The sequence below is a fragment of the Protopterus annectens genome, chromosome 13.part0, assembly GCF_019279795.1.
Source record: "Protopterus annectens isolate FY-2018-M chromosome 13.part0, PAN1.0, whole genome shotgun sequence".
NCBI lineage: Eukaryota > Metazoa > Chordata > Ceratodontiformes > Protopteridae > Protopterus > Protopterus annectens.
The window spans coordinates 876524207-876668385 of NC_056747.1; the positions used below are offsets into that span (position 1 = coordinate 876524207).

Genomic DNA, 144179 nt, shown 5'->3' on the forward strand with positions numbered 1-144179 from the left:
ATGCCATACCCTTACCTATAAGGTGAGTGATATAGAATGATTTTCTTATCTATGTGATGGTCAAAGGCCAGTGTCTACATATTTTCCCAGATCCCTTACTATTGGGTCCACTCTTAGGGGTGTTTTGGCAAATGAGTAAATAACTTGGGTTGACAGTTTCTCAATGAGCATTATAATGCATTTATTGACATTGAGTTTTAGGCATGGCTTTGGCACCAGTCATGAGTCAAGCTCTTTCCAGTGCTGAGAATCAAACCTTGTCCCTTGCAGATTAGAGGCAAACACCTTAACCACTGCACAACGTGGCGTTTCTGCTGTCATTTGTCTGTGTTACACCCCCTTGCAAGTTGTTGGTGTCTTGGGGGAAATCTATAATAGCTCCAAATTTACAGTGACGTCCGAGAAAAAGATGCCAAGCAGGAGCAGACCCAGCGCAGAGCCATGGGGTACTCCTCTGGTGACTAGCCTCTTGGTGGAGGTAGTCTCACCAATCCTGCCTTCATGTCTGTAAGCCAGTTGGCAAGCCAGTGATTTATGTAATGATGTACTCCTAGCTCAGAGAGCTCAACAACGATGCCTAAGTGGGGTATTGTATTAAATCCCTTAGGCATGTCAAGATATGCAGTATGAACTGTTTTGCCCTCATCTTTTACATTGGTGAGCCTCTCAAAAAAAGTATACCAGGTTAAGACGGCATGACCTTCCCTTAAGTCCAAATTGGGATGGATTCAGTTTCTGTAGGTTGCCAATGTCCTTTTTATCATAGCCATAATAATTCATTCCATGTTTTTTTCCATGGGAGTTCCATGACTCCCTTTTTGAGAAACACTCCAAACACAAAATCAGAAATTCCAGACTAGACAGTTCAGAACAAAAGTTCTGAACAAGTTACTGTACTTATTGAATTAGTTAAAGTCTGATAAAAATGCATTGTTATACAAAAGCTGGAGATTTTATTTATCTTTTCTTGACAAGTTTTGGTCCAAGTTTGTTTTCATGCGAGACCCAAGTTGTTATTTATACTACCAGGGGAAACATGACCAGGTCATCAGGGAACTTCCCTTACTCTTTTTGATATGTGCCACGGGATCTTTTACAACCACATGTGATACCACCAACTCAGGCAGAGGGTACCTCATTTTAATATCTCATCTGAAGGAGACACACTCAGGAGTGCAGCACCTCCCAAAAGGTTGCACTGCAGTATTAGCAATCCATCAACCTGGAGTGGGAATCACATTCCTTTTGTCAGAAATCTTTTTTGAACACATCTTTATGGCATTTATTCAACATGATACAGAAATAACGGTGTAAAACAAAAATCAGGCCATAAAACGTCAAACATAAGACACAATTTTAATAAAATTCTGACTTCCCTATGATGCTTTAATAAATAGGGTTCATAAGTTCATGTCATGAAGACGGAAGTATTCCCCACCATATTTTTCAGTTCCCATTTAAAAAAAAATACAGCTCAATATCTGCATACAGATAACCTAATACTACAAAATACAGATCCACTTCCAAAAAACAAAAAAAGAAATCTGTAGAAACTGCTTTGCTTTTATGAATATTATTTTACAATGTAGTTTGCCAAACTGCAAAGGTATATTTGGTGAGCTGAAATCAGAAGTGAATTGCAAACAGCTAATATGGAAAGCAAAGAAATTCAACACTCATTTGTATTTTGCTTTCACTCTGCTTTGTTTTTCAGTGCTGACTAGTGCTTGACTAGATGTGTGTATTTCTTCTTTTTTAACAGTGTTTCAGTGAAACATTTCACAAACTGCAATTTATGACTTCTTTTGTTAAAGCTGCTGGTATCTATCCAGCTTTATAGTTTGGTGTGCCTTACAGTATGCAAACTGTATGCAGTATAGCTTCAGCCAGCTGCCACTTTGTATGCGTGTATAAACAGAAATGGGAAGGAGTCAGACGAACAGTGGGAGGAGTTAGAAGTGGGAAGGATTTTCAGAATCACTTTGCCTTTGGAGGTGTGGACACTTCCTGGATGAACATAAAACTGAGCAGTTTCGATTTGCCAGCCTTCTCAGCAGGCATGAACAATCAACTTATGCCATTTACTGGTACAGAGATTTGGTTTGTTATGTGAGTTTCCTGGAAAGTAAGTCCCCAGATCTAGAGGTATGAAGTTTTATTTATTTAAATCTCATTTCAGTGCATGTGCAGCAGCAGATCACATTTAATCAGCTTTATGATGGCAGCAGAGATGAGAGCAGAGAGGCCCCATTTATTCACTGGCTTAAAGGCACACTGCTTTTTACAGCCGAGTCAGTGCTGCTGCAGCAGAAGTCAACGAGGAAGTCAGCATGGAAAGCTCAGTTTCATATAATTCAAGGTTGCTGCTTTCACATACCATGTACTTCTCTGCTTCTTACTGCTTTTACATTTCTAGAAAGGATGAGGAACAGAAATCAAGTTGTTTGACTTACAATAAAATAAAATACTGATTACTGTTTTATCTAGTATTCTGTCCATGATAGTGTACATGAATACTACATGAAATTATATAGTATGAAAACTGTTATCTTTGTATGATAGATAAGTACTAGACTAGCTGCTCTTACAGGCCATTTAAGTTTGGCCAGTTTCCCTTTCAAAGGTGAGAATCAAACCCTGTATCTTGTGTCTGTGATCTAAACATCTTAACCATTATGCCAACCCTAAAAGTTACACCTACTCCCCATCAGGGAAGGGAATTGAACCCTGGTCTCCCTGAGAGACTTAACTGATTTGCCAGAATTAAATACTTATGTTGGTAGAGCAAAGCCCTGTTCTACAGCTGAAATGGAAAGCACAATATCACAGAATCAAGGTGTGTGGGTGCAGAATTGTATGTGTGCACAAATTTTATATAATGGGTTTATGTATAATATGAGTAAGCATGTTTTCTTTAGACAAAAATAAATAAACTAAAAGAAAGCTAGGTAAGAAGTGTGTGAAAAGTGAAAACATATAAGAGATTCATAGTAAAAGGTGTGTGTGTGTGTGTGTGTGTGTGTGTGTGTGTGTGTGTGTGTGTGTGTGTGTGTGTGTGTGTGTGTGTGTATACACACAAGTGTCTGGATCACTAGGCCATGCTACCTTGTAGGTATTTAGTGATTTAAAGTACCTGATGGCAGAGGCTTTGCTGATTCTTTCTTTCAGTACTACTCGGTTGTACACCTTCTTCTTCTTTTTTTTTTTTTTTTTTTTATTTTAACAAAGTTTTGGGTTCATCTTTCCTAACTCACTTACCCCATTGGCCGGTATGCAGTAATAGAGATGCAGTCTAATGTCACAAATCTTTGATGCACAGAAGTTGATGTGCCAGAACATCTGTTTCATTTGCTGTTACTCATGTAAGTGAAAAGCTTAACTGTGGACCCTCTTAGCCATGACCTCGGCCAGAAGTTGTAGTTAAAGGACATCTTAATCTTCCATGAGCAGAATGAGAGATTCTAAGCTGTGCTCTAGATGAGGAATAGGAGATGATTAAAGTCTTGGATCATAAGGGTTTAGGCCATTTGTTTCAGGACAATACCAGAATTTTTGATGTGGTCCTAAGCAAGGTGAAGAGCATCAGAGATGTTTAGTTAAATGCCAGTAGCAAAACACTGACTGTGCAACTTGTATATAGTGTGCTGCACCCAAGGAGTTAGATGTGAGGATTAGAGATGTAGCGGAATATTTTTGGCTGGCCTATCCCACTGAGAAGGAGCAAAAGATAATAGCTCCAGTCATGGTGCAGGGGGAGCTATATGTATCCTGAGTGTACAAAAGCTAGAACTTGCACCAACAGAAATTATTGGCTTTAGTAGACTTACATCAATGCATGCTGGGCTTAGAGATGGGGGATGGGGGAGAGGGAATGTGTAGGCCATAAAACAAAAATCCCTATGTCCATAATTATGACATGTATCCATTGATTTCTTTTCCAGGTAAGTGGGCTGGACTCTTGACTCTTTGTTCATGTCCTGAAAATTGTAGTCAGTGTATTTTCAGACAACAGGAATAAGAAGTCTTTTGACTCTTTTCTGCCATGACCTGCAAACTGTAATATGTCTTTTCTCAGACAACAGGAAGAAGTATCAAATAAGGTCTGGGAGGACAGCAGTGACTTCCAGCATCTAAGACTGATGAGAAGCACCTTTAGTCGTGGGTCTTCTGCTGTATGGGGAACAAAAAAGAACTTTATCATGTATGTATGTATGTTTGTGTGTGTGTGTGGGGGGGTGGTGGTAAGGGTAAGATTATGATGTGGGCTTTAGAGGAGTGGATAATGATGAACTAGGGAAAGGGTCAAAGGTGACGTAAGGGATTGTTATGGTTATGGACACGTATTTGGGAAAAATAGCAGAGGGCTAGTGTGGCAGGAGATGAAGATGAGGCTAGTTATTAGCAGTTATTCGCAAATGACAGGGCACACAAGTTGTGGAAGGGAAGAGTGGGGAGATTTTGGAAGTGCAGTGCAAGAAGGTGACAGAAGGGCAACAGACAAGCTGAGGGCAGCAAATGCACAACCTGAAAAGTTGGTAGAAAAGGATAAGAGGGGAACTTGACTTTTTCAGGTGTATAGCAGAAAGAAGGAAGAGAGTGACTTGGCAAGGCTGAGCAAAGATGGGAAAGAATATTGTGAGAGACTGGGGAAAGGCAGCAATATTGAATGAACACATCAATCTTTGTAAAGGAAGAGAAAGGAAGGGGTACCATGCTAGAAGGCTGGTATGACAAAATGCGGAGGGCCTGTGACTGACATTGTGATCTAGAGGGGGGAGGTTGAAAGAGAAATAGATTGCATAAATTATAATTAAGCACAGGAACTGGGTAAACTACCATTCAGATTCCTCAGGAATCTGGCTGTTGTACTGCCAAATCCCCAGAATGTGAATCAGACCACTGTCCAATGTGGAAGTGATTGAGGACTGGAAGAGAGCAGCTGTGATACCCTTTTATAATGAAGGTAGGAGTAGGAAGAATCCAGATAACTGCAGGCCTGTTAGACTAACAGCAATTGCATGGAAGATCATGAAGCAAATATTGAAGGGAAAGGCTGGTTTACTTCTTTGAGGTTGCATCAACCAGGATGGGTTCATGGTCAGAAGCAGCTGTCAGAAAAAACTTGATCCAATTCTATGAATTGTTTGCAGGAGAAAACTTGACAAGGGTGTACAAGTGGATGAAATGTACGTGGATTTCAGCAATACTTTTAGGTTTGAGATGTGCATGAGGCTGTTGGGAAACTGGAGGAGTTGAGGTACAAAGTCAGACATTAAAAAAAAAAGTGTCTGTTGGGGTGTAGTGCTTTTTAGTGTCAGACATATCTGAGGAAACAGAGAGAGGGATTTCATCTCATTACTAATGATGCAAAGTAAGGGGCTACAGTAAGGATGGTGGGGAGTCAAAGGAGTTATTAGGAAAGGCTGGCTAGTTGACCTGAAAGATTGCATTTGAGGTTGAATACAGACAAATGTAAGGCAATGCACCAGGACCACAGCAGCCTGGTGTGAAGTTTCAGCTCATAGGAATAGAACTAATATCACAAGAGAAGGAAAAATAATCTGGGAGTGCTGATCACACCTGGCCAGGATGCTGAGGAGAGTTTATAGGATCATAGGAGATTACTACGCTGTTGACCCGGAGGTCATTTTAAGCCTAGCCATTTCATGAAAATCCAAGCCAAGGCAGAAACCAGGAACCGACACTGGACGTTAAACCACTTTTATTCCAAGTATTTAAAAAGCCAGTACAGCTCAGACCACAAAAAATGAAACACACGTGTAGAAGTTGAGCGTGCTTTCTCTTCGTTAAGTAACGAAGCTTCTTCAGAACATACTTCCTTCTCTAATGCCCTCATTTTATATACATATCAATGAGCATTAATTGGCATTAATTAACCTCTAATTACCCCTTTTAATTGATTTTAAGGGTAACACATTAAATACAAACCTAAAAAACTTACAAACAAAATATATCCCAACCAAAAACTCTCTCGAATGTGTAAAACAATATATGTGTATGTTATTAAGTTTGTTCCCCTAAAAATCTAACAAATATCATTAAAAACCATTGCTGAAGTGTATAACTTCACAACATATAAAATGCAACTTATTTATGTAGGCAATTGGTGTAAAAACACTTCACCTAAATGTTGCGATTACATAAATAATCATCCCAATGTAATAGCATAGACATTCTAGGTAATAGCCAGGATTGCATTTAGTGATGACAGCTCATGTCCCGAAGGGTTGTGGGCTCTATCCCTGGTAAGAATTTATGGTACTGCATCCACATGTCCAGGTTCCTCTTAAACAGTGTCATAGAGGTGCTCTGTTTCACATGAACTGGTAGTGTGTTCCAGTGATGCAGCAGTCAGTGGGAGATAAATCTGTCCCTCCAGCATGTCTTATTTAAGTCGCAGGCCATATTTAGGTCCCTGAACCAGGTAGCACTATTCCAGCTTGATGTACCGATATACAGCAAGTTCATTAGGTTTGAGTCTTGGATTGCTGTGTAGCCCAGGCATAAGTCTCCCCTAAGAAGTCTATATGATACAGAGCATAGTGACAGGGACTTTAGTTGGTCTGCAAAAGGCATGCTGAAGGCCCTTGATCTTCTTTGTTACAAACCTCTGAGGTCTCTCTAATTGCTGTAGGTGCTTAGTACGGTACATGCCAAATGGGGTGTTATACTCAGTTATGGGCTGGATAAGTGCCAAGTATAGGAGGTTATAACTTTTTTTTGCTCTTGAGGTGATGCCTTTACTACTAACGTGTGCTGCGTAGAATGCTTTCCTTACTACAGTAGATACATGGTGGTTGAAGTTAAGGTCGGAGTCAGCTTGTGATCCCTGGTCCCTTACCATTTCATGTGTACTGCTGTTTTGATAGTGTGAGGGGTTGTTGTTTGAGCCAAAGGGTTAGAGGACATCTCAACATCAAACATAATGGTAGTGTAAATCCTGTAGGGATGGACTCCACAAGAAAGACCAAACACTTTCTTTATGTGGAGTACTGAAGAGGCAACAACACCTTGAGTATTGTGTGCTGTTCTGTAGACTGTACAAGGAGTCCGATGTCAGATTGTTGGATGGAGATTCATGGAAGGCCAGCAGAAGTTTATATGAATAAACTTTACCACAAACCCTTCTCACCTGCGGTGAGAGCAGACAGGGAAACAAAGGGATGTGCAAGATCTGTTGGAGAGTTGTGAAAGAGTTGTCTTGAAGTTGATGGCCAGTGGAGAGAGAGGAGGGAGGCACAGATAGCTGATTAGTGGGCACAGACAGCTGACTGTAGTGACCAATATACACCTTTCTTCTCTTCACAGAAAGGGTCACGAACCCAATGAATGGATATCCAGAAAGAATGTGGGCACAGGCCATTCAGAAAGGCATAAGAAAAAGGAAGAGGAGGTGAGGGGAGGGCAGGAAAGAAGGTGAAGGAGATTGATGAATGCAGTTATAGAGCAGAATACTTACTGTCTCCTTTTGCCATCATGCATTTATTGAACAAGTTACTAAATGTTCTGGGTAAACAGTGTTCATTTCTGATTAGTTTTAAGAAATCAATAAATGTTTTTGCGGGTGATAATACAGACAACTGATAATACAGACAACTGATTAAGTCGAGCTTCTAGAAAATCATATAATAGCAGTCGAGCATAGGTAGAACTTGAAGACTCCACACTAACAATAACTGGAGACAAGAATTATAAAAAAAGTTGGTGAGGTATTAAGTTTCACTACACAACTGAGTACTGTGAGTCTGGTTTTTACAGTCAGTCAGCTGCTGTTGGAACATTTCTATTGCTTGGCAGGAAGCTCTTCACACCTAGGTTCAAAGGTTTTGTTCAGGATCATTTCTGTTTCATGGTTCAACCTTGAGGCTTTTTGGAAGTCATTACAGTAAGGACTGGGATTTCTTGGGATAAAGAGCTTTAGAAGTTCTATGCTTAGCACCCCTGAAAGTCATTACTGGAATATTGTTGAAGAACTTTGCCCAATAGGACTGTACAACTAGAGTCTATACTTCTCGGTGACAAACAAAGGGCCCAATTCCAAAAGATATGCCCCGAGTGTTAAGTGATCATTTGCACTGCAAGAGTTTGACAGCAGTTGTTTTGGAATCTGGCTTGCTCTACAAGCCTGTTTATAGGTAGGTCTTTCACCAAATTAAGTCATTCAAACTGAGAACAAGTCTTTTGGAGTTGGTGAAGACTTGCAGTAAGAGCAACTCTTTTGGAGTCTGACCCCAAATGTGTTCCAGTGTTGTCATTCCATTGGTTTGAAAACCTGCTTAAAGATACTCTGTAAATGCCATTGCATGGGTGAATTTCCTAGCTGCAAGTTTTGTTTTGTCTTTGTCTGGTTATCTGTTTGTTTAGTAATGACATAAGTATACTGATCCTTGGGAAACCTTTTATGCAGTGACTGCATATGTAAAATATCAGTAGAAGAAACATTTATACACTATAATGCATCATAGTAACATTGCAAGCATTTATGGAAAGGTGGCCTGCTTACCTCTCAACTGCCTAGATTTTTGCAGGATGTCCAGATTTTTCCCTGATATTTTTGCTCTGTTCCTCATAAAAGTTTGGGTTTTTTGACAAATAATTGAGGACAGAAGTCATTAATTAATGATGTGCATTTGAGTTCCAAACTTCATATAATTCAGAAAATGCATGATTATGCAAAGCACTTTACTGTATCAGCTTTCTAGGATTATAAGAGCAATATTTAAAATTCATCCCTGTTTTGAGCTCTTTGTACCCCCCCATAATTTTTGGCTTTTTTCAGATTTGTTGGGCTAAGAGGTTGAAAAGTATGGTGGCCTGATGTTCTGCTTTATGCATTGCGTTGGCAGCAAACCTATATTTCTGATGTTAAAGTTTGCTTTGGTTTCAATTTTAAAGTTGAATATGACAATAGAGAAGTTAGATAAATTTCTGGTATGCTGTGGTTCCCACACAAGAAGACCTCATACATTCATAGGTGTATGTCTAGGCATGTGGTCTTAATGATCACGGAGAAGTTTGGTCAGTGCCTGTCTCGAGACAAAGAGGATTGGAGCCCTGACTGTGACCCAGACAATCCAAGTTTAATTGACCTGGGCACTCATTACTAAAACCTGGGTATTAACTAGAGTATCTGTGGTATTACATTCGGATGAAATGGCTAGGCTTGAAATGACCTCCGGGTCGATAATTTAGTAACCTCCTATGAGTCTGTGATTAGTACCTCTACAAATGGAAGAATCAGGTAGGGAGTTTGTGGGAAACTGTCTATTTTTGACTTGCCCATTTATTGAGGAAGTGTGATGTTACTGCTTGTGATCTGACACTTCCCTTGGTATGGTGGGACTGCTGTTAATAAAAAGTAGATTGGCACAGAATACGGCATAGACAGAGGCTGTAGTTAACTATTGCTGCACGTGGGGATGTGTGAGAGATTGGCAGCTCCACTGCAAGGGACAAAAAAAAAGACAGAAAGAGAGAGACAGAAAACCCTAGTCAGATTAAGTGTAATATACTTGGGTAGTATTAGCTGCCCCAGTCAAGGGGAGTCATACCACATATACCAGTGTTGACTTTACAAATACCCATCCAGTCAATGAGATTGGTCTTAAAGGTAGCTAGTGTGTGACAAAGCCATAGCCATACCTCTTAACCTCTTAGAGCAAGAAATCTGGACAAAGCCATAAATAAAAGAGGTACAAAGGCCCACAAATAGGGACAATTTTTAAATATTGATCCTACAAACTTAGAAAGTTGGTAGACTAACAGGTTGTGCATTAACATGAATTTTCTGAAAGGTATGAATTCCGAAACTCAAATGTCTGTCATTATTTTTTTAACTTCAGTCTTTAATGATTTGCCACTAATTTGCCAGAAAATAGCAATTTTATGAAAAATAGACCAAGAATATGAGGGAAAAATCTTGACATTCTGTGAAAATCTGTACAGTTGAGAGGTATGGATAGCTAGGTTGGGAAAAAAAAGTGGCCACCCCAGCTATTAGGTGCTACAGTTAGCACTGTAAAAGGGATGCAACTTGGTCCCTGGAAGTCAGTGCTGCTTGCACTTTTGGGCAGCTGGTCAGGATTATAGTTGCATCAGTCATTTAAGTTGCCATGATTGACATCCTGGCTGCTTGCAGTGCATGCAGGTATAGTTTGTTAGGAATTGTAGTAAGGAACTAGTAAGATCTTTGCTGCTATTTTGAAAGGGGTACTTTCTATGCATAATAGAGGCATGATAGCTTTTTCACTTCGTTTTTTTCCTTTGGTCCTCAACTCTGGAGAACTTTTTTGTCAGCAACTCAATCAGCTCTGGGTTGAAGGCAGGGGGCTGCAAATGCATGATTGTATAGGGTGGCAGTTGACCTAGCTACAGATAAAGTGTCTGACCTTCTTTCTAATCTATGGGAAGTGTACTCCATAGTTTCTTATTTTATTTTATTTATTTTATTTGTATTTTCTAATCATTTGACCTTTTCTGAGATTTTCCCAGGAGCATTGCCTGGTTAAGTGACTTAGGTTAAGGCTCATATTAGATTTCTAGGCTAATGTCTCAAGAGCCCTTATAAGCCTAGCCATTATTACCTGAATTTTACCAGATTTTTGCTAGCTAAGGGCAAGAGGATGGCTTAGGTTTGTGCCTATGCCTTTTGTGTATTTTACAGACTGCCCTGTCCATAAGGGACATGGCCACCACCCCTCGGGTAAATTTACTATTCCCCATCCATTGATCTAAACTGTGTTTGAAGTCATCAGGGAAAGGCTCTGTAGGAAGCCTGTTCCAGTGAAGGAGTAGTCTTTGAGACATGTCTGTCTCTCCAGCATGTTTTGTTCATGCTACAGACCAGGTTTAGATTCTTAGAATGGATGGCCTTCATGCAGTTTGTATTACAAATGTGTAACACTTTCATCAGGGCTGGATTTGAGTGCCTTATAAGTTAGGCATAGATCACCCCTTACTAGTCAATAGGAGACAGAATAAAGGAATAGGGCTTTTAGTCTATCTGGATGGGACATGTTTATACCCTGTATTTTCTTTGTGAAGAACCCCTGAGGCCACTCCGGCTTTTGCAAGTGCCTGGTCAAGTACATGTCAGAAGGAGAATTGCTCTCTATTGTTGGTCTTATGAGGAACAAGTACAGTGAGACGGTAACTTCTTTGCATCTGGATGCTATGCCTCTACTTGTAAGCAGTACCACATAAAAGGAGATCCTCATCATTGTGGACACATGGCAGTTAAAGCTCAGGCTACTAACTAGATGTGTATCTAGATCTCTCTCCTCTTGAGTCCTCTCTTTGGGTGTGCTCTTAATGTTGTGATTTGCAGGGGTATATGACTTCCTAAAGGATATAATTATGTATTTTTTGCATTTAGTTTTAGGCCATAGCAATGGCACCAATCATTTGTCTGTGTCCGACACTTCTTAAGGATATCTACATCACTGAGGTATTCAGCTATTGACCCTAACTTGCAGTCATTGGTAAACTTTGTTAGTCAGACACCATCTACATTATCCTTGACCTCAGAGAAATATATTCCGAACAGGAGAGGTCCCAGCACTGAGCCCTGTGGTACACTGGTCTATACTAGATCACCGAATGCTTAAGAAAGTGAATGGTGATTAATCGACCCTATATAAGCGAAAGCTTACAATTTCGAACTGTCAGAACAGCGATTTTTTTCCTAGGGAAAAAAATCACTGTTCCAAAAAAAAAATAAATAAATACTTTAGACATTATATTAAGTGGGAGACTTTGCCCCCCACACCCCCCCTCTTAAATATACCAACTCCGAGACCACACTACAGTGCTGAAAATGGCAAAGTAACGAAGCAGCCAAGAGAATTCTTTCCCAGGGAAAGAATTCGCTTAAAAGCCGCTTTGATATTTTGCCGTTTCAGGCTTTTGAGTTTGACCAAGATGCATTTGTAATGTGTCTTCAGTCTTCTAATAGGGAACCCGGTACACCACTGGTAACTGGCCTTTTGCTGAATCTGCCTTTTCCCACTCTAGCAACATGTGTTTTGCCCTTGAGCCATTTGGCTATTCCTCTGGTGTTGTAGAGATTTATACCTAGTTTTTGGGTTCATCTGTAATACATTGGTGGGAATTGTATCAAATACCTTAGCCAGGTCAAGGTAGGCAGTATGCACTGTTTTACCCTTAACCATGACCCCAGTGACTTTCTCAAAGAAGTCCACCAGATTGAGCAGGCATGACCAGCTGTTGACAAAGCTGAACTGGGTTGGGTCCAGTGTTTGTAGGTTTCCTATGTCATTATTTATCAAATCCTTGATTATTCTTTCCATGGCCTTGCATATAAGACTAATCAAACTTATAGGTCTATAATTTCCTGGGTCTGTTGATTGTCCCTTTACCTGTTGAGGGATTACTGTTGTTGTCCTCCACAGTGAGAAACAGTGGTTAAATAGATCCGAGTGGGTCTGATAGGTCCTGTTACAAGCTATTTAAGAGGCATCCTGGGATATTGTCAGGACCCATCAAAGCCATGTGTTTAGCTTTAGACAACACAGTGGCCACCTGTTCTGTTGTGATGACTGGTTGAGGAATGGTGGAGGGTATTTCTTGTGGGGGTTGCTGGAGATGATGGGGAGGTGAAATTTGAGTCGAATATATTGGCCAGAGATTTGCTATATCTTTTGGTTGGGATAGGTGATGCCATCTACAACTAACTCTGGTCATTGTTGGCTGTTTCTCTTAAGATTGCGGACATAACTGAAAAATTTCTTATGCTTATCCTTAGCGTGGGAGGTAAATTTTGCCTCAACATTTGCTTTTGAAGACTTGACTAGTAGCTTGATTTGCTTGTTTAGAATAATGAGGAAGGTTTTGCTCTGTTGTGCACATTCTGTTTTACTTCTAGACAAAATTTTCTTTCATTGTACAATCTATTTATACTAGGGTCCACCAGGGTGGCTTGTTTTTTGCAGTTTGTCCTAGGCTTATTTTGGTCTGGTACTGTTTTTTTCTATGCAGTTGTTTATATGGTCATACAGGGCTTTTGTGTATGCCTCCACATATGCTTCTGAGTTTTCTGGGTTTGAGGGAGCTTGGAAATTAGCTGTGCTGTCGCTTAATAGGAGGCTGTTTGCCTTGGAAAAGTTCTGAGGTTAGGTGGGGGTTATAGTTTTATATGTATTTCAAGGGAGACCACTTTATGATCTGATTTAATGAGTGATGATGTTACACTTGGGGGAGGTGCAACGCTCTCCCATATTTTGAGTACCAGGCCTAGGATATTTGTATCCCTAGTGGGAGTGCAGACTAGCTGCTTCAGGGCATTTGCATTGAAAAAGTCTAGAAGTCTTTGAGCCTGCATGCAAGTCATCATGTGTTCTTCCCAGTTAATGGAGAGGTATTTAAAATTACCCATGAGTATGGCATTAGGCTGAATGATAAGTAATTCTGGTAAATTCAGGTATGGGGTGTGGTTTTCGTGGTTCATGTTGGGGGTCCTGTGGCTAGCATGGCTATGGTAAAGGATTGTTCCTTTGTTTAGTTGGACATGGAGTAGCTTAAGCCTGTCATATTGTTTGACTAGTCTTGAGGTGTATTCTTATCCTTTATGTAGATGGAAACACTTTTATTTATTTATTTATTTATTTTATTTTACATTTGTTTACCGGGCTAGTCCAACTGGATATAAATCCGTTTTCAGCAGAGGCCCGGGGGGAAAAGCTCCTCAATGGTTAATACATTAATTCATTTACATAATGAAAATACAATTTTGTAAAAGGTACGTAAGCAGGGAGACACAAAATGCAAACAGAACAATTTAACAATAAAGAAAGAAAGGAGGAAGTAGAAAAGTAGAATTAATAAAGGTAAGCATACAGGGGGTGAGAGAAAATATAGGATCTAGAGGTGAGAGAAAAGAGAGAACAATTAGTGAGCAACATTAAAAAAAAGGCAGGGGATAAAGGATTTAGTCTGGTTTGGTACAAGGACATAGCCAATGAGTGTTAAAGTATTGTTTAAGGTTAGTTTTGAATTGGTGGGGAGAGGTAGCTAGTCTTAGGTTGTTTGGGAGGGCGTTCCATAGTTTTCCGATGGAATTGGCAAAAAGAGCATCACCTCCTGAATTATTGGATTTCGTTGTATGAACCAGGACACTATTAGAGGATCGAAGACTATTTAGATTAGAGTAGGGGGTTAAAAGATTGTGTAGTGAGGGGGTTTTTTCTGGCTCTTTGATAATTTTATAAGCTTCAGTAAGTTGGTTAAACTTGAGAAGGTTGGGGAGTTCTAACCAGCCTAGTTTTCTTAGGTTAACGCAATGATGAGTTCGATAAGGTTTCCCAGTTACAAATTTGGCAATATGGTTATAAGCTACAGATAGTTTATTGAGCTCAGTTTTTTTGAGGAAGGAAAGAATCGGAGAAGTATAAAGTAGGGTGGAGAGAAGGTGAGTACGTGCTATGGTTAGTTTTGTATGGGGCGTGAGAAAGTTCTTAATTCTATACATGGAACCAAGTTTCTTGTTAACAGTTTTTATAGTTTGGCTAATGTGAATATCAAATTTGAGCTTGTGGTCAATTGTGACTCCTAGTAGTTTGGTGTTAGAAACAGGCTCAATGATGGTCCCATTTGTGGACCGAACGTGGAAGGCCGTATTAGTAAAGAGTGAAGTATGTTGCCCTAAAGAAGAGACTAGGGTGGGGAGAATTAGTAGTAGGTTAGTTTTTTTCGGGTTTAGGATAAGTTTCCGTTCAGTGAACCATAATTCCACTGCAGTAAAGCAGTGTTGGGTGGCTTTCTGGAGGTTATTAAGAGAGAGATCAGAGCAAATCAACGTAGAGTCATCTGCATATTGAATGCAGGTGGCTTTGGGGTGGCTGAATGGAGATCATTTATAAATACCGAGAATAGAAGGGGGCCAAGTATGGAACCTTGGGGAACTCCTATTGTGTTAGGTAGAAGGTGAGATAGTTTACTTTGCCACTGAACTGCCTGTTGTCTACCAGAGAGGTAAGCCTTGAACCAGTTTAGGGCAGGTCTATCAAGGTGAAGGTTTTCAAGAGTTTGTAGTAAGAGTTGATGATTGACCATGTCAAAGGCTTTTGACAGATCAAGAAATAGAGCAGAAGTAATTAGTTTGTTGTTACGGTTGCTGTTGATTGTATCAACAAAGGAAAGGAGGGCAGTAGTAGTACTATGATGGGGGCGAAAGCCATGTTGAGTTTTGGATAAAAGATTATTTAAAGTGAGATAATGTAGGAGTTGTTTGTGAGCACATCTTTCCATTATTTTTGCTATAGGTGACAATATTGCTATCGGTCGGTAGTTAGAAGTTTCTGTGGAGGAACCACCCTTATGAAGAGGGATGACGTAGGATATTTTCCAAAGAGAGGGGATTTTGCCTTCGGAAACACCTCCATGTTTTGTCCTTTCTTGTGCAGTGGGTGGTCAGAACACGTGAAAGGCATTATAGCACTTTCTGTAGCTTTGAACCATGTCTCAGTAACTGCACAGATGTCAACATTCTTCAGGGTGAGGAGTGTTTCCAGGGAATGTAGTTTCTTGTTGAAACTCCTAGCATTGTTCAGTACTGCTTTTAGCTTATTCTGAGTAGATTTTGCTATGTTGGAATGTTGTCTGGCAATGCCTAAAAAAGCACTATGGTGTGGATAATGTTTAGCCAGTATCTGAAAGCCTAGTGGCAACATGTGAAAACCATCCCTGGCAAAGCAGCATGGCCTGTCAATGTTCTCCCAGGCTGACAAATGTTGGACCCCTTTGGAATGCCACCAGTAGCTGAGACAGTTATTAAAGTCAGTCACTTTCTGGAGTCACCCAGTAGAAGAAAACAGGGTAAGGGAATCAAATCCTGGACTTCAGAAAGCAGATTGCTTGCAACACATAGTCTAATCCTCTGCACAAAACTGCCATTTCACTGATAAATCATATACTTTTTACTAAGCATCGTGGGTTATGCTGGAGTTTCAGATGCCATGCATTCAATCTTGGCTTACCATGTGTGCATATGTCTGTGGATAGATGTCATTCTGCATATGAGAGATCTTGCTGCATAATCTGACAAACTACTCTGATACTGGCTTTCTTAAGTATTATAACATCATCCATGTGACATGTTCTCAGGGTATGTCACAATAAACCTCCCTCAAACCATATAAAATCCTTGATCCCCCCAAGATGCCAAAGAAAAGTATTTTGCGCCTCCTTATTCAGAATAAGCATATGCTGTACTATAACACACATGTATGCATGTGTATTTGAAATAACCAGTATCTGACTTACTGAAGTATTCATGTACTATGGATTTGAAATAAAGTAGACATCTTCATTCACTGTTTGTTTTATTTTAGCACAGTGTTGTAGAACATTACAAAAATAATTAAGATTTAGTATATAGTATTTTTCAGACCTTCTTGGGCCTCCCCTGATACGGGACTGACTTTTCCTAGGAACACTGGGTAGATCAGTGTAAGACAAATTAAAAAAACTGAGGTCATAGGAAAGATGGAGGAGGAGGAGTGGATGTTTACATATTCTTTAAGCTACATGGGAAACAAGTATACAGATGGGAAACCTAGTCTAAGATAACATTAGAAAGGAGTTTATGGTGGGAGTGAAAAGTAAGAAATGTACACAGATCCGTGAGGAGATCACTGTTAAGAGGCAAACAGGTTCTTACTCATGAATTTTGTGAATGCGACAAAAAGTGCACTGGAAATGCTAGTTCACTTTTTGAACCCATATAGGTATGTTTGTGGGCTATTATTGCTTTAAGCAGCTGCGAAGAGTAAATTAGATGGGATACAGGTTGAAAATTTCATTATGAATTCTTAGGGTTGAGGGCAAGGTAAAATGTATGAGTTTAAGGGGCAATAAAGATAGCATATAGACCATCTGCCATGACAAATCATTACTAGGATACACATTACTAGGATACAGACTATCTACCATGACAAGTTGTTACTAGGGTGTGATTCTCTGCCCTGAGAATTCATGACTGGGATGTTTTAATAACTTTCTACACATTATGTTGGGAAAGTCTGTGAAAGGTCAAGAGGGTTGGGTCATAATATATGCAGCAGTAACACTGTGGTTGTGGGAAGAGGGCAGAGCTATAAGAAAAAGAACTTAATAGAGAAGAACAGTAGTACCAGTGTCAGAACATGACGCTCTTAAAAAGTGACGCAGGTACATATGCATTAACAGAAAAATAATCAAACTGTAATAACATTTCCTTTGTTATTTTCATATAATATAAACCTTAACAATTTTCATTCACGTATACATTACATAAAATACCCAATTTCCTTAAATTTGACTCCTCCTCTTCCTGAATACTTGTCTGCATTTATTGTTCCCACAAATTCTATTTATTGCTATGTAATTTGCTCCTTCCCTTTTATATAGATCTGACTTCTAAATTCTTTTATCTCTTTTACAGCATTCAGTGCTTCAGTTACAGTTAGTTTAGATTTTGATTTCCATTTTATATACTGATTACTTTTTTGCAGCCAATGGCATTAAACTTGGCAAATCCTTAATATGAATGAACTATTCAAAACTTTAATATCCAGCTTTAAAGAATACTTTCCTTAGTTACAAGCAGTTACTTAACCGTTTGCTCCCCCACTCCAAAAAAAAAAAAAAATCAGAAAAAGGGAAATTTTAGAAACTGCCAACTTGTTATATTCTCAAAATATGCTCTGCATTACATCTGTATATCCAATCACACCTCCAGAATTTGCTATCTATCTGAGAATTTATTTTTTCTGTTTAGGTTATAAAAATACCCATGCAAACACTTGCAAGCAAAAATCCTAAAGCTTCTGGACTTTGTTGCATACTTGTGAGCTATACAGATGTCCTCCCATTATTCCTCTGTATATTGTCTGTACAGTCCCTCTTTCCAATCTTTTCTAACCTTCTCTGGTTGTTTCTTAGACTCTTATACTTGTATCTTGGGGAGTAATACGTAAATTCACTCCAAACTCCTCCTACTGAATTCACATCTTCCATGCCACATATTTTCATAAATTCCTTCAGAAATCTACCCTCCTTTGTTATATTTTCTCTTTTGAGGCCCCCAGATACATCTTTGCTGCTACAAATCCAATTCTAGTAACCATCAATAAGTAATATTCTCTGTTGAAAGCTAATTATTTCTGCCAGAATTTTCTTAAGCTCCATTATAACAGTTTTAGGTGTTCTAGTTGGAATATAAATACATGCCAGTGTAATCCTCTTCCCTTGCCAGTAGCCGCTTAATACTACAAATCTCCCATTATTAACTTTTTTATCCTCTCCTATCACTGTTGGTGCTCCTCTTGCAGTTAATATAAGTAGTCCTGTTTTCCTTTGTCCCAGGTGTTCCGTTGAATAACTGTCCTGAAAACCTTTCTTTTTCAAGTTCACATATTCAGTTATTTCCAAATGTGTCTCCTGTAGCTTACCTATTTGCAGTCTATATTTTAATGTAGTTCACTACCTTTATTTTGTGTATATATCTGTGAGACCATTAACATTTAAAGATAATATAAAAAGCATCATTGTTAAAATATTATTTTCACATTTTATATGAATAGCTTTTTTGTTAAGCATCTAGTTCCAGCTTTTGTATTACACGCAGACACTAATGTTTGGCAGGTTGATCTTTTATACTGTTGTTTCTTGTCATTTCCATTTCAGTCTTTGTCGCATGTTAAAAAACGTTTTGTTTTATTGAAAGCCCTCAAAAAAGTATACCCCCAATACATCCCTAAAACCTATTAACTTAATACTAATTTACAAAACTATGTACATCTTCAAGTACTAACATTTTACCCTCCTAATAGGATCAGTTGTCCCAAACTGACAGCCACTCTGACAGACTTGGGTTAACCTAAAAGGATGTTTATCCATGCTAAGTTGCATGGTACAGTCTGTGCTTCTATTAAGTGCTGTCTGGTTTTGTCTTATCTTTATTGCTGTCCCAGATTGGAAAACACTTGAATGCTTTCAGAAAACATTATCTTCTAGCCACTGAAAGAAAGATTCTGTTTTTATTGACCTTTATCAGATTGTCTCCATGGAGACATGAGAACTAAGTACAGGGTTGCTTCTACAAGCATTTATTTATTTGCTAGATGGAAGCTTTCTTATATTCAATGTTCTTTTTTATTTATTTGCTTTCTCTTAAATTTTTTTACTAGATCGAGCCAAGAGCTTAATCCAGTCATTCCTTTATACAAGAATGAGAATAAACACATCAGTTTATATTATCATGCTTTTTTGATCAGACGTTTCTTATTTTTTTACATTGCAGTGCATACATTTCTTAAAACTGAACAATGAGAAAGAGAAATGAAGGAAAAAGAATCAGGGGTGCCTGTTTACTTTAATATTCCCATTAGCCTGAAAATAACTGAGAAAGCTTACTTTATAGCATGTAGATTATATCATGCACTATAAAAATACAACTGTCAAAAAAAATGTTGTTTTACTTACTGTTAATGCTCTCCCTCCTTTTCCCTTCTCATAAGTGTTCTTCCTGACATTAATGACATAAAGTAGGGTATATGCTTTAGAGTCCCATATAAGTTTAACAAAGTCAAAAAGTCCAATATTTTGAGGTTTTCTTGATCTGTCATGTTTCACAAATAATGCTCTATAATCCCATATTTATTTGTCAAATTCTGAGATGCTGGTTTTATTCCTATTTATCTCTGTTTCCCAAATCCAGTCTCTGCTTTATTTCCAACATACTCTCAGTTCTTTTAGTCAACTCTTGTGCTTTTTTCTGTCTCTCAGGCATTTTCCATTGAAGCATTTGAAAAGGTTTCACTGGTACAGTCTCTCTGTGGTCTTTATTACCAAAAGAACAAGAAGAAGAATGTTCTGTTTCATAGCTCACATTTTGATGGACAAACTTTTGTATTTCTTCCTTAGCATGTTCTGCATCAAAAATGATTTTGTCCCTCAAGGAAAGAATATTCTCAAGGTAGCTGGGTACAGCAGTTTGAATCTCACACCTGCTTCTCAAGATTCCCTGATTAGTGGAATAAATGTAATCTTTTTCCTGCCTGGTGTATAATGAGTAATCATTTTCCACAAACACTTTACTATCTCTCACTTTTAGTACTTTGTTTTTCTGCCACAGTTTTGTCAGAATCAACTCCTTCTGCTAGCAGGATTGCATCTTTACTATTAAAAGTATAGGTTGCTTTCTTATGGCCAGGTTTGGAGCATGCCAGGATACCCCATTTCAATTAGCAACTCATGCTGTGGAATACCAGTCCAATTTCTTATTTGTGTTTCATAAAATTAATACACTGTTCCTTCCAGCTTCTCTGGTACAGCAGCAAATCTCAGGTTTTCCCTACTTGCTCTGTCCTCTAATTCTGTTATTTTTTTAAACATGTCTTCTTGAGGAGTCGCATATTCAACTAGCCTTTTCTTCATTTTGACCTCTGATCTTTGTAGTTTTATAATCATATCTGAATATCTGTTTAAAGCTTCTTCCATTTATTCCAGCCTTTTGTTATTTGAGTTGATATACTCTATCAGTGTTTTGTTTATTTTAATCAGCTCTTAGTACATTTGGCTTATTTGTTTCTCTAGGTTACTGGAAGTCATGTCTTGCACCAAAACTGGAGTTTGCACTGCTTTTTGCTGAACAGATGCAGACTTCTTCCCAGTTAGTGTTTTTTTCCTCACCTTTTGTGATTGATTTTCTTTCATGTTCTCTGAATTCTTTTTCTGTTGGCATCTAGGCAGTGCACTTACTAGCCAGATACTGAAATTTACCCAGAAATACAAGTTTACTGGCTCTGTCTTCTGAGTTTCTTTTTTCACACTGGGAGAGCTGAAATTAAGCTGTTACTCAATGTGCAGCCATCTTGGAAGTAAAGCTGACTATGCTTATAGACTTATCATGCAATATAAATTATCTTTTTTAACAGCAATTTCTGTTTTAGACTCCGTTAAAAACACTTTCTGAGCTGGAATTTCATTTAACAATTACCTCTCCCTTTCTTTTAGCCTATACTCTGTCAATCCTTGTTGGGGAAGTTGGTCTCTAACTGGTAATTCAAACTTCTGCTTAACCTCATCCTGCTCTGTTACCTTTTTCTGTCTAGTTATTTGTTCCCCAAACCTTGGATCCTTTGCTAATTTTTTCCAGAAAGTTTTTGCCTCTTCTTGTCTGCTTTCTATATTCCTACTTACATAAGTTCATAGGTTAGGACTATGTTTACTGTCCTTGTTGTCTATTTTAAGCCTAGCCAATTAGGTCATTTGGTGCTTAAAATTAACGTATCCTGTTGGGAGTTTAGATTCAACTAATCATTTCCAAGATACATATTTATATATTACTCTACTGATAATTACTAGATCAAAACATTGATTTTTAGTGGGGGCCTATTTGTTGGGATAAAGTGTTTAGGAGCTAACTTTGTCAATTAGTAATACAGGGTGGAGTCCTGTAGTAAATTTCATATTTCTCATCCACTGATCCATGTTATACTTGAATGTGGTCAGAGATGGGCTTTGTATTATAAGGATGAGGAGTCTGCTCCAGAAGCCTGGTATCCTCTTTGAGATATATCTGCCCAGAAAACTACTGATTTTATGAAGAATAGATCAAAAATATGCGGTGAAAATCTGAACATTCTGCAAAAATCTGGACAGTTGGGAGGTATACACCACTGCTGCTGCTGTGAAATCAGCAGTTTGTGTGCAAACTGCATGACCCTACAGTACCGTTAACAATGGTATATGCTTAGGGTAGTAGACAGCATATTTGTTGGAAGGTAAACAAAGCAAATATAACAAAGGTTCATAGGTTAGTACTAGGCTAACTGGCTTTGTGAGCTATTTTACGCCTAGCCAATTAGCCATGTGAGAATCAAACCCTGCACCTTGTGTCTGTAAGGTAAACATCTTGACTATTATACCAACCCCCACTTAAGTTTAGCTAATACCCCCAAGTTGGAATCAAACCTTATATGTTGTGTTTAAGAAGTAAGAACTTTAACCATTATACCAAACCCACTCGCCAAAGGGCATGCCAATTAAAATTAGTGATTCCTATAATGCCGTCTGAGCAAAAACAGCAATTCCTACTCTCTCATCAGCGACAAAGTACCTCATTACATTTCCAAATGTGTGTATCCCCTCTCTCCAACATCCCCAACATACATACATGACAGAGAAAATGTTATGCAGAAGAAAAAAAAAAAAAAAAAAAAAGCCAACAGTATCCTTTGCACCATCACCAGACATACTCAGACTGTAGTTATATCCATAGTATGTATGAATAATAGCATATCTGTACAAAGAACTCTACAGGTAAAAGCATATCTATAGAGTTCTTTGTACAAATGTGACAAACATAAAAAAGTAGACAGTATCTCAGTATTCTACTGTTTAGGGTGATTGTCTCCAACTCTAGCTAACTCAATATTTTTTAAACAAACTGTCTGAGAAACCATGAGCTGTAAGTGTTGCCATTATGGACCACTATGACACCTCTGCCTAGCTACAGTAACAGTGACTGATAATATTAGATTGGTACATGTAAGTTCATAGGTGTGTACTAGGCTAATGGCCCTGGAGCCTATATAAGCCTAGCCCAAGAAGATTCCCTGGCATCATGCCACCCAAAGTTAGTTCCCAGTGCCCTGTCAAGCAAGGCCACTGAAATGATCTCCGGGGTGAACTTCCTATTGCCCACCCACTCGTCATGATTTCTCTTAAAGAGGGCCTGTGAAGTGTTCTGCTTGACAAGAATGGGAAGTTTGTTCCAGAGTTTGGGATGTCTCTGGGTTAGGAACCTGTCCCTCCAGCATGTTCTGTTTATTGTGGTAATGAGGTTAAGGTCCCGGGAGTGTGTGGCACAGAGGGATTGGGATTTCTTTTGGTGTAGCATATCCAGCAGCTCTGGGTCAGACATGGCTTTGTAGGTCAAGCAGAGATTGCCTCTTAAGGTGATAAGAGACAGAGTATAGTTGGAGTTTATTGAGTCTGTCAAAATGGGGTATTGTATTCTATAATAGGTCTAATGAGGGATGAGTAGAGAGGGATTATGACCTCTTTTTTCCTGGATGAAAAACCTTTTGTAATGAGATGTGCCACATAGAAGGACTTTCTGATTACAGTGGCAATGTGGTTATCAAAGGAGAGGTTGCTGCCAACCTGTGTCCCCAGGTCTCTTATCACACCTTCACTGTTTGGTGGACTACTGCCTATGTCTTAGTAAATGGGCACCGAATTTTTCCCAAAGGGAATGACAATGCACTTTTTGGCAATGAGCTTAAGGCCATGGTTCTGGCACTAGTCACTGGTGTCAGTAAGGCCTTTTTGTAGAATGTTTACATCAGTTGGAGAATCAATAATGGCTCCCAGTTTACAATCATCTCGAACTTGGTCAGCCAGAGTCCCTTTGTGTTGGCTTGAACTTCAGAGAAGTAGATGCCAAACAGGAGAGGACCTAGGACCGATCCCTGTGGGACACCACTTGTAACCGGTTGGTAGTCAGATTTGGAGTCCGCTACTTTCATAATGTGGGTTCTATCAGTGAGCCATTTGGCAACCCATCTTATTACATATGGATTTATGCCTAGTTTAGTGAGTGAGTCTTGTCTATGATTCCTGAGTGAGGGATGGTGTTGAAGGCCTTGGCAGGATCTAGGTAAGCTGTGTGAACTTCCTTGCCCTCATCTACAGCTCTGGTGACAGATTCGAAGAAGGCTGTCAGGTTAAGCAGGCATGACCTACCTTTCACAAACACATACTGCGTGGGGTCCAAAGTTTGGAGATTCCCTATGTCATTATTTATAAGGTCCATAATGATGCGCTCCATAGCCTTACATAAGTGTCCCACTGCAGCGCACATATGCTAAATACTTCATCATGAAGTTACAGTAATCACTCAAATAAAACAGGGCTACTCTGAAACTACACAGCCTAGACAGAGAGAGAAAGAGAGACGCACACAATCACTGACACTCACACTCACTCATGTACAAGCACTTGTAGAAAGATTTTTTCTGTACAGTTGTGTTCATACACACACACACACACACACACACACACACACACACACACACACACACACACACACACACATGCAAATAATTAACTCCCACCTGTCAGAAAACAATCCAACTCATTGTCACATATTTAATTAAAAAACAGAACTGAAAAAAGTTAGCCAAAAAGCCAAAAAAACTCATCCATGTGTAAATAATTGCCCACCCACATCACTGTTAAGAACTCAGTAATACAACACAGGTTGGCAATCTCTCAAAAATAAAACATTTTGGTTACCTTTATTACGCTGCAGATATCTCGTCTAAGCATTCATCAGTCTTCTGGAAGATATCTTATTTTACAAATATGCTATATTTCAGAAATCTCACTCAAAATCCTATCCAGAACTAAAAAAAAAAAAAAAAAACATGGCTCTACAGGAGCATTCCACCTTTCACACAACTCAAGGCAGTCCTTTTTAAAAAGCCCAGAAGAGTAAGAAGTAATGTAAAAAGACTGCACTTAATTATCCTCCAACACTTCACTCTGAGTTGTCAACAGAGATTCATAGATTAGTACTAGACTAATTGCTCTTGCGGGCCATTTTAAGCCTAGCCAGGTACCCCATATGAGAATCAAATCCTGCACCTTGTGTCTACAAGGTAAACACCTTAACCATTATGCCAACTTCCCACCCAAATAAAAGTTTTGTTTGAATTTCAAAACATGCTGTAAGAATATGCTCAACAAAATATTAAGGTTGAAAGTAATTGTTACAAATATGCAACATAAATAAGGTATAAAATAAAGCTTGTTTAAATGAAGAAGCAATATGTGATTAGCATCCATACTAAATGACTGTGGCTTGAAAAATAAGGAATTTGCTTAATGGACATGTTTCCTTACAGACTCAGCAAAAATGTAAAAAATAATAAGAATGTGTGCATTTCACACTGTCACCAAGAAAGCTGACCTCTTACAGACTTGGCAAGAATGTAAAAAAAACAGGATGTATGTATTTCACATTGTCAGTAAGAAAGCTAATCTGCTTTCTTAAAGACTGGACAACAGGACCTGTTTCTATCATATGACACTGTTAACCAAGGAAGTTTGAATAATCAAGTCAGCATTTGTATGCGTTTTTCCACAAGGTGTTTCCTTAAAAAAAAATATCAGCATTACAGGATGAAAACATATTTTTCTGCAAAGACGAGCAAACAGATGTTCTCATACAAAGTCCAAAATAGAATACCATGGAGGAAAACAGGATGTAAAACTACTATAAAGAGACTATAGCAGATAACATTGTTAGAGATATTTTTGTATTGTATCTCTCATATCATCCATGCTGTTTGAGAAGTAAATTAGTACAGTGTACCTGAAACTGCAACAGTAGTTCGTGTGATTTGTTTCTAAAAGTCATTTATTGGTTACTGCTCAGAGTTTTAGGTGCTGCATCAGTGTACACTCTGCAAGTTTCTGTGGGTAACAAGACTGTGATAACTAGATTTTGACTTCAGTAGAATCCAGCCAGCAAGACCTTAGTGTCTTAAGAAGACTTCGGATCCATCACAGTAACAGCACCGTGTTTAGCACCTTTTAATTAATTTTCCCATGCTTCACCTTTTACAAAGTTATAGCCCACCAATGATATTTTTGCACTACTTCTAATGCACTGAAATTACATTCCCATCATTGTGGAGTATTGATAGCTGGGAACCTCTCAGACAAGGAGAATGAACCTCGGCTTCATCAAAGTTGAATGGCAGTCACTTTCTTTTGGTAAAAAATCTAATTTCTACCTTCCCATGTTACAATTTTTGATCACCAAAAGTATGAAGTGTTGAGGGCATTGGCTTCCTTCAGATGAGTTTCTCATTTCTTGATTAAAGAGATTTAATTAACATTAAAAAGAAATCTCTGACAGTTTGTAATAACCCATTGCACAGTCCCAGAGGTCCAGTTTTATTTTTGGATTTTAAAATAGCCATACAAACCAATCACTACAAACTTTTGTTACTGATAATGCTGTGTCACTTTGCTGCTTCTGCATAAAGTGCTAAGACCTGTATAATCAGGTGTTAGCTTTTACCTTTATGAGAACACAGAGAACTAGTATTTTGAAGAGAAATGGTCCAGAAGAGCAGGTGAAAAGATTTTAAAAGATCTGAATAAAAAAAATAGAGGTAAATTTAATTTGGCTATTGGATATAGTTAATAACAAAAGGGCAGTTGACCCTGATAAACTGGCTAGGAAATAAATATTAGTTTTAAGGTTTTGTTGGTCAGGCCAGAGTGGAATAGTTGTCACAAAATTATTCTGGATGTATAGACTCGAGCATTAGTGGAGTAAATTCTAATATTCATCTAGAGAAGGCAGGCGAGATAGGTAGCCACTTGATTTTTAAGTTACATGCTGTGATAGAATAATCCATTGTAGTGGATTTACAGGACTTTTCAAGGGTTAGTACTACAGTGTTTTTATTACCTGGTGGCAGAATATAAACTCCTGCAGTTCTGAGATCTTTTTATTGTTCCAGTTAGCCTACTACTACAGAGACTGGAGTAGTGTCTTTGAAAGGCTCAGAGTTAGATATTAAGAATCAGCTGAGGTGACAGAGGGACACCACCAGTTTTTTATTTTCTAAGCCTGTCATGTGGAATCCTTGACAGTGGTACAAAAAGTAAAAGGGATAGTGTTAGTTGATTTTAACCATACTCTTAAACACCACTGATGTCTAAATTATTTCATATCAGGCAAACTTCACATTGGTGACATTTGTCTAATACTGGAAGAATTAAGGTCATTTTTAGAATGTGGTGCAGGTAGGATGTGGTTAGTGAATTAGTTAAATTATATGAAACAGCAGTAAAAACAAGAAAGACTGGGCTGGACTACTTTCACCAGTGAAACAGACATTTGCTTTTTGTTGAATGTGTCGCACTAAGCTTGTTTTTTTTTTATGGGACACTTAAGGTTGTATTCACACTGAGTGAGGATACTTTCAGTTTTGCTACCAATGAATTAAGTGCAAAATAAATGAAGTTGCAATGTGTTGATCACAACTACATGAGTAGCAGCTTGTTAATTGTGGTTTCATATAGAAAATCATTGTTGGTGCTGTTTCTATTACATTAAAAACAATAATTCACATTTTTTTTTCATTTTTCACTTTTTTCAACAGCTGTGTACAGGTAACGGGGTTGTGGGGAAGTAGGGGACATGTCTCCCTCGAAAAAAAATGTTGTTTTGTTTTTTTTTTTTCTTTTTTTATCTGGTTAAAGCTAAGACTGGTTGAGTTTTCTAGCTATATATTTATCTGGATATAGTTCAGTACTATTTACTGGAACCCAGTTTAGCATCTAACTGGAAGGACAGCACCTTAGGAGTGCAGTATGACCTGACTTAGGAATGGGATGCATTCACAACATGACATAAAAATCCCTAAAAATTTGGAAAAATTAAAAAAAAAAAATAGAAGAGTTACAGGTAAAAGTAGAGAAGTGAAAGAGAGAGAGAGTGAGACAAAGGAGTGGTAGGTAGTAAGAGGCTGGTTTCTTTCTTTATAATCACGTTGCCAAAGTGGTTAGAAAGACCTTCTATATAGCCTACCTTATCACAAAAGGGTTTGCATCTAGATCAAGAGAGGTCATTGTGCCCCTCTACTCATCACTCATCAGGCCCATAATTGAATACAATGCCCCTTTTGGGATGTACCTTACCCGACATCTGCAGCAACTGGAGAGACCCCCAAAAGTACCTCACCAAGAGGATCATGGGCTACAAACAGATGTCCTATGCAGCTCGACTAAAGAAACTCCAGCGCTACTCAGTTGCTTACCGCCTACTCAGACGCGATCTATGCCTGATGTACAAAGCCATGTCAAACCCAGAATTAATGGACATGCTCCACCTCAAAAAATCCAAGTTCCTTAAAGCTACACGCTCCAGGGACCTAAACCTCAGCACAAAAATAAATAGGACATGCTGGAGGGACAGATTCATTTCCCAGAGGCTCCCCTCACTCTGGAATAGAATCCCAATTCATGTTAGACATAGCCCCTCGCTGAACCTCTTCAAGCGAAATCTGGACGCATGGATGGGAAATCGCAAATTCACCCCTGGGATCCCTTCTGTGTCCCTGCTAGACAGAGGCACAGTAAACTAATCTTAAAAGGGTACCTTCTGTGACCTACTTTACAGAGGCACAGTAGGCTAATCTTATAGGGAGGCGGAAGCCAAATACACTCTGGCTAGGCTTATAAATGCCCTAGGGCAGATAGCCTAGTATCTACCTATGAACCTATGGAATGAGTTCCCTCCTAAAGCTCTGACTGGAGTGGACTGCCCAAGCAAGAACTGCTTCTCTTTAACCACTGCAGGCTTCACAGTGGTTATGTCAGAAGCTGTATCTGTCTTAGCAAGGGCCTATTTTCCATCCACTAAGATAGGATATAGCCTCTGGTGATAGTTTAGTACCCCTGTTTTCTCCAGACATCTTATCACTGGCATACTGTTATTCTCACTTGCTGGCTTCCCCACCTTTTGTTCCCCACCTTGCGTCTGTAGACATCTATATGATACAAGGCCCAGTGGTTACATTTAAAATATTTAACCCTTGATCCTGGCCATGTAGCTGAATTAGTGGCTTCTCCTGTTACTGGTGGACTTTGTTGGGGTGTTTTAGGCTGCCCACCAGGGGTTCCCTTATATCCATGTGCAGCACTGGGTATCCCCTTCTTGTGCAGTGATGCGCCTTGCTAAGTAGAGATCCCCTTTATTCCCCAGCTCATCTGCAGTTACATTTTCGGTCTGCCAACCAGATTCTCGTGCAAAGTGCTAAGGGCTTGTTCCCTCACCAAATGGGTCTGTCAGCCCTTCAAAATGGTGACCTGACACCCACTCACCCACCTATGAAATTAAGTGCTTAACTCGGCAACATAATCACACACACAGTTTCATATGCCTTGTGTCTATGCTCACAAAACTTTTTTTGGTTCACTTCAATTGTTATTTATTTAGTTATTTGACATTTGTTGACCAGGTTAGGCCAGCTGAGCTTAATTCCTTTTTAAGTGGTGACCTGGGGAGAAAAGCTCCAGAGTCATAAAAAAATACGGATTGCAAGTTTTACAGGATCAGAATAAAAGTAATTTACAGTACAAGATAAACAAGTAAAGTTCAAAAATGCATTGTACATTCACAAAAGAAACTGTACAAATATGTAAGCAAAATATCAATTGTTAAAACTTAAAACATTCTAGTAAACAACTTTTAACTTTATCATAATTTAAACAGTCAATATCAGACAATTTAGAAACAACAGTTACAGCTTTACCATGGAGTAAGGGGATCAGAAACAATACCCAGAGCCCTTGATCAGCATTATAATGTTTACATACTCTTTCAAATATGTGAATAAAACTATCACAATTATCACCCTTGGTAAATTGTGGAAGAAATTTCCTGACCTTTATTGTTTCTGGGGTTCGGTTTTGGTTACCTCCATGACCCAGGCGAAGAGTCAGCATCTCTCTGTCATGCTGACACTGCTTCTCATTTTCTTCAGCCTCCAAACACCACAGTCTTTCTTCAGCTTCCAAAAGCCAGAGTCTCTCTGCTGATTCTAGTTTCAAATATTTGGCCTCCAGTTCAAGTCCCGTTAACTCCAGATGGATTTTTAAGTCCTCTGAGATAAAGGTGAACTGTCCTGTTTCTGAGGTCTGCAAATTCCAGTCAACAGACTGGTTGTCCTTCTGGTTGCTGGTCTGAGCTGTGAGTAAGGGTGAAATAATTTCCTCTTTAGTCAGGTTGGCATGCAACAGTCCTTTGGCTTTGCACACCTTGGCCAACTGGTTCTTTGTCAACTTGCCATAATCCTCTGCTGACATCTTTGCCTGCTTTCCCTGACTAAACTAAACTAACATAAAATAATTAAAACTGTTGTGATAATGGGCATTACAGTGGTGCAGTGGTTAATGTCCTCACCTCACAGCAAGAGGTTCTCTGGTTCGATTCTCAGCTGAGGTGCCTTCTGTCCAGAGTCTGCATGTCCTTCCTGCATTCATGTGGGTTTCCTCCAGGTGCTCCAGTTTGCCTCCACATTCCAAAGACGTGCATCTGGAGCATTTCTCCCCAGGCATCTGTGAAAATGGACTCTGTCCCAGTCGAACTTTCCAAGTCAACAAATGTTAAATAATTAAATAAATAAATACTTAAATAAATAAATAATGAAACTTTAAATTTTTAACTTGTGGTTGTTTCACAGTACACCCACATTCAGTGACAACTGCCAACAGGCTACAAAATTCAATTAATATCCCACCACTGCTCACCAATTTGTGATGTCCCCACTCTGATCCAGTAATCAAGGAGCCTGAATCCTTCTCTCTGCATCAAGCACAATTTCAGTTGAGCACACAGTGTACACACGCAATCTGAGAGCTGGTTTCTCTGTCTCTACAGATACCCAGTAATACTTCCCACTGGTACAGCTGTAGAGTTGTCCTCAGCCAAGTGTCCAAGCCAAGTCCTCCACCACTGTCTCTGTGAAACCAGTGATTCATGTCCATGCTCCCAGCAGCTGACACACACTCTTGAGATTTGATTTGTATATACACACACACACACACACACACACACACACACACACACACACACACACACACACCGAACACACATGGGAGAGGCTGGCACAGATGTACTAGCTATGCTCCCTTCTGCCCAGACTATAAGGTAGTTACTGCCACCAGACCCTTCAAAGCCAGCTACTCTAAGGCTCATGCAAGGATATCGAATTATACTGAGTGAAATTAATATTAATATAAATGGTAGTTTGACCAACAGCAAGGCTTTCAGGAGCATCCAGAGTTGTCACCAAATATATATACGATTACTCTCAATGGTTAAAATATTCTCTAAAGGACCAGCCACAATGAAAAGTTTAAAGAACATAACAATATGGAATATCTATTTACAATAAACACCAGAGTTTCAGTCACAGGAAATATTAAAATAACACAGATGTATAGATTCACACAGATACAGAAAAATAGTACATAACAAATCTCACTATATTTTCCTGACTGACCTATATAAATAATATTCCCTGGTTCACTTGCTAGAGCAAGACAAGATGAAGTAGGTGAAGGGTCCTTCTTTGCCAGGTACCAAAAACAGATTGCTTTGAGACTTCTCTTTCATCTGGTATTAAAATATAATGTTGTCCTATATTACAGAATGACATCACATACATTTAGTCATCTGACTTCTGGTTTCCCATGCTACCCCATTGCTAGAAACTGAACCAGAATTTAGCACATACGTGTTACCATACGGACAGATAGAGCTTTGCTGAGATGTGTTATAACATCTGGAAGATATAAAACCATAAAACACTTCCACTCCTCTTACAGGAGCTAGTAAACCATACTTATTACAGACATTGGATCGTGGGTTTCATTGAAAACCGTGTGATGACATCTTTATGGCCTACGAAACCACAAGACACAGCGAAATACCACTTGTAAAACCACAGCAAAAACACAAACTTTGCTGTAAACAAGATCACGGTTCCACAAATGTCATGAAACTGTCAGCTATGATAAAAAAGCTTTTATTCCACAGTAATAGTAAGAACTGGTTAAGCGCTTTCATCTACAGATAGTAGACTTCCTCAGAACACTTTACAATTAAAAAAGCTGGGTTTAAATACATAAATTCCTCCAATCAAATTACATGATTAATTGTATTCAATTGTCATTTAAAGTGCTCAGTGCAGTAATAACTTATATATACATTTTTCCTTATACAATACTGCTAAAATCCAATAAAATCACTTACTCATAAAATATGCATCTAATGTAAATGCTATCTCACTAATTTATTTTTGCTTCTAATACTGGTTTAATGGAAATGCTTTCATTAATACCAGTATAAACAGTTGCATTTAACAATGTCTGCCATGTTATCTCCTTCTCACCCAGTTTTACCTTTATGTTTCCACCCCTAGGGTTTGATTTTACTTGCTCTAAAATGGCAAACTTAAAACTATCACAACTTGGGCTTCCAACTAAATGTGTCTATACAGTGCATTTTTTGTGTCTTTCTTACTTATGCAGTAAAGGTGGTCATAAATCTGATTTCTTAAACATCTGTCGGTTTTTCCCACATAGTAACAAGGACATCTGACGCATTTAGCCAGATATATCACATGTTGGGTCCAACAGTTACCCTTCTTAAATCTAATCTCAGTTTGGTTAACGTCCCCCAATGTTAAGCTCCTATCTTCCAGTATAGCAAAGCATTGGTTACATTTTCCACACTTACTAGTACCTCCTACCACACCCTTCTCATTATTGACTGTAAGCCTACCTTCAAATTTGTTTTTTAAATTCCAACCTGTCTTAAGTACAAATAATGGCTTTTCCCCTAGTTTCTCCGCTACCATAGCGTTACTTCTCAAAATATTCCAATTCTTACCTTGTACGTCTTTACTCTGTTTACTATACTGTACTATACATGCTCTTTTGTAATTCTTAATGGGTTCACTCGTAATCAATCCACTAGGGGCGTTGAAATTTGTAACACCTAATAAGGGTACATATTTTTTGCCCCATTCTTTCTGGACATTACTGATATCACTTGTGAGTCTAGAGGGGTAACCCCGTCTTCTAAACATCTCACTAATGTTTTTTAACTCCTGCACCATTTCATGTCTGACTGGAGGAATTTATGTATTTAAACCCAGCTTTTTTAATTGTAGAGTGTTCTGAGGAAGTCTACTATCTGTACATGAAAGCGCTTAACCAGTTCTTACTATTACTGTGGAATAAAAGCTTTTTTATTGTAGCTGACAGTTTCATGATAATTGTGGAACCGTGATCTTGTTTACAGCGAAGTTCGTGTTTTTACTGTGATCTTTATGGCCTAGGTCCAGTAATGTAATTTCAGACCATTTTTCAAAGTTAGTTGCAGCTGGACTGTGATTAACCTGTTCTCTTCCAGTGCCCTCTGTTAACTTATATATTTAATTCAGTTGCAGTATAGTCAAACCCCACTGTTGGTACATTTTTAACACAAGCAACTTTACAAATATATTTTTAAACACAAACATCTGTACAGATTGATTTGATGTATAATTATTTACAAAATTCCAGCCAGCTGTGCTGGCATATGGTACACATCTACTGACTGCCCTACTTCTGGCATAGCTAGCAATATCTCACATCATCACAGTGGCATACAAAGCATCCTTGGATCATGCTATGATGGACCTTTTGCACATCTGAAAAACAAACTGCGTCAGAACCACTAGATCCAAGGATTTCAATTTTGCTTATGACATAAATAAGACATATTGGTGAGACAGATATGTGTCTCAGAGGATCCCCATGCTCTGGAACAGGTTTTCCATCCATGTGAAGCAGAGTCCATCCTTAACTGTAACCTTGATAGATGGATGGGAAATCAGAAATTCATCCCGGTTCTGGCCCCCATGTCTTTGATAGACACAGAGGCAGACAGTATTGCCCAGACTAACATAATCTCTAAAAACTTCCTAACATCCCCTCTGCTAATGAACATTCATAATACAGAGTGACACAATTTGGTTGGATTGCATGACTAGGCTTATAAAGGTCCTGATGGTTGTTAGCCTAGTATATACCTATGAACCTATATAAATACATGTAGATGCATGCTGCAGCTTTTCAAAGGCACTAGTAGATTAAAAACAGTTCAGAATTTTGCTAAAATATATGGGTTCCTAAGGCAAGGCCTGAAGCAACCAGGATGAGCTGTAGGGGTCATTTCCTAGAATCAGCAGTGTATCTCTTGCAGAACTGTATGGAGATGGTGTTAAACAAATAAGGCCAAACAGTCTTTATTTGCTGCTCAAAACAATCTTTTAGTGAAGCATTTGTGGCTGTTGAAGGTCTGTTTGTGACAATTTGCCTGCTTTTATCAAAATATTCAAATGATGCAGTAAATCAGGCTGTGTAGACTACTGTTGCTCCAATCACATATGTCAGTGGAATGTCTTTGGGTTAAAGATCCATTCCTCCCTACTATAAGACCAGATGGCTGCACTGTGTTCTCTTTGGTTGGAATTCACTTGTATTCTGGTGTTAGCCTGCATTTCTGAAAACGTTTATGGAACAACTGTTGAAGTAACACCTGCTACCTTGTGCGTTATCTAATTTTATATGGTTTTACTACATCTCTGGATTACAGTGATGTGCATTAACTCTGATTCATTCCCTCCCTACAGCCAGACATTCACATTGTTTCATCCTTTGGATTCCTGTTCATGTGTGGTCTTTTTAATTACAGTGTTACAGTGTACTATAATTGTATTTCTACATAAACATTCTGTTGCCAGTCGTACTTTACAAAATGTACCTGGAGTTAAGTCATTTTGGTTAGTACTGTATGTAGTTTGATTTTGCTCCTGCTGTTTCTAACTACTTTCATGCTAATTGTTAGTCTACTTGTAAATGGCTACCTTGCCACATTATTCATAGCTACTTTGATCAAAATAATGTTTTAGATATGCATAAAAACTATTTTTTAATACCACATTTTTTAAAGAGAAGTTATTTACTTTAGTATGGTGATTATGGTAGTGGCTGATACTGAAGAACTTTTAGTTATGTACTTACCATAACTTCGGATGTATGGGATCCATCTCGCCTACATTCATAACTGATGGGTTCGGAGCCGATCCATCGGCTCCAACTCGGCCAACTAATACACTAGCACGAAGTCTCTCATTGGCTGGGCTACTCCCTATCCCAGGATGCACTACACCTGCTTCCCCAGATCTTGTTTGTTCGCTTTCATACATCCATGCAAACACAGAAAAACTAGTAGTCACTATAACCAACTAAAGTTCTTCAAGAAAAGATCACCAAAATGGGACTACAGCTCCTCTAAATCCAAATGGAAGGGGGAAGGAGGGTGGGTACTTATGAATGTAGGCGAGATGGATCCCATACATCCGAAGTTATGGTAAGTACATAACTAAAAGATGTAATGGGATCCTATCTCGCCTACATTCATAACTGATGGAACAGCGTCCCTAGCACCTAAAATCCCGGGTGGCTCATTGGATAACACTCCTGAGAACTGTGGAACCAAAGGAAGCCCTGCCTCAAGAAACCACATCCAATTTGTAATGAGAAATGAAAGTGTGCGGAGAAGTCCAGGTTGCCGCAGCACAAATATCATCTATTGATAATTTGGAGTGAAAAGCTACAGAAGTAGCTACTGACCTAGTAGAATGAGCCTTGACTGGAAAGGAAAGCTCTTTGTTAGCCTGTGAATAAATAAAAATGATACAATCTTTAATCCATTTAGCTATGGAGGTTTTTGCTACTGGTTGACCCAATTTGTTCAATGCAAAGGAAACAAACAATTGATTTGATTTCCGCGTGTGAGCGGTTCTAGTCAAGTAAAAACGCAGTTGTCTATGGACGTCCAATTGATGCAAGGTGTATTCTGCGTTATTAGAGAATTCTGGGAAAAACACAGGGAGCTCTATAGTTTGTTGAATACAGAAAGAGGAGGCTACCTTTGGTATAAAGGAAGGGTTTAATTTCAAGGAAACTCTATGCTTGTGAAAAATCAAATAGGGAGGATCAGAACAAAGAGCTTGAAGTTCTGAAACTCGCCTGGCGGAAGTTATGGCCACTAAAAAGGCCGTTTTCCAAGACAGGAATTTTAAATCACAGGTAGCAGCTGGTTCGAAAGGATGGGCAGTTAGGGCAGCAAGAACCATATTCAAGTCCCAAGGGGGGACAGGGTGAGATAATGGAGGCTTAAGGAGCCATGCCCCTTTAAGGAAAGCCTTACAAAGTTTGTGAGACATCAATGAAGGTTCAAATGAGGCATGAAAATTAGAGATAGCCACTAGCTGAACCTTAATGGTAGAAACTGAAGAGCCCAACTGAAAAAGGGAGGCCAGAAAATTCAAAACCTCCGATACTGGTGCAGTAAGAGGGTCTATACCCCGTTCCTGAGCCCAGAAAGCAAACCTTTTCCATTTGCTGGAATAAAGTTTGATAGTGGAAGGTTTATGAGAAGAAGACAATATGTGGACCACGTCCGGAGAAAGAGAATTGTCTCGGACTAAGGATGGAAGTGGAGTAACCATGCTGCCAACTTCAAGGACCTGAGAGATGGGTGAAGCCGTCCTGACTGATGAGTCAACAGGTCTGGCACCGGATCCAGAAACCATGGACCTTCTATCGCATGCCTCTGTAGGAAAGGGAACCAAACTTGACGAGGCCAGTGCGGGGCAATCAAAATCATCTCGCTCTCCAGGAAAATGGCCTTCTGTATCACCCTCGGTAGGAGGGGAAACGGGGGGAAGGCGTAGAGAAGACCGGGGGGCCAAATGTGGGTCAGAGCGTCCCTGGGAATCTGTCCCTGAGAAGGGAACAGCGTGAAGAACTCTCTGCATTTCGCATTGTGAGGGCTGGCAAACAGATCGCAGCAAGGGAGACCCCATTTGTCGAAGATTTTCGCAGTTACTCTGGTTGAGGGACCACTCGTGGGGTAAAAGAATGGTCCTGCTTAATCTGTCCGCAATCACATTGGATTTCCCCGGTATGTGCGTTGCCATTAGAAAGCGGTTGGTAGCTACCGCCCAGTGCCAAAGTCTCATGGCTTCTCTGCACAGTGGGTAAGACCTGGTTCCACCTTGCTTGTTTATATACCAAACCACCGACATGTTGTCGGATAGGATAGCAATCAGACCTTGCGGAAGAGCGTGATGGAGAGCTTGAAGTACCAAGAGTACCGCTCTCATCTCCAGGACATTGATATGCAAATGCGTTTCCTGGATCTGCCATGTGCCTTGGACCGACCTGTCCAGGTAATGACCCCCCCCACCCTACCTGGGAGGCGTCCGTAGTCACAGTGCCAACGGGATGTTGAGGTATAAAGGGTCGCCCCTGGTCGAGATTGGATTGGAGAAGCCACCAACGCAGATCTCGACGGTAACTCTCCGTGATCATGACTAAATGGTTCAAGGGAAGTTCCTGGTAAGACCATTGAACCGACAGTAGCCATTGTAAAATTCGCATGTGTAGTCTGGCCAAGGGAACTAAAAGTATGGTTGACGCCATCGAGCCCAACAGTTGTAGAATCCGATGGGCCGGGGCTCTTGGTAGGGGAAGACAGGATTTGACTTAATTTTGTAGGACCTGAATTCTTGCTGCCGGTAAAAAGGCGCGCATTCTTTTTGTGTCTAAATCTGTGCCTATAAAAGTAATACGCTGAGATGGCTGTAGTACAGATTTTTGCAAATTGAACGTAATCCCCAAGAAACGGCCCAAGGTGAACGTGGCGTTGAGCGCCTAGAATAGTAGATGCTCGGAGGTGGCAGTAAGGAGCCAGTCGTCTAGATATGGAAACACTTGGAATCCTAGACTTCTCAGGTGAGCAGTTACCACTGCCAGACACTTGGTGAACACCCTGGGGGCTGTGGTGAGACCAAAGGGCAGTGCTCGGAATTGGAAATGACTGACTCCGAGGCAGAAGCGTAAATGTCTCCTGGACTCTTGAGCTATCGGAATGTGATAGTAAGCGTCCTGAAGGTCTATGGAGCACATCCATGCATCTTTCTCCAGCAAAGGAAGAATAGATTGAAGAGTGACCATTCGGAATTTGGATTTTTTTACAAAACGATTCAATGAACTGAGGTCCAAAATGGGCCTGAAGTCCCCTTTCTTTTTTGGTACCAAAAATAATCTTGAGTAAGTTCCTGATCCGATCTGGTCGATGGGGACAGGCTGGATGGCTCCTTTTTCTAGCAGCTTTGAAACCTCTGATGCTGCCTGATCCCGCTGACTGGGTGGTACGTCCGGGATTTCCCTTAAAGAAAGGGGGGGTTTGTTGAAGGGGATGATGCATCCTCCGGTAATAATGCGAAGCACCCACTGATCACTTGTTATGGATTCCCAAGCTTGTGGGTGCGCCGCAAAACGACCCCCGACTGGCTCCGGAGTTGCACAGTCGGGCAACAACTCAGGGACGATGGTTGTATGAAGAACCACGAAAGGAATCGCAGTCTCCAGAGTTACGGGGGCCTCTGCCACCTCTGGGGCGGCGTCTTCCAGAATCCCCCCCCTGCCTCTGGAGGGGGAATCACTGGGTGGAGTAGGGAAAGACATCTGAGATTTTCTAAACCACATTTTCCCTCCTCTCTGAGCCTTGGGGTAAGGCCTAGAAGGAGCGGAAAATCGGGCCCAAACGGCAGTCAAAGTCTTGCCCTCCTGCTCGCACCGAGTTAGTGTGTCCTTCACCTTGGGTCCAAACAAAGATGACACATCAAAGGGGGCGTCGGCGAAGGAAGACTTGAAGGCCTCCGCAAATGAACACAAGCGTAACCAGGCGTGTCTCCTGAGGGCAACGCCTGTTCCCGCTGCTCTACTCGCCCCTTCGGCCACATAGGAAATGAGCCTCATGGACAAGTTAACAATGGATAACAGGGTAGTCATCTGGGCGCCAACAGTCGGGGCCAGCGCCTCAGGTAGATTACCAACAAGGGAGTCATTTAGCTCTTTAAGGAGATCCCTTTGGAGCCTAGTGAAATGACATAAATAATTCAGCGACCGTAAGGTAAAGGCCGCTGAAGACAGGGTACGCTTCCCGTACCTATCCATGCTACTGGAATCCTTATTAGGAGGATGAACAGACGTTGAAGCCTCTGCCACGTCCTGCTGTGTGGCAGAAGCCACCACCAAAGCATCTACAGGCACACCCTTTGTCAAAATTTCCTTGTGGGGGGGGCTGACAGAAACTTATTGGGTCTCGCAGGCACCGGTTCCACAGAGTCAGGGTGTTCCCACGCCCTTCGAGAAACCAAATCCAGGAGTTCATCGAAGGGCGGAGACACCCAAGAGGCAGAAGGCTGGGCCCCAAAGGCCTTGAGGAAGACTGACTCCTCAGCTGAAGGGGTTTTGGCTTGCCAGTCACCTCTCTGTCTCAGAATCTCCAAGATATCTGAGAAGGAGATATCATCCGAAGATGATTTGGGGGACCCTTCTGCGTCATCAAGGTCAGTATCCGATGTAACAGACTCATCTTGGGAGTCTACGTGCTTCCTCTTACACAATTTCTTCCGTGGGGGTTCGTCCGAAGCAGTTTCGGACGGACCTCTCGGCAGAAGGACACCCCCGATGGGGGTATCCTCAGGCCCTGGGGCCCCGCTGCCGGGGAACTGCAACACAACAGAGGCACCAGTCTCCAAATCTAGGGACGGTGAGGTAGAATCCTGCTGAACCGGCAAAGGCATGGCCAGCGCGCTCCTCATGGCCTCAAAGGCCGGACCTCCAGAATCCAAGGAGGTCACTGGTCTAGAGGCCACGATGGCACTGGGAATTCCAGCAGCCGATGCTCCGAGGGGAAGACTAGGCACCGAAGCACCCAATCCCAAAGTGTTCCCCTCGGGCATGGCTGAAGAAGTCGCAGTACCAAACCCTGAACCGGAGGACAGGGTAGGAAGCATAGTCGGAACCGAGAGACCTCGAAGGGGTCTCTGCTCTGACCGTATGGCTCCGCTTTGCTCCACCACCACCGACTCCAACGGCTCCGAGGAGGTTGGAGGAGGAATCGAATGTGTTGGAGGGGGGATCGGCTCTGAAGCTAACTGTGCTGGAGCCGAGACCAATTTAGTAAAAACTGGAGACTGGAATAGCCTCTGTATCACCCTATCCAGGTCCGAATCAGAGAGTCTCGATGATTTAGAGGAGGTAGACAATCTAGAAGACTTTCCTCTCGGCTTCGAGAGAGAAGGGGACCGGCTCCGAAACGGCTCCAACGCTATCGGCGCCGGCTCCACCACAGCATGGACCACCATCGGCGCCGAAGGAGCTTTCTTCGGAGCCGAGGGGGGAGAGTCTGAGCTGCACACCTCCACCGGCTCCAAAGCCATTGGAACCGATGGAGGTGATTCACCTCTCGATACTCCAACCTGCGGCTCCGAAACTAATGGAGCCGAGGCAAGAGGTATCGAGGCAGACCCTTCGACCCTCGGCCCCGAAGTCAGTGGAGCCGAGGAAGAAGAAGTCAATTTTTGCTTTTTAGTAGACTGTTCCGACGGACTTGTCGGAGCCGACGATCTTTTCTTTTTGGAAGCAACAGGAGGATCTAAGGCTTCCTCAAAGGAGGGTTTAATAAGCCCTTTCAAAATCAGCTTGAAACCCTTTCAAAATCAGCTTGTTCTTGCGTTCTTGAAGAACCCTAGAGGAGAAAGCATGACAGACACTACATGTCTCCTGCAGATGTTTCGGCCCCAAACAATAAACGCAAACTGAATGGCTGTCTGTGATGGACATTTTGTAACTGCACCGAGTGCATTTTTTAAAGCCTGACTTCTGCTCCTTTGACATAATACAGGCCCTCAACAAGCAATAAGACTATCACAAAAAAGCGCCAACTAAAGAGCGCGAGACACAATGGCACGAGTACTGAGGAAAATTTACCTCAAAAAGAACACAGTGAACTGACACAGACAAAACAAGTTCAACGGCCCAAAGCCCTCTAATTTAAACGGGCTTAGCCCGAAAAACAACTAACCAAAACTTAAATAGCACTTAAACAGCAGTCAAAGGTAGGGCAAAGGCCCTCTAACTTAAACGGACCTTGCCCGACTGAAAAAAATAAAGTACTAGAAATCATTCAAACACAGACACGAGATATATAAATTACAAAGAATAGCTGTTAAAACAGCTGTTTGGTTAATATATAGAGAAAAACCCCAAGGTCAAAGACCAGTAAAAGGTAAAAAAGAACCACTTAGCTCCAGCCAAGTCGAGACCACGTCCAGCTTGTAAAGCGGCAAACGAGATCTGGGGAAGCAGGTGTAGTGCATCCTGGGATAGGGAGTAGCCCAGCCAATGAGAGACTTTGTGCTAGTGTATTAGTTGGCCGAGTCGGAGCCGATGGATCGGCTCCGAACCCATCAGTTATGAATGTAAGCGAGATAGGATCCCATTACATCACATTTTAGTTCCTGTCCACAAGATACTAAGCCATATAGGTATATAGTAATGTTTAGATGTGATACAGTAGATCAGGAAAAGATAGTTCAGGGTTATGGCAAGAAAAATAATCTAGCAATGAGTGTACAGAAACGCAGTAAAATAATAGTTACATTTGAGAAATTATTATGTGGTTCACTGTAATATAAACAGCTGGGCTTTGATTTCAAGCAGACATTAGTAAGTAGTTAACAGACACCAGTTGTTGACTGGAAAAATCTACATTATTTACAGTTCACTATAGTTTATTATGTGAGATAGGCACTGAAAGATAATTGCTATGAAGAACTGATGCACGCATTCATTTCCACATAGAGATGCATCCATTTGCAGAATAATATCTTTTTGTGAACTTAACAATCTTTGGTTTTGTGTATAGGCTGTGTTTGCAGAATAATATCTTTTTCTATTTGTTAACTAAGCAATCTTTGGTTTTGTGTATAGGCTGTCTTCGAGTCTATATCACTTTGTAGAATGAATTGTTTATCGAATACCACTTCATTGAAAGCTTGTTTTTAACAAATTTTTTTTCCACGGGGAAAAAAATTAGTTGGCCAACCTACTGAACATCACAAAAAACACAAAATTTAAAACCCACCCAGGTGGGAGGGCTTTATCCCCCCAATTGAATATACCAACTTCGAGATTGCACTACAGTGGGGAAAAGGGCAGACTCCCGATGGCCAACAATTTTTTCTCCCTGGGAAAAAAAAATTCACTAAAACAACTGATCTAAAGTTCATGTCTTCATTTGGTCTTCAACCTATGGGTCTCAGATCCGACATTGGGTCTGACTTCACCGTATACGCCAGCCTTGGAGCCAAAAACTGAGCTCCTCCTATCCTACCCATAATTCCCCACTCTCCCTCCACCCCTCAGATTTTGTTTGCAGCTCATTTGAACAGCCACACAGTTCTGTCTCTGAGGTTCCTCCAGGGAAATTTCAGTGATATTTTTGGTGTGCGAATACATTTTTTTTTTCTCTTCTTTGAACTCCCTTCCTAACTTGTGTATCTTTTGTTAGTAAGTAAGATCTCTCTCTCTTTGTCTCTCTTTTCTTCTCTACTTCTCTACTTGGGGTATGTTTTTTGCTGTTGTTTCCTGCCATGGCTGATTCCAAGCCAGCAGGCCTCAAGAAATGCATATAGAGTGCGGACATAAAATCCTGCCTTCTGATGCCCACATTCTGTGCATAATTTGTTTAGGAGCAGCACATATAGATTCCTCCTCTTTGATATGTGCGGGCTTTAATCAGCATGCACTTATCAACAGGAGGAATAAGTTAATATTGAAGGGCCTTCTCTCTGCCTTCGCCTCTTCTTCTTCTTCTGCAACAATGTCAGTGGCTCAAACCCCCTCAAAAAAAGCCAGTGACAAGGGTCTTGACAAACCCAAAGACCCGGACAGTTCCAGGAAGCAGTCTTCCAATAGATTATCAGTTGCTGGGGGAGAACTGCCCAAAATTCACCCAACTACTGCTTCATCCTCTCAGCTCCAGTCTCCATGTTTTTCACCGTAGCCAACAGGCCCCCTCCCGAAGTTTCCTCCTTTAGCATCACCCCAGGCACCACTCCAGGCCAGGATCGACATTTTCTTCTGCCAGGTCCTCCCAGAGCCTCTCAGAATTTGAGGTAGACAGGCTGTTGAGGAAATCTCTGAAGGTGCAGATGCAGTTGGGAGTTTTGTCAGCTCTGTCTCCCTCTGGAGCTATGAGTGCACAGCCTACCTTTATGTCTATTTCTCTGTCTGATCCAACCTTTGAATTTGGAGCCCTCAGGTCTGAGGATCCCAAGTTTTGAGACCTCGGTGATAGGTTCCTGTACTTCACTGACCATCACCTTGTAATTCGGATATGGTTTGTTTCTTCGGGCCCTACGGACTCCTAGCTGTAGCTTCAGTGTGGGGTCCAAGGGTATGGCTACAGCTGCCAGGCTTTCAGAGCTGTCCCTCCCCCTCAGCACTTCTGCTCTTGACAGTTTGGCTCTAACTCCACCTTCAGCACTGGGAGCGGTGGGGGTTCATCGGGCTTCGATGTTGGTGGCTTTGGCCCCAACGGAATTGCCCTCAGATTCTTGTTCACCTTCAGGCTTCAAAGTAATGGAGTGGGTTCTGTCAGCCCCCACAAGAGCCTTGACTCTCCCTCACATGGATCCAACCCCCCTCCCTTCTGAGTTGGCCACGCCAGATCCCCCTCTTCCTGTCTCCTTTGGGACAGCCTATTCAGATGTTTTCAGGTGATTTCTTATCAGGAGCACTTCGAGTCTTCAGACACCTCCCCTGAGAATCCCCCTGAGGAGGTGCACCAAAAGCACACTTGCAAAAGGAGGCACTTGATTCCCTACCAGCATCCCTGACTGAAGATATGGACTTGGATGAAGGGGAGGGGTCCCCCAGAAGTTCTCTGTCTGAAGACGACAAGAAGATCTTCTCTTCCAGAATGGTCACACTCCATTCTATCTCCAACATATCTATGAAGCTACTTTTGCAGGCTGCAGAAGGCACCTCAAGGCCAGCAAGTTCAGGCATTGCCATTTGCACCGTGCCTGGATGCGGTTATGTAAATTCTCAGAACTCTTCAAGTCATCCTTCATCAATGTGCCTTTTGACGGATCATCTCTTTTTAGTCCCATGGTTAGAGACACTCTCTCCCAGAGCGAGAATGACAGCAAGACCTTGTCTGCCATCGGAATATGCTTTTCTACTCCACAGTGATCCTACTCCAGAAATCAGCGTAATGGTAAGAAGCTATGGTTCCGAAAGTCTCGATGTTTTCCAGGACTTGCAGGGAGACTTTTCCTCCAGAAGCAGAGGAGGAAATTATTCCATTGGCAGGCACAGATGGGGGGGAGGGGGTCTGAGAAATCAGGGGTCTCGAGATACATTCTCTGACAGGCCCTTTCAGTGGTCCTGAAGGATTGCCCAACTGCTCTACTCTGGATGCAGTTTAGGGACATCTTTCCTTACATCAAACAGCCTGGGTCATCACTGCTGATCATTGGGTGTTAAAAGTAATATCCAGAGATTACACCATTCCCTTCTTCAAATGTGCAAGTCTGAGACAGGGAGGTGACAGCCCTTGAAATCGGAAAGCTTCTGGCAAAAAAAGTAATTCAAACTGTCTTCGAAGACCATTTTGGATCGAGCATCTATTCAAGATTATTTTTGGTGCCAAAATAAAAAATGGGGGACTGCAGACCAGTTCTGGATCTCGCATCCCTAAACAAGTCTGTTGCCAAAACAAAATTCTGGATGGTTATAATACAGTCCATTCTGTCCTTCCTGCAGAAGGATGAATAGATGTGCTCAGTAGATCCTCAGGATACTTATTACCAGATCAAGATGGCCAGATGTTCATAGGTAGGTACTAGGCTATCTGCCCAAGGGCATTTATAAGCCTAGCCATCATGTGTTGGCTTTCGCCTCCCTTTTAGAATAGTTTCCTGGGCCTCTGTCCAGCAGGGCCAGTGATGTAATCCCAGGTGTAAATTTACGATTTTCCATCCACTCATCAAGATTTCTGTTGAAGAGAGTCAGTGAGGGGCTTTGCCTATGGAAGATGCACACACTCTGGTCCTGAATAATTACCTCATAATCTTGAAAGAAGTTGGCCCTAGCAATTGAAGGCAGGACTTGGTCACACTCATTGGCAGGCAGCAGTCCACAGTGTATAGGGTGCATGTATGAAACTGTCTTCATGGCAGCATTATAAACATTGCTAAACTGCCCAGAAGAAATTAGCAATGAACTACCTCAAGTCTCAATGGACAATTTTACAGAGAAGAACTGCCATATCTTAAGAACCTTATCTGCAGAGAACCATACACTTTTGTCACAGTAATCTGAGGAAAATACTTTTCAATCAGCTAGACAGGCCAGGCTGTATTCCTTGTGACCAGTCAAAGTGAAGCTGGATGATTCATTGCAACGGAAGTGTCACTGGACACAAAACACGTTTTTATGTATGGGGTTTCTCTATCATGCAGAGCGTAATGTGGCTTACAACAATGCTTGTCCTCCAGAAGGCATGTTATCACCCTCTTCATGTCAAACTGTGTCCTTGCCTTTGCAATAATCATAATGTGTGGTCAATCCCAGATCCATAGGAAGGGAGGAGGAGAAGGGGAGGCTGACCTAGTTGACACCTTGTAAGGCATAACAAACAGTGATAGTTGGCATTTTGTGCTGATAAACTGTCAGGAGATTTTTTTTTTTGTTTGAAAGGTAACAATGAGGTAATAGATTGCTATATAATAATTCATTGCTACCTTTAAACAAAGCGCATGAGAGTTATACGGCTGTTAACCTGTTTGGCACTTATAAACAATGGGGATACCAAATTGCTGCCTAGGGTGCTAAACAGTATTGCTACTGCTCAGGTTACACCACAGCTCTTCTGATGTGGCAGATTGGGATGATGCACATGCCAAGGCTGGAGTATGCAAAGCTTCAGACATGGTTGTGCTGTGCACCATGTTAAGCACAGCTGCATCATGCTCACTGACTTCCCATAAGAGCTGATCAAGTAGGGAACACATAATCATCCAATGTATGCCAACATTTGACACACTCGTATCAAGAGGTGGCAATTGGGGAAGAAAACTTGAAGTGGACCAAGTAATAGTTGGTTTTGGAAACTGGTTCCATAAATAGGTGCCTCATTTCAAGATCAAGCTGGAATTTCAAGCCCAGAGAGTGAGAGTGACTTGATTTGAGGGTTGTAACAATAACGATTCGATTGAACCTGATGCTCTCTAAAAGAATGAGGATGTCCATTGTCAGTGTACTGGCCCCATCATCAACTAAAGCATTAAAATCACCCAGGGTCAATCAACTATGGGAGTCATGAATCAGGTCAAGTAGGAAATCAGAGAAATCTTGGAGAAACATCCCTAGATAACCTGACGGATGGTACACCAGGGGAAATTTAATTTCACTTCAAGAATACAACCAAATGAGTTAGGTAATTCAGCTTCTATCTGAGTTCAAAGGAGCTTGTAAGAATACATGTTTTGAGGCACAGGCCAAAGATTTTATGCTGCCAAGTCTCTCTAATAAATGCCATGTTAACCTTATAGATAAATCAGAGAAAGTACGCAGCTTGTTCATAACTGACCTGCTGTTAAAGAGAATAATCCTAGTCAAGGTCCCACTTGTCATTGAGAAAGCTTTACATGATATTAGTGGCACCAATTAGCAGGGAGAACCCCTATTTCAGTGATGCATCACCATTCTGTGATGCTGACATATCCTCACCCCCACAAATCAATCCCTCTCATGGCATGTGAAAGATGACCACCTTCCTGTTCCTACCCAATGATTCCATTCCATCCATAGCCTCCTACATTTGAGAGATATCAACATATCCGAAGCGACGAGGTCAAAGAGGCAAATGGCAAGAAGGAGGTCTAACAAGTAGGAAAGCCCCATCTGAAAAATCTTAAAATACACAGACTTTCAAGACTGCTAAGGGAAGTTAAACTAGATTTTGATTTAAAATGACAGAGATAGAGAAAATTAGAGATGGCAAGGGGCTATGAAATAGGTTCATAGGTAGGTACTAGGTGGCAAGGGGCTATGAAATAGGTTCATAGGTAGGTACTAGGCTATCTGCCCTGGGGCCTATACAAGCCCAGCCAAAAAGGTACCCTGGCTTTTGCCACCCAAGAAAGTTATTTTCCTGTGCCACTGGTGAGCAGAGCCGCAGAGGTGATCCCCGGGGTGAATTTCCTATTTCCCATCCAATCATCAAGATTTTTCTTGAAGAGTGTTAATGAGGAGCTTTGTTTGATATAGATAGGTAGTTTATTCCAGAGTGTGGGAAGTCTCTGGGACAGGAATCTATCCCTCTGGCATGTTCACTTTATTGTGGTGACAAGGTTTAGGTCCCTAGAGCGTGTAGCTTGGAGGGATTGGGATTTCTTTAAGTGGAGCATGTCCAACAGCTCTGGGTTTGACATAGGTTTGTATGTTAGGCAGAGATCACCTCTGAGTAGGCGATATGCGACGGAGTAAAGCTGGAGTTTTTTGAGACGTTCTGCATAGGGCATCTGTTTGAGGCCAGTAATCCTCTTTGTGAGGTATTTCTGCGGCCTTTACAGTTGTTGTAGATGTCTTGTGAGGTACATACCAAAAGGGACGTTGTACTCTATAATGGGTCTAATGAGTGATGAGTAGAGGGGAACAATGACCTCTTTTTTTCTGGATGAGAAACCTTTTGTTATGAGGTGTGCCACGTAGAAGGATTTCCTGACTACTGTCTCGATGTGATTACCAAATGAGAGACTACTGTCCAGCTGTGTCCCAAGGTCTCTTATCACACTTTCGGTGTTAAGTATACTACCGCCTATGTTGTAGTTCATGGGTACAGAGTTTTTACCAAAGGGAATGACAATGCACTTTTTGGCATTGAGCTTGAGGCCATGGCTTTGACACCAGGCATCTGTCTCAGTGAGGCCCTTTTGTAGGATGTCCACATCTTTAGGAGTTTCGATTATGGCTCCTAGTTTGCAGTCATCTGCTAACTTCATTAGCCAAAGACCTTCTGTGTTAGCCTGTACTTCAGAGAAGTAGATACCAAACAGGAGAGGACCCAGGACTGAACCCTGTGGTACTCCACTTTCACTGTTCTGAAGTCGGATTTGGAATCTGCTACTTTCACAGTGTGGGTTCTGTCAGTGAGCTAGTTGGCAACCCATCTTGTGACATAGGGATTTATACCTAGTTTAGTGAGTTTATCTATAATTCCAGAGTGGGGGATGGTGTCGAAAGCCTTGGCAAGATCTAGATAGGCTGTGTGAACCACCTTACCCTTGTCTACGGCTTTGGTGACTACTTCAAAGAAGTCTATCAGGTTTAGGAGACATGATCTGCCTTTTAAAAACCCGAACTGGGTGGGATCCTGAGTTTGGAGATTACCAGTGTCTTTGTTTATAAGTTCCATGATGATACTTTCCATGGCCTTGCAGACCAGGCTCGTCGGGCTAATGGGGCGGTAGTTCCCGGGGTCCGTGGTGGCTCCCCCCTTGTGGAGTGGGATAACCGTTGCTGTGCGCCATTCAGCAGGCAGAAAGCCTGGGGTGAGGCTATGACTGAACATGGTACTTAGATGGGGTGCCAGTTCGTTCTGTCGTTCATGTAGAACGCAGCCTCGGATGTTGTCTGGTCCCATGGATGCTGTGTTCTTGGCTTTGGAGAGTGTGGTTTTTACCTGTGCAGCCGTGATTACAGGAACTTTGCATTCTTCCGGTATAGAGATGGGCTCTTTAGGGGGTGAGATGGGGGTAAAGTTAGAACTGAACCTTTCTGCCAGGATGTTGGCAGTATCAGTTGGGTCTGTATATTTAGTGCCATTGTGCTGTAACTCAGAGCAGATCTGAGTGTTGCCATTAAGATTCTTGACATAGCTATAGAATGCTTTGTGGTTGCCTTTAGAATCAGTGGCGATTTTGTTTTTGTAACTAGCTTTGGAGGATTTTATCAGGGATCGCAGCTTCTTACTGAGGCTGACTAGGGAGCTCATCCACTCATGGAATTTTCCTTTTGCAAGAGTTTCTTCCTACTGTTGTACGTTTGTTTATGGCAGGGGACCACCAGATTGGCTTCCTTTTTTTGGAGGATAGCGTCTTGATTCTGTTTGGGATAGCACAATCCATGCACTCACGTAAATGCTTATAAAGTGCAATTGTGTAGGATTCAGTAGTCGTAACTATATTGTCCATCTGCATGGGTGTCATGAAGTTCCTTAATGGGGGGTGGAGGCAGGATGTGGATATCTAGGGTAATTAGCTTATAGTCGGATCGGACCAATGAGGCATTGACTTCAGGTGTGGAACATTGGTCACTGATATTGGTAATGACTAGATCTAGGATATTGTTGCCTCTGGTGGGGGTGTGGATAAGTTGATCCAGGGCATTGGAGTTTATGAATTTCAGAAAGCGTTGAGCGAAGGAGTTGGTACATGAGTAGTTTTCCCAATTAATGGTGGGGTAGTTGAAATCACCCATTATTAGGGTGTTTGGTTGAACCCTAATATTTTCCAGTACATCAAGAAAAGAGGAGTGGGAATCCTGGGGCATGGTGGGTGATCTGTAGCAAGCTACAATTTGTATTGCAGTTTTGCCCAGAGTTAGTTGCACTTGGAGGTGTGGATATCCTTAATGAATATTGACACACCTCCGCCTTTGGTGTTCCGGTCCAGGTTACATGGCCGAAAAGTGTGGTATGAGTTATAGCCTGGTAGTGCAGGGGTGCTCTCTGGAGCCTTGAACCAGGTCTCAGTCACTACACAGATATCAGTGTTCTCCATTTTAAGGAGTGCCTCGAGTGAGTGCATTTTGAAATTTAGACTTCTAGCATTGAGTAGCATCACCCTCCGTTTTTGCTTGCCTGTTCCTGTTACGGTGGTGAATTTGTCATTTGAACCTTGCCTAAAAAAGGCACTATAGGGGTGGCAAGAACCTTAGCCAGTATCCGGAATCCCAGGGGTGACGGGTGCAGGCCATCTCTGGCAAAGCATCGTGGTCTGTCGACCATGTCATCCCAGGCAGACAGATACTGGATCCCTTTAGAATGGCACCAGAGGCTTAGCAATTGTTGAAGTCAATCATTTTGTCCTTTACTGCGGCATCATTTTGGGTGATGGCAGAATGCTACTCATGGCTAGGGTCATACCTGCCTGGGCTACAAGATCGGAGAGCTCTTCCATGTCTCTTTCTTTCAGAATGTTTCTCCACTTCCGGCTCCGAGCCAGTCACTTTCAGGTCAGAGTATTTCCCTTTGGACTCACCAAAGCCTCCAGGGTGTTTACCAAAGTGATGGCAGTAGTTACAGCTCACCTGAGACTGCTCGGATTCGGTGTGCTTCCTTATTTGGATGATTGGCTCCTCACTGCTCCCACCAAGCATCGACTTCTTCAGGCCAGGGATTTTTTCCTTCACCTAGCTTTGACCTTGGGCATAACTATCAATCTTTCAAAGCCCAAAATGGATCCGGTCCAGGTCATCAGCTTCATAGGATCCTGACTAGACACAGCAAAATTTATGGCCTTCTTTCCTCTGAGCAGGATTCAGTCCCTTCCACTACATGTAATTCAGATCCTTTCTGACCATACTCCATCTTTTCTCTTTCTGAGAAGTTGGGATCAATGGCGGTTACTATAACTCTTCTGCGAATGGCTTGCCTTCACACGAGGGTACTTCAGTGGACTTTAGTGGTGCAATGGTCTTTTCTTGAACTGCCCATGGACTATCCCATAAGACTATCTCGTGTCTGCAAAGAGTCCCTCTTGTGTTGGCTTTGATCTCAGGATCTTTATGTAGGATAACTATTTGTTCCCCCTCCTGCTAAGGCCAGGGTGACCAAGTATGCCTCCCAACTCAATTGAGGGGGCATTGACTGGGTCGGATGGTCCAAGGCACCTGGTCCTCCCTGAAGACCAACTTGCATATAAATTTCCTGGAGATGAAAGCGGTCTTTTTACTGCTGCAAGCTCTTCGTACCTCTCTTCCCACAGGGACAATTGCCATCCATACAGACAATGTGTCAGTTGTCTGGTACATCAGTAAGCAGGGAGAAACCAAGTCTTATCCCCTATGCTGAAAAGCCATGAGTTTGTGGGAATGAATGATCTCTTCCAACTGCTTTCTAGTGGCAGTGCACATTCCGAGGAAGTCAAACATCTGGTGGACAAGCTCAGCAGAACCATTCCGATGCCTCACGAGTGGTCTCTCAATCTATCAGTGACAAACATGATCTTTCAGAAATGGAGTCAACCTTGCTGCAATCTCTTCACCTCTCCTTCCAACCTAGTGCAGTGAGTACTTTGCCCTGATCCCCTCCTGATCATGCTTGATCCTCAGTCTATTTTATGTCTACCCTCCTCTTCTTCTGATACCCAAATTCCTGCAGAAAGTTCAGAGGTTGAATACAAAGTCATCCTCGTTACCCCTTTCTGGTCTTGACAAGTTTGATTCCCCTTCCTGTGGTCTCATCTTGTATGTCCTCCTTGGATTCTCGATCCTATTCTGGATCTTCTGTCCCATCCTTCTGACTGCCCACATCCAAATGTACTCAGCCTGAAGATTACCACTTGGCTGCTCCATTTTCTTTGATGACTAGAACTCCCGGGCTATCCTATCTTGTTCAGAAGATTTTGAATGCAGCTCATAAGGCCTGTACCAGGAAAATTTAGTCTAGCAAATGGGAGAGATTTTCTATCTGGGCGCAGCAGCACCAGTTAGATCTTTCACGGGTCCTATTCCCTCTATTCTGGATTTCTTAGCTCTCATTTATAACATCTGAGCTAGCTTTTCTACAGTCAAAGTACAGCTAGCAACTATCTCATATTTCCATATTGGTGAAGATTCTACATCTTTAGCATCTACAAGAACATATAAGGCATTTTTAAGGGGCACTTTTCTACTTCGGCCTCTAATCAAGGATCCTACACCTCCTTGGGACTTCACTTTGGTGTTACAAGCCCTAGTTTCTGCCCCCTTTGAACCAGCTGCACAGTTGATTCACAGCTTTTGTCTTGGAAGACGCCCTTCTTAGTGGCTATCATCTCTGTTAAGAGGGTTTCGGAACTACAAGCCTTGTCCATCAAGCCTCCTTATCTTTCACAAGGGCTGAGTGACTCTTCGCACTTATCCTTCCTTTATGCCCAAGGTTGCTTCAGAGGCTAACATTAACCAAGTTATTAATCTCCCTGGGAGAGTGCAAACTTCATCTACTTGATGTACACAGACAGCTACTCTTTTACTTGGATAGGACAAAGATGTTAGAAAATCAGACCAACTTTTTGTCTCCTTTGCTAACTCTGGATTTGGAAGACCAAGCACTAAAGTGACTTTAGCTAATTGGATTTCAAAGTGTATTGCATTGATGTATTCAAAAATAAAGGAATTCCTATACCAACTCAAATTAAGGCCCATTCCACTAGGTCTCTTTCCACCTCTGCAGCTTTTTGGTCCAGCATTCCAATCGATGACATTTGTTGAGCAGCTACTTGGTCATCTTCTCATATCTTCATATTCCATTGCATATTTGATGCCTGTTCCAGGAGCAGGGCCTCCTTTGGCTCAAATGTGCTTCAGAATATCCTTCTCTGAGGGCCACCCTGGGATTGTGTAGCTGGGGACTCTGTCCCACAGGTTGAAGACCAAATGAAGACAACAAATTCAGATAAAAAAGTTATGTTCTTACCATAACATTCCATCTGAGTTGTTGCTTCATTTATCTTCAACCTTTCCCCCCTCCTTCTCCCTTCCTCACATCCTGGGAGGACTTGGTGGAGGTATACTCAGGTTCCTCCGACTTCTTGTATCACTCAAGCCCCTGATGTACTCTTTTTTTAATAATGTCACTGAAGCTTGATTGTATTTAGGGAATGTTTTTTCTTAGCAGCAGCAAACACAGGTGGAATGGGAGTTGGGCATTATGGGTAAAATATGAGGAGCTCTGTTTTCAGCTCCAAGGCCAGATATATGGCTGAGTTGGATCGAAGACCTGTAGGTTGAAGACAAATGAAGCAACAACTCAGATGGAACGTTATGGTAAGAACATAACTTTTCTTTTTTCTATGGATTAAGTTTTGATAGATAAAGTTCGGTGAAGAGGTATTCAATAAATAATTCATTTGACAAAGTGATAGGAACCTGGCTGTGCTCCCTAACATTGTAGATGGCTGTTGTAAGCATTGGGAATTACATCCTTGGATCTTGTGTTTATTAAACTATTTAAAATGTATATTTGATGTGCTAGTCTTATTTTAATATCAAAACTGTCAATGTCTGTATGTTATACAGTGTTGAAAGCAAATAGTGTGACGCCCATGCACTGGCCGAGCAATCAAGGAGCATCAATTATCACCACTAATACCAGTGAGGGGCGTCCACATTGGGAATGATAACAATTACACACACAGTAAAGTACAATTTCCTTTGAGAGCACACAGAGGTCACAGTCAGTCTGGGGAGGGTTTCTTTCTTTCTCTCCAGATCCCCAATAAAACTCCCCACTGACACAGCTGTAGGGTTCAGATCTCAGCCTAGTGGTCAAGCTAAAACCTCTAGCACCCTCTGTCCAACCAGTGCTTCTCGTCCTTGCCCAGGTAGCTGACACACACAAACCTTGAGATATGAGTTGTATACAAACACACAGACACTCCTGGAGAAGGTTGGCACAGGTTCTCCAGCTATGCCCCTTCTGCCCAGACTGTATGGTAGTACCACTTGCCACAACCACTGATATCGGCTACTAATAAGGCCCTTATCAAAGGGTGTCCAATTATTACTGTGCAATATTATCCAGTTAGTAAGTGTGACCAGAGCTTTTATGGCTTATTGCAGTGGCTTTGTACAGTATCACTATATACATGCAATGTATTCTAGAGCTTAAATTATCTCTACACAAAACAGCCACATTTGAAAGGTTTACAAATATTTAATCATCATCTTCTTTTGGCTGTTCCCGTTAGGGATCACCACAGTGGATCATATGTTTCCATTTCTTCCTGTCCTCTGCATCTTGCTCTGTCACACCAACCACCTGCATGTCCTGTCTCACCCATCCATAAACCTTATCTTAGGCCTTCCTCTTTTCCTGTTACTTGGTAGCTTCATCCTTAGCATCTTTTTCCCAATATACTCGGCATCCCTTCTCAGCACATGTCCAAACCAATGTAATCTTGCCTCTTTGGCTTTGTCTCCAAACCTTCCAACCTGGGCTGACCATCTAATATACTTATTCCTGATCCTGTCCACCCTCGTCACATCAAGTGCAAATCTTAACATCTTTAACTCTGCCACATCCAGCAAATCTTAACATCTTTAACTCTGCCACATCCAACTCTGACTCCTGCCTTTTTGTCAATGCCACTGTCTCCAACCCATATAACATAACTCGTCTCACTACCCTCTTGTAGAACTTCCCTTTCACTCTTACTGGTACTTGTCTGTCACAAATCACTCCTGACACTCTTCTCCACCCACTCCATCCTGCCTGTACTCTCTTCTTCACCTCTGTTCCACACTCATCATTACTCTGAACTATTGATCCCAAGTATTTAAACTCATCCACCTTTGCCACCTCTTCTCCTTGCATCCTCACCATTCCTGTATCCTCCCTCTCATTCACACACATATATTCTGTCTTAGCCCTGCTGACCTTCATTCCTCTTCTCTCTAGAGCATATCTCTATATCTCCAGGGTCTCCTCCACCTGTTCCCTACTCTCACTACAGATCACAATGTCATCTGCAAACATCATAGTCCGAGGGGACTCCTGTCTGATCTCGTCTGTCAACCTGTCCATCACCATTGCAAATAAGAAAGGGCTCAGAGCTGATCCTTGATGTAATCCCACCTCCACCTTAAATGCATCCATTACTCCCACTGCAGACCTCACCGCTGTCACACTACCCTAGTATATATCCTGTACCACTCTTACATACTTCTGACCCTCCTGACTTCCTCATATAATACCACAACTCCTCTCTAGGCACCCTGTCATGTGCTTTCTCTTAGTCTACAAAAACACAATGCAACTCCTTCTGACCTTCTCTGTACTTCTCCATCAACACTCTCAGAGCAAACATCGCATCTGTAGTGCTCTTTCCCGGCATGAAACCATACTGCTGATCGTTAATCATCACGTCCCTTCTTAACCTAGCTTCCACTACTCTTTCCCATAATGTCATGCTGTGACTGATTAATTTAATTCCTCTGTAGTTACTACAGTTCTGCACATCACCCTTATTCTTAAAAATCGGTACAAAAACACTTTTTCTCCATTCCTCAGGCATCCTCTCACTTTCTAAGATTTCATTAAACAATCTGGTTAAAACCTCCACTGCCATTTCACTTAAACACCTCCATGCTTCCACAGGTATGTCATCTGGACCAGCAGCCTTTCCATTCTTCATCCTCTTCATAGCTATCCTTACTTCCTCCTTGTTAATCCATTGCACTTCATGATTCACTATCCCCACATCATCCAACCTTGTCTCCCTCTCATTCTCTTCCTTCATCACCCCCTTAAATACTCTTTCCATCTGCTCAACACACTCTCCTCGCTTGTGAATATGTTTCCCTCATTATCCTTTATCATCTTTACCTGCTGCACATCTTTCCTAGCTCGGTTCCTCTGTCTAGCCAATTGGTACAGGTCCTTTTCTCCCTCCTTAATGTCCAACCTTTCATCCAACTCTTCATATACGTTTTCCTTAGCCTTCGCCACCTCTCTCTCTTTGCCATGCACTTCATCTCCTTTATACTCCTGTCTACTTTCTTCATCTGTCTGACAATCCCACTTTTTTTTTGCCAACTTCTTTCTCTGTATACTCTCCTGTGCTTCCTCATTCCACCACCATGTCTCCTTGTCGTCCTTCCTCTGTCCAGATGTCATACCAAGCACCTTTCTAGCCGTCTCCCTTACTAGCTCTGCTGTAGTTACTCAGCTATTTGGTAACTCTTCACTGCCACCCAGTACCTGTCTTAACTCATCCCTGAACTCCACCTCACAATTACCCTTTTTCAATTTCCACCATTTGGTCCTTGGTGCTGCCCTCACACTCCTCCTCTTCTTGATCACCAACGTCATCCTACAAACCACCATCCTATGCTGCCTAACTACACTTTCCCCGGTCACCACTTTACAGTCTCCAATCTCCTTCAAACTGGCCCTCTACATAAGATGTAATCCACCTGTGTGCATCTTCCTCCACTCTTGTATGTCACCCTATGCTCCTCCCTCTTGTTAAAATACGTATTCACCACATCCATGTCCATCCTTTTCGCAAAATCCACTACCATCTGACCTTCTGCATTCCTTTGTTTAACACCATACCTACCCATTACTTCCTCATCCCCTCTGTTCCCTTCACCAATATGCTCATTGAAATCTGCTCCAATCTCCACTCTCTCACCCTTGGGTACAGTCATCACCACTGCATCCAACTCAGTCCAAAATTTTTCTTTCTCATCCATCGCACACCCAACTTATGGAGCATATGCACTAACAACATTCATCATTACACCATCAACTTCCAGCTTCATAAATGTCACTCTATCTGACACTCTTTTCACCTCCAAAACACTCTTATCATACTGTTCCTTCAGGATAACTCCTATGCAATTTCTCCTCCCATCCACACCACAATAAAACAATTTGATCCCACCTCCAATACACCTAGCCTTACTCCCTTTCCATCTGGTCTCTTGCACACACAATATACCAACCTTCCTTCTGTCCATCATATCGGCTAGCTCTCTCCCTATACCAGTCATACTGCCAAAATTCAAAGTTCTGACCCTCACTACCACAGTCCTAGCCTTTTTCCTCTCTTCCTGCCTTTGGCCATGCCTTCCGCCTCTTCTCCTCCTTCGGCCAACAGTAGCCAAATATTTAATAATAAATAATAAAAACACAAGACAATAATTCTTACTACACAGTGTTAGTCAAGAGTTCAGAGATCACAGGGAAATGCTTAAAATAATACAGTAGAAAAGCTCTGACATCAGTACAGAAAACAGCTGGATTAGACTTACTATTCCCTAGCTATATCTAAGAGCAAACATAGTTCTAAAATAAACTTACATATAGAGCAAGGCAGTGCTGGTGATGTGGTCAATTCTGAAAACAAATGCAAAATGCTCTGATTCTCTCTCTCTCTCTCTCTCTCTCTCTCTCTCTGTCTTTAAATTGATAACACAGTACCACTGACTCATTTTAGATTATGTCATTATTTTCTGTTTCCCAGGCTAACAGAAATTCCGAGTGTAACAGCCCTTTGAACACTGCAGCTGGTCAGGAAGCCAGAGCAATAAAATACATTATTTATTTACACATATATATATAAAAATTCTAGCCATTAACTCAATAGGAAGAATTCCTTCATTCAGACATCTCGGCTCCGAGTTTTGAGATGAAACAATTATACAATGTCTGACTTATCAGCTTTCCTCCAGCAGAGTGCAATGTGGCTACATTTTTGAAGTTCAACATTTACCATAATTTTCTTACATTTAAGAGAACAAGCATGTGGCTTACATCAATATTTACAAATGACAGAATTATCTACAAAGTCCTATCTAGCTAGGCTGACAGCCTTCACATATCTCCACCCCCCCCCCCCAGAAATCTCAAGCTTGTTTTTCAAGTGACCCTTGAGAAATGTTGCTTGAAAGGGTTAGGTCTGTCTGAGTATAGCTTACACCATTCCATGTCTTGAGAGCCCATCTGTGTTGGCATTGTTAATCCCACTGTGGTGCAGCACTTACATATATGCTTGCAACTCTAGACTCCATCGTAGCAACTTGGCATTTTGCTGGCTGGCTCTGTGTAACCATGTTATGGGATTGTGGTCTGTAACTACAGTGAATTTTCTTCCATACAGATGAGACTGAAGTTTCTGCAGTGCCCACACTATGGCTAGACATTCCTTTTCTACAGCTGCATAGCATTCCTACCTGGGTTAAAGCCTACGACTCAGATAAACCACTTGGTTTTCTTCTTCCTCTGAAGAAATCTGGCTAAGTACAGCCCCCACCCCATGGTTCAAAGCATCCACCTGCATAACAAATTATTTACTGTAATCTGGACTAGCTAACACAGGGGGTTCTCCTAAAGCTTCTTTAAGCTTCTGGAATGCCTGCTCACATGCTGGGGTCCACACTACCTTATCTGGCCTGTTTTTTTTTTTGTCAGGTCTGCGAGGGGAGCAGCTGTGCTACTATAACTGGGGACAAACTTTCTGTAGTACCCCGCTGTCCCTAAGAATGCCCTCACCTGCTTTTTGGTAACAGGTGCAGGCCATGCCTGAATGGCTTCCACTTTGGCAGGTTCTGGCCTGATCTTACCACTCCCCACTCTACGTCCCAGGTAGGAAACCTCTGCTATAGCCACCTGATATTTGCTGGGCTTAATGGTCAACCCTGCCCTCTGTAGTTTGCCCAGCACCTCCCTGACATGTTGAAGGTGTTCTTGCCAGGAATGGTTGTAGATGGCAATATCTGCTAGGTAAGCAAGGGCAAACCATCCTGCTCCTGCTAGGATATGATCTTCCAGCCTCTGGAAAGTCGCTGGGGCATTTTCCATCCCAAAGGGCATCTTTGTGAACTCATACAAGCCAAAGGGAGTCACAAAGTCTGACCTCTGTCTAGCACTGGGAGTCAAGGGCACCTGCCAGTATCCCTTGGTAAGATCAGTGGTTGTAAAATACTTAGCCCCACCCAGCTGCTGTGGGGCCTCATCTGTCCTAGGCATGGAGTAAGCATCTGACTCTGTGTGACTATTTAATTTCATGTAGTTTACACAGAACCTGGTGCTGCCATTTTTCTTTGGCACCAGCACCACTGGGGAGGATCAGGGACTGTTGGACTCTTGAATCACCCCTAGTTCCAAAATTTCCTGTACCTCCTCCCTCAAAGTCTGTTTGACTCTTTCAGGCACCCTGTAACGGGCCTGCCTAATAGGCCTTTGGGGTCCTTTATCCACCTGGTGCTGCACAAGGTGGGTGCATCCTTGTTTCCCAGTGAACATGTCCGCAAACTCTTGTAACACTGCTCAGATTTCTCAAACCTGGGTAGGAGATAGCTGCTGGGACCAAGCCTCACTGAGGAGATCAGTCACTAGATCTCCCTCAGACCCCTCCTGCAAGCCACTGCAAATACTCAGCACAAGGGCCCTCCCTATCATGGTAAGGTTTCATCATGTTAACATGGTATAACTTGTGCCCCTACCATCTGTCTAGCAGTTCCACCATGTAGTTAACATCACTTACCTTTCTTACACCTTGTAGGGTCCCTCCCACCTTGTAGGGTCCCTCCCAAGCTGCTTGCAGCTTGCAGCTTGTTGTGTCTAACAGGAATAAGAACCATTACCTGCTGCCCTACAGCATACTCTCTAGTTCGAGCATTCCTGTCATACCATACTTTTTTCTGTTATTGGGCTTCTGCCAGGTTCTCCTGGGCCAAACCCATGAGTTCCCTGAGCCTTGTCCTGAGGTTTAGGACATATCCCACAACAGAATCCTTGTGAGGTTCACACTCACCATCCCACTCATCACAAATTAAGTCTAGAGTTTCCCTCGCCCTATGCCCATACAACAACTCAAAGGGTTAAAAACCTGTGGATTCCTGTGGGAACCTCTCTGTAAGCAAACAACAGATGGGGCAAATATTTGTCCACGCCCTCTTAAACTGGTCTGCAATTGCCCGTAGCATGGATATGAGTGTAGATTTTAACCTCTCAACAAGACCATTAATCTGGGGATGGTAGGGGATGATCTTCAGGTGTTTCACCCCACAGTACTTCCACAGAGAAGCCAGCAGGTCTGACATGAAATTGGCACCTCTGACAGTCAGTATTTCTTTTGGGAAACCTATCCTGCTGAAGTATCCAGTATCTGTCTGCCTGGGATTACATGATCGACAGACCACGATGCTTTGCCAGAGATGGCCTGCACCTGTTGCCCTTGGGATTCTGGATACTGGCTAAGGCTCTTTCCACTCCTACAGTGCCTTTTTTAGGCAAGGTTTAAATGACAAATTCACCACCGTAACAGGTACAAGCAAGCAAAATATGAGGGTAATGGTACTCAATGCTAGAAGTCTAAATCTCAAAACGCACTCACTTGAGGCACTTCTTAAAATGGAGAACATCGACATCTGTGCGGTGACAGAGACCTGGTTCAAGGCTTCTGAGAGCACCCCTGCATTACCAGGGTATAGTTCATACCACACCTTTCGGCCACCTAACCTGGACCGAAACACTAAAGGTGGATGTGTGTCCATATTCATTAAGGATATCCACACCTCCAGGCTAGTTGCTCAGCATAATGGATCCAAGATTATCCAAGTGTAACTAACTCTGGGCAAGACCGCAATCCAAATTGTAGCAGATCCCCCACCATGCCCCAAGATTCCCACTCCTCATTTCTTGATACACTGGAAAATATTAGGGTACAACCTAACACCGTAATAATGAGCGATTTCAACTACCCCACCATTAACTGGGAAAACTGCTTATGTACTAACTCTTTTGTTCAATGTTTTCTGGAATTCATAAATTCCAACACCTTGGATCAACTTATCCAAACCCCCACCAGGGGCAGCAGTATCCTAGACCTGGTCATTACCAACATGGGCAGCCGGTGTTCCACACTAGAGGTCAATTCTTCATTTGTCAAATCCGACCACAAGCTAATTATCCTAGACATCCACATCCTGCCCCCACCCCCACTAGGGAAACCACCATAAAAAAGTTCTCCAAAGCCAGCTTCGCGCTTCTTAAGACAGAAGTGCAAACTTCTCAACACCCATGCAGATGGAGAATAGAGGTACGACTGCTGAATCCTACACAAATGCACTTTATAAACACTTACACGAGTGCATGGATTGTGCTATTCCTAACAGAACCAGGATGCTATCCTCCAAAAAAAGGAAGCCAATCTGGTGGTACCCTGCCATAAACAAACTCTACAACAGATGAAAGAAACTGCTGCAAAAAAAGGTAAAATCCCATGATTGGAGGAACTCTCTGGTCAGCCTCAGTAAGAAGCTGAGATCCCTCATAAAATCCTCCAGAGCTAGTTACGTTAACAAAATCACTACTGTTTCTAAAGACAACCACAAAACATTCTAGAGCTAGGTCAAGAATTTCAATGGCAACACTCATATGTGCTCTGAGTTACAGCACAATGGCACTAAATATACAGAACCAACTGATCTTGCCAACATCCTGGCAGATAGGTTCAGTGCTAACTTTACTCCCCTCTCACCCCCTAAAGGGCCCATCTCTATACCAGAAGAATGCAAAATTCCCGTAATTACGACTGCACAGGTAGAAAAACACACTCTCCAAAGCCAAGAACACAGCATCCATGGGACCTGACAACATCCCAGGCTGTGTTCTACATGAACTACAGAACGAACTGGCACCCCACCTATGTACCATGTTCAGTCATAGCCTCACCTCAGGCTTTGTGCCTACTGAATGGTGCACAGCGACAGTTATCCCACTTGACAAATTGGGATCCACCACGGACCCCAGGAACTACCGTCCCATTAGCCTGACGAGCCTAGTCTGCAATGCCATGGAACGTATAATCATGGAACTTATAAACAAAGACACTGGTAATCTCCAAACTCTGGACCCCACCCATTTCAGGTTTGTAAAAGGCAGATCATGTCTCCTAAACCTGATAGACTTCTTTAAAGCAGTCACCAAAGCCATAGATGAAGGTAAGGTGGTTCACACAGTCTATCTAGATCTCGCCAAGGTTTTCGACGCCATCCCCCACTCTGGAATTTTAGATAAGCTCACTAAACTAGGTATAAATCCCTATGGCACAAGATGGGTTGCCAACTGGCTCACTGACAGAACCCACACTGTGAAAGTAGCAGACTCCAAATCTGACTTCAGAGCAGTGACAAGTGGAGTACCACAGGGTTCAGTACTGGGTCCACTTCTGTTTGGTATCTACTTCTCTGAAGTACAGGCTAACACAGAAGGTCTTTGGCTAATGAAGTTCGCAGATAACTGCAAACTAGGAGCCATAATCAAAACTCCTAATGATGTGGACATCCTACAAAAGGGCCTCACTGAAACAGATGCCTGGTGTCAAAGCCATGGCCTCAAGCTCAATGCCAAAAAGTGCATTGTCATCCCTTTTGGTAAAAACTTTGTACCCATGAATTACCACATAGGCGGTAGTCTACTTAACACCGAAAGTGTGATAAGAGACCTTGGGACACAGGTGGACAGTAGTCTCTCCTTTGATAATCACAGCAAAATAATGGGTATAGTTCCCCATACTAAAGGGGTGGCATGAACATCGCCACAGTAGTCAGGAAATCCTTTTACGTGACACACCTCATCACAAATCCCCTCTACGCATCACTTATTAGACCCATTATAGAGTACAATGCCCCTTTTGGTATGTACCTCACAAGACATCTACAACAACTGGAAGGGCCGCAGAAATACCTCACAAAGAGGATTACCGGCTTCAAACAGATGCCCTGTGCAGACAGTCTCAAAAAACTCCAGCTTTACTCCATTGCATATTGCCTATCACCTACTCAGAAGCGATTTCTGCCTGACATACAAAGCTATGTCAAGCCCAGAGCTGTTGGACATGCTCCACTTAAAGAAATCCCAATCCCTCCGAGCTACACACTCTAGGGACCTGAACCTTGTCACCAACAAACAGAACATGCTAGAGAGACAGATTACTGTCCCAGAGACTTCCCATACTCTGGAACAAATGACCTATCTATATCAAACAAAGTTCCTCATTAGCACTCTTCGAGAAAAATCTTGATTGGATGGGAAATAGGAATACACCCTAGGGATCACTTCTGTGGCTCTGATTGACAGGGGCACAGGAAAATTATTTTCTTGGGTGGCAAAAGCCAGGGTACCTTTTTGGCTAGGCTTATATACGCCCTAGGGCCAATAGCCTAGTACCTACCTATGAACCTGAAATCTCTAACAAAGCATTTGTGATCTCTTCTGCCTCATTGGAGGACAAAGCCACTGCCTCAGGGTATCGTGTAGCATAATCTACTAACACTAGGATATACTTTATCCCTGTGGAACTTTGGGTATTCAGAGGCCCTAAAATATCCATAGCTACCCTCTGAAATGGCTCCTCAATCAAAGGCAAAGGCATTAAAGGAGCTCTCACCTTGTCTCCTGCCTTCCCTACCTTTTGGCACTGCTCACAGGTCCTCCAGTACCCTGTTATATCTCTGGAAATTCCAGGCCATTAGAAGTTCTGAAAAATATGTCTCTTTGTACGTTTTATGCCCATATGACCTGCAAAGGGAATATCATGGGCTATGGCTAGAAGTGCCAGGCGGTAGACTTTAGGCACGACCAACTGCTGTACCCTCTCACCTTCTAGCCCTTCCTCAGGGGTTCACTCTTTATACTGTAAACTTTGTCCCAGTATACAGATTCCCCTTTCCCTTGAGAATCAGGTGCCTCACTAGCTACCTGTCTCAGGCCTTGCAATGTAGTGTCTGAGAACTGAGCCTGTCTCAACTCTCTTTGTAACCCTTCCCAGCTCCCCTTCCACAGGAAGTCTGGCATCCTCTGACAGTGGTGCCTCACTGTCAGCCTGGTTACTACTACTCAGCACTACCTTTGCAGTCACTCTGCCCAAGGGAACATCAGTATACACAAGCAGCTGTGGCTCACCTTCAGTCTCACTGCTACAGTGTAGCTTCCTCCCTGAAGTACCACCTCACCAGTCATGGCTGCAAGTATGTGGTCTGACTGGGTCTCCCCCAGGCTACCAGACCCACATGCTTGTATCAAAGCCTGACTGCATGTAACTGCATTAACACACAGTACTTCCTCATCAAAATCCTTCCCTATCAGGACATCTGCATGATGGTAGCTCAGTACACTTGTTGTCTCAAGACAACCTACTATTGGCATTTTGTCTTTCTCACTTACTGGCCCCCTCACCTTTTGTTCCCTACCTTGCCTCTGTGGACATCTATATGCCACATGGCCCCACTGTTTGCATTCAAAACATTTAACTATAGGTCCTGGACATGTACCTGAACTAGTGGCCTCCCCTGCTACTGGCAGATTCTGTTGGGGCAGTCTGGGCTGCCCACTATGGCTTCCTTTAGACCCTTATGCAGTACTGGGGTCCCATTCTTGTGCAGGAATGCCCTGTTGCTAGGTATAGGTCTCCCTTATTCCCAACTTCTCTGAAGTAACAAATTTTCTATCAGTTAATGAGATCCTCATGTCCTCGGGCAAAGTGCTGAGGGCTCGTTTCCTCACCAAAAGGTCTGCCAGCCCTTCAAAAGTGGTGACCTGACATCCACTCACCCACCTATGAAAATAAGTGCTCAGTTCAACATATTCACACACACTTTCATCTGCCTTGCGTCTTTGCTCACAAAACTTTTTCCTATAAGTTTCAGGTGTTAGATTAAAAAATTCTAACAAGCAATTCTTAACAGCAATATAATCAAAACAGTCAGTGTCAGACATTTTGGACAAAATAGCTTTACCATGGACCAAGGGGGTCAGGAACCGTACTTAGAGCCTTTGGTCAGCATCATACTGTTTACCTAGCATCTCAAACATATGAATGAAAGTATCAAAATTATCTCCCTCTGGAAACTGCTGAAGAAATTTACTGAACATTGGGCTTCTGGTGTCTGGTTACTCCCATCCCCATTACCTCCATGACTCTGGCAAAGAGTCATCATCTCCTTTTCATGCTGCCTCTGCCACTCCTTTTCCACAGCTTCCATTTCCAAACTCCTGGCCTCCAACTCCAGTCTCTTTAGCTCCAGATGGATTTTTAAGTCTTTTGCACAAAGGTTGAGCTGTCCATTCCCTGTGTGTTGTACATCTCCACTGTCAGTCTGATCGTCCTCCAAGCTTCAATCATGTCTGCCTTAGTCAGGTTTCTCTGCACCAGTCCTTTAGCCTGGCACATCTAAGTCAACTGGTCCTTGTCAGCTTTCCATACCCCTCTGCTGACATGCTTGCCTGCTCTCCCTGACTAAGCTCACAAAAGAAATAAAACAATTGTGATCTGAACTCTGAATATTCACTGCATGGCTGATGTACAAAAACACTTTCAGTGACCACTGTACACAAGCTACAGAAATTCACTATCCACACCACTACAAGCCAATTGCCAACCAATTAATATGTGGTGTGGATATCCCACCACTGCCAAACAATTAATATATGACGTCAATGCACTGGCCCAGGAACATCAATCCTCACCACTAACATCAGTGAGGGGCATCCACATTGGGAAGGATAACAAATACCCACACAGTAAAGTACAATTTCCCTTAAGAGCACGCAGAGATCACTGTTAGTCTGAGGCTGACTTCTCCCTTTCTCTCCAGATCCCCAATAAGACTTCTCAATGGCATAGCTATAGGGTCCATATCTCATCCTAGTTGTCAAGCTAAAACCTCCAGCATCCTTTCTGTTCAAGCAGTGCTTTGTGTTCCTGCCCAAGTAGTTGACACACACACTTTGAGAGATGAGTTATATACAAACACACAGACACTCCTAGAGAAGACTGGCACAGGTTCTCCAGCTATGCTCCTTCTGCCCAGACTATACAGTAGTACCACTTGCCACCAACCACTAATATCAGCGACTAATACGGCCCTTATCAAAGGGTGTCCAATTATTACTGTGCAATATTATTATCCAGTTAGTAAGTGTGACCAGACCTTTTAAGGCTTATTGGAGTGGCTTTGTACAGTATCACTATGTACATGCAATGTACGCTAGAGCTTAAATTATCTCTACACAAAACAGCCACATTTGAAAGGATTAAAAATATTTAATAATAAAAACACAAGACACTACTTCTTTCTACACAGTGCTAGTAAAGAGTCCAGAGATCACAGAGAAATGCTTAAAATAATACAGTAGAAAAGTTCTGACATCGGTACAGAAAACAGCTAGACTAGACTTCCTATTTCCTATCTTTATCTAAGAGCAAACACAGTTCTAAAATAAACTTACATATAGAGTAAGGCAGTGTTTGTAATGTCAGTTCTGAAAAGAAATGCAAAATGCTCTGATTCTCTCTCTCACTCTCTCTCCCCCCCCCCTCTCTCTATCTGTCCTTAAATTGATAAAACAGTACTACTGACTAATTCCAGATTACATTATTATTTGCTGTTTCCCAGACTAGCAGAAACTGAGTGTAACAGTCCTTTTGATTTTGCAGCTAGTCAGGAAGCCAGAGCAATAAAATACATGATATATGTAAATTATAGCCATTAACTCTGACTCAAAATGAAGAATTCCTTTATTCAGACATCTCGTCTCCGAGTTTTGAGATCAAACAATTATACAATGCCTGAAATCAGCTTTCCTCCAGCAGCATACAATGTGGTTACATTTTTGAAGTTCAACATTTACCATACTTTTCTTACATTTAAGAGAACAAGCATGTGGCTTACATTAATATTTACAAATGACAGAATTATCTACAAAATCCTATCTAGCTAGGCTGGCAGCCTTCACAGTTAATACCATCATTATGTAATTATGTATCCCATACATGTAAATACACAAGCACACAAAAGCATGCACCTGACCCTCAGAATTCCAAACACAGCCCTTTGCGTGAGAGTGTGCTCAAACACACACACACGCACACAGTCGCACACACTCTCCCACACACACTCGCATACACACACACGCGTGCACAAATACATACACACAGACACATGCACACACGTACACACACACACACTCTCACATGCACACACCCTTATACACTCAGACCCTCACATGTTCAGACATGCACACACACTCGCACACACACACTCTCTCTCACACACACACACACACACACACACACTCTCTCTCACACACACACACACACACACACACACACACACACACACACACACACACAGCCCCCTCACAGATCCAAACACTATGCAGATTGTGTGTGTGTGTGTGTGTGTGTGTGTGTGTGTGTGTGTGTGTGTGTGTGTGTGTGTTTTTCATTTGACACATTTTTGTCTGCAAATTACTTTGTTATGGATCATACTAATACTGGTTATGAAGGTGCTTAAGGATATTTGGCATCTAGGGACATAGTATTACACTATGTAAGCAAAGTACCCTATTGCCCCAATGTTAATTTCACTTTCATTCTGTATACTAATACTGGTTATGAAAGTGCTTAAGGATATTTGGCATCTAGGGACATAGTATTACACTATGTAAGCAAAGTACCCTATTGCCCCCAATGTTAATTTCACTTTCATTCTGTAGGAAAGCCTAACTGTTGTTCTTGTGGTTTCTTGGTTCCTTTTCAGTTTTGTAAACCTGAACTTTATTTCTGTCAATAAATTGCTGATATTGATATTCAGTAGCCTCCACACTAGACATCCAGGTGCTCCAAATGTTAGAAGAGTGACATAAAAAGCCAAGAAAAATGTCAGCCAATTGGCTTATGGACAGGTCATATGTTGTTAAAGTGGGTGAATCCAGCTCTAGCAAGGGGCCAGTTACTATTAGTTTGAACCACTTCTGTTTGTAATATCCTTCTCTGAAGTCAAGGCAAATGTGGAAGGCCTCTGGATGACAAACTTTGCCAATGACTGCAAGCTGGGGGCAGTCACTGTAACCCCCAATGATGTAGATATCCTTCAGAGGGTTCAGACAAATGATTTGTGCCAGAACCATGCCCTAAAACTAAATGCAAAAAATGCATTATATTACACTCTGGGAAGTCAAATACCCCTGCAAACCCTTTATCATGATTTAGAGTAGACTACAGAGGTGAGAGATCTAGGTACACAGATAGCAGCCTAAACTCTGACTACCATGTGTCCACAGTAGTGAGGAAATTCTTTTATGTGGTACAACTTAAGTACAGGTATGGCATCCTGATCCAAGGAAATCATAGTTCCACTGTACTCGGCCCTCATTAGACCAATGATCGAGTACAATGTGCTGTCTACTTGACTAGGCACTTGCAGCAGCTGGAATGACCTCAGAGGTTTCTCACAAAGAAAATACAGGGTAAAAACAGCGTTAACTATGCGGATAGACAAAAAGCCCTATCCCTTTAGTCTTGTCTCTTACGGACTATTTAAGGGTGAACTATGCCTAACCTACAAGGTACTCACAAATCCAGCCCTGATGAAGCTACTACACATCTACAATTCAAAGGGCATGAGTGTCACCCAATCTAGAGATCTAAACTTAATCAACGACTGAAACAAAACATGCTGGATAGACAGAATGTGTCTGAGACTGTCCCTTCTTTGGAACAGACTTCGCATTCACATTAAGCAGAGCCGTTCCCTGGCCCTCTTCAAATGCAGTTTGGATCAATGGATAGAGAATCACAAATTCACTCCTGGGCTAGTGCCAATGTCCCTTATGGAGAGGAGCAATCTGTAAGATACTCAATGCACAGGCACAGATCCATGCCGTAATATTGCCCCTAGCAGCCATATACTGGGTAAAATTGGTTATACTGGCTAGGCTTGTAAGGGCCCCAAGATGTTAGCCTAGTAAATTTCCTACAAACCTATGAACCTATAAGTAACCTGAAAAGTTACAGTATAGTGTTCTATACTAATGTGATAGGAGATTGTGATACTGTGATTATATTTGTTGGTGCTTTATTTTTAAGAATTTGATTTTGATTTTTTCTTTTTTGTTTTTAATTTTAAAGTTCATTTACTGTAAAGATTTTAGTAATGATAATATATCAGACGTTGTCAGCAGTTTTATATATTTATATTGTTTTGCCTATTGAAAAACAAAATGCCATAGTGTTTTTCTTTGAGAAAATCTAGCTTTCTATTTCTAAATGCTTAAGGCATAACTTTCAAACAAAACCTCAGAATGCACACTCGGAAGGGCTGATACAATTTTTGTTCTTGTTATCAGTTTGTATTATATAATGACCACCTTTGAAGTTTTTTTTAATTGTGTTTTTGCCAGTTGAACATTTCACATGCTACAACATTTTAATAAATACCGACAAAACTAAAAATCTTCAGCACTATACAAAAACACACAAACAATGTGATAAAAGCTGATGTTCGTATTACTACACAGTAATGAAAACCCTAGCAATTAGTATACAGGTATAGGATTTCCTATAAAAAGTTAATTTAGTGCCATTTCTCATTATAAGTGATGTCCAGTAACTACATACATGAGAATAAGCTCAGCCTCATTTGGTCTCCCCAGCCCTTAACACCCCCTCCATTTATCTATTTTCCCATCTGGATTCCTTCCTCCCATTGCAACCATGGAAGCCACATATTCATATAATTGGCTGTTGTGGCATCAGTGACTTGAAGAGTATACAATTTGTATAGCGAGATATATAAATATATAATTAACAGATACTCTCTAAACTTCCATTTCCTCATATTAATATTTTTGTCATAAGAGTAGCATTGAAGCAAGCAAGGCTTGCTAATGTTTCGCCAACTTTTCTATTTCCGAAATGAATAACGATAATACAGTCTGTATAACAAGTACTGTCCCTGGCCATAAGCTGGACCTTAGCAAAATTGACATATGAATCCTCTTTCACACAATCTCAAAAAATGTGCACTCACATGCTCCTTACCATTTAATCACAACAAATTTCAAATTTTCCAAGGAAATGAATCCGCCCGAGTCTCTCCTGAAGAAACCATTGGCCAAGTCGGGGCTAACCCTGTCATCAAAAGTGTAAATAAATGTGCATTCTACTAGGGTCATAATAGTATTTATGTTCACAATTCCTCCTAAAGATTTTGAACTTGCTGGAAGGGTAGCATAGCTTGCATACAATCTTTCACAGAGGAGAACTGATATGCCTCTTCAAAAGCTTGCCCAACCTATCTTCCAGATATTTCTCAGCTCTTGTGTTAAGGACATCAGCTGCTTGTAAGGTTGACTAAGTAATTTCCTGGGAAGGCAGTCTGGCTGTATTAACTCTTGCATAAAACCTTCCACCTAGATAGTAATTTGTTCCAAACTGATTTTCTTCTTGATTCTATCATAAATGCCCTTCAGTCTTCTGTATGCTAAATAATTTGTATCTAGTAAAGCAGTGTGGTTCAAATCAGAATATACCTTGGAACAACAAACCACTGCATAGCATCCATTACATACACACAAAGAACCCACACGCACACGCACTTTGGAGGAGCCCCTTAACATGTTTTTTGGGCAGAGGGACGATCCAGAGAGAAGTCACATGTGATGACAAAGACAGCATCCAGCAAACACTGGCAACATCTCCATATTAAGACTTAAAATTAGCATCTGAATCTAGACCTACAAAGCACCAGTACCAACCACTGTGCCATTGTCTCATAACCAGGACAGCATGCAGCACACACTGGCAACATCTCCATATTAAGACTTAAAATTAGCATCTGAATCTAGACCTACAAAGCACTTTTATAGGAGGTACTTTTTCTTTTGCTCTGAGGCACTATTATCTTGCCAGATGTAGTTAGTGTCCTGCAGTGCTGGTTTTAATTTCTGTTACTTGGGGTTCTTTGATGTAAATAATCTGTTTTTTTTTTGATGAGCACTGTTAAATTATGGACTAATCCTAAATTCCTATGTGGGCTAATCCTAAATTCCTACACAGATGCTGAGAATCTGGTTATTCATGTGTCAAGTTTATTTTTCCAATGAAAAAAAGCATATTCTCCTTTATAAGAAGGCATCCTCGGACTTGTACAGACTCGCTACGACAAGTAATAGTTATATGTGGACTCTGTAGGCAAACTGGATAAGGCTTATTACTTCACCATCCAGGAAGATAATCCTGCCAAAGACATATTTTCCTTTGCATTATGAAGCTCATCAGTATACTTAGGTAGGCCATATGATTAATAATGAGTCACGGTGAAAAATATGAAGATATGGTGTTTGGTATATGACAGATTATAAGTCCTTTGGTAGTAACAGAGATCATGAAAACAAGAAATGGGGTGGTTCCATATGTAAAACATTGTTTCTAATGTAAACAGGGAGAAATACATCATGATCTGGTGTAAGTTATATTTAGGTCTGTATAGTGAACGGAACACCCTTATTTTTGTTTCAATATACAAACCGCCACTGACCACTTTCTTGGTTTTGTTTGCAAAAGAAGTATTGATTTTTGAACATAAAAAAATATTATTGTGGTTGGAGATTTGTTTGTCTTCTATGACTTGGTTAGTGAGGGGATGTTAAACAATATACTGTTATCATTTTAACTTAAAAATTGAATGAGTTACTAGAGACAAGGTCATGATAAATATTATCCTTATGATTGACAGTAACTGGAAGCATAAACGTGCTGTTCTTGCCACTTTGGTAGGATCTGGCCATAATATAATCCTTTTGGATTGTGAGAGCACATTCCTTACAAATAGATCTTATCTACTATTGTATGAGGAGGATTTATTGCCCTATCTATTTAGACGCAAGACGATGTGAAGGAATAACTAACCAGATAACAGTTGAAGAATGATGGAAGACTGATAGAACTATCCAGATAAACATGGAAGAATGATACCGGTAAGTTGGTTGCACAACCTAAGTTGGTTTGCTGACCGCTGACAAGCAAGATGTAACTGAAATGTATAACTGTAAGAAAAAGACACAAGAAATAAGCACATAATTAAAACCTCAAATCAGAAGAAAAAAAAAACAGGCTTTTGACATTATTAACAAGGAACATCACTGGTAGGTTCATCAGGACATCTCCTAGTCCATCAGTATATCAAAGGGTGGATTAAGGCTTGAAAGCACGCAAATCTGGTATACTGTGCCCAAGGTACAAAGCAATAATAAGCTTGCTTACTTCAGAAGCAATATTGGCTGTTGGAAGAAAAAAAATAAAATGTTGTGCAGGTTTGGCTGTAGATGCCAGCGGTAGTGCTCAGTTTAAAGTAGCAATCTTAAAACACAGGACAACAGGATAACGAAACTCCACAGAACCACAGGCCTATAAATGTTAATATTCCCACTTGGATACAAGACTAATGTAGGCTACTGTCAGACCCAAATGCCTATAAGCAGTTAGCAGAAGATGTGAGTATCTTAGTACTAACAGAGAATGAAAACATCTGAAACAAGACTCTGCTGTCATTGCAGTTCATAGCCTAGATCAAGCTGTGTAGACTAGTGTAAAAATATAATGGGACATAATGAACAAGTGTAAGTGAAGGGATGCCTGTTCCTGAGGAATCGTTCTTCCAGTCTCACAAAGATGCCATAAGAAAGGAGGTAAGAGATGGCAGAAAAATATTATTGCTTGGTTAAAACACGCTAAGCGATACAGGAATATGGATAAGACCAGTTTAATGTTAGAAAGGAAGAATGGAACAAAATTAGAAATTCTGAAAAGGGTGAGGGCCCCAATAGGGAAAGCAAAATGGGTAAGAATGTCGTAGTGACAGCAGCTGTCAGGGCATTATTAAGGAAGTGCCATGTATGAGACTGTTATTAGAAATGTATAAAGATAGCTGTGATAGGAAGATACTGTCTAGAGTAGAGCAAAAGAAGACAAAAATGCTGAATTAGGCTGGTAAACAAAAATCAACGTAAATCTGCCAAGAGATAGCAGTGTAACTTAGCCAAAAGTTACAACAGTAATCATCCATCCATCCATACACAACGCCTTTTCCCATTTTGCACATGGGGTTGGAGTGTCACTTCAACAGTGGCAATCTAGAGGAAAGATTTACATGGCCGGGTGGCTAGCCCTGCTGCTGTTGTACTTCCATACCACACACTCGCATGTACACTCATACCTCGCTATGGCCAATTTAAAGTGCCCAGTCCACCTACTTCATGTCTTTGGAATGTAGGAGCAAACTGTAGCACCTGGAGGAAACCCACTCAAACAGTGTGGACATGCAGACTCTGCACAGAAGTCACCACAACCGAAAATCGAACCTGGGAACCTCTTGCTGTGAAATAACAACCCTACTCTCTCTCTCTCTCTCTGTAATATATATATATATATATATATATATATATATATATATATATATATATATATATATAATATAAATAAAAATAACACTAGCTAAAATGAACTAGGAATCTTAGTAGAGAACTATTTTCTTACTTCTATCTGCTTCTAAGCCATGCTCTTTAAATACCTATTAAAAGATGTTCTCCTTCCTTTTTTCCTGTCCTGCTTTTATATAATGCAGAGTCCTGTGACCAACATTCCTTTTAACATTCATCATGCACACAAAAGGCTTCTTGTAAAAGATTTGCTGTTTAGCTTTCTTTCTTGAGCTGCTTTTAGTATACACTTTACTGTTGCCAGGCAAGCTATCACAGCAGATTTTTATGTAATCATTTTTCTTTCCAGAATTCATTTCTGCCAGACATCTGGATCCCTTTAAACTTTTTGCTTTTCAGTGAGCCTTAGCCTGAAATACAGCTAGCTTTTTTCTTTCCAACACAGCCATTAACCTTTGTTTAACACAGAAGTTTAAACACAGACTTATTCTGTAAGGTCTTCTCCAGGCTTCCAGTGTAGTTTTTGGGGATGCATTGACGAATTTCTGTAAGGAAGAAGTGTTTTCTAACCACCATACAGAGATATGGTTTTCAAACAAGAGTCTGTTATCAGCATAGGTACCAAAGTCCCTAATGAGTGTGCCAGATTTACATTGAACATCATTGGTATGGTTAAATGATACTAATGCCAGAATGAGCACAGTGACATAAGCTGGTTATTCTGTAAAGCCTGGAGGCATAGTCTGTATGCTGTGCTGAAGAATATACCAACAATGATTATGCATATAGTGTGCATTAATAGTAAGTCTTTCGGCTTTTCCCAGTTAGGGGTCACCACAGCATGTACAGAAGTGTATTACTTCATGCGGGTTATGCCAGCTGCACAAAAGCTGCATTAACTGCAGTGTTATTTAGCATGCAGTTTCTGTTGGGGCTAATGCACATCAAATGCTGAAAAGGTATGCCCATTTGCATAAAAGACTCATCAATTCAGGAAGTAGAAGAACATAGTTAAAAAGGAAGAAAATGCATCTTAGCTTAACAGCCATGAAGAACATGTATTGATTTACCACTGTGGCTGACTATGCAGCTGCTTAAGGAAATTTCATCAAAACCATTAAAAGTAATTGTGCTTGACAAAGAGATTTTCAGAAATTTGTAAACCATCATATTTAATATGGTTATGTGGCACAAACAACTAAATTAATGACCATACTGTGAAATTCCTGATAGTAAAGAGTTAATATATTTTAAAAGCCATACTTAAGTCAGAGTGAAATGGGTAGACTACCCAGGCACAAGATGTTGGGGGGCACAATCAGCAATGTAAATATAGCAGAAGTGCTATCATTTCCTGCAAGTCAGTGGTTTGAACAGCTTGTTGTGGGTACAGTAGCCTTCGTCAGTGAGTGAAATGAGTGAAACAGATTTTTATTTTGTTTTCTCTAGTCTGTAGAGCTTTCTTGTTTTGCTCATCAACTCTGGTTAAGGGTGGCACCAGTTTTATTACCAAGGGTACCAAATGACCTACATGTTTATAAAATAAAAGTCCTTATGGTCACAATATAACTGATGATGCATAGTGAATAGGATCATAGGAGGTTACTAGGCTAATGACCATATGGCCCTTACAAGCCTAGCCAAGTTTTATCCTCCTTTCCACGATCAGCACCTATCACCTCTGTCCGAGGGGGACATAGGTGGAACCCCTGGGGTGAATTTATGGTTACCCATCCAATCATCCAGATTGCATTTGAAGAGGGCCAATGAGGTGCTGTGCTTGACATGAAGCAGGAGACTGTTCCAAAGGTGTGGCAACCTCTGGGAGACAAATCTCTCCCTCCAGCAGGTTCTATTAATGTCACATAACGGCTTAAGGCCATTAGAGCAAGTAGTGTAACTGTTTCCCCTGCAGTATGCTGTGGTCAGTCACACACAGTCTTGACAATCCAATGTGGCCAGAATTACAGCCAGCCTGGATTCCCTCACCTGTTAGATGATGCTTTCCAGACAACTATCTCTTCCATTTATAAAGGCTTGTCTCAAAACTGCTACCTCCCTCTCAGTGACAAAAGGTGTGCCACAGACTGTTATTTTTACTTGCATTACTGGTTGCAAAATCAAGGAATGTGTACTGCAAACTTGAAACTCTTCTAGTGCCCTGCTTTCAATAGATTAGATTATCTTGGGCTGTAACAACTTTCACACATCTGTTGCACAATTCCATTTAAACTGACCAAGACCACAAATACACTGATTATGCCACTTCTAATCATCACTTTTCATTCCTGCAGTGACTGAGTTCAGCTTACAGAGGAGGTATTGCCCACTTAGTCCCCTCCTGCTCCCAATTTTTCAGTCATTCTAGGCTTTCAGCTTGGTACATACCTTTCCCCATCCACTTTCCACCCCCTTCAGCCGTCCCATTGTTTACATTTGTATTTTGTACTCACAAAAATCATTCATTCAAAACACTCCAGTTCAGACCATCCTTCAATGAGTAGTCTCATGCCCATTCATTAACATAATCACCCACACTTTCCATTCCAGCCCCTACTAATATCTCCTACACAGATTCTACTGCGCACAACCTTTCTCCACCATAAAACAAGCTCTTCAACATCCCAGAACCAAGGGAGCCCACAGGATTTTTTGCAGGGGGGAACAAACCCAGAACCCCCCCACACACACAAACACACACACGTGCAGCCATTCCAGTGTCCCCTTACTTGGCTATTTCTCCCCAGTTGCAATAAACACCGTTCAGAACTCTCACTCAGTGTGCATACTGGTTTATGCTTTACGTCTACAATGATGACGGATATTTGTATTTAATTTACAAATTTTATTTCAACTTTTATGGCACAAACACCGATAGACAGTTGCTAAACAAAGCCATAGTCTTACAATGAAAACAGACTTGACATTAAAACTTCTCTACCTTTGCAACTCACATTCACTGAAACAGCATTGAAACCCACATTCAGAGAAAATGTATCTGGCCAGTGGCAGGTTAAGTTTACCTTTGGGCTGTTTTCAAATCATAGGCCCCTTGCACACATCTTTAGGATCATGCAAGAGTTCTTTAATACAATCAGGAAGGTGAATCAGTTCAAATATATAATGATTGAACTATATCCCTTGTATAATACAGCACCACTTGATAGAGCGTGTTTTAAATGTATAGTTTTGAACATTTTGCCAGTAAGCAATGAAACAAAACATATGAACCAATAATGACAAACTGCCCAATTCAGAACATTTCAACTGTAAAAGGCCACTTAAACTTCTGCTATTACAGTCCACCAATGTCAGTCAATATGCACAGTCTCTGAAGTAAAAGTAATCTGAATAATTCCACATTAAAGAGATCTGAAACTAATGAAGAGGTTGTTGTTAGAAAACAACTTTATATTTCAGTGTTTAATCTACAAATTCAGTGCCTGCTGCCCTAGAAGAATAAATTACCTATGTTACATTAAAAAAATGGTAAGCTACTACATTGCAATAGGGGAATGGGTGGCAAGCTGAAAAACAGGTTCATAGTTACTAGGTGCCTCATCCGAAGGAGGACATACTCAGGTCTGCAGCATTCCATCCCCTTAAAATACAAATCTATATGGTGTGGGAGTAGAACCTATAGCCTTCTGCATCAGTATATAAGTATGCTACCTGCTGTGCTACAAACACTACTTTAAAATTCTGTATGACAATAGTGATACCATTTGCTGAACAAAACAGTTGTACATTTTAAGCAGACTTAGCATGAGCAGCAGTAAACTTTGCTTCCCTTGAAGTTCACAATTCCTTGAAAATGTACTTAAAATAAATTCCACCTGCTAACTCTAACTAGGACATTTCACTCTGTCTCTCTCTGCCTCTCTCTCTCTCTCACACACACACACACACACACACACACACACACACACACACACACACACACACACACACACACACACACACACACACACTTCTCCCAGCAGCATATATATCAGCAAAACAGACCCCCAGCAGCACGTATATATCAGCAAAACACACCCCCATCAGAAATACAATCCCAGCATAAACAGCATATATATATATATATATTATATCAGCATAAACAAAACAAAATTCCCTCATCAGCATGTATCAGGAGAAACACGATCCCAGCATATTCAGTATGGATGTATAAGAGACACTGGGGATTATTGACTGAAGCATAAAGGTATGCATTTAGAAGTACAAAATATGACAGTGTTTCCTGTCAAAACACCAGCATCCAAAATTAAAATAAATTAAAATTCTACGGATCAGTGGTGTTTTATCTTATTTTGACAGAAATGGAAGTAATAAACCATACATTGAGAGACAAAGATATGGAGAAATGTGAATGTTAAATACACATTCAGCCATAAGTAAAGAAGTGAAATAATGTTATATATAGAAATTTTGATGTAATACATAGTAATTCAATAGTTGTGAAAAAATAAGCAGTTCCTAAAGCTTAATATTCAAAACTAACAAAATTGTAGCTCACCAATAAACTAAGAAAACAAATAATATGACATATAAATCCTGTCTTTGAATAATGACTGTCTACTTGCCCCTCTAAAATGGATAGTTGCCTTCTATGTACCCCTCTGGTTTTAAATTGGTATGAAAATAAAAATACAAAGGCCAGAGGCATATATAATACAGAAGAAAAAATAGGAGAAGAAACAAAAACAGATAGATAAAACTGTCGCACAACTCCACATAAAAGCAACAACCGCCAAAAACTCGACCAGAGGACCAAGCTCTGTTAGAAGACAATACTAACTGGTGTGTCAGTACTGTCAGAATAAAGTGTGCAATACACTGTAATATCCTATGCCTCAACCTCTTGTCTCAAATTTCATGGAAAAGCTAAAAGATATTGCTAGACAAAAGACCAAAATCAGAGACAAATATCGCCTTTATATACTTAGAAAATTGTTAGAGTAGCAGGCTGTGCATTAGAATGCTTTTTTTTGAAGGCTATTAAGTCTGAAACTCAAATGTCTGCCATCATTAATTAGTAAATAATTATTTGGAAACAAAAGCACTCTTTTGAAGACTATAACACATAATGTACTACATGATCAAACTAAAAAGGCCGTCAGATGGCATAAAATAATGTAGTTACGCAACTGCCAAATGTCTGTTTTACAAAATTAAGAAAATTCTTTATAGAAATCAATAATCTCACTTGCCACTGAAGAGCCAATAACACACAGATTAATTCACTTCTGAAGAGTTTGCTAAAAAGTTTGTGGTCCCTCTTTAAAACCACATTGCACTTATACACCCTTAGGGTAATTAATTCCACCATTTCATTTCAGAAAGGACTGTCACCATGAAACAAATTTAGTGAGTCTCTTATCAACTGCATATCAGCTTTGCCCTTGGTAAATCAATCAATGTGCTCATGTAATTATTGCTTAAACAAGGCAACTCTTTAATATTTACTTTATTAGTACACCTTCCCAAAACAGAAATTATACCTACTGCAAGTGTAAGAAGGCAAGTCATTTCTGCCACATTTGGGTAAGCTGCTTGAAAAAAAGCAGTTAAAAGAGAAATTACCTGCTGCATTTCAGAGTGGAAATAAAACAAAATCCCTCAGCCGTATATATCAGGAGAAACACGATCCCATTCCCAGCATAAGCAGAGCGTAAACAAAATACCCCAGCAGCATATATCAGCATCTTCCTACCTGCAAGAAAGTTGGGGAAAAGCTTAAGAGCAGGAGGCATTTCATGCTTTCAGTTTGCATGAGTCAGGCAATGGAAGTTTTGAAATTTTACGCTTTCAGTTTTAGAGTGATAAAGATGCCACCACCACCACCACCATAGAGTTTTTTTTTTCAGTTGTTGAAGGATGAACATGACAAGATATTCTTGTAGAAGTGAGAGGGGGGGGGTGCTACCTCCCCCTCGCTCTATGGTTCCAGTACCCTTGCACAAAGGGTATTCTTAAAGAGGAATGCCCTTAAAAAAAAAAAAAAAAAAAAAAAGTTATTTTTAATTAGAAGAAAATTAATTTCCTGACCAGCTGGTTCCAGAGGGTGTGTGCCAGTGCACCCCCTTGCACCTGCCTGTGGGCACCCTTGCCCAGAACATATGTAGAAATTCACCCCAACCATTCTAATACTCCTTAGCAGTGCTAGCATTGAAACTATCCTCAAACCTTACCACCACTCTGTAACAGACTTTACATTTATTAGTGTGGCTGCGGTGGTGGTGCTGCGGTAGCATTGTCACCTCACAGTTAGACGTTGCCCATACGATCCTCAGTTAGAGCGTCTTCTGCGTGGCGACATGCGTGAACGGGTGTTCCTTCTTTGAAGGTTGTGCATTAGGCCCGGCAAGCCAGCACGTTAAACTCTACTGCCAATCATTTGCGGACCGGAGTTCCGCTGTGGCGACCCCTAACCGGGAAAAAGCCGAAAGACACAAACTGTGTGACATAAGAATGCACAGCCTACAATACCTCCTGTGCCCTCATCAATGCACAAAGGATTGCCAACAAACACGACCAAGTAAGTGTCTTCCTTTCCTCCAACAACCCGGACATTATAGCTGTCACTGAATCTTAGATAAAACCACCCATCTTTCAGCACCTCCTTCCTTTATATAATTGTGAGTACGGTACAAAACCTGTTAAAAGAAAAGGGGGAGACTGTTGGTTACTATACAAAAGCCATCTTAAGCTCACCTTCCTAGCCAAAGCTGACATTACAGCATACTGACACCCAAACTGTATGTTCCTAAAATTCAACACCAAGGAAAAACAAACGCATCTTCTCCTCCTGCTTCATTTCTGTCTAAATTCCTTTCCCTAATTTCTGATATATTCTCATCTAGCAAGTTCAGTAATAAAGTTGTTAGCAGCAAAAACAAACATCTGATTATCCAGTAGGATTTCAACGTTAACTTCTCAAGTTCCTGTTAAAAGTACAGTTGTGTACACTTACCATAAATGTAGAAGTTCGAGTTTATTCACTGTTGCAGTCATTACATCTGCTGGCAGGTTGCCCTCAGTCGGCCTGAATTCCAAAGTCTTCGGTCCTGCGTCAGTTGCTGCCTTCTCTTCCATGACGTCAGGTCGTCAGGGGTATAAAACATGCAGCCAATGCCATTTTCTTTAGTTTTTCTTGCCCCCGATGTCAGATGCCCCCAAAAAGGTAGCAATATAAATATATATATATATATATATATATATAGATATATATATATAGATATATATATAGATATATATATATATACATGCATCAATATAAACTTTATCTTCATCTACAAGCAAATACACCACATAGGTTGTAGAAGATAGAGAAGGAAAGATAATCTGTAGAATAACAGGGGGATGGCGGGAGGGTAACCTGGACTGCAACAGTGAATACACTCGAACATCTACATTTATGATAAGTGTACACAACTCTACTATGTTCTTCATTTTCACTGTTGCAGTCATTACATTTGGGTAGAATCCCAAAGCTATGGTTGGGAGGCTGGAGCTAAACAGCATTGGGTGAGGCTATAAGGCCCTGCAGCACTGCCGTAGCAAAGCCTGCCCTGGACTTAGAGTAGAGAGGCAAATGGTAATGCTTTGTAAAGGTGTGAGCAGAACTCCAAGTAGCAGCCTCTAGAATGTCCTTGGTTGGTACTCCTCTGAGAAAGGATGCAGAAGTAGCTGCAGCTCTGGTGGAGTGAAACCTACTGCCCATGGGCACAGGTTTGCCATGGTGTAAGTAGCAGAAACGGATACAATGGCTTATCCACTTTGAAATTGTCTGCTTTGAAATAGCATTTCCTTCTGATCCTGCAGCATATGACACTAGTAATTGCTCAGTTTTTGTTAGAGCTTTAGTCCTGTTCAAGTAGAATCTTAGCTGTCTGTGTATGTCCAAGGAATGCAGAATTCTCTCCTCTTTGTTCTGCGGGTTTGGATAAAAAGTTGGCAGATGAATTGTTTGGTTAAGAGCCACACTGGAAACGACCTTAGGCATAAAAGAAGGATTTGTCCTCAGACAAACCCTGTCTGGGTAAAATATGATAAAAGGCTCTACAGCCATGAGGGCCTGTAGCTCTGAAACTCTTCTTGCTGAAGTAATTGCTAGTAGCAGAGCTGTCTTCCATGATAAGAACTTTATATCAGCAGCTGGTTCAGATGGAGGCAGGGTGAGCTTTTCCAACGCATAATTGAGGTCCCATGCAGGTAATGGTGATCTTCTAGGAGGCCTTAAATATTTGGCTCCTCTAAGATACTGCTTTAGTAAAGGATGAGAAAAGATTGGTGGCTTTGTATTGTAATTGAAATGGCAGAGGCATGGGTTTTGATTGATGAGAAAGATAGGCCTTTGTCAAGCATCTCAGTTAAGTATTGTAATATCTGAGGAATATGTGGTTCTGCTGTATCAGTTCCTTGTGCTTGATTTCAAGCATGAAATCTCTTCCATTTGTCAGCATAAGATTTTCTAGTACTAGGCCTTCTGGCTTCCAAAATGACATCCATCACAGCTTTACTGAGAGGTGTCGTTTGTATGATTACAGGATTAGACATGCTGCCAGGTTCAGAGTCTGTAGTTAATTGTGCAGGATCTGATTGTTTTGCTGGGAGAGTAGTTGTGGTTTTTGAGGCAAGGTCCAAGCTGGGTATTGAGACAAGTTCCTTAGGATTGGGTACCAGAATTGGCGGGGTCAGTCCGGGGCAATTAATATCATCTTTGGCTTCTCTTGTTTGACTTTTAGGAGGACCTTGGGTAGAAGAGGCAGAGGAGGAAAGGTGTAAACTGATAGGTTTTTCCAACTGAAGGATAGGGCGTCCACTTTCCATGCTTGTCTGTGATAAGTCCTTGTGCAGAATCTTTTCAGTTGATAATTTTGAGGAGAGGCAAATAGATCTATGTCTGGGCTCCCCCATTTCTTATCATGCTGAAGACTTGTGGATTTAGTTTCCACTCGTGAGGATCCATAAGGTTTCTGCTTAAATCGTCTGCAGAGTGTTTTGATGTTCTTCGTGTTTCACTGTTGCAGTAATTACATTTGGGTTATCCTGCTGGCAGGTTGCTCTCAGTCGGCCTGAATTCCAAAGTCTTGGGTCCTGCGTCGGTTGCTGTCACCTCTTCCCTGACATCAGGTCGCCAGGGGTATAAAAGATGCAGCCAACGCCATTCTCTTTAGTCTTTCTTGCTGCGCGGCACCCGAAGCAGAAGCAGTTCACAAGTGCCGGTCGGCCGACTCCTGAGATTTTCGTGTTCGAGTTTCAGATCCAAAGTCTTCATTAAAAGCTAAGTACCCCATTGGGGAAACTTTTTTCTTGCTCCAGACCGATGTTAGAAAAAGTTAATAATTGTATTTCTTGTGGGAAGCAAATGCCTCATAAGGACTTTCATCCTTACTGTATTCCTTACCTAGGCCCTGACCATGATGTTTCTAGTTGTCAGTTTTGTGCTAGATTTAACCAAGCACTATTAAGCATCTGTACGATTTTGCATTAAGCTATTTTGGGCAAAGATTTAATTATACAATGTCGTCAGATAGCCATCTGACTACCGGAGTTCACAAAAAACGCAAAGAAAAAGAAAAAGAAAAAGACAGGCAACCGAGGTCCAAAACCGATGACGAAACTTTTCCTAAGCAAGTCGCTGGTTCACCGGTTCTCAGTTCACCGGTTCTCAGTGAGGTGCTTTCGCAGCCCCTGACGCCCGCTACTTTAGAGTCACAGGCTGCTACCAACTCCCACGTGGAGTTGACCAGACCACTGGATACTCAAGGTATTGGAGTCTCGGAAATTATTCCCTCAGATGGGTCCAGAGCCGCTAAGCAGGCATCGGCTTCTGAGGGTGTATTCAGATCTAAACAATTATATATTAAACTGACTTCAAAGGCAAAGACTAAAACACCTTTAAAGGCAAAGAAACAAGTTCACCAGCCACATGGACAGGCCTCCATGCCTAAAAAGCAGATGCTCAAAATGGCCGAAGACTTAATTACCTTGATCAGGGGTTCCCATCCCCCTCCTGATAAGAGGCCTATGCAAGAATGAGACTATGAATCTTCAGATCAGGTTTCCATTTCTTCTGATTCCTCTTCTGATTAGGAATATTCTCTTCCCCCCTATGAGGACTCTGATGCTGAAGAATCAATTCCTTCAGCTTCTCCTCCAGAGGACCTACTCTTTTGGGGAAACCTTGCATACCATGAGAGAGCACTTCCACGGGGAGAGCCAATATTTTTCAGAATCTAAGAAGAGGCTCAGAGACTTCCTTTTACTACCTCAACACAGGCCTCTAGCTATTCCAACTGTGTTAGACATTGTTGATGATGTGTTCTCAAAGTCTAGTCTGACCCCTGACTCCTTACCTTCAGCTCCTGATAAGCCAAACAGATACTACAGGGTCCTTGAGTCTCATAAATTTCTTTTCAAAAACCCTACTGCAGACCCAGAAACTATTTCTCAGGATCCCAAAGGGGTCAAGGCTTCCACTGCAGAAAACCCGACACCCTCTGACAGGGATACTAGGGCACTGGATAGATGGGGAAAAAAGATTTACACATCTGCTACCTTAGCTATAAGGGCCTTAAATTGCCAATTTCATATGCTCAAAGATCATCAATATATCATGACACTGCTTAAACAGAAAATGATGGTAAATTCTGAATGTGCAGAAAACAAAGAAATGCAGGATTTATTGCATGCAGCTTTGGTTTTGATTCTCTGGAGGCATCCTGCAGGTCCACTGTTACGGGTTCTGTTATTAGGAGGCATGGTTGGCTAAAGGAACAAAATCTGCCTGATCATGTTAAAGCAAAATTATTAGATGCTCCTTTACAACTTGATACCTTGTTTGGTGTTAAGGCAGAAGAGGTGTTAAAGGAAATGGAGGACAAAGCTAAATCTATGCAAACGGTCAAGGATTTCTTACAGGTACAGCCACCTAGATTTAGCAGACACTGGCCTACAAAGAATTGGTCCTTTCCAGTCTCAGACAGACCTCAAAGGGGCAGATCCAGATGTCCTAGAGGCAGATCACAGCCGCAAGGTTCCTACAGGTCTAAGCAATGGGGTGCTTCTACCTCCAAAGGTGGAGAAGACAAATCACAACCATATAGGAAACAGTCCCAATGACTTCCCCCTGCCTGCACCAAGCACTTATCTTCTAACAGCACCCTTAGGGGTAAAACTAGTACTTTTTTCATGAAATTGGCCCATTATAACCCAGGACAAATGGGTTCTAAACATAATGTCACAAGGCTACAAGTTTCACTTCCATAGCCTGCCAAGGGCAAACGGTTGGCCAGACCTGCCAAAAAATCAATGGGTAGAGGCTCAAAAACAAGTCTCAGCTCTCATGGACATGAGGGCTATTCAGCAATTGCCACAGCAAGAGCAGAGACAAGGATTTTACTCGACTGTTCTTGGTACCCAGAAAGGACAAAGCATGGAGACCAATACTGGACCTATCTATTCTAAACACTTTCCTGGATATACCAAAATTCAAGATGTTGACCTTGCAGCAGCTTCTGCCCATGCTGGGCAGCAAGGCTTGGCTTCTGACTTTAGACTTAAGAGGCATACCTGCATGTCCCAATCAGACAGTCATGTAGAAGATACCTCAGATTCAAGGCTGGCTCAAAGCATTACCAATTCTCTGCACTGCCCTTTGGCTTATCTACTGCGCCCAGGGTCTTCACAAAGTGCCTGGCACCAGTAATTGCTTACTGAAGACAAAGAGGAATACAAATATATCCTTACTTGGACGACTGCCTCATACAAGCAGAGAACAAGGACATTCTACTACAACATCTGACGTTTCTGAAAAGACTTTTAACATGCCTAGGGTACACAGTCAACAAAAAGAAATCAAAACTAGTACCCTCTCAAGAGATAATATTCCTGGGTGCAAGCTTAAATACAACTGCCCAGATGGCTTATCTCACTCTAGACAAAGGCAACTGACTACCTATTTCAAGGGAATAGCAACAAAGGCCCAGTTATCTGCAAGAAAAAATCTGCAGGCTTTGGGCTTCATGGCATCCTGCATCTTACTAATACCGTATGCAAGACTGCATATGAGGAAACTTCAATGGTAAGTAAAAAGTGTCTGGACACAACATTGCCACAGCCTGGAAACAATGATTACTCTCTTTTCCTGCCTGCAACAGGAGTTTCGATGGTGGGCAAAGGCTTGTCACCAAAGCAAGGGACAGCCATTCTCACTACCCCCAGCCAGGCAGAGCCTAACGACGCATGCATTAGATTATGCCTAGGGGGCACACATGGCAGGAAGAGGCATTCAGGGCACCTGGTCCACAAACCAAAAGCATCTACATATCGATCAAAAAGAGATGCTAGCTATTCAAAATGCCCTAACAGCCTTCAAGGACCTACTTCATCTGGGACAACTACTGATAAAGACAGACCACACCATGGTCATGTGGTACATAAACAAGCAGGGGGGCACTCATTCTTACCTCCTTTGCAGACTAGCCATGGCTTTATGGGACACAGCATTGACTTACCAAGTTCATCTGCAGGCACAATTCCTGCCAGGAAAGGAAAATACTCTGGCAGACGAACTAGGCAGAAACCTCATGATCCCCACCAGTGGCACCTGGATCCACAAGTCTTCAGCATGATAACAAAGAAATGGGGACGCCCGGACATAGATCTGTTTTCCTCCCCTCACAACAATCAACTAAAAAGATTCTGCACAAGGACCTTTCACAGACAAGCTTGGAAAGTGGATGGCCTTATCTTTCAACTGGACAAACCTATCAGTATATGCCTTTCCTCCACTGGCTCTCCTCCCCAAGGTAATCCTAAAGGTCAGACAGGAGAAACCAAAAATGATTCTAATTGCCCCAGACTGGCCACGCCAGTACTGGTATCTGAGCTTACGGACCTTTTCCCAATGCCCAGCCTGGACCTTACCTCAAATTCCTCATCTACTGTCCCAGCAAAACAATCAAATTCTGCACAGCCAGTTCAGAACTCTAAACCTGGCAGCATGGCAGATAATGTAGCCATACAAACCACACCTCTCAGTAAAGCTGTGATGGATGTCATTTTAGAAGCCAGAAGGCCTAGTACTAGAAAATCCTATGCTGGGAAATGGAAGAGATTTTGTACTTGGAACCAAGCTCAAGGAACTGATAAAGCTGTCCCAAATATTCCTCGGATTTTGCAATACTTGAATGAGATGCTGGACAAAGGCCTATCTTTTTCATCAAATAAAATCCATGCCTCTGCCATTTTGGCTCATTACAATACAGAGCCACCACTCTTTTCTCATACTTTATTAAGGCAGTACCACAGAGGAGCCAAAAACTTAAGACCTCCAAGGAGAATGCCATTGCCTGCATGGGACCTCAATTTTGTCTTGGAAAAACTCACCTTACCTCCTTTTGAGCCAGCTGCTACTGCTGATATAAAATTCTTATCTTGGAAAACAGCTCTGCTCCTAGCAATAACTTCTGCAAGATGAGTTTCAGAGCTACAGGCTCTCATGGCTGTGGAGCCCTTTATCATTTTTTATCCAGACAGGGTCTCTCAGAACAAACCCTACATTTATGCCTAAGGTGGTATCCAGTGTAGCCCTTAACCAAACTATTCATTTGCCAACTTTTTATCCAAATCCACAGAACAAGGGGGAGAAAATTCTGTGTTCTTTGGACGTGCACAGACAACTTAGATTCTACTTGGACAAAACTAAAGTTTTCAGAAAGACAGAGCAATTACTAATGTCGTATGCCGCAGCATCACAAGGAAGGGCTACCTCCAAGCAGACTATTTCAAAGTGGATAGGTCACTGCATTTGTTTCTGCTACTCACAGCATGGCAAATCAGTGCCTAAGGGCATTAGGTCACATTCAACCAGAGCTGCAGCCACTTCTGCAGCCTTTCTCAGGGGAGTACCAACCAAAGACATTTTAGAGACTGCTACTTGGAGTTCAGTGCATACCTTTACAAAACATTACAATCTACCTCTTTACTCTAAATCCAGGGCATGCTTAGCCACTTGCAGGTCTGCAGGGCCTCAAAGCCGCTCCTAATGCTGTTTAGCTCCAGCCCCCCAACCATAGCTTTGGGACTCAACCCAAATGTAATGACTGCAACAGTGAAACACGAAGAACATAGTGCAGTTGTGTACACTTACCATAAATGTAGATGTTCGAGTGTATTCACTCTTGCAGTCCAAGTTACCCACCCGCCATCCCCCTTACTTTTGCTGGAACTTATCTTTACTTCTCTAATCTATACAACCTAGGTGGTATATTTGCTTATAGATGAAGGTAAAGCTTATTTTGGTGCATGTATGTTTTATTTTGCATATTTTTAACCTACCCTTTTGGGGGCACCTGACATCTGGGGCAAAAAAAACTAACGAAAATGGCGTTGGCTGCATCTTTTATACCCCTGGCGACCTGACATCAGGGAAGAGGTGACAGCAACCGACGCAGGACCCAAGACTTTGGAATTCAGGCCGACTGAGGGCAACCTGCCATCAGGATAACCCAAATGTAGACTATAACAGTGAATACACTCGGACATCTACATTTATGGTAAGTGTACACAACTGTACTTTTTCCTGGCAGGAATTGAGCTTGAAGATGTATTTGGTAGGTCAAAGCTGTGTTCCACAGTGCCATGACTAATGTGCAAAGGGGGTATGAGTGTGTGCCCCCTTGCTTGTTTATATGCCACATGACTGTGGTGTTGTCCGTCTTTGTCAGTAGTTGTCCTGGATGAAGTAAGTCTTTGAAGGCTGTTAGGGCATTTTGAACGGCTAGCATCTCTTTCTGGTTGATATGTAGATGCATTTGATTTGGTGCCCATATGCCCTGAATGCATCTTCCTGCCACGTGGGCCCCCCAGGCATAATCTGATGCGTCTGTTGTTAAGGTTTGGCTGGCAGGGGGTAGTGTGACAGGCCTTTGCCCACCATCAAAACTCCTGGTGCAGGCAGGGAATGAGAGGAATCATAGTTTCTAGACTGTGTGAATGTTGACTCCATAAACTTTTTAGGTACCATTGAAGTTTCTTCATATGCAGTCTTGCATATGGAATTAGTAGGATGCAGGATGCCATGAAGCCCAGAGCCTGCAGAATTTGTCTTGCAGAAGACTGGGTTTTTGTTGCCATCTGTTTGAAGTAAGTAGTCAATTGGTTTTGTTTGTCTGGCTTGAGGTAAGCCATCTGGGCAGTTGTATTCAAGCTTGCACCCAGAAATGTTATCTTTTGAGAGGGTACCAGTTGTGATTTCTTTGCGTTTATTGTGTACCCTAGGCATGTTAGAAGCCTTTTCACAAATGCCAGGTGTCTTAGAAGAGTGTCCTTGTTCTCTGCTTGAATGAAACAGTCGTCCAAGTAAGGATATATTTGAATACTTCTTTGTCTGCAAAAAGCAATTACTGGTGCCAGTCACTTTGTAAAGACCCTGGGCACAGTAGATAAGCCAAAGGGCAATGCAGAGAATTGGTAATGCATTAATCCAGCCTTGAATCTGAGGTATCTTCTGCACGATTGTCTTATTGGGACATGCAGGTTTGCCTCTTTTAGGTCTAAAGTAACCAGCCAAGCATTCTTGCCCAGCATGGGCAGAAGCTGATGCAAAGTGAGCATTTTGAATTTTGGAATGTCCAGATATGTGTTCAGAATTGACAAATCCAGTATTGGCCGCCAGGCCTTGTCCTTTCTGGGTACCAAGAACAGTCTTGAGTAAAAACCTTGTCCTTTTTCCTGTTCTGGTACTGTCTGAATAGCCCCATATCCGTGAGGGATGTAACCTGTTTCTGTGCCTCTGCCCATTGATTTTTTGGCAGATCTGGCCAACCATTTGTCATTGGCAGAGTGTGGAAGTGGAATCTGTATCCCTGTGATACGATGTTTAGTACCCAATTGTCCTGAGTTATTAACTGCCAATTTTGAGCAAAAAGTGCTAAGTTTCCCCCTGTGGGTGCTGCCACAAGGTAAGTGCTTGGTGTAGACAGAGGGAAGTCATTGGGATTGCTTTCTGTAGGTTTGCGCTTTGTCTCCTCCAGATTTGGAGGTGGAAGCGCCCCATTGCTTTGACCTATATGAGTCTTGAGCCTGGTACCTGGAACCCTTAGGGCATCTGGATTTGCCCCTTTGAGCTCTGTCTGACACAGGAAAGGACCAATTTTTTGTAGGCCAGTGTCTACTGAATCTTGGCGGGTGCACTTGTAAGAAATCTTTAACAGTTTGCATAGACTTAGCTTTGTCTTCCATTTTCTTTAAAACCTCTTCTGCCTTAATACCAAACAGAGAATCATGTTGTAAAGATGCATCTAGCAATTTAGCTTTAACATGATCATGCAAATTTTGTTCCTTTAACCAGGCATGCCTCCTAATCACAGATCCAGTAACTGCAGCCCTGTAGGAGGCCTCTAAAGAATCAAAACCACATTGCAAAGTATGCTTTCTCACTTGTTCAGCTGCATGCAATAATTCCTGCAATTCTTTATTTTCTGCACATCCTGAAATCAACATCATTTTCTGTTTCAGCAATCCCATAACATGTTGTTGGTACTTAAGCATATGAAATTGACAATTTAAGGCCCTGATTGCCAAGGTTGCAGATGTATAAACCTTTTTTTCCCATCTGTCCAGTGCCCTAGAATCTCTGTCAGAGGGGGTAGGGTTTTTTGCTGTTGAGGCCTTAACTCCCTTTGGACCCTGTGAGATAGTTTCAGGATCATCAGCAGGGTTTCTAAATAAAAAAATGTATGTAATATCTGTCAGGCTTACTGGGAGCCGGAGGTAAGGAGTCAGGGGTCAAGCTTGACTCCGAAAACACATCATCCACAATGTCTAAAACAGGGGGAATGGCTAAAGGCTTGTGCTGAGGGAGAAGAAGGAAATCCCTGAACCTCTTTTGATTCTGAGAAGTCGTGACTCTCCCAGTGAAAATGCTCCCTCAAAGTATGCAAGGTTTCTCCAAATGAATAATCCTCAGGGGGAGATGCAGATGGAATAGAGTCCTCAGCATCAGAATCCTCATAGGGTGGTATAGATAATTCCTGATCAGAAGTGGAATCCGAAGAAATAGAAACCTGATCTGAAGATTTCATAATCAGTGTCTTGCCTAGGCCTCTTATCTGGAAGGTAATGGGTACTCCTGATCAAGGTAATAAGGTCTTCGGCCATTTTGATCATTTGTTTTTAGGCATAGAGGCCTGTGCACGTGGCTCATGCGTCAGTTTTTTAGTTTTAGAAGTTGTTTTTGTCTTTGGTTTTGCAGCTGTCGACGGTTTGATATACAAATGTTGAGGGCTGAAAACACCCTCAGAAGCCGGTGCCTGCTCAGCGGCTCTGGACCCATCCAAGGGAGATGCATCCGTCGGTCCAATACCTTGAGTATCTTGCAGCATGCCGGACTCCACGTGGGTGTTGGTAGAGGCCTGTGACTCGAAGGTAGTGGGTATCAGGGGCTGCGAAAGCACCTCACTGAGTACCGGCGAACCGGCGATTGGCTTAGAAGCTTCGTCGTCTGCTTTGGATCTCAACTGCCTTACTCTGTCCTTTTCTTTGCATTTTTTATGTACTCCGGTAATTTCTGGGTAGTTAAATCTGTTTCCAAAATACTTAGATGCAAAAATATACCGGCACTTAATAGCGCGTTGGTTAAATCTAGCACAAAATTGACAGCCAGGCACGTTGTGATCAGGGCCTAGGCAAGGAATACAGTATAAATGGAAATCCTTATGAGGTATTTGCTTCCCACAAGTAATACAATTATTAACTTTTTCTGACATCGGTAAAAAGCAAGAAAAAAGTTTCCCCAATGGGGTACTTAGCTTTAGTGAAGACTTCGGTTCTGAAACTCAAACTCGAATATTTCAGTAGTCGACCGACCAGCACTTGCAAAATGCTTCTGCTTCGGGCACCGCAAGGAAAGAAAGACTAAAGAAAATGGCGTCGGCTGCATGTTTTATACCCCTGACGACCTGATGTCATGAAAGAGAAGACAGCAACTGACGCAGGACCCAAGACTTTGGAATTCAGGCCGACTGAGGGCAACCTGCAGATTACCCAAATGTAATGACTGCAAAAGTGAAACACGAAGAACATCAGCATTTCTAAATTTCTAGATAACAAGGACCTTGCAGATAATCACAATACCTACCTTTCCAAATCTGCTGTCCAACAACAACTCAGTTTATGCCCTATTAATCACAATGAACCATCAACTGTCTCAGACATTTCTATTCTACCCTCTACCATCAGTGATCACTCCCAGTCATCTTTCAGGTCAGCAATCTATCTCAAAAAACTCCTGCCAAACCAATTTCCTTCAAACCCCAGTCCATACAAAGTATCACCAAATTGAAAACCTATATGACTAACCTTTAAATTGTCTCCCATACTAAATATCCAAGACTCTAACATACCAGTTACATCTCTAACCAAAGTACTCTTCCATCTTCAGGTCAAATTCTTCCCTATGGTAAAATGTCTTTTTAGATGAAAACAAATTCCATGCATCAGTAAAGAGCTCAATTACCTCTTCAAGCTAAGGGAAAAAGCCTGGCAGTCATGGAAAAACAATCTAACCCCTGACTACTATGCTTTATTTACCAAACAATAGAACTTGGCTACACACAGAGGCATAAAGCAAACCATCTGAAATCCAAACAATGTTGCCTCTTTAATAAACTCAAACACTTCTGACTTGATGTCAAGTCTTCACACTAGATGCAAATCCTTTCAAAACAAATAATTTTTAAACTAATCTGGACTACTCAATGACCACTCACCTTTTCTGACTTTGTTAGAGAATTTAGCCACCCTTCCCAAATTAGCAAGAACATATCCACTTCCCTCTGCACTCTCCCATTGCCCAACTTGAAGACATGTCCACTGATTCCCCCCAGGTTCGGATCAAGTTTTGTCTTGATTTATCTACCACTGTAGGGAATTGCTAACCTAGTTTCTTCATCACATTTTTCTTACCTTTGTGTGACACAAAATATAATGCCAAACATCTGGAAAGCAATACTCATTAACCCTGTGCCCAAAGAATCTAAATATCAAAACACCTCAAACTTTTGTCCTGTTTACATCGTACGTACTCATGGCAAGGTGATAGAAAAAAATCATCTAAATCCAACTCTTAAGCTACATTCAGCAATACTATCTCCTTACCCTAAAACAGCATGGTTTCTGGATAGGACACTGTACAATAGTGGCACTTTGGTGCTCAACTAACAAAATGCTCAACTTGAGCAAAGGTAATTTGACAGTTGCAGTATTTGTTGACCTTTATAAAAGCCTTGTATCTAATCAACTACCAAATCCTCCTTATCTTTCTTCATTTCTTTTCAGGAATCACATCTCTCACCTGCTTCAAAGACTTCTTGTCAAACCGATTCTTCAAGTTTAAATGAAGCTGTTCCTTCTCTCAGACCAAACCTTTTTTTTCAGTGGGAGTATCTTATCTTATCTTAATCTTCATGACCTTCCTATTCTACAACTCATCTGCTACACTGAAGACATGGTAATTTTTAGTCCAGTCGCAACCACTCTACAGTTGAAACACAACTGAAAAATGTTTTTTAACTCCCTCAGTTCCTGACTCATTAACCACAGACTAATATTTAACCCTACAAAACTAGGGAAAAAAATCAGTGGCCTGGGCATTCACGTTAGTTGTATTTCACTGTTTGTGTCAATGAAACAGCATTCGGCATTTTGCCATTTTGGCAACATAATATAGACCCAGTTATAAAACCCTGTACTAAAAGAGCTGCAGCTCACAGTTTAACCCTCTACACCAACTGTCAGACTAATCAAACTTACCTTGCTCTAATCTCACTCCACATACTTAATGCCAGTAGCAGAGAACATACCAGTAGACCAACCACTGATATAAAAGTCAATTGAAAGGCTTCAACAGAATTGAAACCAGGACTGTCATCAGTGACATTCTCTTAAACAGAGCACTGGTAAGGTGAGCTATGACAGAAGTCATAACATTTTCCCTCAAGGTCAGAAGTAAAACAAGGTCTTCATAACCAATGGTTAATTATTTTTCTGTTATTACTACCTGCTGGGTAGTTTATTGCTGTACTGTTTAGCTTTTCTACTTCTCCCGTTCTTAACAAATGCATGGCTCTAGTCTTTGTTCATGTGATGTTAAAGAGCATTGGGATCTTTCCTTACTAGGAAGACCTCCTTCCTGATCCAGACATTCTGTATGGAAGAGTAGCACAGGACTTTGTGTCTTCCTTTGTCTGCACGGTTATAGGCTTGAAATTGAAGTCAAGTCTGTCTACTCATCAGCAGAAGACTTTCATGGGAGTCATTGTAAATACCATGTTGAGAGGTTGGCATAATGGTTAAAGTGTTTACCTTACAAACACAAGGTGTGGGGTTTGATTCTAACATGCGGTAATTGGCTAGGCTTAAAATGGCTCAACAAGGAGAGTTAGCCTAGTACAAGTCTATAAGTCATATATCCTCCTAAGTAACTTTAAGGGTTGGGAGGGTGGCCTAATGGTTAAGGTGTTTGCCTTACAAACACAAGGTGCAGGGTTTGAGTCTCACAAGGGATAATTGGCTAGCCTTAAAATGGCTCGTAAGGGCAGTTAGCTTGGTACTAATCTATGAACCTATGTCTGTGTCCTTCCCCAAAACAAAATCTTGACCTATTCAGTTTAAATACCTGCCTTAAAAGTTCTACTTTTCAGCCAGAATGTCCATGAAAATTCAATGGTTCATGTGTGCCTTCCTCTTGACAGTACCCATGCAAGGTTACACATGAAAAAGAACACCTGGTCCCCAACAACCTATGAGAAAGTAATGCCTGGTATATTAGTTTCCATTTAACTTCTCTAACAGAAAGGAATTTACTTGATAAACAAAGCTGACAGCTGTCATGATCTTTGCTTTGCATCATCGTACCCATTCCAGAAGTTACCCATCTCTACTTCATGCTGTGCTTGGGAAACTCACCCACTTCTTCTGAAAGTATAAAACTGCTAGTCTGGAGAACTCAAAAACAACACATAAATGTGAAGGATAATGGAATAATATATACCATTCAGGCCTTCATGACAGTGCTCAACTCAGAAACCACGCTGGTAGTAATAGGCAAAATAGGTGTGATGTGGTACTTCAGAAAGCACACAGAGTCACTCATTCTTACACTCTTTGCAAAGCTGCTATGAAGCTTTGAGACCTGGTTATTGTTTTGTGCATACATCTACAAGATATTGATATCCTCATCCATCAGATATCAGTAGTAGACCAATTCTGCAGGGAGTTAATGAGCTTGCACAATAAGATGCCAGTTAGGTAAGTCTTACTCTGAAGAGCTGGTAATTCTTCACGTAGAACTGTTCACACATCCAGAAATTTCTCTGATGAGAAACCTTTGTTGTTTGTTCTGTAGAGTCCATGTTGTTCAGTCCATGTAAGCATCTGAGGGTAAAAATAACCTTCCATGTTCAAAATGAGAACCAGTAAGCCCAGCAGTTACAGAATTTATATCCCAAGCAAATCACAGGTCTTCATTGAAAACCCAGATGCAGACCCTTCAAGGAGAGTTTCTCTGAAGGAGAGTAGGTTTTTTGTATACAGATCCTAAAAGAGAATAACATCCATGCATAATATTATATTCATAGAGTATCAAAGTAGTCTAAGAACTAAGCCAGCAAGGAATTGGAGAAAGGAAATGCTGCTGAATGGGATGACGGCAATTAGGGGTGCAGAGAATATGCAAGAGGAGGCTATAATTTACTGAAGAAAACTGTCAAAGGAAACAAGGTATTGGGTGCAAATAAGAAGGCAGAGAAAGCTGACAGATTGGGGAAAAAGCCAGAAATATATTTGGATTGCAGGCTAAAAATTACATTTCCTGTCAGGGATTGATATCTAAATAAAGGCAAAGATAAAAGGATGGGAAATCCTAAGTGAAAAACCTATTCTGGTAGAGTTTTCAGTTGAATCTAGAACTGAAGTTGCTGTTTAAAAAAGTGATAATTAGTGGGGCATATAAAATATTGCATGATAACTATAGAAATCAATCAGTGGAGGTTATTAAGGACTGGGAAGAGAGACTGGATAAGCAATTCACAAGGAAACAATGAGAGGACATATATATGGCTCCCAAGTATGCAACACTGTCTGAAAGATGTAGGATTTTTTGCGTGGAAGTGTTTGCATAGATATTTTTATACCCCAGTCAGACTCCAAGTATCTTTCTCAGATAGATAGCAAATGTTGGAGTTGTGATGAGGAAGAAAGAGATCCAAATGCTTTCTGCAAATACACACTTAAAATATCTTGCGTTTGGTTAGATGTGAATGCTGGGTATTAGAGCTTCAAGCCTCTGGTAAGCTACAGATCACCCAAAGTGAGAACAAGCGACTGCAGGATGCCAACTTGAAGTGTTCCTAGTCTTCAGCCTGAATATTATCTGCTTGATAAACAAGTCTTTCAGGTTTTAAGCCTGAATGTCTTCAGTAGGGTTACCACGCTGCAGTAGACATGAAGTTACTGTATCCTCCTTAGACATGTGCAATGGCATGAAGAATCACATGTCTCTTGCTATCAAGATGAATTTTTATTTACACAACATCTGAAAGAAGTGGAAGGAAGGAGAAGCAAACTGGTGTATTTTGTTGCACTAAATGGAAAAGATGTTGATATCGGAGGCAGAGTTTGTTTCTTACCAATTTATTGAACATCTTCCACAGCTGTCTGAGCATCCACATGGATTGTTAGATGAGCAGTGAGCAGGCAGATTGACGAATGGCTTACATGTAACAGCCATGGCTAGGAATGATGAGCAGAGCTTTATTTGGTTTATTTTTAGGTAACACTAAGGTGCATGATCTATTTGTATTTAAGAGAGAGAGAGGAAGATCATTTACTCAGTGTTATTCCTAGTACTAATTATGCAGACCTGGTGGAGACCTATCCTAGAAGGAGCAACATAGATGCTGCTAAGCATTTTGCTATACGAGTTGAAAGTTTCCTTGCTAACATTGTCTGGATAATAAAATTTAAGACAATTACATCTCTCCTTAAGAAGCTGAATTTTTGAGTACCATAAGGTTTTATTTTTAGGACTTTGGTTTCATTTTTTATAAACTTATATCAATAATTGTTTGATTTTCTTTGTGTGCATTGTACCACACTGTATGGTGACAGCATTATGGTTACACCATTGACTAATACTGACATGTGTGAAGTGGTTAGCATAGTTACTGGTAGTGGCATTGATAATGTTTGTGACATTCTGACTCTCGGGTAGTAATCAAGGGGCCCGAATCCTCACCAGTAGCTCTAGAGTTGGACATTCACTTGGAATGAAAATGGATGCACCCATTATTTCCAGATGCAGCTCTCTGCATCAAGCACAGTTTTCCTTAATAGCACACAGGGAACACACTCAGTCCAGGGGCTGGTGTCTCTCTCTCTCTCTCTCTCTCTCTCTAGATGCCCAATAAAAATCCCCACTGGCACAGCTGTAGGGTTAAGTCCTCAGCTGAGTCTCCAAGCCAAGTCTTCCAGCACCCTCTTTGTGAAACCAGGCTTCATGTCCTTGCTCCAAGCAGCTGACACACACACTCTCTCTCAGATTGGATTTTCACACACACACACACACACACACACACACACACACACACACACACACACACACACACACACACACACACATACACACACACCTAGGAAGGCTGGGACAGATTTCCTAGCTATGCCCACTTCTGCCCATACTATAAGATAGGTACACTGCCACCAGACACTCTGAAGCCAGCTACTCTAAGGCTTTTACAAGGGTACCCAATTATACAGAGTGAATTTTAATATTAATACAAATGGTAATGTTGACCAAACAGCAAGGTTTTCAGGAGTGGCCACAGTGTCACCAATAGATACAAGTACTCTCAAAAGTTAAAATATTCTCTAAAGGACCAGCCATAATGAAAAGTTTAAATATGTTTAATAATACATAAGAACAGAACATGAAAATACTAAATATCTATTACAGTAACCACCAGAGTTTCAATCACTGGAAGTATTAAAATAATACAGATAATAGATTCAGACAGATACAGAAAGACAGTACTTAACTAATCTCATTGTATTTTCCTTACTGATCTAAATAATTATTATTCTTTGGTTACTTATTAGAGCAAGGCAAGGTGAAGTAGGTTGGAGATCCTTCTCTGTCAAGTAACAAGAAACAGACTGCTCTGAGACTTTAGACTCGGCTAGTATTAAAACAGTATTTTAGTGATGAATAACAGAATGGCATCCCATACATCCGGTTATCTGACTTCTGGTTCCCATGAAAGATCTTCTGCAGCTTTGGGAAGTCATAAAACAATTTCAAACCTCAACCTTTCCACAGTAGCATTTAGTTCACCCCAAAGACAATGCAAAAAGCTTTCTAGAAAAGACTTTATCACTGGCTGCATTGAGAACTGTAAGATACAATCTTTATGGCCTAAGCAAGATAATTTCATTTCAAACTATTTTTCAAGGTGGATTGAGATTAACCTCTTCTCTTCCAGTATCATCTGTTAAAACATATACATTTAAATAGTTACAGTAATACATGTATATTTCTTTTTCTGTCAAGCAGGGTACACTGTTGATACATTTTTAATACAAGTATCTTTAGAAGTACATTTTTCTCAACACAAGCATCTGTACAAATCAGTGTGATATACAAATGACATGTAATTCTTTATAAAATTCCAGCAAGCTGTGCTAGCATATGTTACACATCCACTGCTCTACTTCTCCTGGCATAGCTAGCAATACCTCACATTATCACAATGTTAACCTCATTACTTTTAAAACTCATGTTCGTGTTTCTTGGCTTATCTGCTAAGCATGAAACTGTATTCCCATGGATGGTTTGAACATTCAAAATGGTGCAAATACTACCATTAGAGAAATGTCATTTTGTTTTTTGTGCTACACTTGCAGTTGCTTTTCTGATAGTGTCTTAGTGACAGACACTGTGGCTTTGGCTTTCACCAGTGCAAGTGTTAGCTACTGTTCTTGTGTGTGCCTAACATGAACCCAGACCTTAACACATCTGGACCACAGTAAGCTGTATGTGGGAACATCACTCTCTCAAAATTTAGATAGGACCATGAAAGCAAAAACTACCAAAATGAGATCAAGCTAGTTAAGAGAATCTTAAAATGAAGTATGCTTGTCTATTTTTAGTTTCCCGTTTCCAAAGTCAGCATATATAATGTAGACATTTATATTCTTTTGATCGTGATCTCACACATTAAAACTTGGGATTTCATGTATAATAAAGTATGTGAATGGGTACTTCCTATTTGAGTACCAGAGTACAACTGATCATTGTATATTTGGCTGAAGTGATTCTCTTTCAAGGTCACAGAAATGTAGCAGTCTGTATCCTGGTAAACAGTGTAGTCTACGAGCTTATTTAGTATCAGTCAGCCAACACAGTAGTCGAATGATAGTACAACAGAGAGTTCTGACAGTCCCTCAGTCTAATAAAACTGTAGTTAAGCATACATCTTAAATCTGCTGTTACAAATATAGCATGGGTAATTAGATTTCTTTATGATGCTCAGTGCTAAAAGATTTTGTACCGCTTACCACTGGAAGGTTCACATTAATAAATATTAAAAATAGTTTTAAAAAGATAAACTACTGATTGTCTGCTGCATTCCATAGGGATACTACATTAATGAACAAGTAGTCTGATCAGTAATGAATTCACTAAGCAAACAATTCCATATTCCAACAAAGAAAAAGCACAGAAGTCACTGCTACCTTCATACCTACCACACAGCAAAAAAAAAAAAAAAAAATTTTGTGTGCACAGATACAGAAAATTAAGTTCTGAGAATGCACCCTTTTACTTCCTGTATAGAAAGATAGAAATATGGCAGGTTGAAAGTAGGTAAAAGTATTACACAGTATCCCTCATCACCAGCAATATAGCTGTGTAATACTTTTGCCTACTTTCAACATATAACTCACAAAAAGTATTTACAGCAATAAAACAAACCACTCACGAAATGACAGAAAAGCCACTTGCTCTCCCCTTCATTTTTAGAGGTGGTGAAGTTGTTTTCTGTTTCACAGATGTTTCTGTGTCTCAAGGTATTATTGCAGTAAGTCTGAAGAAACAGCAGAGGTAATGCAGGGTTCAGATCCATTTACAGATAATTTAGGTTGGATGTTGGCATAGTGGTTAATGGGATGCTTTTGTGTTTCACTGTTGCAGTCATTACATTTGGGTTATCTGCTTGCAGTAGCCCTCAGTCGGCCTGATTACAAAGTCTTGGGTCCTGCGTTGGATGCTGTCCTTCTTCCTCTCAACACCTTTTTGGTGATTCCAAATTTCAAGATGCTGACTCTTCACCAGTTGCTTCCTATGCTAGGCAAGGATGCTTGGTTGGTAACATTAGATTTAAAAGAAGAATACCTGCACATCCCTATCAGGGAATCTTATAGGTTCATAGGTAGGTACTGGGCTATCTGCCCGAAGGCATATATTAGCCCAGCCACATTGTGCGGTATTCACCGCCCCTTTGGTTAGTTCCCTAGGCTCTTGATCTAGCAGCTAGTACCCTTAGCCCCTATCTAGTAGAGTTGTTGGTATGATCCCTGGTGTGAACTTTCTGTTACTCATCCACTAGTCAAGGTTCCTCTTACGAGTGATAGTGAGGGGCTCTAACTTACGTAGATCGGGACCTTGTTCCATAGCAAGGGAAGTCTTTGTGAAGGGAATCTATCCCTCCAGCATGTTCTATTCATGGTTGTGCTAAGGTTTATATCCCTGGAGCATGTAGCTTGAGTGGATTTGGTTTTGCTAAGATGGAGCATGTTCAATAGTTCTGGGTTGGACATGAGCTCTGTATGTTAGACAGAGATCGCCTCTGAGAAGGCGGTATGCAACAGAGAAAAGCCTTAGTTTTTTCAATCGTGCTGCATAGGGCAACTGTTTGAGGCCAGTAATCCTCTTAGTGAGGTACCTCTGTGGTCTCTCCAGCTGCTGTAAATGCCTAGCCAGGTACATTCCAATTGGTGCATTGTACTCAATAATGGGTCTGATGAGGGAAGAGTAGAGGGGCAACACTACATCCTTAGATCTTGATGCGATCCCTTTCGGGATCAGATGGGTCACATAGAAGGATTTTGTAACCACCTTGCAACTTGCATCTGCATCTTGCAGAAGATACCTATGCTTCAAAGCAGGCTACACGCAATATCAGTTCTCTGCACTGCCCTTTGGCTTATCTACTGCACCCAGGGTATTCACAAAGTACCTAGCTCCAGTCATTGCATTTTGCAGGCAAAGAAATATTCAAATATACCCATACCTGGATGATTGTCTAATTCATCCACAAAGCCAGGACATACTTTTAAATCATTTGGCTTTTGTACAAAGGGTGCTGACTTGTCTGGGAACACCATAAACAAAAAAAAAAAAATCACACCTGGTACCCTGTCAATAAATTATATTCCTGGGAGCAAGCTTGAATAACTTCCCAGATGGCTTTCCTCACGCCAGAGAAACAGATTCATTTGATAACCTACTTCAAACAAGTGGCCACAAAAACCCTGTTATCTACAAGGCAAATACTGCAAGCCATGGGGTTCATGGCCTCTTGCATTCTTCTAATTCCATATGCAAGACTGCATATGAGGAAACTACAATGGTATCTAAAAAGCCTATGGTGTCAACATTCTCAGGATCTAGAAGCAATGATTCCTATCATACCTTGCCTATGCCTAGAGTTCCTTTGGTGGGCAGAGGCCTGCCACCAAAACAAGGGACTACCATTCACACTACCCCCTCCTGCCCAAACCCTAACAACAGACACATCAGACTATGCATGGGGGGCTCAACTGGCAGGGAAGTGCATTCAGGGCAAATGGAATTCAAGTTAAATGCACCTGCATATCAACCAAAAAGAAATGTTAGCTGTACAGAATGTTCTGACAGCCTTCAAGGATCACATTCTTCCAGGACAACTAATGGTAAAGACAGACAACATAACTGTTATGTGGTAACAAGCAGGGGGGTACACATTCTTACTCCCTCTGCAGACTAGCCATGGCATTGTGGAACACAGCCTTGAGCTACCAAGTAAATCTACAAGCTCAATTCCTGCCAGGAAAACTAAATACACTGGCAGGTGAACTAAGCAGAAACCGCATGGACCCACATGAGTGGAAAATGGAACCAAGAATTTTCAACATGTTGGCAAGCAAATGGGGGATCCCAGATATAGACCTGTTTGCCTCCCCCCAGGACTATCAACTGGACAAATTTTGCACAAGGATTCCCCGCAAACAAGCTTGGAAAGTGGATGCTCTGTCCTTCAGCTGGAAAAAAAGTTTTAGTTTATGCCTTTCCTCCTCTGCCTCTGCTCTCCAAAGTACTACTAAAGATCAAACAGGACAAGCCAAGGATGATTTTGATTGCACTAGACTGGCCACGCCAACACTGGTACCCCCTCTTGCGCAGTGTGTCACGGTTGGCCCCATGGCACCTGCCTCCGACACCTTCCCTGTTGTCTCAGCAGGAGAACCAGATTCTGCACCCTCAGCTTCAAACACTGAACCTAGCAGCCTGGCTAACTACCTAACCTCTCCTTTATCATCTCTCAGTAAACCAGTGATGGATATCATTTTATAGGCAAGGAGACCTAGCACTAGACAATCTTATGCTGCGAAATGGAAACGATTCTGTGCCTGGAACCAGTCTGAAGGGATGAGCACAGCAGCACCCAGTTTACCTCAGGTTTTACAATACTTAACTGAGATGCTTCATAAGGGCTTGTCCTTTTCCTCCATCAAAATTCACGTCTCAGCCATTTCAGCTCATTATAACACAGAACCTCCCCTCTTCTCTTACCCACTGCTCAAGCAGTTCCTCAGAGTGGCCAAAAATTTAAGGCCACTGAGGAGAGCTCCAACTCCAGCCTGGGCCTTAACTTTGTCTTGGAGAAGCTCACTCATCCTCCTTTCAAGCCAGTTGCTACTGCAGATTTAAAATTCCTTTCTTGGAAAACAGCATTCCTTTTAACAATCACTTCAGCAAGAAGGGTATCTGAATTACAGGCCCTTATGGCAGTGGAGCCTTTCATCATTTTTCATGCGGACAGGGTGTCCCTCAGAACCAATCCCTTCTTTATGGCCAAGGTGGTATCCAGTGTGGCTCTTAATCAGTCAATTCATTTGCCAGCCTTTTTTCCTAATTCACAGAACAAAGGGGAATGGATACTGCACTCCTTAGATGTGCACAGACAACTTAGATTCTACTTGGACAGGACTAAACCACAAAGGAAATCTGAACAACTGCTGGTGGCATTTGCTGCAGAGACAGAGGGGAAGGCTATTTCAAAGCAAACCATTTCTATATGGATAGACCATTGCATTAATTTCTGCTATAAGCACCATGGAAAACCTGTCCCGCAGGGCATCAGACCTCACTCTACCAGGGCTGCATCTACCTCTACAGCCTTTCTCAGAGGCGTCCCTACCAGAGACATCTTAGAAGCTGCTACCTGGAGTTCTATACATACTTTCACCAAGCATTATCATTTACCAATTTTCTCTAAATCCAGAGCTGGCTTTGCCACTGCAGTCTTGCAGGGCCTTATAGCTGGTTCTAATGCTACTTAAATTCCTCCTCCCAACCTTAACTTTGGGAATCTACCCAAATGTAATGACTGCAACAGTGAAACATGAAGAACATAGTACAGTTGTGTACACTTACCATAAATGTAGCTGTTTTGCAGTCTTGGTTACCCTCCCTTCAGCCCCCTTACTTCTTTTGGCTATACCTCTACTCTTCTTTACTATGCTCAAAAGATTTTTGGTGTATTTGCTTCTTTGTTGGAGGTATGACCATGTATATTTATAGACTGAATTGCTTCCCATTAGGGGGGGCACCTGACATCTGGGGCAAGAAAAACAAATGTAATGGCGTTGGCTGCATGTTTTATACCCCTGACAACCTGACGTCATGGAAGAAGGGACAGCAACCGACACAGGACCCAAGACTTTGTTAATCAGTCCGACTGAGGGCTACTGCAAGCAGATTACCCAAATGTAATGACTGCAACAGTGAATACACTCGAACATCTACATTTATGGTAAGTGTACATAACTGTACTTTTTGCCTCACATGCATAAGATACAGGGCTTCACTCTCACCTTTGAGGGAAATTGGCTAGACTTAAAAGGGCCCACAAGGGCGGCTAACCTAGTGCTTAGCTGTGAACCTATGTACCTATGTTATATATATAGTTGTGTTCTACTGTTTTTTTTTTTGTCCTTAGGGTAGACTTAAGAGGAAAGTAAATAAAACCACATCAGTTTGGTAACAGCATGCATGAGATCCTGGACCTAGAAGCTCTGTGTGTATGTTGCCTGTATGAGTAAGATGCAGTAAATAGTTGCACTCCACTGTCTTTTATGAACAGAAATTATCACAGGAGAGCCGATACGTGTATAGCTTGTCAGAATGAGTAAAGACAACTTGTTTCATGCCAAGAAGAAAAAAAACTGCTTCACCTGATGCAAATACATCTCGTCTTTAATCAAACTGACAAATTAAAACCTGTGACTTCCATGTGCTAGTTATCTTGGACATCGTTTTTCATCTTGCAGTGTATTTACTTACATTCCCATGATGTTCATTATACTTTAAATAAAGCAGCAGAAAAAATACTCTTACAGGTTAGAAAGCTGGGAGCGAACCACAGCAAACACTGTGTTGAAGTTATGTGTTCTATATGTTTTATTTTTTTTTACATGATCTATAATAATTTATAGTTAACACATAACCAGAACATCAGTACACCTGTGAAATAGGAACTATTTTACATAAAATAAATACAAATATATACCAACAAATATATTAACATAATTTTATAGAAATCCCATTGTCTAAGTTAAGTGATGCCCTCCAAGAAATAATGGACTAGGAAAGTGTAGCACTGGACCTCACAACACTTCTATGTGGTCCATCATTCCTGTGTAATGCCTACTTTCGTGGACAGTATTGGTTAATGTTCATATCCAGAATGGTTGGGTTAGATGCAAGCATTAACCTTGATGAAATAGTCTCAACTAATATACTAAACTGTTAGTATTCCTTAGCATGATAAGTACAAGGTAAAGCATATGTTGAAAGTTACCTAATGTTTTATTGTCATAATTTAACCTGTATTTTGGATGTCGTATTTGCAATTATCACAGCATTATTTTGTTCATTAGTTGTGGCCATAAATACTGTATTGGTTTTGATATTCTGCATTGATTTGCTGTCGTGTGTGTGTGTGTGTGTGTGTGTGTGTGTGTGTGTGTGTGTGTGTGTGTGTGTGTGTGTGTGAATTACATTGAATGGCCATATTAGTTCTGTTGAGATCTGTTATTGTAACCAAACATTAAATAAATATAATTTTATTTTTGAGGTGCAGATCACACAACTGGTCCACTGAGGAAGTAAACTCTCTTAATTCCATTTGGTATCCCTAGCTGTGAGAGAATAAGTCTGTATTCTGCTTCATTGACTGGACACAAGACATGAGCTACAGGCTGACTGGTGGCAGAATTTCAAAGGCTGTGTGAACAGACATCACTGTAAGGTATTACAGAACATTTAAAATTTGCATTTGAATCCGAGTTATCCTTTTCTGTACATTTGTAATGGTCTATTTTTCCCAAGTTTCTTCTAATGTGTATTTTGTAAGATACAGAGTGCTGTGTTTAAGAATTTTAATTTGCAGTAGACCAGCTAAAGCCTGTTAAATCACACTTTGTAAGTCTAAGCAGCTGCACAGAGTGCAGTAACATTCTGAGTTGCCTAATAATTACAAAAGCCTTACAACTACACATGCATATGTTTTCTGCGAGACTAAGATTTTGCCTTATGTATAGTAATTGGGCAAGCAGACTCATCTAACAACCATTTTCAGCCTTGAGCCAACCAGGGTCACTACATACTGTAAAGACAGAGGACAAAATAAGATGAGAAACTTATGTACAACTTAAAATGATGTGTTACAAATAAGCATGTGCAGAGAGTAGTGGTTTGGTGTCTGACATACAAAATTTAGGTACAGTACCTACAGTAAATTAAGATGACCTGCACATGAACGTTTTGTTTAAATAGGCAGATTTCAACACCAGTCTGGCTCTCATGTCTCTCTGATGGGCATAGGTCGATACTAAGTAAATTAATCCCCAACAAACATACCTGCCATACATAACCCTTAGTTACCTCTTTACTAACATACTCCACCATATAGGCATCCAAGAATCTCTGGAACAAAACTGGATAGGGTTCCACAGCTGGGCTTGTAGAGACATTGGTGGTTGTTAGCGTAATATAAAATGTATGAACCTATGAACTTTGTTTCATATGGATGGGGAGCTTATTTCATAGTTTGAGGATCCTTTGAGACGTGTGTCTCTCCAGCTTGTTCTGTTTATGTCACAGGCAAAGTTCAGGGTCTAGTGTCTGTGGTGTTTGTTTTGCAGATGTGCATGAGATCTGTCAGAGCTGGTAGTTTTGTCATTTTGACATTGCCTAAAAAAGGTCCTGGACTTTTCTTATTATACCTCCTAGTAAGTTAGGGTAATATATCCATATAGCTACGGCTACTGCAGCGTTGCTCAATGTGATGAACATAGTACAGTTGTGTAAATAAGCTAGAATGATCGCTGTTGCAATAGGGTGTGTTTTTTGGTGTGCCGTTTATGCCAGGGTGTAAATTATCTTTTGTTGCTCCTACCATTGACCTTTCAGGACTCAGCGTCTCAGTTTCTGTTGGCATGCAATTTCTGAGGGGCTTGGCACCCAAACCTGTCTTAGTCAGATCAGGTCAAGCTGCCTAACCGTTTGGTCACGTGGAAGGTGCCCTGAAGCTTTGGAAGTTGGCTGGCTGTTATATCATTAGCAGAATATAACGCATATTTCTAAGGCTACTGCAGCAGCGGTCATTAGAACATCTACTGCTGTGGTACGTTTATTTATACAGCTGTCCCTTTTGCACTACCACTGGTATACCAGCGTACTGCAGAAACTGGGGCCAATTTGTTTTAGTGCCCCTTGGCAATCTTTTACTAAAATTCTTATCAGTACTGAATATAACAAAGCTGAGTAACGAAACAAAAACTACTGAACACCATAACAAGAATCACTCAAAAACTACCAACATTATTTAGAAAAGATAAGTTGTATGAGTTGAGAGAAAATGTAACTTTGGTAAAGTAACCAATACTTAATAACAGACAAAACTAGTTTAATACAAGTGTTGCAGAGACCAGCTTTTTAATAGGTAGCACACTTTCAGTTTCCATTATTGCTATGGCAACAACAGGTTTCAAAGTGGAGATAACGGCATCCAGATCTGTCCTTAAGGACATGTACATGTTAGTAGATTTCAGTACCCTTACTATTCGGATAAGACAGAATGCCACCTTTTGCATGCTTTAATATGGTATCCTGTATATATGCATCCAAATGTGTTCAGACATTATTTTTTGTAGAGTGTGAAAGGAAATTGTATGTGTCCTTGAGTTGACAGGTAAGCAGTAACCAATATATCTATAGAATACAAAAGTATAGCTGTTCTTAACTTTTGTTTAGCTATGTATAGGGCATACATTCTCTTAGTTTCTCTACAAATTGGTGATCAGCCTTGGATTTTAAGTTTTGCATTAAGCAATGTCACTTTAAACATGGTATGATTTTAATACAGGTTTTGAAAAGTAGTGATAGTAATGGACTTGTATTCAGAGACACAACACCTGTTGTTTAATAAGAAATTGATTTTTAAGATATTGTTGGCCAATTTGGACATAGTTTACACTGTGTCTGTCTGTCTGTGTTTGTGGGTGTATACATGCATATCTGTATATCTATATGGCTCTAACACACACACACACACACACACACACACACACACACACACACACACACACACACACACACACACTTGAAATGATTCATATTTTGTGTTAATGTTTGCATGCTCTTGACTTTTCCTTACTGTATGCTCTCTTTTCTTTTTAGTAACCAGTTGTCAAAGATATCCAAACATCCCACTTTCTTTTTTGGATTGTTCAGCATCTGATCTAAGACGAAAATGTCCGATAGTGGAAGTGTGAAGGACAAAATCAGAAAAGGTGTGAAAATCGCATTAAAGTGTATTGCAGCTTTGTGTTCAGCAATGTCTGCCATAACACCATTGTTTGGACCGGCAGGTTCCATTCTGAATGCAGTTGCAAATGTTATTCCAGGTGATGAAGAGAGCAAACTAGGCAAAGAATTTGATAAGGTACATGCAGAACTAAAGACCCTTTCTGATAAGACCAGCGACATTATAAATGCAGTTAAGAAGCAAACAAGTATGTTTATTTTATCTGAAACTGAAGATAATCTGAAACAGCTTTTTAAAGCATGTTCAGAGATTGAGAAGGCAGACCCTGCTGATGTAGAAAAGAAGAAAGCAAACTTTATTAAACAGTATGAAGGACGCCAAGAGCGAGATCTTTATGACCTCTATGAACTAGTGACAGGGCAGACCTTGATCTTTGCTAACCCCATTTTAGAAGTTTACAAGATACACACCAAGGGCAAAAAGGGAGACATGCAAAATTTGTGTGACCACATCCGTTACCTCTTCAGCATTGGCATGAATTGTTATATTTGTTATCTAACCATCACAGATGAAGAAGATGACTTTATAGAAAGTGAGATAGAAGAGTGGCAGGAAAGAATGGAAACTGCTGACAAATTCATGGTTGATGCTGTAAATGCAGTTAGTTAGATGAGAAATGAAATGCCCATTAAAAAAAACTCTACATTATAGGTAACAAATATACAATATTTGGAGCTATTGAGGCAGTCCTGGAACAGATCAAGTCAGTTGTTTAATTATTTTATCTATTTTACAAAATATATGTATCACAATAATACGGAATGTATTCATTGATTTTGTATAAACTGTATGATGGGACTTAAACACTGCATAACTAAAGATGTTGCTACAGTTATATTCTTTCAAAGTTACAGCTGAACTGTTACAGGACAAAAGTACCTTGAGTTCTGAGCTGTCAAAGCTTATGTAAAACAGAATGTGTAAAACATCTAGTAATTTGCCTTTTTTTTTTAAGCTGTTTATGTATTTAACCTCAGTGTGTGTTTTTAGGGTAATGTTTACAAAAGTGCATCAGAATGTTGCATTTATTTTGCTCCCTTGCTATGCAGGTTGTGGAAATTATTTTCTTCTTTACATTTCCTTTGTTAATGAAATCCATCCTCTTAGCCATGACAAACTTGTTTATTACTGTTCTTGCAGTGTTCTGGGGTTTGTCTGTTGGACCCACAGTGATGCTAACAGCATGAGGACTCTTTGAATGGTATTTATGTAGTTATCCATAGTTGGGAGTGGGATGATTCTTGTTTTGGGGATAAACAAAGTTGCCAGGAAACAGATGCTTCCTGCTTTTGTGTATCTTTATAGTTTGTCATCTCATAATCCCCCAGTCTGTACTGGTCTTCTGCTTTTTCCTTATGTGGTCACCAACAACAAATGTATTATACAACCATCCCAAGAAGAGAAAAGCAGTTTGTCATCTGTACATGTAATACTGTATTCTACTACAAACCACTGATAACCTGCTCAAAGATGTATTTTGAAGGCTAACAACATGGTGTAGGGGAAATATTGCTTTGGCATTCATTTCCTTTGGAATAGCACTGCACAAGCCTTTAATCAAGTCAAGATACAGTTCTTCTGCTCCTCGTGTGATAGTGTAATAGGTACATTAAAACTGAAGTATAAACAAAATAATAGAGATAACACATCAGTTCACCTTGATTTGAGTATTATACAATGACATTTGACAGAAAATAAACACAAACATGGTACTAATTTATGCATAGATCTTTTTATTTGTTTGTTAACTATGTAACAACTTTCTTGAACCTTTTCCAAATGTGACCTACATCACAAAGGCAAGGGTAACATTTGAACAGTTTAGTACAGCCAGTAAAGCAGAATATAGGAAGAAATTAGAATATCAAAAAAGCCCCTGCAGAAACAGAGTGCATGTAAACTCCACATGGGCACTGGCAGAAAGTCATGACTAATCTATCCACAGAGCTGTGAGGTCATTAACATTGTGTTATAAGAAGTCCTTGCTCCAAAGTATGCATTCTTTGTTTTAAATGATGTATACAAGTTTAGCGGGACTACTAGATGGGTGACAAAACATTGATACGCAGCTAATGCATTTAACTTGCGGGAATAAATCAAGAGCTACCTTTTCTTTGCATAATAAGTGCCTATTTTGTTGTTTCACATTCATAAACATTGAATTGATAGAGCGGATGATGTACAAAATAGAACAGACTGGGCCTGCTTTGTTGTGCATGCCTGTTTAAAAGTGTCATTAGTTTATTTATTTTTTACCTATGTAAGAGTGCTAAGAGTCCTTAAATGCAAATACTTGCTTAGCAGAGCTATCTGGAAAAACTGCACTGTTTATATGATTTATTCATGTTTATCAGTATGTAAATGAAGTATGAACAATAGCTATACTTTCTTCACTGTTTTTTGTTATGCATGTTCATACTTACCAGGTCTGTGTGATAGTGCAAGGCTTAGCTCTGTTTTACATTTACACTTGTGTGTAATTTATGTAGTATTACAGTATGCATGTTGTGTGCATTTTTTTGAATCAACTCATCTGAGTTATGACAAAAGAAATGAACAAGCGCTGAAATCCCCCAATCAATTTATTGCATGCCATGATGCTCTGTAAAGAAGTATTCTTTTTGTGTTATTTTTGTACTTTATTTAAAATTAAAGTCATAACAGTTAATAAGAAGGACATGTGCTGGTATCTCCTTGGTATAACATTCAAAATGTTTTTGGCAAAATTACTTTGTCCATTGTGATCACAGTTTAGATTGTTTTGCTTAGAGAAGTCTTTTAGCTTTATGTATGGTGTAGCATTTTGTACATTTTAACACAAAACCCACTGATTTCTTCAGCCTCACAATCTCCTAATTAGTCATATTACTGCCACCTGAATGTGCTTACTTGTTGAACTGTGAAATTACTTATAAAGTGTAGTTTCATACAGCACTGATAAAAATAAAATTTTGTTCCACAAATGTGATGTCTTAAATGTGTACCACATAATATAACATTTTTATAGCAATGTTGTGTTGTGTGAGATTTCACGCTTTATGTCTCAGTAATAAGAGATGCATAAGTAATTTTGCCAGAAGCAAAAGAGTTTTCACTATAGTAACAGAAACCACAGAGATGGACAGAAAAGTGCAAAGGGAACTGCCCACCAAAGTAGGAATGCAAAGCAACAGAGAAGGTGATATGACGATAATTAAATGTAGAATAATTTGAACTTTAGACAGGAGAGGTGGGATATAGTAAAGTAACGTGATGATGTACTGTCCTGCACTAGCCCTTATAGTATCATAGTGTAAGCAGTGGACCTGTTCTATAATGTGATTGTCATTCTTCTTTCGGCTTTTCCTGGTTAGGGGTCGCCACAGAGGTCACCTTGTCCGCTCATGATTGGCAGTGGAGTTTTGCAGTGTCGAGTTGCCAGCCCGGCTCCCAACTTTCCACAGAAGGAACACGCATGCACACACTCACACCTAGGGCCAATTTAGAGTGTCCAATCCACCTACAGCATGTATTTGGGATGTGGGAGGAAACCGGAGCACCCGGAAGAAACCCACGCGACCACAGGGAGGACATGCAGACTCCGCACAGAAGGCACCCCAGCCGAGGATTGAACTGGAGACCCTCTTGCTGTGAGGTGGCAATGCTACCCACTGCACCACCATGGCCGCCCCCTGTAATGTGATTGTCATTAAAATGGAAAATGTGATACTCTGAGGAGATGACCTGTCAATTTAGTCCACATGACAGTATTTCCCCAGTTAGAAATAAGTCAAACCACCCACTTTAGTGCAACAAATCTGACTGTCCTACCCAATCTTGCTAAGTGAGGCTCAGAAGCAACAGACAAAAAAATAAAACAAATCCTAGAGAGAGAGAGAGATCTGGTTTTCTTGTTTAGCCAACCATTATCACATAATCCAGATGTTCATGTATAAAGTCCTATTTTCAAGAGGAATAAGGCAAACTTCCTCAGGTTTCATAGTTTTCTATGGATGAGTGTTTTTTTCTAAAGATTAGATCAAATCCACAATGTTATAAAAGAGGGGTTAGTATGCAGTCATTACATTTGGGTTATCCTGCTGGCAGGTTGCCCTCAGCCGGCCTGAATTCCAAAGTCTTGGGTCCTGCATCGGTTGCTGTCGCCTCTTCCCTGACGTCAGGTCGTCAGGGGTATAAAAGATGCAGCCGACGCCATTTTATTTAGTTTTTCTTGCCCCAGATGTCAGGTGCCCCCAAAGAGGTAGGCTAAAAATATGTAAATAAAACATACATGCACCAAAATAAGCTTTACCTTCATCTATAAGCAAATACACCACCTAGGTTGCATAGATTAGAGAAGTAAAGATAAATTCCAGGTAAAATAAGGACAATGGTGGGCGGGTAACCTGGACTACAACAGTGAATACACTAGAACATCTACATTTATGGTAAGTGTACACAACTGTACTATGTTCTTCGTGTTTGAATGTTGCAGTCATTACATTTGGGTGAGTCCCAAAGCTGTGGTTGGGGGGCTGGAGCTAAACAGCATTAGGAGCGGCTTTGAGGCCCTGCAGAACTGCAGTGGCAAAGTCTGCCCTGGATTTAGAGTAAAGAGGCAGATTGTAATGTTTTGTAAAGGTATGCACTGAACTCCAAGTAGCAGCCTCCAAAATGTCCTTCGTTGGTACTCCCCTGAGAAAGGCTGCAGAAGTGGCTGCAGCTCTGGTTGAATGTGGCCTAATGCCCATAGGCACTGGTTTGCCATGCTGTGAGTAGCAGAAATGAATCCAGTGACCTATCCACTTTGAAATAGTCTGCTTGGAGATGGCCTTTCCTTGTGATGCTGTGGCATATGCCACTAGTAATTGTTCTGTCTTTCTGAAAACTTTAGATCTTGGCCTGCAGTGTTAACTTAGTCATGGCAGCCTCAAATTCCTGCGTCTTTTGACAAATGGTGCTAAGTCCGAAGCTGTACTGAGCTGCGGTCGCTCATGCAGACCAGCGACTTTTCACCACTTCTGCTTTGGCAGCCTTGGTGCGTTTCCTCAGTCTCAGTCTAGCGCAGCGGTGCTGCAGATCCAATAATTGTTGTGCGGTCGGGTCAAAAATGCCACCCGAGCCTCTGCGAACCGCTGAAAAAATAAATTCAGCCGCGGACAGAAAGCTGTACTATTGTTTGCCGTTGGGAAACAAATACCTCATAAGTTTGCCTTGTGAGTTACCTCTTAGATTTCCTTTTCAATCCTTGCTTACTCAACCCCAGAGCCTGGCCTCCCAGGGCGGCCGGATTGTTTGGCCTGTGACCGGCACACTACCCGGACTCTGAGGCGAGGCCGACCACCGCTGTCAATTGCGCAGGAACAAGGGATGCATTTACGGGGCATTTATTAGACAAGCCTTAAAAGGACAAAGCACTCTCGACCTAGCGGTTTCGCTGAGTGTCTGAATTCGCAACAAACGACCTACTTTTTTCGCGCCGGGTCAATTTTCTTCCTTTCCATTGCCCATGCCTCTTCCTGGCTCTTGCAGGGGTTCCTAAAGCGTAAAAGTTGGGGCCATTCTCCTCCTCCACACCATTAAACACACCATTCTTCAACACCCTTTGCCCCTGGCTCTAGAACTTCTAGGCCCCCTGGATTCTCTCTCTCGTAACCTTGCAAAAGGGCCAATTTTCCTTCCTTCTTCTCAGAGATTACCTGCCAAATTCTCACTCTCAGCCTTCTCCTCCCTCTTTCTCAGATTAGGACCTCCTCCCTGACCTCACTGAGATTGATCTCTCCACTCCCCCATCACCAGCTCCAACCCCCCAACCTCCCAAATTCCTTCCTCTGACCTCTGAAACACTCTCTGATCTGATTTATTTGTCCCTTTCAATGTTGATTTGTCATCCCATCATTGCTCTCCTATTCTCCCCTCCTCTTCAGATACTCCCTTCTCTATCCTTCTTGAAGAATTTTTACTATATTTTCCTTTTACTGAACCAGAAACTCTTTAGTTAGCACTACAGGATGCATTATTGGCCTTTCTGATTCCCTTATGAGCTAAGTTCCAACTTGGCCTGCCCCAGTGCCAGCTCAATACTTGTAATTAATGAATGATGTAATTGATGATGTTCTTTCTGCTCCTCCTTCTGCCACTGATCACCTCCTCGGTCCCACAGGTGTCAGAGCTACCAAAACTATTTGCTTCTCAAAGCCACCTGTAGCATTATTCCACTGCAGACAAAGGGACTGACACTTGTAAAAAAAAGGACCCTCAGCTGCCACTGTCAAAAATACCTGATACGGTACCAGTTAGATGAGCATTTACAAAGGGGATCAGTTTATCTACTACTACAAGAATAACAGGACATGTCCCCTCAATAAGATTCCTTATGATACCAAGAGTCAAGAATAAATGTCTAGATGCTACTGGCTAAAAGACTGGATTAGACTGTAAGAATCTTCATGGAGAGTAGCACTCACTCAGTCAGTCATTAATATGCTCTTGTTAAATTTGGCTATGATGCTGCAGAGGCTCCATAAGCAGCAGCCATGACTGGCACAAATTTTGTGACATGCCTGGCTAAAAGAACAATCATGCCCAACCATGTGGAGGCTAAACAAAAAGGAGCTAAACCAAGAACAAATTGAAATTTGGCACCCCTAGGAAATTAGGTGAGAGGGAAGAGAAACAGAAAAATCTGTGCAAAAGATGCAAAAGACTCCAGGAACCTCCGAGGTCCAGCAGGCCTGCCTACCAAGCAGGTTGAGGTCAACCTGCTCCTGAGAGCCAGAGCGAGCCAGAGGCCTGCCCCTTGAGGCAGAGGTCAATCACAATGCAAACACGGGCCAGCGACAGACAGCCACACCAGCCTCTGCAACCACCGCCAGCCACAACTGCAAAAACTAGCACACTGAAAGACAGCTTGAATTGACTGAAAACATGCCTACAGGAACAACTGACACTTGGAAGAGGCAAACTGGCATTTAATTTCAAAATGGACCACTCAATTCACACAAACACCAGGGAGCGGCAAGACACAGACTAAAAATACTTCAAGGGAGAACAGAACAAAAGGCGGAATGCCAAATTTACCAAGGACCAAACGAAAAGAGCTTTAAGACAAATAGAAAAAAAAGAATGATTTTAGCGAGAACTATTCTTGTACCAAGAAAGAAAAAGACAAGGATTGTACCCTATTCTGAAAACTCCAAAAACCAAAACTTATCTAAGCTGGGCAAAATCTCTTTGTCGCACTGAACACATTCAACATCTTACCATGGACCAAAATGCGCTTCTTCCAGCAACTACAACTCTCATGTTTCTTGCATCATCAGAGGCTGGTGACTCTCTCAGGAGAGAGGCCTGCTACCCAAGTCTGGATCAGAGATTTAGATTTCATGCACAGCAAGAGTGCATTGGCATCAGATTATTCAATTCAATGCTCTGCATTACTGGCTTACATCGCCTGTCAGGCATCAATAAATGAAATTGACAGTTGCGGAATTCAATTTACCCACACCAGTGGGATCTGCCTATACACAGAAGCCGATGGACAAAACTGTACAAAAGGGACAAAATTGATGGATATTGGCCCTATGGCTACAGTCTGACACCAACCATCCATAAGTCAAGACTAGTGCCATCCCAAGACTAGTGCCATCCAGAAGGATACTCTTTTTGGGTGCAGATCTGGACACTACTCAGAATGGCTTTTCTCACAAAGGAAAATCCAAAAACTTCAACTTTGACAAGACAAACTGAATCCCACCCAACAGCTCACTGCTAACCTTTACAAAAGGACCCTGGGTGGCTGGCTTGATCCCATGCCATACAATCATGAAAACATGCAACCAATCAAAGCATAAGGAATCCAATTGTACCATGGTCTCAACACAGACTGACCAACAAAGGCATGCCTTCAAACCACCATACCAATCATTCCATGGCCTCCCAAACCATCAGCAGTCCCAGCTCCTTTCAAAAAGTCAAAGAGGCAGACCTTCCAAGACCGACAAATGCAGACAGCCAAGGGCGCCTCAGACAGAGGACAGGAGGCTGGATGGAGGACAGGCCAGTCCAGGCCAGCTTGCACATAAAGCCAAAGGGAACATCTGCCAGCAAGGACTGCTGGCAGAGGCATTCAAAGTATTCTCCAGCAAGGACATCTGCTGATAAGGAACAGACACACCCACGGGGTCATGTGGTACATAAACAAACAGAGAGCAACGCACTCCGCACTCCTACCCTCGATGCCAATGAAATGGGTCTCTGTGCCCTGAACCCTAATCCTCAGCACCAGCTGAAGGCTGTGCTACCAGAATTCACTAGCAGACAGAGAAAGAAACTAGAATACAGCAGATGAGATAGAATCCATCATGCTCAATCTTCAAACTCCACTTCTTCAAACTCTGGACTCAGAAATAGCCTTCTCAAGCCATTGCCTCCACTCCCTCCTGCTCAAATGGTCTCTTCCAATACTGAATCAATTACAGCCGTGGACTCTCTCTTTCAAAGCTGGAATGTTTCCAAATCTTTCAGCCATTAATGCTAATGATATTAAGGGTGATTCCTTTCCTCCCTAGAGAGAGGAGCAGAAAGTAAAAGTAATACAGCAAACTCGGACTGGCCTGTCTATAACTATGGCCCGCAAAAAACTTTCTTCTCAAAATGACTCTCTTGCCAAACTTATGACACCTCTCTCTCTGAACAACTCAATCAAGAACCTGAAAACAAAAAAAAAAACTGCAAAACTCTCACTGGGTCAAGGATTGCCTGGAAAAAGCTTAAAAACCAAAGGGAAACCAGAGGGTCAAGGAGAGGAGCTAGGGCTCCCATCCCAGGTAAAAGGAGCTAGATGTGAGAGATTCCTCATTTGGAGCTCATTTGGAGCACATCAAAGGGCACAGATGTTACATTGGCACACCTAGCACATCCATTAAGATTTCTCTCTCATAGCAATTCACAGAATTCTTATTGGATGATCCATTCTTCATCTCTTCTCTATCTTTCCAACAATATCACAGGGATCATCCAGGATTCTACTCAGACAATTTCTCAGAGGCATCAAAATGTTAAACCTAAACTTCCTGCTGGAAAATTGACTCACTGCTTTTTGCTGGAAGCATTGACACTACCTCCTCTTTTCCTCAGCTTGAACCACTTTGGCTTTCCAGGCCAGCATCAGCAAGAAGACTACTTTCCTTCTGGCAATCACTTCAGCAAGAAGATTATTTTATTTACAGGCATTAATGGCAGTGCCCCACCAACTTATTTTTCACCAAGATGGTCCTCTCAACTTTCCAACCAAAGGTCATATCTAAGGTGGTATGACACCAATCCATAACACACATTTTCATAACCCACAGAACCACATTGATATACAACACAAATGAGTATACACAGACAACTTGGATAACTGCAGAGCAGAAAACTTACCAACTTTTTGAACCTAAGCCAACAGAAAGCATTTTCAACTTAGCAATTGATGCACAACCAATCATGGAAAATTGCATTCGATTTCACAAAAAAAGGAAATTGCATTCGCTTTTAAAAACAGCTTCATGGAATCACAGCTCCTGCCTTTCCTACCACGGTGGCTACCAACGAGGTGGCTACCAAGGACTTTCCCTCCGCGCAGCTATGCATACATATTTGACACATTGCCAGCATTATTATAATCCAGATTGCAGCTTTTAGGCTTGAGGTTTGCAGGTTTTCAGTTTTCAGGGCATCTTAACTACACCATCCCTGTTACAGTACCCTCCTCTTAGTTCCTCCTCTGGTATTTCCATTGTATCACATTCATCCTTGATGGACATAGTACAGTTTGTACCTACCATAAATGTAGATGTGTCAGATCGGAGTACATCTGCAGTCAGGATTACTCACCCTCCTTTCCCTCCAGGTATTCCACCTCTCTGTGCTTACCCCCCTAGGGGTGCCAGCTTTCAGCTTTGTATAATTTGTTATTATATATTATATATATATATATATATTTTTTTTTTCTAACATTTTTTTTATCCAAATCAAAGCCTCCTAGAGGGCACCTGGCATCATCTGGGGGAAAATGCCAGGAAAATGAGCGATATAGGTGCCTGCCTTCCCCAGAAGTTAAGTGGCGTGGGGAAAGTGCGACATCAGCAGCCAGACCAGACAGACTTTTCCGGCCGACCGACGAAGGGCTGCCAGGACAGGGACACCCATATATGACTGCAGATGCATATGCATCGGACGGGACATCATTTATGGTAGGTACAAAACTGTACTTTTTGTCCAAATAGAATCTAAGTTGTCTGTGTACGTCCAAAGAATGCAGAATTTTCTCCCCCTTGTTCTGTGGATTTGGATAAAAAATTGGCAAATGAATTGTTTGGTTAAGGGCTACACTGGATACCACCTTAGGCTTAAATGTAGGGTTGGTTCTCAGAGAGACCCTGTCTGGATAGAAAATGATAAAGGGTTCCACAGCCATGAGAGCCTGTAGCTCTGAAACTCATCTTGCAGAAGTTATTGCTAGGAGCAGAGCTGTTTTCCAAGATAAGAACTTTATGTCCGCAGTAGCAGCTGGCTCAAAAGGCGGTAAGGTGAATTTTTCCAAGACATAATTGAGGTCCCATGCAGGTATTGGCATTCTCCTTGGAGGCCTTATGTTTTTGGCACCTCTGCAGTACTGCCTTAATAAAGGATGAGAAAAGAGTGGTGGTTCTGTATTGTAATGAGCTGAAATGGCAGAGGCATGGATTTTAATTGATGAAAAAGATAGGCCTTTGTCCAACATCTCAGTTAAATATTGCAAAATCTGAGGAATATTTGGGACAGCTGTATCAGTTCCTTGAGCTTGGTTCCAAGTGCAAAATCTCTTCCATTTCCTGGCATAGGATTTTCTAGTACTAGGCCTTCTGGCTTCTAAAATGACATCCATCACAGCTTTACTGAGAGGTGTGGTTTGTATGGCTACATTATCCACCATGCTGCCAGGTTTAGGGTCCTGAGTTGGCTGTGCAGAATCTGATTGTTTTGCTGGGACAGTAGAGGTATTTGAGGTAAGGTCCAGGCTGGGCATTGGGACAAGTTCCTTAAGATCGGATACCAGTACTGGTGTGGCCAGTCTGGGGCAATCAGAATCATTTTTGGTTTCTCCTGCCTGACCTTTAGGAGTACCTTGGGGAGGAGAAGAAGTGGAGGAAATGCATATACTGATCGGTTTGTTCAGTTGAAAGATAAGGCGTCCACTTTCCAAGCTTGTCTGTGGTAAGTCCTTGTGCAGAACCTTTTTAGTTGATTGTTTTGTGGAGAGGCAAATAGATCTATGTCCAGGCGTCCCCATTTCATTGTTAACATGCTGAGGACTTGCAGATCCAGGTGCCACTCGTGGGGATCCATGAGGTTTCTGCTTAGTTCATATGCCAGTGTATTTTCCTTTCCTGGCAGGAGTTGTGCCTGCAGATGAACTTGGTAAGTCAATGCTGTGTCCCATAAAGGCATGGCTAGTCTGCACAGGGGGTAAGAATGTGTGCCCCCTGCTTGTTTATGTACCACATGACTGTGGTGTTATCTGTCTTTATCAGTAGTTGTCCCAGATGAAGTAGGTCCTTGAAGGCTGTCAGGGCATTTTGAACAGCTAGCATCTCTTTTTGATTGATATGTAGATGCTTTTGGTTTGTGGACCAGGTGCCCTGAATGCCTCTTCCTGCCATGTGTGCCCCCCAGGCATAATCTGATGCATCTGTCATTAGGCACTGCCTGGCTGGGGGTAGTGAGAATGGCTGTCCCTTGTTTTGGTGACAAGCCTTGGCCCACCATCGAAATTCCTGTTGCAGGCAGGGGATTAGAGTAATCATTGTTTCCAGGCTGTGGCAATGTTATGTCCAGACACCTTTTAGGTACCACTGAATTTTCCTCATATGCAGTCTCGCATATGGAATTAGTAAGATGCAAGATGCCATGAAGCCCAAAGCCTGCAGAACTTTTCTTGCAGATAACTGGGCCTTTGTTGCCATTTCCTTGAAACAGGTAGTCAGTTGCCTTTGTTTGTCTGGAGTGAGATAAGCCATCTGGGCAGTTGTATTTAAGCGTGCACCCAGGAATATTATCTCTTGAGAGAGTACTAGTTTGGATTTCTTTTTGTTGACTGTGTACCCTAGGCCTGTTAAGAGTTTTATCACAAAAGTCAGATGCTGTAGTAGAATGTCCTTGTTCTCTGCTTGTATGAGGCAGTCGTCCAAGTAAGGATATATTTGTATTCCTCTTTGTCTGCAGTAAGCAATTACTGGTGCCAGGCATTTTGTGAAGACCCTGGGCGCAGTAGATAAGCCAAAGGGCAGTGCAGAGAATTGGTAATGCTTTGAGCCAGCCTTGAACCTGAGGTATCTTCTGCATGATTGTCTGATTGGGACATGCAGGTATGCCTCTTAAGTCTAAAGTCAGAAGCCAAGCCTTGCTGCCCAGCATGGGCAGAAGTTGCTGTAAGGTCAACATCTTGAATTTTGGTATATTCAGGAAAGTGTTTAGAATAGATAGGTTCGGTATTGGTCTCCATGCTTTGTCCTTTCTAGGTACCAAGAACAGTCTTGAGTAAAATCCTTGTCCTTGTTCTTGCTGTGGTACTTGTTGAATAGCCCTCATGTCCATGAGTGCTACTACTTGTTTTTGAGCCTCTGCCCATTGATTTTTGGCAGGTTTGGCCAACCATTTGCCTTTGGCAGAGTATGGAAATGAAACTTGCAGCCTTGTGACACTATGTCTAGAACCCATTTGTCCTGGGTTATAATGTGCCAATTTTGAGAAAAAAAGTGCTAGTTTTCCCCCTAAGGGTGCTGCCAGAAGATAAGTGCTTGGTGCAGGCAGGGGGAAGTCAGTGGGACTGTTTCCTGTATGATTGTGATTTGTCCTCTCCACCTTTGGAGGTAGAAGCACTCCACTGCTTAGACCTGTAGGATCCTTGCGGCTGTGATCTGCCTCTAGGGTGTCTGGATCTGCCCCTTTGAGGTCTGTCTGAGACTGGAAAGGACCAATTCTTTGTAGGCCAGTTTCTGCTAAATCTAGGTGGCTGTACCTGTAAGAAATCCTTTACCGTTTGCATAGATTTAGCTTTGTCCTCCATTTTCTTTAACACCTCTTCTGCCTTAACACCAAACAAGGTATCATGTTGTAAAGGAGCATCTAATAATTTTGCTTTAACATGGTTAGGCAGATTTTGTTCCTTTAACATGCCTCCTAATGACAGAACCTGTAACAGCGGCCATGCAGGAGGCCACCAGAGAATCAAACCCACATTGCAAAGTATGCTTTCCAACTTGTTCAGCTGCATGCAATAAATCCTGCATTTCTTTGTTTTCTGCACATTCAGAATTTGCCATCATTTTCTGTTTAAGCAGTGTCATGATCTATTGCTGATATTTGAGCATATGAAACTGGCAATTTAAAGCTCTTATAGCCATAGTAGTAGATGTGTAAACCTTTTTCCCCATCTATCCAGAGCCCTGGAATCTCTGTTAGAGGGGGTAGGATTTTTTGCAGTAGAAGCCTTGACCCCCTTTGGACCCTGAAAAATAGTTTCTGGATCTGCAGAAGGGTTTTTGAAAAGAAATTTATGAGTTAGGGACCCTGTAGTATCTGTCTGGCTTAACAGGAGCTGGAGGTAAAGAGTCAGGGGTCAGACTAGACTCCGAGAACACATCTAAAATGTCCAACACAGCTGAGATAGCTAGAGACCTGTTTTGAGGTAGTAAAAGGAAATCTCTGAGCCTTTTCTTAGATTCTGAAAAGTCTTGGCTCTCCCAGTGAAAGTGCTCCCTCATGGTGTGCAAGGTTTCCCCAAAAGAGTAGTCCTCCGGAGGAGAAGCTGAAGGAATAGATTCTTCAGCATCAGAATCCTCATAGGGGGGAAGAGAACATTCCTGATCAGAAGAGGAATCAGAAGAAATGGAAACCTGATCTGAAGATTCATAGTCTGTCTCTTGCCTAGGCCTCTTATCAGGAGGGGGATGGAAATCCCTGATCAAGGTAATTAAGTCTTCGGCCATTTTGAGCATCTATTTTTTGGGCATGGAGGCCTGTCCTTGTGACTGGTGAACTTGTTTCTTTGCCTTTAAAGGTGTCTTAGTCTTTGTCTTTGAAGTAGGTTTTATATATAATTGTTTAGGTTTGAATACACCCTCAGAAGCCGATGCCTGCTCACTGGCTCCGGACCCATCTGAGGGAATAGTTTCCGAGGCTCCAATACCTTGAGTTTCCAGCGGCCTGGCCGGCTCCACGTCGGAGTCTGTAGCGGCTTGCGACTCTAAAGTAGCGGGTGTCAGGGGCTGCGAAAGCGCCTCACTGAGAACCGGCAAACCAGCGACTTGATAAGGAGAAGCTTCGTCATCGGTTTTGGACCTCGGTTGCCTGTCCTTTTCTTTTTCTTTGCATTTTTTATAAACTCTGGTAGTCGGATGGCTATCCGATGACATTGTATAATTAAATCTTCGCCCAAAATAGCTTAATGCAAAATTGTACCGATGCTTAATAGTGCATTGGTTAAATCTAGCACAAAACAGACAACTAGCAAAGTCGTGGTCAGGGCCTAGGCAAGGAATACAGTAAGAATAAAAGTCCTTATGAGGTATTTGCTTCCCACAAGATATAGAGTTAACTTTTTCTGACATCGGTCTGGAGTAAGAAAAATGTTTCCCCAATGGGGTACTTAGCTTTAAATGAAGACTTCGGATCTGAAACTCAAACACGAAAATCTCAGGGGTCGGCCGACCGGCACTTGCGAACTGCTTCTGCTTCGGGCACCGCGCGGCAAGAAAGACTAAATAAAATGGCATCGGCTGCATCTTTTATACCCCTGACGATCTGACGTCAGGGAAGAGGTGACAGTAACCGACGCAGGACCCAAAACTTTGAAATTCAGGCTGGCTGAAGGCAACCTGCCAGCAGGATAACCCAAATGTAATGACTGCAACAGTGAAACACGAAGAACATCTACCTAACATCTGGGTTATGTAGTACCTGTTGGCTCAGCAAAAAAAACATGTATCTCTCTATCCTCAGTTCCCTCACAAGGACAACCACAGAAGCAGTTAGAATGAAAGGGTCATAAAACACACATATTGGGGGTATCTAGCATATTAACAGATGGAGAACAAGAAAAGAAAGACAGGACTCAAGAGAAATGAAATCAAGCTTTTCCAAGTAATATTCTCTATACTAGTACATTAGCAAGGGGAGCCACTGAAGCAGTCAGACAGAAAGGAGTCATAAAACACACACATATACCATGGGAAATTTAGCACATTAGCAAACTGACAGTAGGAAAAGAAAGATGGACCTCAAGGCAAATGAACCCATGCTTTTATTGGGAGCCACTGAAGCAGTTGGACTGAAAACGGTCATAAAAACACACATATCAGTGAAATTGTAACACATTTGTAGACTTCAATTTGAACACTGTAAAACAGAGTACAGCCCCCAGATGATTAGAACCCCAAACACACACTACACTGACTCTTTACAAACCATTTATTGAGTACACTGTGACATTGAAGTGGCAAGAATAAAGGTGTTTGTTTTATTTTAGATTTGCGTGGTGATGCTCAGTGATGCCTGGCTCATTCGCATGAATGATGGCAAGATCATAAAATGTAACAAGTATCTGACTTCATTTTTGCTATCGAATGAGAAGTTATATCTCATTGGTTATCCACCTCCAAGCTCAGATTTATGGATGTAGAAAATGAGGCAGTACTACAGGCCTTCCATTTTTATGGCTAACAGCTGTTAGCTGTACATGTTGCCAGCCAGTTCCATGACTGTGCTTGGGCTGAAATGGTCAGCAATGTAAATACAGTGGATGTTCAGCACTGTAGCTACAGCATGGTACATCTCAGGTCCAATGAACTTATCTGTGCTGCCACTCAGTGATTAGAAGCCATGGCAGAGGAATTCAGGGCAACTGATGGGCCATTGACCTAGCCACCTCTTACAGAAATGGAGGAGTTACTGGCCTTGCTGAAAAGCAGTACCACTAGCAGAGATTCCCACAGAGTAGTACTGGAAGTTGGGGCAGAGTTGTACAGGTCTTGGAGGGTTTCAAGTGCAGATGCCCCAGTTATGTAGTCCTGCATCATATTATAAATAACTGCAACTCCTTAGCATGTAGTCTGTGTAATGTTCATTACATCTGTCTGACTTATGCTGGTATGTCATGGATTCAAATTCCATTTCTGTCTGCATAAGGTATGGCCAGGGTTCTATATCACAGATTTACAGTTGTAAAGATTTCAGTTACATGTGTAGCTAGGTCCTGCTTACACAGTATATGTTTTAATATGGCATATTCACAGGTGAATGTTTATCCAACAACAGTGTGGAACTGCCCTTGTCTGATGTTTGACGATCTGTCTGTTAATGATGGTGGGGATGTCCCTGAATGGTCAGGGGGTGCAGACTATGTGATGGACACAGGGAATGTGACTCTGGCATACACTACAGAAGATTACAGATCCTAGATGTCTGCTTATGTCCTTAGTACTCATGGACAGGAGGGTCTACATAGGGGGAGTTGGTAATGGTGTTCACTGGGGTTATCATCACTGCCCAGGCCCTGAAGTTGTTGTGTCAGTAGCTGCCACCATACCTATACAGTGCTACAATGGGAGCAGAGGCAAGTTCCATCACAGCCATGCCAGAGATAACAAGGGTGATCCAGGCTATAGATGCCCACCAATAAGAGTACATGATCCATATGTGTGATTTGTTAGACTGAATCACACATTGGAGCATGCAGTGTCTTCTCTGGGTCATCTGTCAAGACTAGGGGATATTCTCATGGCTGGTCATCTGCTGCATCCACAGATTTTAGCCAGTTTGGCCATGGATAAGTAATATCCCGCTCCTGTTGTGTTACCACTTCAACAGCAACATCAATTATGGAGGTGTCTATTTATGCCTAGGAGAGGCCATTCCCATGATTATGATCATCCTCATGCTGGGAAATCTGCTAGCAGTCATTGATCTAGGTCACACAGCACAGCAACATTGAGCCAAGGTCATGGTACAATCTGTGTAACTCCTGGCAGAACCAGCTCTTATGGGCGGGATATGCACAGGAAGCTGAACCCACCATCATACATGGCCTAGACCTGTCCAGTATATCAGGCCACAGGGCCACATCATGTTATGAGACTGTGTATCTGTGCAGGTGTGTGCACACACACCCACGTGCACACACATACCACACACACACTACCATAGCCCTCATCCATCGAGACAGACCCTTCTGAACATTAATTTCTTCCGAAGCAGATTTTCACTCTACCCAGAAATGCCTGTTTTATTTTGCTGCATTACAACACACACTTCCCTGTGAAAGACATGCCTCCTGTATTCCCTTGTCCATGTATGCAAGTGATAATAACTGTGCCCATCCCTTTGCACTTTGTCACTTACTTTGCCAACATCTGATGCATAGCATAATCAGCCTCTGTATGAGTAAGCACAATCTGGTATTTTCTGCATGCATCACTTTTACTGTAGTGTATCTGTTTAAGTCTTGTATAGTTATGTTGTAAAACTATATGCAGTCTGCTGCCTGTTTGCTAGAGACACGGCATATCATGCCAACCTCCAATAGGCATGGTTATCCCCTGTTGCTGACATATTCTGACTGTTCATCTTTCTCAGCTACCACTGCCTACATTGCTTAGAACTACATTCCCAGCATGATGGCCCCTGCTGTAGCTGTTTCCTAACTATAATACTATGAAACATAGCACACACAATAAATATTCCTGCATAAGTGGTGGTTTTCATATTGTAGGCCATCACCAGATGTATACAAACAGTGAAAGCATGAATTCAGAAACCTGAGCACATACTCTCTATTTCTGGCTTGTGATGATGCTCAATTGTACCCACGGTCAGTTTGATTGTGTGGATTTCTGATGGGTGTCATGAGCCAGGGGTTCTTTACATATCCAGTATCACACAGAAGAAAACCCTGTGAGTAGTCATTACCTGCAAATCATTGATATAGGTCACGTGTGCATACAGTGTGAGTAGCAAAAATGGACAACCTGGCAGTTGATGGAGTGATGCCCTTTGCAGTTCAAGTACTTCCTTCCCAGTTCTCCAAGTATGCCCTTTATTTCAATGTGGGTACAGTGTCAGTCCCCCAGTTTCTCAGGGAAATGGACTATCCCATAGCACTCAAGCATGGTTTTTGCCCTTTCCTCTGCATTATGTGGGAACTATGTATTCTTCCTCACATGCTGCAACATAACATCAAGGAAATGATGGAATACTCTTGAGGCAGATGTCTGTGGTACCCCCACTGTGTGCCCAGTAGGTCATTGAAAGGTCCCTCTACCTAATATAATTAATACCACATATACCTATATATCGTCTGGGATAGGTAATGCATAAACAACATGGGCTTGAAGACATGGCTGACAGATGTCTATGGTTTCCTGCTTGCTGTCCTTGTTCACACAGTACTGGCCCACTATGTCAGTGCTGTGGAGGACATGGAATGTTAAGTATGGTAAGATGATCCTTTGCCTCACAGGGTGATAGCATACACCATCACGCAAAGCAGCTGCAATACTAGGTTTCTGTAGATACGCGTTTATGATAGCTGTGGCAATTCCAAGCATATTTGCATGATGTACTCTCTCTGAACCCAGGCAAATAGCTGAGTTCAAATCTAAGGCAAGTGTAGTGTTACTGCACAGCCTTTAAACATTTATGAATTGCTCCACCATTTTTTTTGCCAAATTATCATATGCAGCACTTCATCATGCATTCATTATCATATAGCATGGCCAACCTCACAGTTTGCAAATGCAGTATACTGATTGAGATAGTTAATTATAGATGTAACACCTTTTGTGGCACTCTTTACTAGGTGGTTTAGCAAGCTAGAAACCTTACATATTTTGACGTTTCCCCACAGATGATCCACTGTATATGGATAAAAGAATGTTCCTTACATAGTTGAGTACTTTCCTCTTGACAAGACATGCTTAGTGAGCATTCATGCAAGGATTTGAAGTTGATAGAGTCATACTTTTGAATTTAGGTGCGATGACCTCTGTGGAGGAAATATCTCTGTTTTGCTCTTTTAGGTGAGTTGCACTACCAGTGCCCTGGTGATGAAATAAGGTGAAACATTAGATATGGAGTATCATGAATTGTAACTGCTGCTGAAATTTAGATCTCAGTCATCAGAATTTAGAAATATTTAACAAAAACCTCTGCTCTCTCTTTCTCTCTCTCTCTATCTGTTATTTCTGTTCAAGAAAGCGTTGGTCATCTCCTGATTAATAGAATACTGTTTTTTTGTGTGTTATTAGATGCTAGCAATACATACATAGTTTTCTATTTCTAATGGACTTTTGAGCTCCAACTGCTTATATGTTTTTCTGTGCCCTACCCTTCTTGATAGTTGAGATTAATTAGACCCATAGTTCTAACCTAGGTTACAGACTGAGAATACTTAAGATGGTGTTAAAACAGTTATTCTCTTCATCACAGCTGACTTGTGTCATAGGTTCTTGGGTACTAGGCTATCTGCCCGAAGGTATTTATAAGCCTAGCCAGAATGTGTTGGCTTTCAATGCCCTCTTAGATTAGTTCCCTGTGCCTCTGTCCAGCAGATCCACTGAAGTGATCCCCGGGGTAAACTTTCTGTTTACCATCCACTTGTCAAGGTTTTTCTTGAAGAGTGTTAGTGAGGAGGTCTGCCTAATGAAGATTGGCATCTTGTTCCAAAGCATGGGAAGTCTCTGGGACAGGAATCTATCCCTCCAGCATGTCCTATTTGTTGTTGTGGTGAGGTTTAGATTCCTAGAGCGTGTGGCTCAAGGGGATAAGCTTCTCTTTAGGTGGAGCATGTCCATCAGTTCTGGGTTGGACATGCCCTTGTATGTCAGGCAGAGATAACCTCTGAGTAGGCAGTATGCAACCGAGTACAGCTGGAGTTTCTTCAGTCTAGCTGCATAGGGCATCTGTTTGAGTCCAGTGATCCCTCTTGGTGAGGTACTTCTGTGGTCTTTCCAGCTTTTGCAAGTGTCTTGTAAGATACATCCCAAATGGGGAGTTGTACTCTATAATGGGTCTGATGAGCAATGAGTAGAGGGGCACAATGACCTCTTTTGATCTGGATGCGAACCCTTTTGTGATAAGGTGGGCCATGTAGAAGGATTTTCTAACCACTTTGGCAATGTGACTATCAAAGGAGAGATTATTATCTACTTAGGTCCCCAGATCCCTTATTACTTCTTCCGTATTTAGGGGACTACCACCTATGTGGTAGTTTGTGGGTACTTTGTTTTTTCCAAAGGGGATGACTATGCACCTTTTGGCATTTAGCTTGAGGCCATGATTTTGACACCAGGTATCTGTCTCAGTGAGACCCTTTTGGAGGATGTCTGTGTCAGCTGGAGAGTCAATTATAGCCCCTAGTTTGCAGTCGTCTGCAAACTTCGTCAGCCATAGTCCTCCTGTGCTTGCCTGTACCCCTGAGAAGTATATGCCGAACAGGATGGTTCCTAGGACTGAGCCCTGGGGAACACCACTTGTAACTGGTTTAGAGTCAGACCTAGCTCTCACAACTCTTACCATGTGGGTTCTGTCCATGAGTCAGTTGGCAACCCATCTTGTGATGTAGGGGTTTATGTTCAGACTGGTGAGCTTGTCTATAATACCAGAATGGGGGAATGGTGTCAAAGGCCTTTGTGAGGTCTAGTTAGGCTGTGTGTACCACCTTTCCCTCATCTATAGCATTGGCAACTGTCTCAAAGAAGTCCACCAGGTTTAGGAGGCACGATCTGCCCTTAACAATGCCGAACTGGGTAGGGTCCAGTGCTTGGAGGTTCCCAATGTCTCTGTTAATGAGTTCCATGATGATGTACTCCATACCCTTGCAGACCAAGCTAGTCAGGCTTATAGGGCAATAGTTCCCACAGTCTGTTGTGGCTCAACTTTTGTGGAGCAGAATAACCGTTGCTGTGCACCACTCTATGGGTACATAACCTGTGGAGAGGCTGAGTTTGAACAGTGTGCTTAGGTGAGGGGTTAGTTCATCTTTGAGCTCATTTAGGACGCAGCCTGGGACACCATTTGGTCACATTGATGCTGTGTTTTTGGCTTTGGAGAGGACTGTTTTAACCTGAGTGTCTGTGATTTCAGGGGCTCTACATTCTTCTGGTATGGTTATGTGCCCTTTTGGGGGTGAGAGGGGGTTGAAGTTTGCGCTGAACCTGTCTGCCAGGATGTTGGCAATATCAGTCGGTTCAGTGTATTTTGTACCATTCTGCACTAACTCCAAGCAGATCTGAGCATTGCCACTTAGATTCTTGACATAGCTAAAGAATGCCTTGTGCTTATCTTTGGAGTCCTTGGCAATTTTTCTTTCGAAACTCGCTTTGGATGATTTTATGAAGGATTGTAGTTTCTTGCTGATACTGATCAGGGATGTCTTTCCTTCTTGGGATTTTACTCTCTTCTGTACTAGTTTCCTCCTTCAATTCTATTGCTTGTTTATGGCAGGAGTCCACCAAACTGGTTTCCTTTTCTTGGAGGAGTGAGTCTCGGCTTTGCTTGGGATAGCATGATCCATGCATTCTTGTAGGTGCCCATAGAATGCATTAGTAAAGGATTTTGCAGCTTGGATAACATTATCCTTTAGCATGGAGGCTTTGAAACTTTCCACCTTGGTCTTAAGTAACGTGAAGTTTGCTTTTGAAAAGTTTATCACCATGGTTTCCTTGTCCAAGGGTGGGGACGGAATGTGGATATCCAAAGTGATTTGTGTATGGTCAGATCTAACCAGCGAGAGGTTGACCTCCAGTGTGGAGCACCGGTCACCCATGTTGGTGATGACCAGGTCCAATATGTTGTCACCTCTGGTGGGAGTGTTGACCAGTTGATCCAGGGCATTTGAGTTTATAAATTCTAGGAAATGTTTGACAAGGGAGTTAGTACTTGAATAGTTCTCCCAATTAATGTTTGGGTAATTGAAATCACCCAATATTAGGGTGTTTGGTATGACCTTTATATTTCCCAGTGTTTCCAGAAATGCGGAATGGGGGGTCCTGGGACATGGTGGGTGATCTGTAGCAAGCTACAATTTGAATTGCAGTTTTGCCCATTGTTATTTGCTGGTGGATGATCTCTGAAGCATCGTGCTGTGCTACTAACCTGGAGGTGTGGGTATCCTTGATGAATATGGATACCCCTCCACTTTTGTATTTCGGTCCGGGTTCTGTGGCCAAAATGTATGGTATGAGTTGTTGCCTGGTAGTGCTGGGGTGCTCTCTTGAGCCTTAAACCAGGTTTCTGTTACTGCACATATATCGATTTTCTCCATACTGAGGAGTGCCTCGAGTGCGTGCATTTTGAGGTTTAGACTTCTGATATTGAGTAGCAGTACCCTCAGTTTTTTGTTACTTGTGCTATTTATGGTGGTGGGTTTGTCTTTTGAGCCTTGCCTAAAAAAGGCACTATGGGGGTGGCAAGAGCCATTGCTAGTATTCGAAATCCTAAGGGTGACAGATGCAAGCCGTCTGTAGTGAAGCAGCATTGCTTGTCGAGCATGTCATCCCAGGCGGACAGACACTGGATCCCCTTTGAATGACACCAGAAACTTAGCCATTTGTTGAAATTGATCATTTTTTTCTTTATACCGTGTTATCATTCTTGGTGAGGGCAGGATGCTACTCAGGGTCAGGGTCATACTGGCCTGGGCTACAAGATCAGAGAGCTCTTCCATGTTTCTTTTCATGTAGTCCAGGGAGATACTGCTCAGGTCATTCACACCAACATGGACAATGACAGAATTGTATTTGTACTTTTTCTGGAGTGACCTGAGTGCTAGTGTTATATGACAGATCCTGGCACCCGACAGGCAGCTAACAGTAACGTTCTCCTTATTCAGCCTAGTGAGTGGGACATCAGTGTACCTGACTATAGAGTCACCTATTACTAGTATGTTGGGTATGTTATTTTGCCTTAAGGGCTGTGACTGCATGGCACACTGGTTTTGTAAAGTATGTGTTTCATAATTTGTGTTGGGGGTGGAGATTGCTTGGATGTCTGCTTTGGAGGTCACTGTTGCTTTTGCAGATTTTTATTTAGAGCCTCCAGGTATGTTTTTGTGTATTTGTGTGTTTTTTTGCCGGTACTGATTTAATGGGTCTATGCGAGACTGGTTGTGTGATGCAAGTATTTCCCTTCTCCTCTTGACTGTCTGATCCAGCCTTGGGTTGAGAGAGCTTAGTCTCCAGTTTGGCTGTATAATTGCATTTCTCACATGTATTAGTGTTTAGTGGTAGGAGAGGGTTGTCTGTGTACATGAGGCAGTTGTAACATTGCCTCAAAATGCCCAGATTCATCAGTTGGACTGGAGAGTACACCTGACACTGCCCTTTGGACATGCCTGGGTAGGTACAGTGAACTGTTTTACTGAATGGCTAGTAAGTTTGAATAGAGAGCCTTGTCCTTCTGTACAGTATAGGAGGGTCTAGTGCTAGTTTTTATAAGTGCTTGCTATGAGTTTTGAGCAAGTGCTGGGCTGAGAAATGAATGGGTTGAGTGCTTAAATTGAAAATTTGTCTAGTTACAAGGGAAAAATTGAAGGGGAGACTTTGTGGAGCCAGGAATAGTTATACCCTAGCTAACCATCGCTGCCTGGCGTGCAAAACTGGGCAAATCTGGTATTTATAGCAGGGAAATGAAAAAGAGAGAAATTAGCCCAAAAAGGCCAATAAACTACTAATTTCTAGGCTGAAACCACTCCTCCAGAGACAGATAGGCTGCTCAAAGCTCCCCTCTGTCACAGGTGAACCGCGAAACTTCCTTCTATCCAAGTAAGATATGGGCAAACACAGAGATTTGTAACACAGCCCTGAATTCAGCACTTAACCTGAAAATTGGACTATACTAGCTTAGAAAGGCGGAAGTATATTTTTTGTTTTTTTTTCAGAAAATAAAGCAGATACAATCAAAAAACACTTTAAATGCACAGAAAAGGATACTTATTGTTATATATCTTAGATCAGAGTTGTAGTCAATTCCCCTAGTAATAAAGTAGGAAGAAACACAAATACAGTAAAAGCAGATGAATAAAGTGCAATTATATATATATATATATATATATATATATATATATATATAGAGAGAGAGATAAAAAACAATAGAAAACAAACAAACTGATTTAAACAAGTTACCCAATTAACCAGAAAAAAAGCTCAAAATTGAGCCCTGCTCCAGCAGTCTTCAGACAAGTTCTAACTGCACACTCCTGCTGCTAGGGTGCAGGAGAACCTTCTCAAAAAAAAGTTGGCCTGGATCAGTGCTCAAGTTATACAAACAAAGCTAGATTCAGCAGGCCCAAATCTGGTCTATGCTACAGCAACAAGATGCACCAATATCAGAAAGAAACTGTTCAAATAAGCAGGCGCAATAAGCCTGTGACCAGAAATTCCCAGCTCAGAAGGGCAGAATCCAGCCTCCCACAAGAGTGCAGCCCACACCTTCTTAATGTAAAAAAACTGGCCCAAAGCCCAAGTGCTTAAACCAGAACTAATACACTTTAGAATAACAGACACTAAGCCTTCAATCAGCAACTCCCAACTCAGAAGGATGTAAGCTACCTGTCCTGCCACAACAGTGCAGACCAAAACCTTCCTAATGTGAAACAACTGGTCTGAAGCCCACGTGCATAATCCAAAGGCTTAGAATAACCATTACAATTTAATCAGCTACTAACAAGTAATAATAAATGCAGCAGAATAAATGCTATTAAGTACTTTTAAGAACAGGCAGCAAGAGCAAAATAAGTAATAAAGTAGGAAGAAACACAACACACAGTAAAAGCAGATGAATGAAATGCAATTTTTTTCTTCTCTCTATTAGGTAGAATGAGCTAGAGACACTAGACTGGGAGGAGTGTCACAGATCAAATATACATTAGGGGCGGGCAATTGCAAAGCCACCAAGTTTAAAAATAAAACACCAATAGGGAGGGCAGGGTGGGGGAAAAATAGCACTTTCAACTCAGAAAAATAGCATTTTCAACACAGATCAGAAGCCAGAAAACATCATAGATCTAAATAGATCAAGCAAAAGCAATTAGGATACTGTAGAACTTTGGGAAGAAGTGCCAAAAATATACTTATCAATTTATATTTTGAGTTGTTTCAGTAGCACTCTCAGTCAGAACTCAATTAGATTCAAGCAATGAATGCAGAGGTGACAAACAGGGAATCTTAATTATACTAGCAAGTCTTGAGACAATCAGATAAAACACACAAGTTGTTTGGCCAGTATTTAACAGAGCAGGATTAAGGGGGAGGGAATAGCACTTTCAACTCAGAAAAATAGCACTTTCAACACAGATCAGAAGCCAGCAAATATTATAGATCTAAATCAATCAAGCAAAACCAATTAGGGTACTGTAGAACTTTGGAAAGAAGTGCCAAAAAATACTTATCAATTTATATTTCAAGTTGTTTCAGTAGCGCTGTCAGTCAGAACTCAGTTAGATTCAAGCAATGAATGAGTGTCCTTAGAGTCTTTGGGGTGAAATTTTTAGGTTGTGTTTCACTGTGCCAGGTTTTATAGACAGCAGACACTCCTCTGCCAATAGACAGATAAGTGATATTTTAATCATTCATGTGACCTAAGGTCAGGACTGCTTTGTTACTAAGTAATCTAAGGTTGTGCATGACCTTTATTCTTTTCTAGAAATAATTTGCAGGTACTTGTACCATGTCTGTATTTGTGATTACATACTAAGGTTTTACAAAGAGATTGCCTTCTTAATTATTAATTCCTGCTAGCTGTAAAGGTTGTACCTTGATGGGTTGATACTAGGAGTTTCTGTGGCATGTACGAGTTTGTGGGTTGTGCAACAACCCTTTAGACATTGAGTTCCACAGTGCCAGAAAGCATGTATTCTTATAAACTTTGCTACATACTATTTTCTGTTAGAAAATGCCTTTGGAGGATTTACTACAAACCAAGTATTTCTGATGCAATTTCACTTGCTGATGTGGAAAATGCCTTGTATGACAGATGTAGGTCACATCTTTGTCACTAAGTGTAGTGACAGGGCTTTGAGTCAGCCGATGCAGAGCATGTTGTTTAAGCCTTGCATCCTTTCAGTAAGATATCTCTGTGAGTGTTCCAGTTGTTGCATGTGTCTGGATGGTTTCCCTTCAAAACATCTAATTCTCATAACATCTAAACTCAAACACTGAGACCATAACATTGAAAACCCAAAATACTGAAAACTCATGACATCAAATTTCATAACACTGAAAATGTATAACATCGAGTAGTGTATCATCAAACATGTAAATGTTATAGTTTAATCTGTTAATCTTGTGGTATCACCGTGAGATGTTGTAGTTTTTACTTATATAGTGTAGAAATTTATACTATTTCTATAGTGTTTATTTTGCCAATCTGTACGTGTTTTTAGGCTATACAGGTAAGTGATTTAGACATTATGTGTACATTCAGTATGGTGATTGTGATACATTGGGGTTAGGAAATTTACTTTTTTCCACTGTAGTATGATCTTGGAGTTGGTATATTTAATTTATGGGGGAGTGTGGGAGGGTTGCCCTCATGCAGAAACATAGTAAAAAGTGTGTTTGTTAGTTTGGTGGTGTTATAGCTGGAGGGCATGTTATTTACATGTGCTTTGTAATTTTTAATGTGATGCAAAGTTTCGGTGTTCTGAGTTTTCGATGTTATGGTTTCAGTCTTTTAAGATTCGATGTTGTGGGAGTTACATGTTTTGAAGTAGAACTGTCTGGACGGATACTTGCCAAAGAGGACATTATATTCAATTAATGGCCTAATGAGGGCTGATTAAAGGGGAACAATGACTTTCTTATGTCTAGAACACAGTACTTAATATTACTGCCACAGCAGAAGGTTGACTTGAATACTGTCAGAGTGCACTTTATACAGGATGACATCATCAGTGTATGTTACAAAAAAATGTTTGGATGAGTGTCCGACATAGCTGTGGACTTGTATGGCGTTCTAAAATTACCACAATACTCATTGTTGAGCATGTGCATGCACACACACACACACACACACACACACACACACACACACACACACACACACACACACACACACACACACCAGTTGACTGAAATGAGACTAGAACCCATAGCTAACTATCTACAGAACACAGTACTTAACATGAGCACCACAGCACAGACAATGTTTTATAGCTGATGACATCAGTAGAGTCTGGTGAGAAGAAGCTGGTAGTAGGAGTGTCTCAGATGTTTTTCTAAAATGGTCTCTAGAATGTGAGCTAACTGAACACAAGCCAATACACACATACCAGTTGACCGCAATGAGACTAGCTCCCCTACCCATTTATAGAACACAGTGCTTAACACAAGCACCACAGCACAAGTCTGATTTTCATAGTGTCAGATACCATTTTATAGCTGATAGCAGTGTCTGGTGGGAAGAAGTTGGTAGTAGGAGTGTTTCACATGCTATTCTAAAATGTTAATTAACTGAACACAAATACACTTACACACAAGTTGACCACAGTGAGACTAGAACCCCCTCCCTATTGATGTACAGAACACTTAATGCAGTGCCACAGCACAACTCTGGATTTCATAGTGCCAGACAAAATTTATACCTGATGACATCAGCAGTGTCTGATGAGAAGAAGGTGGTAGTAGAAGTTCCTCACATGCTGTTTTAAAATGGTCTCTAGAATGTGAACATAGTGCAAACACACACATATACATATCAGTTGACCACAGTAAGACTAGAATCCCCTCCTACCAATCTACAGATTATACTACTTAATGCAAGTACCACAGCATAAGTCTGACTTTCATATTGTCAGACAGCACTTTATAGCTGATGATATTAGCACTGTATGTTTGTGAGAAGATGTTGGAAGGCCTGTATGGAATGGCTATGTAGGTATGTATGACTGTTAAAATTATACAGTCTTTCGGCTTTTCCCAGTTAGGGGTCGCCACAGCGGAACTCCAGTCCACTAATGATTGGCAGTAGATTTTGATGAACGCCGAGGTGCCAGCTCAACGTTCAACCTTCAACAAAGGCACGCCCATTTATGCATGTCTTTCGAACACCCACCCAACCGCGGGGAGAACATGCAGACTCCACACAGAAGGCACTCCCCACACTTCAGCCGAGAATCGAACGGGAGAACCACTTACTGTGAGGCAACAACGCAACTGCTGCACCACCGTGGATGTATGATATAACATTACAGTGGTGCTATTTATGTTTGTAATGTACTTTACGTTTGGGAACTACTATTGGCATATCCATTTTAAGTGCATGGATGCATGGTACACTTGATTCTGAGTAAATATGTGTTCAGTCACTAAAATGTGGCTTCTCTTTGGTTGTATTTTTACATGGATTATGATGGGTTGAAGATTAAATGAGCAGTAAACATAGTAATACATGCCACTCAGCTCTTTATATAGCATACCACCGAGCAACTGGCTTGCACAAATGATGGCAAAGTGTTTGTGCATGTCAGATTTACATTTAATAAATGCAATAAAGTTAAATACTTATGCTTGTAGCCTATGGCATAAATAACTGACCAGTAATATGGTGTTTATACTGTAGTTTATATTGAAAATGGTGAAGACATTAAGAACTATTGCTATTGCCTTCTCTGTTTGCTTGGAGTTAAACGATGAGTAAATACGGGTCTCTGCTTAATTGGAAAAAAGTGATTTTTTTCCACTTAGCATGTTTGTGCAATGGAAAGCAAAAGATGTAACAATGTATCGTTTTGAAACTGACAATGCTGACAATGTTTGCTTATTGTCTGTGGCATTACACCATTTTTGCGCAGAGGTGAAAAATGTGCAAATGAGACAGGCAAAGCTCAGCATGCATTATTATTGTAAAAAGTGTTTATTAGTTTTCATCAGTAAAGATAAATGTGGGCCTTGAACAATGATTTCCATATACTACGTGCTGTATGCTTCATCATGTTTACCAAGTTGATACAAATGCACAGTTGATTCACATCTCTAATTTATGCTGTCCTTATCACAGAAGCAACTACCGTTAATTTTAATTTTATCCATTTCACTGTATTTGTGTTAAGCCGTTCACTGTGCAAATATTAATATTAAAAAAGTAAACATTACAAAATACATTTTAACACGTACAGATTTTTGCACAACTCTGCATTTGAATTATCATACTAATGAACCTAAAAACACACTAGTAATGTCTTATCTGTTTTTGTCACAGAAACAACTTTACAACAGGGAAGCAAATCATGCGCATACAAGCAATTCCCATTTCCTCCACAGTATTAACAAGACATATACACTCTCATTTGTTTGTACATGTGTGGTTTACATATTTAGTGCAATGACTGATCACACAACCATTTATGATTATTGTTTGCACCAATGCAGCTCTGTCTTCTTTGTACTTTGTTAATTTGTCTTTTATCTGTGCTGTACTCTCAGATGTGCAGCCTATAGTGCATTTTGAATCACTGTCCTTTAAATGCATGATAAAATTACATGACTGAAAAACAGTTTTCAGCAAAGGCAGAAGAGTTTGGCTATTAGTGAACAAAAATGATAGCTATGTGTTGTTCACATCCATTTAAAAGCTTGCTAAAGTTGCTTCTACACTTAGTAAGTGTATCTTGAGTGACACACCCAATGCAGGTAAGGTAGTCTGAATTGCTATGGTGTTTTCCTTCCCTCTCCCACTAATAATTCACAGTTGAAATGCATTAGCAACTAAAACTGAGGTAGTACCTACACTATGTTTACACCTGCTACACAGAGTCAAAAGTTTGGGATTCAGTAATTCTAATGAGTTCATACCTCATTCACATCTTCACCATGCTCAGAGGTCTGAATCTACACTATATAAAGGTAACCATGTAGCGAGGGAACTTGAAGGTGAGGAGACTTGTGTAATTGTAGAACACTGAAGATTGGTATTCCTTTTGATTTGTATGCAGAGAAGGATTCTAGTCTTGCTAAGGTATGATTGTATTTTTCAAGTGTATTTTAGGTTTTGTAACATGCTACAAAGAAAATTATATATATGCATTAGAAAATGGAACTTTTATCTGTATGCACTTCTTATAGTTCACTGTTGGCATAGGAATTTTTGGCAGGCATTTACATGTTTTAGACAGGTTATTAACTTTCATCACAAGCAGTATTGTTAAAATTGTTCATCTTATAAATTGTCTGTGTTATTTCAGGGAAATGTAATTCACTATGTCAATGACACAGTGTTATGCTTCTAAGATGGTCCATAGATACCTACCTCCAGGAGAGTGGTGGGTACAGTGAGAGGTGACTGGCATTCTTATAAAATTGACTTTTCTGTTGTAAATGTGTGCACAGTATGAGAATTTTGTTGAAAGCATATATAACAATTGAGTTATGTGGTATTCCTTGTTTTGTGCAAACTTTTATTGGTTTGTTGTTTTGGGTTTGGGGGAACCAGCTACCATTTGTGTGTTTCTACAATAAAAGTTGTATTTCAAGAAGTTTCCTCTTGAAATTGTGTAGTCATCCCATTATTTTAGTGGAAAACAATAAATTACTAAAGTGGTATTTCTCATTTTGGCGCAAATATTGGTTTGTGTGAGTGTGATATGGTGCGACCACATAGCCATCAATTTTAATATGTGAAATGTATGTCTCCATTGTTTAATGTTGAAAATTTGTGCAGATGAGCATGAATTTACTTATGGTATATTTATGTGTTGTAACCTTCTCTGTTTTATGTCACATAGGATTATCACACCCAAGCATACAAATCCACTTAAACTCCCTTTCAGTGACCCTGGGAATGCTGTAATTAATCAAGCATTTAGGCAATATGGTGCTTTTCTTCTTGAAAGAGGACATGGGGATATGTCTGAATGAATGCAGATTTGGAACCAGGTAGTCAATGATGACAATGCCATAGAGGGTTGCACCAGGACTTATGATAAGGTGCATCATAGGGCCACTGATATAATTCATCAGCCCAGAGGAGAGCAGCTGCAGTTGCTCATGAACAGCTGGCTATGGGGAGGGGCCACTACTGAGCCACCACTGTCATGAAATGAAGAGTTTCTGCATGCTGTTAGAGATCCAGAGAGCTCAGTGGAAACTGCACATCAACATATGATTGATGTTGGTGCTGATGTGTCTGGGAGGTCAAGTATGTGTCAGGATGACATTCCAGGTAAGCTTATGTATTGAAAGATTTAAAGTTTGCTTATATAGTAAAATACAGAAAAATGTAACTAATACTTCCTGTGATTTTTTTAGGCTCATAGGTTGGTACTAGGCTATCATTCCTAGGGCCTATACAACCCTAGCCATAACAATTCCCTGACTATTTCTTCCCACAGTATTTACTTTCCTGGACACCTGTCTAGCAGGGCAACTGACATGATCCCTGGGGTGAATTTCTCCCATCCAAGCATCAAGGTTCCTTTTGAAGAGGGCCAAAGAGGCACTCTGCTTGACATCTATGGGCAGTCTATTCCAGAGTCTGGGGAGTATCTGGGTCTGGAACGTAGCCTTCCAGCATGTTTTGTTCATTGTGATGACAAGGTTTAGATCCCTGGAGCATGTGTCTCTGAGGGGTTTTGCTATTATTTTATGAACCTATTGATAAATTAATAGATTAAACAATACATTTGTTCATTAAATATGGGCTGTGGGTGGACATGTCAGCCCAGTTTTATTTAAAATTATTAAGCCGAAAAAGAGAGAGATTGCTAATGGACATATAGGCAAAATTGTGCATTCACTGTCCCCCTGTGTTATTGCAATTGTGATGTTTAATTTGTGTTCTTACCTTGCTTCATTTCTTCCAGGACCATCCTCCCTACTGAGTGGAGAGTCATCTGCACATGGTAAGCCAAACATTTTTCTTTGATTATCGATGACCATTTGTCAGGTGCATGTATTTGTCTGTATGTGTGAGGTGGGTGTAATGAGTATGTTTATTGCTGTACCATCTACAATAGTGTGACTACTGTTAGTTTGTTATTGTATAGATTGTTTTAAATATTTAGTGTAGTATTAATTTTGTTCCTGTGTTTGTTGCTTATTATCACAGGTGATCCTGATAGTGGAAGTGTAGGATTCTTACCACCTGATGTCAGAGTATCGGCAGAATCTAATGATGATGGTGGCCAAACATAGGCACAGTCGGCAGATGCAGAGGTTGAATCTGACATCAAAGTTGCCATTCAGACATCCCCTTAGACACAATCAGTAGGCTTATGCATACCTATTTCAATGAGTCCTCAGATATTGGATAGGCGGAGGGTGACACACTTGATCAAGGTAGTGTGGTTACTGCAGCTTCAGTGCTGGTTAACTCTGGCCGTAGCCAAAGTCTGAGCAAATTGCCATGTAGGAGTGTTTTTAGGGGTGCTCAGAGAAGGCCTGCTCTTCACTCTTCACCTGATCCTGGTGTGGATTTATGTGCCACTCAACATATGTTTAGGACCATCATAGAGGCATAGGCACATTCCACTATGGCCTTCAAAGACATGCTTAGGATAGTAGATGTGGCACAGGCTAATGTGCATGACTGCCTCAGCCATGTGGCTGATTTCAATGGATTGGGTGAATGACACAATGGAACGGGCAGTGTCTGTGATGGACTGTCTGCTGGGAGGGGAACAGCATCCATGTGGATGTATGCCAGCATCATCATCATCATCATCATCATCATCATCATCATCATCATCTGATGTTAGCCAACATGGCCAAGACTGTTCACACTTCCATAGTAGCACTACTTTCATTAGTGATTGAGGTGTCCATACCCAGTCATGGTAGGCCATGGGGTCATGGTCCTGGGCATACTTGTGAGGAGAACTCATCCAGAATACATCAGTCACATTCGTGTAGCAGCAACACATCTGACCATGAGCCTGGATGTGCCAGTTCAACTCCTGGCAAAGCCAGTTCTCACCATCAGTGGCAATGACAATGAACTGTTACCTCTACCAAACATAGCTGATACCTGTCCAACATACCAGGATGTAGAGCTAGCACAGAGCATGGCTGTGTTCTTGCAGACACTCACATACACAGTTCACCTTGAGTACCTATACAGACACACACACACACACACACACACACACACACACACACACACACACACACACACACATAACAGTTACATGGGTCATTTGTGAGGCTTACAGCTCATTCTGTCTCAGTGTCTATTTGATAAGTTATCAAAATTCTGCCTGTCTGTCTTACTCACACGCACTCAGGACTTTTTGTATCACCCTTGACCTCCTGCCCCACCCCACCCCCAAACAACACCCTGTACAAATTATGATAACTATGTCATACTCTTTATTCTGTCTTTTAGATTCAGGAATAAATAAGTCTTTTGTTTGATGCCCAGGGTGCAGACTGAGTGTTTAGTATATATGTGTTTGTGATGCTCTTTTGAAAATTGTACTTTTTTACAGATTTTTATATTATGTGTATCTTTGACACCTGAGACCTATTATTTGACAGATGACACATCTGACTACATAAGTCAGTGCTGTTACATACTGATGCCATTACTGTAAAGCTCACCCACCTTCTACTTAGTTACATCAGCAAGGAAGAGTATACAAGGATCTGCCATTCATTTTTGTTCTTAGCCATTTATTTTCTTAGTTCAAGTTCAACACTTACCTTGGTAGTCTGGCAGTTACAGGTGTTTTAATTCAGTGCTGACTCTGTGCGATGCTAGCAGTACATAGCCATTACATGGGTAAGTAAAGGTTGTGAGCATTGCCTGGCATCAATTTTACTGTATATATGTACATGGGATGAAAGTTTTACCCCCTTATGTGGTGAGCATATTTGCTATCCGTTGCCTTTTGGCCAGGGTGAGGGCATATTGTGCACTCCTACATCTACTTACACCCACAGTGGCTGGTGGTTGCCCCTCAGACTCCTCACCTGGGTGTGGCTGTGGTGACCTTCCCAGTGATAGTGGGATGTGTAACCATTTCTGATGGTGATCCTGCTGAAGCTATTTTCTTAGAATAATATTGTGAAGGATAGCACAGAGAGTGAAAATTTCAGCACAATTATGAGGATTGTAGTGGAGGGCTCCTCTGATGTATCTGCAACCCAAACACATGCACTATGATATTTCTTGTTTGAGCATGTGTCTCATTATAGCATTCTTCTGTGTGTGTGTGTGTGTGTGTGTGTGTGTGTGTGTGTGTGTGTGTGTGTGTGTGTGTGTGTGTGTGTGTACACATTTATAATAGGTTTCATCAGCCACAGTCTGAGTGCATGCCTGGCATCACCCAGTAAATTACCTTGTGGGATATCCCTCCTTGAAAGCCTCTGATAGATTTGAGAGTTGTGCCAGATATGGGAGTTGTGGTAACTGCTGAGGTTGCTAGCACACATATGCAGGATGACTCCCTTTGCATTACACATGACCTGGCAGTTAATGGAGTGGAAGCCCTTTCTGTTTATGTACACCTTTCCCTGTTCCCTAAGTTGTGCTTTGATTTCGATATGCATGCAGTGCATGGCACCCAGGATTTTAGGGAATTGTGCTACAGGGTAGAAATCCTACATAGTTGTACCTCTGCCCTTAGGTGTACATGGAAAAATGTATATATTCGCTGGCGTGTTGTAGCATAGCATTCAGGAATTGATGTAGGAACCCGGAGGCTGGTGCCTGTGACACACCCAGCATATCTCCTGTTGATCTCTGGAAGGTTCATGTAGCTAATAGTCTAAGTGCTACACATACCTTAATCTCCACAGATATTGGTTCCCTCTGGTTTGCCCTTGGTGTCAGTTGAGGATGACATAGGTTGCAGAGTTTCTGTCATGTGTCTCTAGCCACCTTATAGCACTCTACAATTTCCACCTCACAAAAATCCAAAAGTACAAAAGCTATATAACCAAAAGCACACCACAGCTGTTGAAGAACCAACCAACTTTAATAACACATAAAATAATGTAATCCGCATTAAGTGCTTTCTTCCCACAATACAAGGGACTTCATCAGAACGAATATTGAATAAATCAACTCAGCCTTAAATAGTTTGCTCAATTAAAACTCCAATTAATCAATCATTGTTAAAAATCATTATTAAAGAATAAATTAACTATTAAAATTCATAATTAGAAAAAAACATTTATATAATTAAAATGACAAAATAAAATAGTAACATTGGTGTAACAATAATCCTTCAAATTATTAAAACAATTATTAAAATATTACTAAATGCAATGACATTTATCAATTTATACCCAGGTTATCCTAAAATATTTTTTAATTTTAAAATACTGGAAAAACTTATAGATTAATTAATTCCTGAATTCAAGTGAATTGAAATGGCAACTACAATGCAATGCAATGGAATGCCCAGAAATTAATGAATCTATAAGTATTTCCAGTATTTTAAAATTAAAAAATATTTTAGGATAACCTGGGTATAAATTGATAAGTATCATTGTATTTAGTAATATTTTTTAATAATTTTTTAAAATAATTTAAAGCATTATTGTTACGTCAATGTTAGTATTTTATTTTACATTGTCATTTTAATTATATAAAAGTTTTTTCTAATTATGAATTTTAATAGGTTCTTGCACCCCATCTGCTGACCAACTCCCATTTGAATACCTACAAATAGCTGCTAAAGCTATCAGTTATCCAGTCTCCATACTGATAAATAGGACAATTACTGAAGGAACAATCCCCACCTTATGGAAAATATCTCATATAATTCCCCTACATAAAGGAGGTTCATCAACTGAACTCTCAAATTTTCGTCCTATTGCCTTACTTTCCCCATTAGCCAAAATTATGGAAAGATGTATTCACAAACAAATTCTTAACTACCTTCTTCAAAACAAACTTCTAGCCGACTGTCAACATGGGTTTAGACCATTCCACAGCACAACTGCTCTCCTTTCCTTCTCTGACTCCATAAACAATAATAGAAACAATAATTGCTTCTCCTCAGCACTTTTTATAGATCTGTCCAAAGCCTTTGATATGGTTAACCACAATATACTTCTTGACAAACTTAACCTTTATTCTCTTAGCCCACACTCACTACAGTGGTTTAGGAGCTATCTCCATAACAGGCAACAAGCAGTCCTTTGGGAGAACAACCTATCTTCCTTACTCCCAGTTAATATTGGAGTTCCACAAGGTTCAATCCTAGGTCCCCTTCTTTTTTTCTTTATTCATCAATGACTTACATCTGAATATACCACAAGCCACCTGCATTCAATATGCTGATGACTCAACATTAATCTGCACTGCTAAATATCTTCCAGCCCCCCAGTCCTTCACCCAATCTGTCTTTCAATATGTCGAAAATTGGTTCATGCAACACTGCCTCCTCCTTAACCCCAAAAAAAACAAGCTTCTTCTCTTTACTCCCACTCATAAATCTCCCACACCTCTCTTTACTATCTCCTCAAATAATGCAACCAGTATAAACCCTGATAAGACCACTCGACTGCTAGGTGTAACTATTGATAATCATCTAAATTTTGATGAACACATTAATACCACTATTAAAACTGTCAACAAAAAAATTGGAACACTCTACAGAATTAAACCCTTTCTTACCCCAGAAGCTAGAAAAAACATTGCTCAAACACACCTGATCTCCACCCTCTTCTATGCCTCACCTATCTTCACTAACTTATACAAAAATAACACTACCAAACTCTCTATCTGCTACAATAGCATAGCCAGATTCATTACTGCTACTCCCCAACGAACTCACCATTGTATTAACCTCAAACTTCTAAACTGGTTAGAGCTAAATAACCACTTACTCTATCAACAACTACTCATCATTCATAAGACCCTTTACTACCCTGATGTCACCCCTAGCCTTACAAAACTGATCATACCTTATAAAAACCTAGCCACACTCCGTTCTGCTAATAAACTCCTAGTATCTCTAACTAAATCACATAATAAAGCTGGGGATGCATTACTCTCAAATTCCATTGGTAAAATCTGGAATCAACTCCCACAAGAAATAACTAATCAAAACTCTACCTCTCTTTTCAAAAAACACATTAAAGAACATCTCAAAACACAATGGCTGTGTCCTTGTGCAAATCCCGACTGAAATCATGTTCTCACTCACCTATTTTTACCCCTTTTTCCCCCTTACTTAGCTACTCATGATAACTTCCAAGAGTTTTAGAGTTATATCTAAGAATTAGGCTTTTACCAGAAATCTTTTATTCTGCCTGTGTTAACTTTTTTGGTGTTATTTGTTACTCTTACTGTTTTTAAAAGCATTTTATAGTAGTATGTAGTATAAATTCATCTCCTATTTTACTATGTGTTATGTGTGGAAA

General features: G+C 41.2%; 1 protein-coding gene across 4 annotated transcripts; it reads left to right on the top strand.

The window, feature by feature from the left end:
- Positions 1–2000: 2000 nt before the first annotated feature.
- LOC122787738 (protein rapunzel-like) lies at positions 2001–109489 on the top strand. 4 transcript variants are annotated; one of them, XM_044054602.1, is made up of 3 exons: positions 2001–2145; positions 104062–104235; positions 106668–109489. In XM_044054602.1, the coding sequence occupies exon 3, from the start codon at positions 106741–106743 to the stop codon at positions 107422–107424; it is 684 nt and encodes a 227-aa protein (XP_043910537.1). In that variant the 5' UTR covers positions 2001–2145; positions 104062–104235; positions 106668–106740; the 3' UTR covers positions 107425–109489. The 4 variants fall into 4 exon arrangements, with proteins under 4 accessions (XP_043910537.1, XP_043910536.1, XP_043910538.1 ...); XM_044054601.1 differs by having other exon boundaries at positions 104068–104235; XM_044054603.1 differs by having other exon boundaries at positions 104126–104235.
- The last annotated feature ends 34690 nt before the right edge of the window (positions 109490–144179 follow it).

Excerpts from the sequence above, each read along its gene's own strand:
- LOC122787738 (XM_044054602.1), top strand. The coding sequence starts at position 106,741 with ATGTCCGATAGTGGAAGTGTGAAGGACAAAATCAGAAAAGGTGTGAAA.